We start from the raw sequence: 131,943 nt of genomic DNA, 5'->3' as shown, positions 1-131,943 counted from the left end.
GCTGTCCCTAAACCTCTCCATGCTCAAGGCTAGTGCTCTACCACTTGAGCCACAGTGAGACTTCCAGTTTTTGAGTAGTTAATTGGAGGTAAGAGTCTCACAGACTTTCTGCCTGCACTCACTTTGAACCACAATCCTCAGATCTCAGCCTCCTGAGTAGCTAGGATTGCAGGTGTGAGCCACTGGTGCCTGGCTCACTTCCAACTTTTTGCTGGTTAATTGGAGACAAGTCTTACAGACTTTCCTGCCCACAGTCCTCCCATCTCAGCCTCCTGACTAGCTGGGATTACAAGCGTGAGCTACCAGTGCTGCATGATCCATCCATGCAGTCATTGCTGGGAACACCTCTGTTGGGCCCCACACCCTTAATATATTGGGGTCCTTGGAAGGATGGGTGTATCAGAAACAGGGGAGGAAAAAGAGAGAACAGAGGAGAGATAGGGCCAGGCAGGGACAAAGGAAGCAGACACACAAAAGAGGCCAAAGAGTGGAAAGGACAGGGTGGGCAGGAAGGCCAAAAGGAAACAAAGGGGGATAGAGGGGTGCGGGCTGGGAGGAGAATGGGCTGGGGGGGGGTGAGGTGAAACCTAAGACATATCCTGACCCCACTAGCATGGGCCAAAATAAATCCTAACAGTAGTCCCTCCTAGGGAATGGGAAGGAGCCAGCTGGGTGCTGCACCCCTGTTCCCCAGGGTGCCTTGCAGGAGGGTGGGGACGGGAAGAGATACCCTGCAATCAGAGGGAGAAAGAAGATGGCCCAGGGGGCAGAGGAAGGATGTGGCTCCAGGGTGGACAGTCAGCAGGGAGGGCCCTGGCCTGGGGGTGGCAGCAAGGCTGGAAGCCAGAGCAGATGCTAAGTCCTCCTGCCCCCCACCCCCGTCCCCGTCCCCAGGAAGGAGATCAGAGCATCCTGGGACACTCTGGTACCCCATTATCTAAGTTATCTAGAACACAGAGGCTGAGCCCAGGGGTGTGTGCCTTTCAGCTGTGCAAGAGAAGGCCACCCTGACCCCGTGCCCCCCCCACCTCCTACTGGGTGCCTACCTCCTCACCTGAGCCAGATGTTGGGTGTCAGAGAAGGCTGGGCAGGCGCAGAGATGGTAGAAAGAAAAGGGGGGCACTTAGGGAGCCCAGAGTGGAGTGCTGGTGGTTTGGGTTCAGAGGATGAGAACCTAAACTCATCCAGTCTCCTCCCCCAGTAGCTGTTCAGAGGGGCGGAGACCCCAGGGACGCCGAGAAAACCTGGGGTGGCCGTAGATCAAGAGGACTGGAGGCCCAGGGTGCCCAGGAGAGGCAGGGGCTGCAGCCTCTTCTTGTCCCATCTGGGGAGCAGAACGGCGAGGGGGTGTCCTGAGTTTGGGAGGAGGGGTGATTGCTGGCTTAGTGAGGGCCACAACACTCCCACCCCAGCAAACCCAGCATTTCCATTCTCAATCCGGGTATTTCTCAGCCACCTCCCACCACCCCAAGAAACCCTCTGACTCCAGCCAGCTGCTGGAGGTATGAAAGTACCTGGAAGAGGCCTGGGCGGTCCCAAAACGTAGACAGAGGAGATGGACACCCAGCCACCTGCCCCGTGCCTCACACCTGTCTCATCCCAGCTACTCAGGAGGCAAGATCTGAGGCTCAAGGTTCAAAGCCAGCACAGGCAGGAAAGTCCGTGAGACTGTGTATCTCCCATTAATCAGCAAAAAGCCAAAAGTGGAGCTGTGGCTCGAGTGGTAGAGGTGTCAGCCTTGGGTGAAAAAGTTCAGGGCTAGCACCCAGGCCTCAGTTCAAGCCTCAGTACTGGCACACACATACAAGGAAAGAAAAGATGACTATAATCCCATGACTGCTTTTGCCCATCAGAGAAAACCAGGGACTCTCAGTGTCCTTGCGGGCCCAGGGCTTGCCAGGCAGGCAGGCCCCAAAGCCTGGAGCGGGATGATCCAGGAGACAGTCAAGTCCAGGCTCACAGGCCTCCAGGACCACCGCTGTGGGAGGGGTAATGCGGTGTGAACCACAGAACCACGCTGGATATTTTCATGGTGCTACAGGGTGTGGGGTGGTGTGAGCACTTCACAAGTGAGGAAAGTAAATTCTGGGCGGTTCCCTACCTTGGGCCAGATGGGAAATGTGGTGATCGGGATGGGAAATGTCACACGGAGGCTCCTGGCTTGTTGAAGGCTTCCTTGCTATTCTGTGCTGGTGCTCTGGGAAGGTGATCGGACCTTTAAGAGGAGGGGCCTGGTGGACTGAAGTTAGATGATTGGGAGCATGGCCTTGAAAAGTGGGGAGATCCTGGCTTCCTCTGCCATAGAAGCCACCGCAGGTCCAAAGACACACTGGCTGAAACCTGTGAAACAGTGGAACAAGATTTGCTTTACCTGTTTTTTATTTTTAAAGAGGCCTTCAATATGTGACTCATGCTGACCCTCAATTCAGCCTCTTTCTGCTTTAGTCCCCTGGGTGCTGGGATTACAGGCCTGCACCACCTGACCTGCCAGCATTTCTCTCTTTTCATTTGTTTACTTGGATTGAAATATGACTAACATAAACCCGCCATTCTTGTGTGTGTGTGTGTGTGTGTGTGTGTCGGTGGGTCGTAGGGCCTGAACTCTGGGCCTGGGTGGTGTCCTTCAGCTCTTCAGCTCAAGGCTAGTGCTCTATCACGGAGCCATCTTCCCAGCCCGTAAACCTGCCATTCATGAGGAACACTGTTGGCCTCTGTCTGCACATGGGATGCTACGATCCATTGGCCCCTCAGAGAAGCCATGAGAGAAACCAGGGGAAATATCTTGACCCCAATATAAAGCATCCAAACTAGTTGGTCTCAGCCTGTGTGTGTGTGTGCCTGTATTGAGACTTGAACTCTGGGCCTGGGGATTGTCCCTGGGCTCCTTTTGCTCAAGGTTAGTGTTCTATCACTTGAGCCACATACGGATTTGCCTGCCTGGGCTGGCTTTGAACCCTGGTCCTCAGATCTCAGCCTCCTGAGTAGCTAGGATGTAGGCATGGACCCTCTTCTTCCTCAGCCTCGGCTGAGACTGAGCCCTCTCTCTTCTTCCTTATTTCTCCTCATCCAGAGACTATCTTGGGTGATTCCCCCTTTTCTTTGAGTATACAGGGCTGGGTACACTTGGGTGGGAATCGACAAAAAGAAGCCACTGCCCTCGCCGTCACAGATAAAGACAGAGACCAGAGATCAAAGGGTTAAATAGCTGGCCTCAAGTCACTGCTGAGGAGCGCCCTAAGGACTGGAATGAAAGCCTTACTGAGAGCCATCTCAGAAGGCAGCTGTCTGGGATACCGCGCTCGCTGGCCGTGAATCACGAGGCTCCATCCTCCCTATTTATAAAAGCACGCAGCACGGTGCTTCCTGGAAGGACCGATTGAGATGATGCCAGCAGCGCCTGACACAGCACTTCCGGCACAGAAGTCCGGTTGATGATCCAGCCCGCCGCAGTCACCAGTCTCCCATGCGATGCTGTAGAGCTTGTTCAAGCCTTAGGGGCGCCCCTCTTGTTTATTCTATACAAAGGACTGGAGGAGTCTAGAAACAGCCACACGGGGTTCCCCTCCATCTTGCTCTTCATGAAGGATACTGGTACCCTTATCAGAGACCAGAGATAGGCATGGTGGCACACACCTGTAATCCCAGCACTTGGGGAGCTGAGGCAGGAGGATTGTGAGTTAAAAAAAAAAGCGAAAAAGGGGGCTGGGAAGGTGGCTCAGTGGTAGAGCGCTTGCCTTGCATGCATGAGGCCCTGGGTTCGATTCCTCAGCACCACATAAGCAGAAAAAAGCCAGAAGTGGCGCTGTAGCTGAAGTGATAGAATGCTAGCCTTGAGCTGAAGAGCTCAGGGACAGAGCCCAGGCCCAGAGTTCAAGCCCCACAACTGACAAAAAAAAAAGTGAAAAATAATTTCATTGTTTGGCATCCTTTATAGTGCAGCACTGGGGTTTGAACTCAGGGCCTTGTGTTTGCGAGGTAGGCACTCTGCCACTTGTGCCATACCTTCAGCCTTTTCTTTTTTCATTATTATTACTACTTTGTAGAATTGAGGTTTGAGCTCAAGGCTTCACGCATGCTCAGTTTGGTTTCTCAGCTGGCATTCTACCACTTGACCCACGCCTCTAGCCAGTTTTTTGTGGGTCATTTATTATTTTTTGCCACTAGTGGGGCTTGAACTCAGGACCTGGGTGCTGTCCCTGAGCTCTTTTGCCCAAAGCTTGTGCTCTATCACTTTGAACCACAGCACTACTCTGATTTTTCTGGTGGTTCTTTGGAGATAAGAATCTCACAAGACTTTCCTGCCTGGGCTGGCTTTGAACTGTGATGCTCCTGATCTCAGACTCCTGAATAGCTAGGATGACTTATCCTTTTCCAGTAGGATTATGAACCCACGGATTGGAAGATGTTCAATGTGCTGGAATCTAATGCAGTTATCTTCCTTACCGATCCATCAGCTGGTGCTTGGGGCCACATGGAGGGTTACAGTAGGGAGATCTTTTTTTGTTTTGTTGAGCCACAGTGCCACTTCTGGTTTTCTAGTGATTTATTGGAGATAAGAGTCACAGACTTTTCTGCCCTCGCTGGATTTGAACAGAGATCCTCAGATCTCAGCTTTCTGAGTAGCTAGGATTGGGAAGAGATCCAGAGATGCAGAGGAAAGCCCTGAACCACTCACAGGTCAGGAGAACCTGGATGAAGGAGGCGGAGGCCCTGGTGCTGTACTGTGGCCAGGGCAGGAGGGATCAGCCTGGGCTGAGCCCGGACTCGAACAGTTCTGTGGCTGGACCTTGGGCCCATCTCAGTGGGTGGGCTGGCCACCTGCGGCGGGGAAATGGACAGCAGCTGGCTGAAGGTCAGATCCACCTTCCGAGCAGAGCACCCCTGGTGGCCACATGGAGGATGGCAGGGAGAGGCAGTCTGGATGTGCCCCGTGCCACTCACACTTCCAAAGTTCATGGACAGTTCTGGAGTTAGACCCTTCCAATTGGAACGGAAATCACCCAGTATGGGGGTGATTGGATCAGCTACGTAGGACGAGAGATGATACAGGGAGCCCCTTAATAACCTTGGATAAAACAGGAATTTAAGCCAAGCACAGTGGCTCACACCTGTAGTCTTAGCTACTCAGAAAGCTGAGATTTGAGGATTGTAGTGTGAAGCCAGGCCAGGCAGATAAATCTGAGAGACTCTTGTCTCTAGTTAACTAGCAAAAGTGGTTCAAGTGGTAGAGCGCCAGCTTTGGGCTGTAAAAGCTCAGGGCCAGCCCCAGCCGGTCCACTCTCCACCGAGTCCAGGCCTGGTATGGGTCAGGCCTAGTGAGGCGTCAGCCCCAGCTGAAGGGCTGAGGACGTGGACACAGCACTGTGCGGGCACACACAGCAAAGTCTGCAAGTCACTGGAAACGTCAAAGCCACTGGCATAGACACACACACACACACACACACACACACGGCCTGGGGTGTCTTCCTTCCTTAGTTTTCCCCCTCCTGCGGTCAGGCCACCCACTGCAGGGGGTCCACGAGGCCCATGGTGCTCCCCAGTGTACCTTCTGGTGGGGCCTACGAGGTCAGAGGTCAAGGCTGGGCCAGGCGTGCTGGGCTGGCTGGAGCAGAGTCTGGGGTCAGGGTGCATCCTGGCAAGCAGTCAAGTGGGGTATGGTATGGGTGGCCCAAGGAATTCCCCAACGGCAGAGGGTCGCAGAAGAGGGGTGCTGGCAACCCCACAGGGTGGCTGGAGGCCGGAAGCCCGTGGTTTGGTGTAGAAGTGGGTGAAGGTGCCAATCCTGGGGGCCCTGGTAAGGGCGGAAGGCAAGCAGGCTGTTCTGGGACAGATCCCGCTCCGTGCTTCTCACCAGCTGGGGAGCAGACCACGGGCACCCCATTTGCAGGTAGGCTTTGAGGGTAACAGGCCAAGTGTCTATTCTGAAGTCCCTGAATTCATTTTGGCAGTGTCTCCGACCCAGAGCACGGCCTTCCCTCCTGGGCGGCATTGTCCCCACAGTCAGGCGGGGTCAGGGGCCACCGGAGCCCAGGCCGGGTCCTGGGTGGTGAGGCCGGCCATGGCTCAGTTTTCTCAGATCCAGGTGTCTGCCAGGCTCCTCCCCGGGGAGGAGACCCCACCCTGCTTCCTTCTGGAAACAGAGTCCCCAGGCTTAGGGAACTTACCAAGTGCCTGGAAAGAAAAGATACAAAGTAAGGCAGCCAAGACTCCTGCAGCTGAGGTCTCCAAAGGCACAGGGGAGTGGTGCAGGGGTACTCCTAAGCCTAGGCACCCCCCCCCACACACACACTCCTGGTCCTGGTGCCCTCCTCCAAAACTACTCCCTCTCCCCCCACTCCTGGTCCTGGTGTCCACCGGCCCCCAAACTACCCCCCTCTTCCCCAGCCTCCAGATCTGGGTGAGGTGGGGGAGTCATCACTCCCAGCTTGGACCAATAACACCAGAACTCACACGCTTGGACCAACAGGATCACACGTGCATGGTTAGGGGTGTGGCCAGAAGCCTGGGGGAGGTGCTTGAGCTGGTGCTGGTGGAGGTGGAGGAGGGTTTGGTGGTGTAGGGCTGGGGGTTCTACACAGGAGCACTAGCCTTGAGCAAAAAGGCCAGGTGTGAGCCTGAGGTCCTGAGTTTAAATCCAGTAACGGAATGACAACAAAAAAGACTTAAGAAATCCCTTCACCCAGTGCCCCATGGCTCATGCCTGTAATCCTAGCTACTCTGGAGGCTGAGATCTGAAGATCAAGGTTCAAAGCCAGCCCAAGCAAGAAAGTCTGTAAAGACTCTTATCTCCAATTAACTACTAAAAACAGGAAGCGGAGCTGTGGATCAAAGTGGTAGAGCTCTAACCTTGTGTAAAAAAGCTCAGGGACGCCAGGCACCTGTAATTCAAGCTACCCAGAAGGCTGAAATCTGAGGATCACGATTCAAGGCCAGCCCAGGCAGGAAAGTCTGTGAGACTCTTTTTTTTTTTTTTGTCGGTCGTGGGGCTTGAACTCTGGGCCTGGGTGCTGTCCCTCAGCTCTTCAGCTCAAGGCGAGTGCTCTACCACTTGAGCTACAGCGCCACTTCCGGTTTTCTGGTGGTTTATTGGAGATAGGAGTCTCACGGTCTCTCCTGCCCGGGCTGGCTTTGAACCACGATCCTCAGATCTCAGCCTCCTGAGTAGCTAGGATTACAGGCGTGAGCCACCAGCGCCCGGCCTCCGTGAGATTCTTATTTCCAATTAAGGACCAGAAAACCAGAAGAGGTGCTGTGGCTCAGCGCTTGCCTTGAGCTGAAGAGCTCAGGGACAGCACCCAAGCCCAGAGTTCAAGCCCACAGGACTGACAAAAAAAAAAAAAAGATTGCGCTATGGCTCATGCCCATAACCCTAGCTACTCAGGAGGCTGAGATACAGAGGACTGTGGTTTGAGGCTGGCTCAAGCAGAAAAGCCCAAGAGATGTCATTGCCAGTAAGGGCAGAAAAGGCAAAAACTATGCTGGAGGCATGGTTCAGGTGGTAGAGAGCCAACCAAGAGCAAGCAAGCAGAGCAAGAGCACAAGGCTTTGAGTTCAAACTAATTTAAAAAGGGTTGTTTTGTTGTTGAGTTGCAACTTTTTGTTTTTGGATGCTGATACTAGGACTTGAACTTAGGGCATAGGTGCTGTCTTTGAGGGTTTTTTTTTTCCCCTCAAGGCTAGCACTCTACCACTTAAACCATAGCTCCACTTCCAGGTTTTGGTGGTTAATTGAAAATGAGTCTCATGGACTTTTCTGCCCAGGTTTTGAACCATGATTTTCAAATCTCTGTCTCCTGAGTAGTTAAGATTACAGGCATGAGCCTCCAGCACTCAGTCAAAGATATCTTTTTTTTTTTTCTGTTGGTCATGGGGCTTGAACTCTTGGCCTGGGCACTATTCCTAAGCCCTTCAGCTCCAGGCTAGTGCTCTACCACTTTGAGCCACAGGCCACTTCGGATTTTCTGGTGGTTTATTGGAGATCAGCGTCTCATGGACTTTTCTGCACCGGCTGGCTTTGAACCATGATCCTCGGATCTCAGTCTCCTGAGTCCAAAGACATTTTTATATGTTCTGTATATTAGAAGCATGTTGGATGTAGATAAATCCTGATCAATGTTGGATGTGGATAAATAAATGGAAATTGTCTTTAAAAACAAACAAACACGGGGCTGGGAAGGTGGCTCGGTGGTACAGTGCTTGCCTTGCATGCATGAGGCCCTGGGTCCCATTCCTCAGCACTACATAAGCAGAAAAAGCCGGAAGTGGCGCTGTGGTTCAAGTGGTAGAGCGCTAGCCTTAAGCTGAAGAGCTGAGGGACTGCGCCCAGGCCCAGAGTTCAGGCCCTATGACTGACAAAAGAAAACAACAAACACGCTTAGTCCCACTATTGTCTGGTATCTGGCACTCGGGGGAGTCTATTCCTCCAGGAATAGCTTAGGGGACAGCTCTGCTGGGGGAGATGTGCAGGAGGCCAAGCACTGGGGAGCCCCTTGAGACAAGGCCCTCAGTGTAAGCCACAGGACTCGCTCTCAAGCACCTCACCACCACCCTGGCCTCCCAGGTACTGGCTAGAGCCTGGGGGAGCTGTGGGGAGACATGTCCCTAGGCATGTCCCCATCCCAGGCCCCGGAGGTGTGGGTTTCATCCTTGCTTTCCCCAGGGTGACACTGTCCTTCAGGTCATCCTCTTGGGCCCTTGGTAATGAGGACAAATGACATGACTCACTGGGTACGCAGGCATCTGGGGCCAAGCAGCCATGACTCATGGTACCCAATGTACAGCACAATCAATACCAGAACAGTGGGCCTGGACAGGCAGGCGACGCCAGCGCCCCTGTCCCCATCCAGGGACCTTGCTCAGAGGCTTTCTCCTGGTTTCCACAGGTCATGGGACAAAGTGGACGGTGGGCAGGGTGACTCATACAGCGCTGGCCTGGCAGGTGCAAGGCCCCAGATGGCCAAGTGATGCTTGGCGCATGCTGACATGACCTGCTCTCTTCTGGGATGGAGGCACACAGGAAGCGTTCCTGGGCATGTGTGCAGGGCTGGGGAGACGGACAAGGCAGAAAAGGATTGGCTTGCCTGATTTGTACCTTTTTTCTTTTTTTTTTTTTGTACCAGCCCTAGGGCCCTGGCACTGGGCACTGTCCCTTGGCTTAAAAACAATTATTGTTATTATGAAGGTGATGTACAGTTAAGTACGTCAGATATGGAGTATGCTTTTCTTTTTTTTTTTTTTGGTCAGTTGTGGGGCCTGAACTCTGGACCTGGGCACTGTCCCTCAGCTCTTCAGCTCAAGGCTAGTGCTCTACCCCTTCAGCCACAGCACCACTTCTGGTTTTCTAATGGTTTATTGGAAATAAGAGTCTCCTGGCCTTTCCTGCTTGGGCTGGCTTCGAACCTCCATCCTCAGAGGTCAGCCTCCTTGGGTAGCTAGGAATTGGTGTGAGCTACTGGCACCTGGCTGGTAATTTTTTTTAATGTTTATTGTGAAAATACTGTACAGAGGGGTTACAGTTACATGAGCAAGGTAATGAGTACATTTCTTATCAAGCATTGTTGCCTCCTCCTTTGTTTTTCCCCTACCATCCCTCTCCTTCCCTCCCACCTCTTCAACTACACTCTCCCCCTCCCTTTATTTTTATTTTTTTAAGACAGTGTCCCACACCAAGCACCGATGGCTCACACCTGTAATCCTAGCTACTGGGATGGCTGAGATCAGATTCGAAGTCAGCTTGGGCAGAAAAGTCTAAGAGACTCTACTGCCATTAAGTTGCAAAATAGGCTGGTGGGGTGGGTCAAAGTGGTTGAGGTCCAGCCATGAGTAAGCAAGCCAACTGTTCAAGCTGTAGTACCAGTACACACACTGACACAGACATGCACATTCTGTAAGCTGTGGTACCAGTACACACACTGACACAGACATGCACATTCTGTTGTGGTGACTGGACCCAAACTCCTAAAGTAGCTTCCCCGCTTAGCACTCCCAAATGTCTGGAGCTACGCTGTATTCTGCCATACCAGGTAACCTGTATATATATATATATATATATATATATATATATATATATATATAAAACACCAGTGACTCATGCCTATAATCCCAGCTATTCAGGTCGCTGAGATCTGAGGATCCCGGTTCAAATCTAGCCAGGACAGGAATGTCTGTGAGACTTTTTTTTTTTTTTTTGATCTGGTCGTGGGCCTGAACTCTGGGCCTAAGCGCTGTCCCTCAGCTCTTCAGCTCAACGCTAGTGCTCTACCACTTGAGCCACAGCACCACTTCCAGCTTTTTTCTTTTTGCTTATGTGGTGCTGAGGAATCGAACCCAGGGCCTTGAGCATGCAAGGCAAGCGCTCTACCACTGAGCCACCTTCCCAGCCCGTCTGTGAGACTCTTATCTCCAATTAACCACCAGAAAAGTGGAACTGTAGGGCAAAGTGATAGAGTACTAACCTTGAACAGAAAAGCTCAGGGACAGCACCCAGGCCCCAAGCTCAAGTGCCACAAATGACCAAATAAGTAATTTACCTTTTGAGAAATGTATTTGATGTGTTGTGGCCAGACTGCAGGAGTTCACAACCCTCTCGCACTGGCCTTGCCTAACGCTGGGATGACAGGTGTGCACTACCATGCCCAGACTTCCACGTTACACTTCTTCAGTCCCAGCTGATTTTATTTCCTTCTCAAAAAAAGCTATTTACATAAGATATTTATCAATAATCTGACAGGGAGTGAACTTGGCAAGATTAGTTGGGTGTTTTTTACTTTTGTTGGTCGTGGGGCTTGAACTCTGGCCCTGGCTCTGTCCCTCAGCTCTTCAGCTCAAGGAAGGCACTCCACCACTTGAGCCATGGTGCCACTTCTGCTTTTCTGGTGGTTCATTGGAGATAGAGTCTCACAAACATTCCTGCCGGGATTGGCCTGGAAGCGCAATCCTCAGGTCTCAACCTCCTGAGCAGCTAGGATGACAGGCATGAGCCACAGCACCTAGCTTTTTTTTGTTTTTGTTTTTTTAACCCCATAACATTTTGTTTTGTGGCCTTGAATTTTAAGACAAATATTCTTTTTTTTTTTTGGGTCCGGTTGTGGGGCCTGAACTCTGGGCCAGGGCGCTGTCCCTCAGCCCTTCAGCTCAAGGCTAGCGCTCTACCACTTGAGCCACAGCGCCACTTCTGGCTTTTTTCTTTTTGCTTATGTGGTGCTGAGGAATCGAACCCAGGGCTTCAGGCATGCAAGGCAAGTGCTCTACCACTGAGCCACCTTCCCAGCCCTAAGACAAATATTCTACATGACATATTGCACAGGATGGATTAAAAGGCCTCCAAAAGGGAAGATTGAGAGGCAAACTGAATATTAAGTGCAAGGCTGGGGAAGGCACACCAAAGGAGCAAGGTCTATTCTCCCCAGAGTGCCTTGAGGGGCCCCAGCATGGTTCCTTGGAGACCCAGATCTGTTCTCACTCCTTCCAGACCTACTCCACATTCCAGTTCTGGAACCTTCCTGGGGATGCCTCTACCCAGACAGAGGCTCTGATATAGGAGCCAGGCTTCCAGGACTTCCCACTGCTGCCACCCCCCCCCACCCCCCCGCATCCCAGCAGCCCTGCTCCAGAGATGCCCTCCTACTCTCCTCAAAGTGGGGGCCAGGACAAAACATGGGGGCCTCTCGTCTGCACCTGACCGTGCTGCTGCCCTTCCTTTGTTCAGCCCGTCTGGTGCATTTTCCTGACTGGCAGTGAGGAGCGAGCGGCTCCGCTCCCCCCATCCCTCTGAAGGCAAGCAGGAGCCGGGCGCCCGTGCTCACACCTGCCCTCCTAGCTGCTCGGGAAGCTGAGAGGTGAGAAGTCGGAAGCTCCTGGGCACATAAACTCTGACACTCTTATCCACAATTAACCAGCAAAAAGCCAGGAGTGGAGCTGTGGCTCAAGTGGACGTGGTGAGTGCCAGACTTGAGTGGAAAAGGCCAAGCTTTTCAGTGCACAAAGCCCTGAGTTCGAGCCTCAATATGGGCACAAAACCAAAACCACGTCCATCAGGGCCCCCGCTGTGGGTGGCAGAGGCAGGAGGTGGGTGCAAGACCACCCAAAGCCAATGTCATGAGCTCACCACTTACAAACCCTCCTTTATTGAGAGGGAGGCTGAAAAACTGTAATAACTTAATACACGGGGAGCCCCCTGGAACCCTCCCCCCCGGCTGTGGTGGGGAGGGCAGGGATGCCAGGAGCTTCCTGAAGGGCCAGAGATGGGGAGGAGGTGAGGCGTCTCAGCCCAGGCACACAGGACTCAGGGTCAGGAAGCAGGAGACGGGTAGAACCCTCTGAGGATGGGGGCAGGGCCCCCCAAAAAGGCACAATGGTAGGGCAAGTTTGGCAGCGTGGTTAGTGTCAGGGGTCAACAAAGGACACCATGATGTAGCGCGTGCCCCGCGTTGTGGGCAGCCCTTCGTGGTAGTGGGTGAGGCGGCCTGGGTGTAGAAGCCCCCAGCCTTTTCTTGGGGACGAGATGATGCAGTTGTAGCGCAGGAAACGGCAGCCGCCTCCCTAGAGAAGGAGAGGAGCAGATATGGAGCAGGAGGACAGGGGGTGGACATGGGAGGGGGGTGGGGGTCAGGAGGAGGGGGAGCAGACATGGAGGGGAGGAGCAGGAGCAATTATGGGGGGAGGAGGGAGAGGGGGCGTGGAGGGGGTAGACATGGAGAGGGGGAGGAGGGGAAGAGAGGTGGGACAGGAGCAAAGGACAGGAGGCACCCTGGGAAGCTGCCACACCTAGCTGCAGAGTAGGAAGGGGCCCAGCTGAGGGCGGGGCAGCGTCACCTCATAGTCCAGGCCTTTGTGGTTGAGGGCGACGTTGAGGGTGAAGGTGGAGGAGTCGTGATGGGGCTGCAGCGCGGGCTGCTCATCTGGCCGGTAGCGGACCACGAAGTTCATCACGGCCCGGGTCTATAGGGGGCACGGGAGAAGCTGCAAGGAAGGCTAGGGTGGGGGTGGGGGGAGGGAATGGGGGGCTTTTGGTGTGTGTGCTAGGATTTGAAATGGGGACCTGGGTGCTGTCCCTTTGGTTTTTCCCCTCAAGGCTTGTGCTCTACATTAGAGCCACAGCTCTGCTTCTGGCTTTTGTGGTAGACAACTGGAGATGAGAGTCTAATAGACTTTCCTGCCGGGGCTGGCTTCAAATCCCAATCCTCAGATCTCAGCCTCCAGAGTAGCTAGGAAGACAGACATGGGCCACTGGTGCCCAGCGGCTGTTTCCTGTAGTATCTTGAACCCAGGACCAGATTCCATGTTCCCCTGAATGCCAGAGGGCTCCGTGCAGATCTGGGGTGTGGCGGGGTGGCAGCCCACCTTGGTGTGGTAGCCTGGGAAGAGGTTCTCGGTCATGGGCCCCACATAGGTCCTGAGCAGCTGCAGCCACTGGTCCTCGTAGCCCACCTGCTTCATGTGGATATCCACGGTGGGCACGTTCTCGTAGCCACCAGCCAGCCTTGAATCCTGCGGGCAGCAGGCCTTGAGTGCCCACATCCCTGGGCACAGCCCCCCATGCCTGCAGGGCCATGCTGGGCCGTAAGTGCCCCCTCCTGCAAAGCCCCTGGCCCTCCCACGCCTGTCCACAGAACCTGTGCTGCCCACACCAAAGTACCTGGAAATACTCCAGGAATGAATGAATGAATGAAGGCCCACCTCTCCCAGAGCCCTCACCTCGTGCCGGCCTCCTGACCACTGGCCAAAGTTCTCCATCTCCTCCACCAGCTCATCGCACATCTGCTCCGAGAGCAGCGGGAACCAGTACACATCTGGACAGGGCTGGGGACAGCAGCGGGAAGGGCTCAGGGGAGAGGGGAGGGGGAGGAGGGAGGAGGGCCAGAGAGAAGAGGGGAGGAGCTGGGGGAACAGGCCAGGCCCAAGGAGGGCTGCAGGGGAGAGGCTAATGTGGAAGAGGGAGGAAGCCGCCCTCCCCTACTTCCATCACAGTGAGGTGTGCAAAGGAAGGAGGGGCCGGGGGCTAGCATCCCTGACAGAGTTTTTCAAACTCACTGCCAACAACACAATCTGTCCTGAAGAAGCCAACCCACACAGCCTGGCCTCGGGCTTGGGACTGGCTTCTCAGGACAGGATGGAAGGTGAGTGCCTGTGTCCTCAGTGGACAGAGGAGAATCACTGATTAATGCCCCCGGTGGCAGTGAGCGTCCCATCTGCTCTGCCTCCGTTTCTCCTTTCTATTTGATGGCACAGGGATTGAATGCAGGGCCTCGGGCTTGCTCGCCGGCACTCTACCACTGAGCCACGCCTCCCGCTATCTCCGCTAGTCTCACCTGAGTAGAAACCCCTCAGGCCTCAAGGCAAGCGCAGTGACCATTAGCCCAGCAATGTACCCGAGGCTCTGGCCTTGGGGCCTGCAGGGTGTACAGGGGTCAGGGTCTGGGGGCTCACCTGTTCCACCAGGCCCTCCCCGTGCAAGGCGCGGCTGTAGTTCTCGTGGATGTATGTTTCTCTCCAGTCCTGGGTGGGGACAGTCACTGAGTGGAGCCTTCTTCCGGCCCAGCCCTGGGCCACCTCCCCCAGGGTCACCCAGCCAGGGTCACCCCTCCTGCACCTGTGTCCCCGGCCCACGTACCACAGGGTTGTCAAAGATTTGCCAGAGATCGGGGTGTAGGTGGTCTGTGTCATACCGGGAAGTGGCCAGGAGCCGGCCGAACTCATGCTGGTTGCTGAGGTGGAGGAAGATGCCCTGGGGGGCGGTGGCATGTGAGGACAGGTAACACGCGGAGCCCCCCCTCCATGGGTGATGGTGGCATGTGAGGACCGTGACACGCGGTGCCCTCCCCAGCTGACCACTCACCCTGTCCCGCAGGCTCTTGCAGAAGGCCATGTCGGGGTCTGTGTCGCTGTCTGAGAACACGTCCCTCTGGGGTAGCTCAGTCCTCAGCGTGTCCCCGCGGATCACGTAGGCCTGGGCTATGTAGGGCACGTTCCAGACGCCCCTGCAGACAAGCGCATCCCAAGGCTGAGCCTGAGGCCCCACAGCCCTGCAAGCTGAGCTGCTCAACCCCACAGCTGGCCATGGCCAGCACACAAGTCCCCAACCAGAGCGGGGGGGGGGGGGGGGGGGAGGGCCTGGGGGAGGTGCAGGGCCTGTGGGATTCAAGCAGGGGCCACAGTGCAGGCAGGACTCACACTCGCTTCCGCTGCACCAGCTCCACATAGTCCTCGGAGCGGGCGTAGTACTCATCGGGGCTCAGGGCCCCCCAGAAATTGGACCACAGCTTGCCATGCCGGGACAGCATGGGGGCGACCACCTTCCTGCAGACAAGATGAGGTTCGTCCCAAGATCTCAGATCCTACGGCGGGGTGGGGGAGAGGGATCCGATGCGGGTGCTGAGGGGGCGGGAGAAGGCGGAGGGGGAAGGTGGAGGGGGTTCCCGTGCTCGCTGTCAGAGGCTCAGGCTGAGCAGGACAGACCTGTTGTGCTCAATGAGGAGGCGCAGGGTTTGTGGGTTGGTGAGGACGGCATCGGCGTCCAGGCTGAAGTAGAATTCGCACTCGGGGTCCTGCCGGCAGTGGTCCCTGGAGAGCGATAAGACCCCATCCCCCCACCCCCAGAGGTGGTGTGAGCCAAAGTGGGTGCCAAAGGGTGAGAGGAAGGGACAGCTGGACAGGTGGGACCCCTACCCCCACCAAGGAACAGAGCAAGCACGGCCTCTGGTGTGGGGTGGGGGCGCCGCTCACATGGCCATGTCCCTGGCTTCCCCGGGGCCCAGCGCCTCCTCCGGCCCCACCAGCTTCGCGGCTGAGAAGTGGTCTTGGAGCTGTGGCCAGGCGTCGGCGACATGCGGTTCATGGTACACCTCCTGATGCGGAGAGGGGAGGTGAGGGTGCGAGGTGGGTGAGGGGTGCAGGGGGTCCCCCGGAGGCCGCGGCATCTTACTGCGTTGTGTAGGAAGAGCGCCACACGGTCGGGGGGGTAGTCCAGATGCAACAGGCGCTGCAGGAAGCGGGGCAGGAACGGAGTCGGCTGCTCCACAAACACGGCCAGGAGTACCCGGGGCGCAGGCTGTGGAGCACAACAAGGAAGGGGCTCAGGGGGTCCCTGCACGCTGCCTGGCCCCATCTGGCAAGCTCTCATGTCAGCTCCCACAGCCCACCGCGCCTGCCTCACCTGGCTTCCCTCAAGAGTCCTCCGATGCTGGTTACAGAAGCCACAGCCCCCCTGGGGCGTCCAGCCATTGGGGACGTAGTTGCCCAGATAGTTCAGCTGCAGCTGCAGGGGAAGCGGTGGTGAGCCAAGGCCCAGCTGTCCACAGACACCCAGCAGCAGGGAAGAGGAGGCCGGGGACAACCAGGGCTCAGGACTGGCAGAGGCAGAGGCCAGAGGGGGGGCACCTTCGTGGGGCCGTTTCCATGGACCACTACAGGAAGCGTATCGTAGGCCACGTTCCGGATCCTTACACGATTCCGATCAAACTTTAAGACCACCTCATCTGGGGAAAGAAATGGGGGGGGGGTGTTTAGACTCCTTTTCTCTGGAAGAAAGCAACAGGATCTTCTAAATAGGGGGTGTCACCGGTTGCTGGTGGCTCATGCCTGTAATCCCAGCTATTCAGGAGGCTGAGATCTGAGGATCACAGGTTGAAGCCAGCCTGGGCAGGAGAGCCTGTGAAACTCTTATCTCCAACTAGTCACCAAAAAGTAGGAAGTGGAGCTGTGGCTCAAGTGGCAGAGCAACAACCCTGCACAAAAAAGCTAAGGGAGAGTGCCACAGCACCTGAGCCCTAAGTCCAAGCCTCAGTACTGGCACAGTGTATGCACACATGTACACACACACACACACACACACACACACACACACACACACACACACACACACACAACATGGGGTGATTTCTAATGACTGTGGTTCAAATGGAGCTGGTGCTCTTCTGTAGGTCTGGGTAGGCTGCTGCCACCCTAGAGAGCTCCACCATCTGCAATACCTGGGGTGGGCTGTGGCTGCCTCCCCTCCCCAAGCATCCATTCAGGATGGACAGCCAGAGACCCTCCCCCAGGGGGGGTCTTCCCTCATGGGATCCTGTACTATACAGGGTGTGACCAAGGACCTAAAGCTCTAGGTTGGGTAACTGAGCACATGGCATGTTCCCCACAGATGTTTTCACTGCAGCATGATGAACCTCAGGAGAGGTGTACACAGGTTTGAATAGAAAGGTGAGGTGTACACAAGTATAAATACACAAGTGACGGAATATACAGATGTGAACACACAGGTGAGGTATACAGAGTTATGAATACATAGATAAGATGTGCACAGGGGCAAACAGATAAGGTACACACAGGTGTGAACTACATAGGTTAGGTATACGCAGGTGAGAGCACACAAGTAAGATATACACAGGTATGAATACACAGATGATGAAGTACACGGATGTGAACACAAATGAGGCGTGCACAGGTGTTAATATGCAGGTGAGGTGTACACCCGGTATGAACACACAGGTGAGGAATACACAAGTGTGAATACACAGGTAATGGACACAGGTGTCAAGATATAGATGAGGTGTACATAGGTATGTGTGTATGTATGTGTGTATATATATATATATATATATATATATATATATATATGTACAGATAAGGTAAACACAGATGTGAATACAAAGGTGATGGGAACAGGTGTGCGTACGCAGATGTATACACGCAGGTGAGGTGGATACCAGCTGAGTTCCACCAGGAGCTCTGGCCAGAAGCAGGGCCCTTTGCTGCCCACCCCCAGCGCCTCCTCCTTACCTAAAGCCCCATTGAGGTTCTGGAAGATCCGGGATTTATGGTCCAGATTAAGGCTGAGTTTCTCCTGGATGGGGTAAGATGGGGCGGTTAATCGCAGGGGGCCCTGCTCCTCATGCTTTACATTTCCCCCAATCCTCTCTTCCTCTTCTCTTTTTTGGAGAGGGGCTGGTATCAGGGCTTGAACTCAAGTCCTCTCACTCTCCCTTGGCTTTTTCTGTTCAACACTAGTGCTCTACCACAATCACCATTTTCACCTTTTTGCTGGCTAACTAGAAATGAAGAGTCTCACAGATTTTTCCACATAGGCTAGTATCTAACTGAAATCCTGATTTCAGCCTCCTAACTAGCTAGGATTATGGGTGTGAGCCATCAGCGTCCAGCCTGACCCCTCCTAAACCTTCTTTCCCATTCAGCCGAGCCCCCCTCCTCCCCTCACAGGGACAATCCTCCCCAATCCTCCCTACCCGCAGCCCTGGGTCCAGGTAGAGCCGAGTATAGAACAATTGGTCATCATCATCATCCTTGTATTTCCACTGACGGACAATTTTGTGGATGGTGGGGGCAAAACCGATGAAGCCTGGTAGGTGGAAGAGGAGTTGACCCCAAACCTCCCAGGGTCCCCAGGACCTGACCCAGCCTCAGGCACCTAGAGGGCCCCACATCCCACCCACAACTCTGGGCCCCTTCCTCAGCCTTGGGCCCCCGTCACTCACCACCGGAGTTGAGAAAGCGCTTGCCGGAGCCCACCTCGGGGTACTGCTCTGCCAGGCCCCACTCGGGCCAGCAGAAGGCCTCTGCGGAGAAGAGCAGGCGGCTGCCACTCTGGATAAACTTCTTCAGCAGCTCTGAGGGGCTGCCTGCCAGAAGAACATCATAGCTGGTAAAGGAAAGGGAGGATGAGCAGGAGGCTGCTAGGGACCACAGCACCCTCCTCCCTCCTCCCTGCTTTCTTCACTCCTCTCCCATCCCACTCCCTCAGCCCTTCCTGACCTGTCCACAAACATGATGACCATGTCCTCTCTTTCTGCATACTTCTCCATTTCCTTCTTTAGCCACCTGACCTTCTGGCCTCCACCAACTGTCCGAGCCACATCACCCCCTCGCCACTCCTGTCCCAGGCCCAGGGTCTGTGGGAGAGACCGGCCATGCCAGGAGGGGGTTCAGGCACAGACAGCACTGAGGAGATTTAGTATGAGGACCCCTGCACACAGCCTCCAGCCCCCTCCCTGGGACCCTGACTCACTCGCACAGTGTAGTTGAAAAACTTTGCAGACTGCAGGAAGCGTAAATATCCCTCTGTTTCTGCTGTGGCCACGGTGATCACCAACAGCTTCTCTGTCATCAGTCAGGAACAAATACCTGAGGCCCACCTGCCCACTGCTCCCCACGCTCCCCTAATTCCATGCTGTCCTTTTCTTTCTGCTTTCCAGCCCCCCCAGTTCCCCCTGCTCCCCACCCCCACCCCACCCCGTGTTTCCTGAGCTTGAACTCAGGTCCTAAGCACTGCTCCTTAGTATTTTATGCTCAAGCCTTGTGCTCTACCACCTGAACCACAACTCCACTTCTGGCCTTTTGGTAAATAATTGGAGCTATGAGTCTCATGGCCTTTCTTGGCTGGCTTCGAACCGTGATCCTCGGATCTCAGCCTCCGGATAGTTAGGATGACCATTCCCTCTTAAATCTTCCTGCCCCGGGGCGAGGAGCATCGGGAGCCCTCGGGGGTCCTCCCAGCAGGGAGCCCTCGGGGGGTCCTCCCAGCACTCCAGACCGGTAGGGGAGGCCTGAACCTCGGGCTCTCACCGGGGTTGACCACGTTCCCGCCCCGGGGCCGGTCCCGGTCGGAGGCTGAGGCCCAGGCTGTGGGGGGCGGCGGCAGCAGCAGCGGCAGCAGCATGAGGAGGAGGAGCCGGGGTCGCAGGCCGCACGCGGCCATGGTGGGCAGCGGGCCGGGGGCTGAGCGCAGGATCACGCGGGGCTGGAATCCGACCGCTGGGAAGGTTCTAGAAGCGGGATCCGGGCCGCCCAGCGGGGCAGGCCCGGGGCTCCGCCCTGGAAAAAAGGCGTAGCCTGAGGCCACGGAGAACCCGAGATGCAGGCGGCGAGACAAGGCAAGGATTGTCCCGAGGCGCGGAGGGGCCGGGGCCGGGGCCGGGGAGGGGCCGGGGGTCCGCGGGCCGCTTTGCACGGTGGACACGAGGCCGCAGCCGGAGACGGGAAGTGAGGCCGGGGCGGGGCGCGCGGCGGCGGGGGCGCGCGGCGGCGGGGCGGCGGCGCGCGGGGCGGGGGGCGGCGGCGCGCGGGGCGGGGGGCGGAGGCGCGCGGCGCGGGCGCGCGCGGGGCGGCGGCGCGCGGGGCGGGGGGCGGGGGCGCGCGGGGCGGGGGCGCCCTTCCCGCGGCGGGACGGCGCGCCGGGGCCCTCGCGGTGTGCCCACTCTAGTCCCGCGCCTCACCCCCGCCCGCCCTGCCCTCTCCGGGCTAGGGGAGCTCGTCGCCCGGGGCCGCCCTCCCTTATAAAAGCGCTCTCACAAGTACCCAAGGAAAAGAACATGGCTCGCAAAGCCAGCGGCACCATCTCTTTAACCCATCTCGAGGTCCCTTCAAGAAGGCGGGGCAACCATCTTGAGGTCGGAAGTAGCACTGCCCTTAAAAAACATGGCGGGAAGCGTTCCGGTCTCCGAGGGAACGCCAAGGCGGTGCCGGGGGAAAGCCGGCGGGAAGGCTGTGCTGCGCGTGCGCCGCCGGAAGTGAGCGTGCTTCTGCCGCCGCTTGGTTGGCTGGCTTAGTCCGCATGCGCAGTGGGCTCTTCCGGCCGCTGTGTTGCACAAATGGTGGAAAAGAAAACTTCTGGTACGTGAGTCCCCAGCGGTTCTCCTGCCGCTGCCCCCGGGGTGCAAACCTAGCTGGGATCTCCTGGTCTCACTCTTACCGGCAGCAGGGAAGCCCCGAGCCTCTCACTCCTGCTCGGGCCCGGCGCTGGCTGCGGATGCAGTGGGGGAAACAGACTCCCCAAAACCGAGTTTCTGAGATGGGGACTTGCGGATCCGCTCTTGCATGGCGGAGTGAGACGTGCCTTGGGCAGAGGGCCACGCAGAGACGGTGGAGAAGCCACCGAAGGCTGTTTGGGACAAGGTCTTACTGTGTAGCCCCGGCTGGCTTTGAACTCTTCAATTCCTTAAGCCTCCTGAGTGCTGGATTGCAGGAGGGCGCCACCACCCGGGTCCTCAGAGGGGTGGGACACAGGGGTGTGGCTGAAGCAGAATTGTTTTATTGTTGCCTGTCCCGGGGCTTGAACTCGGCTTGGGTACTGTCCGTAAGCTTTTTGCTCCGGAGTAGCGCTCTACCACTCGAGCCACAGCACCAAATCTGGCCTTTTCTGAGTAGTTTATTGGAGATAAGAATCTCACAGGCTTTCCTGACCAGTGTTGGCTTAGAACCGGGATCCTCAGATCTCAGCTTCCCGAGTAGCTAAGATTGCAGGCATGAGCCGCTCGCTGGCACCTAGCTCATGTGTTTATCTTTTAGCAAAGCAGTTGTGGTGTAAGTGCCGTCCTGCAGAACTTTCTAGTATGATGGGACTATTTTTTATCTGTGTGTTAGTGGGAAATGAGGCACATGTGGCTAGTGCCACCTGAGGAAATTAGTTTGTTGTTGGTCATGGGTACTGGGTGCTGTCACTGGGCTCTTTTGCTCAAGGCCAGCACTTCACAGCTCCACGTTTTATTTTTCTGGTGGTTAATTGGAGAGAAGAGTCTTATGGTGTTTCCTGCCTGAGCTGGCTTTGGACAGTGATCCTCAGATCTCAGCCTCCTGAGTAGCTGTAATTGCTGATGTGAGCCCCCAGCACCTGGCTCTAATTCCATTGAATCTTTTTTTTGGTCCGGTCATGGGGCCTGAACTCTGGGCCTGGGCGCTGTCCCTCAGCTCTTCAGCTCAAGGCTAACGCTCTACCACTTGAGCCACAGCGCCACTTCCGGCTTTTTTCTTTTTGTTTATGTGGTGCTGAGGAATCGAGCCCAGGGCCTCAGGCATGCAAGGCAAGCGCTCTACCACTGAGCCACCTTCCCAGCCCTCCACTGAATCTTGATTTGTCTAGACCTACATTCAGAGGTTTTAATAAAAGATAAAAGTGTGAATGCTGTAAGATTGACTTGCAACACATTGAGTGATATCACCCTTTTCTCCAGCTGGCTCTCCTTTGATCTTCATGAAACCCTTAGATCCCAACCCCTTTACATACAAGGTAGGACTTTGTGAGATCTGGCCTGCCTTAACATGACAGCCAGCCAGGCTGAATACCAATGGGCTTACAAAAGACACCCACTCTTCCCTTCCGGCCTTCCCTCATGCAGGAGGGCATCAAGGCCTAAGCATTCTCCTTTCTCCCCAACCCAGGCTGCTCAAGACTTAGGCTTCAGCCTAGATTTACCTGTTAGAAATCCCTGACCGGCCACTCCAAAGCAAGGCTCTTGTGCTCTCTCCCGCTTTGTGCTTCCGTGTCTTGCAGCAATGGACCTGTTTGCTTAATCATTTCTCTTCCGACTAGACCATAAACTCCTTCAGTTTCAGAACCTGGGCACTGCCTGACCCTTGCAAAGGAAGAAATACAGAGACGTGACCAAAACTGTGTGCTTTAAATTTATTCTTTTTTGTCGGTCATGGGGCTTGAAGTCTGGGCCGGAGCGTTGTCCTTCAGCTCTTCAGCTCAAGGCTAGCACTCTACCACTTGAGCCACAGTGCCACTTCCGGCTTTTTTCTTTTTGCTTATGTGGTGCTGAGGAATCGAACCCAGGGCCTCATGCATGCAAGGCAAGCGCTCTACCACTGAGCCACCTTCCCAGCCCTCTTTTTTTTTCATTTTAAGGTAGTGTTCCATCATATTAGCCCATACTGGCCTCAAACTCAAGATCCTCTGCTCCTACCTCCCCAAGGCTGGGGTTTAAATGTGCACCACCATGCCTGGTAAAGAGCTTAGTACAGTCCCCCCCCCCAGTGCTCCTAGGGTTTGGGTTCCAAGACCACCGCTCTGCTGTGGCACTGACCTCTCTGAGGTGCTCAAGGCCCCAATATAAAATGCTGTCATATTTGCATAGAGGCTCCCTTCCCTGTACTTTAAAAATCTCTAGATTACAGGCAATACCTAATATAATGCAAATGCTATCTATGTTAGTAATATCCCAATATTACTTAGAAATAATAACAAGGACAAAAATTCTATGTGTGTTCAGTAGAGGTGCATTTTTTTTCTCTTTTGGAAGTACTGGAGTTTGTACACAGGATCTCAAGCTTGTTGGGCTGGTGTTCTATGACTGAGCCATGCTTCCAGCCTGACTTTTTACTTGATTATTTGGGAGGAATTTAGTGAACTGTTCTGCTAAGGCTGAGATCATAGAGTAGCTGGGCTTACACACTTGAGCCACTAGTGTGATTACCAGAAATTCCTTCTTTCCGTCCTTCCTTTCCTTCCTTCCTGTCTGTCTCTCTGTCTCTGTCTTTCTCTTTCTCTTTTTGCTTGAACTTAGGCCTGAGCACTGTCCCTGAGCCCCTTTGTGCTCAAGGCTAGGGCTCTACCACTTGTGCCACAGCGCCACTACAGTTTTTTCTGAGTACTTTATTGGAGATAAGAATCTCATGGACTTTTCTGCCTGGGATGGCTTTGAACTGTGATCCTCAGATCTCAGCCTCCTGAGTAGCTAGGATTACAGCGTGAGCAACTGGTGCCTGACCCAGAACTTTCTCTTTTTTTTTGCAAGTGGTGGGGCCTGAACTCATCCTGGGCGCTGTCCCTCAGCTCTTCAGCTCAAGGCTAGCACTCTACCACTTGAGCCACAGCGCCACTTCCAGCTTTTTCTGCTTATATGGTGCTGAGGAATCGAACCCAAGGCCTCATGCATGCAAGGCAAGCACTCTTCCACTGAGCCACCTTCCCAGCCCCCTGACCCAGAACTTTCTCTATCCCACTCTATCTAGTTCGCTCCCAGGACCCTGGGCAGCGGCGTGTGCTGGATCGAGCCGCCCGCCAGCGCCGCATCGACCGGCAGCTCGAGGCCCTGGAGAATGACAACTTCCAGGATGACCCCCACGCTGGCCTTCCCCAGCTCGCCAAGAGGCTGCCCCAGTTTGATGACGATGCAGACACAGGTGAGGCTCCAGGAGACACTGTTGAGGTGTGGGGTTGGGCTTGGGGTAGGAGTGGGCCTTTTAGTGGCCCTTGGCCCTGCCAGTGATTGGCTTATGTGATAGCACCCCCTCTCCCCTTTGTGCGCCTCAGTTTTCCTCGTGTGTACAATAGGGGCTGGAGAAGCAAGCCTTAGACTGGGGTGGATGGGGACAACAAGGGACCAAGATTGGAGAAGCGGGGTCAGGTGGCTGCAGGGAGGTGTGGCAGGGGTATCCCTGGCTTGGTGGCCACCTCCTTGTGTCACTTAAAACTCATTGCCAGGAAAGAAAAAGAAGAAAACCCGAGGCGATCATTTTAAACTCCGCTTCCGGAAGAACTTCCAGGCCTTGTTGGAGGAGCAGGTAAGAGAGGGGCTGGGAGGGGGAGGGGGAGGAGCAGGTAAGAGAGGGGCTGGGAGGGGGAGGGGGACGTTGGAAGGAAGCAGGGAGCCTGGACAGACCTGGACACAGAAAGAGAGAGCTGCTTCGGTCAGCACAGCGTCATGCACCTCTCTGCAGAACCTGAGTGTGGCTGAGGGCCCCAACTACTTGACGGCCTGTGCGGGACCCCCGGCCCGGCCTCAGCGCCCCTTCTGCGCCGTGTGTGGCTTCCCCTCCCCCTACACCTGCGTGAGCTGTGGCGCCCGGTACTGTACCGTGCGCTGTCTGGGCACCCACCAGGAGACCAGGTGAGCTGGGGCCCCACCACCACACCCCCTGCTGCTCTGCCCCATCCCCACTGCTTCTTGAGTCCTGGCTCCTCCCCTGGCCTCCTCTGTCCACAGGTGTCTGAAGTGGACTGTGTGAGTGGGGCGGAGCCTCATCACCCTGCAGAGACAGAGGCAGGAGTGGAAGACTGAGCAGGGAAGGCCGCCTGGCCCAGGAAGACTAGGACTGACTACCAGGGCTGGTCCTGCCCACAGGCTGCTATGGGAATAAAGACCTTGTGTGAGGGCCACAGGTTACCTGCTGCTCTGTGCCCTGCCCTGTCCCTTCCCCACCCCTCTCCAGGACAGATCCGCACTCAGCTGCTACCACTCCCTCACTCCCCTGCCAAGACACTGCTTTTCTTAGTTGCTGTTTTTGTTTTTAAGAGTCTTGCCATGTGGACCAGGCTGATCTCAAAGTTGAGCTCCTGTCTCCCAGGCACTGGGATTACAGGTGCACAATGCCTAGCTTCTTGGCAGTTTTTCTGTCTTTGCTTGGTTATCAATTTCTATTTTTTTTTAATTGTCTGTTTCCTTTTAGTTTCTCTGAGCATTTCAGAGACCCAACGGTTTGAGAACCGGGTGGCCAGGAAGTGGGGTGAGGATGGGGGTCGGGGCTCAGAGGCTCCGCTGAGGAGCCGATCCTGTCTTTGTCCTCTGGCACTTAGCCAGAGGGGAGTGGTCAGTGGGCCTGTCCCGGGGCCACAGGCCTGTGGAGCGGTGGCGCTTGTGCGGCCCCTATTGTAACAGAGGAGTTTCTGGCTGTCCCAGGTGCTGGACTTCCTCAGCCGTCTCTTGAATAAATGACCTGAGTGAACTACTCTTTAGATCCTATGTGTTCATGCTGGTGCCATCTGAGGCTGTCCCCGCCAGGGACTTCTTTCTCTCTCAGGAGGCCTGTGGCGGGGTGGGAGGCGCAGGGTGGGAGGGCTACACACTTTGTGGCACGTTTAAGGATAATCCAGGTGTGGAGCTGACACCACTTGTATACCCAGTCAGAATGCAAGGTGCTCCCCGCAAGTTACCAGCCATGCTGAGCGCTGGTGGCTCATGCCTGTAATCGTAGCAACTCAAGAGGCTGAGATCTATCTGAAGATTGCAATCTGAAGCCAGTCTAGGCAGGAAAATCTGTGAGACTCTTTATGTCCAGCAAAGAGCCGGAAGTGGAGCTTTTGCTCAGGTGGCAGAGTGCCAGCCTCGAGCTCAGGGACAGTGCTGAGGCAGAGTTCGAGGCCCAGGGCTGACACACAATAAAAGAAAAAACCGTCTGGAAAGCACAGCAGAAAAGGGCCAGTGTGTCCACAGATTGACACAGCTGTGCAGCATGGGTGAAGACAAGGGGACCAGGCCTTGCACTCAGGCACACACCATTTTCCTGAGTGGAAGGGATGGGAGGAGGCAGGGGGGCTGGTGTGGTTGAGGGGGGAGGGACACGCATGGGCCTGGGCCTCAGCCTCGGGCTTCCATTGGGTGCCAGCTTCTATCTAGCAGCCTCACACTTGGTACTCACTTGGGCCTGCCTGTGACAAGCGTGCCCACCACCCAGTGCCTGGGTCTGAGCTGTTTATAGAGCCATGCCCTCCCCCCCCCTTTGCCCCCCAGCCTTCTCTGGACTCAGGAATGCACCTGCACCAGACCCAGCCAGTCTGCTGCACACACAGTGGGACCGCGCATCCCCACATCCTGAGCCATCCCCATGCTCACAAGCCCCTCGGCCCCACTGTGAAATCGCTACGCTGCTGGGCTGGAGAAGGAAGTTGAAAGGCAGTGGGCAGCTCTGGCAGTCATAATACACATTTATAGATGCACGGAGTTATACATTTATATAGGATGCACACAGGAGGGACTTCTCCAGCCACTGGGCCCCAGGGGAGTTCTCCAGAGCCTCTCCGGGCCTGGGAGGGTCCGGAGGATGAGAGTCACCCTCCCTGGGGCTGGAGTAGGAGGGAGGAGGAGACTAAAGGAGTGAGGGCTGTGGGTGGGCAGGACTTCCCTGAGGTTCTTAAGGGGCTGTTGGTCCCTGGGCGGGGAAGGGGTCCCTGCCCCCACTGGGCAGGGGTGGGGGGGTCCACAGGCGGAGACTCCAACACCTATTAGACCTACACGTACGCATTTTTGCCGTATTTCCCAAAGCTAATATCGCTTTCATCTGAGGGGCCAGGCGCCACCACCACCGTGGATGCCTTGTAGGGAAGCCTGGGCCTGCGGGAGTGGCGTGTCACGGAGGGACCTGCTCCCCGCCACCCCCTCAAGCTATCCCTCCCTCTTCACGCCCCCTCACCCCACCCCTCCTCCTCGTCCCCCATCCCCTCACCCCCCTAATCACCCAATCCCTCCTCATCCTGTCCCCCCTCCTCACCGGGCTGCTGGGTCCTCCTTGGAGCCGCAGCAGCAGCTGGAGCCCAGGCAGCCACCGCCCAGGATGGACAGCAGGGAGGCGCTCCAGCCCAGGTAGAGGGCAGGGCCCAGCTCATACCTGGAAGGGGTGGGTGTGGTAAGCAGGGGAGAGGGGGGAAAGTGGGGTGCTTCTCCCAACCTTGGAGCAGGCGGCTTCCCACTCACTTGGTCCCGTTGTACAGAGGGTTGAAGAAGTTCTGGGTGATGTTGACCGCGTACCAGCAGATGGCCACCATCCCGCAGGCCCCTGGGAGGCGGAGGAGGCTGCATTAGTGCGAGGAGCCGGGGTGGGGGGTTTGGGGGACATGTTTCTACCCAATCCCTTCCTCCCACTCCACTCCCTGTCCCAACACTGAGGGCCCTCCACCCCACGGCCTTCCTTCTTCCACCTTGCCCTGTTCACTCTTCACCCCTAGGGCCTGGAGCCGGTCCCAATCCCGGGCATCCTTTGCTTGGCCTCACAAAGCCCTCCAACCCCGGGCTGTCGCCTTTCTGACCATATCCCCACCTGCCTCCCAGGCTTACTGTGAGGGACCAGGATGGGAGACATGGGCCCAGAATGGGTGGCGTGTTGCCCAGTGTGGGTGACATGCACCCCTCCCTGACCTAGCTCTGCCTCAGGAGCAGTGCGACTTCTCCAGGCCTACTTGGCTTTGGGGTCAGTGCCACCAGCCGGCTCACACCTGACTCCATAGGAGCCCCTGGTTCTCCCCAGAGATTTGAGAACAGAGGAGGGTGGAGGGGGCCAGGGAGGCCAGATGTCAGTGCCAAAAGGAAGGTGACGAAGAGATGAAGGCAGAGAGATCATCCCTCCCCCACCCCATTACCAGCAAGGATGTCCAAGGCGCCTGCGATGGCCGCCAGCTTGGCTTTCCTGGAGAGTTCCATGCTTCCAAAGTTGGTACAGCGCAGCCCCAGCAGGCCTAGGCCAAGGCCCAGGAAGCCCAGGAGGATGGCAGTGATCATGAGGGCACGGCAGCCTTGGACATACCCTGAGAGGGGGTGGGGCACAGCTGTTACCCTTGGGGCTGCCCCTCTGGCCCCAGGCACCCGTGTCCCTCTAGTTCCCAGTTCCTAGAAGACCACAGGTCCCCCTCTGCCTCGCTGCTATCCTGTTACAGGGTCCCATCTGGCACACCTGCATACTCAGTTATTGGGAACACCCTGTGCACAGCCTCCTAGACCTCTGCAACCTCTCCCCTGGTCAGTCTCCTCCCCAGGCTATGGCAGGGGAAATGCAAAAATCACCTCTTGTTGGGAGCCAAGGCTTCAGGAAACCATTTAACCTCACTCCTGATTCCAAACCCCACCAGTGCCTAGTGTAGGACCTGAGTTCCTTCCTGGAATGACCAGTAGGGGGCAGTAGGGGCCCATGGCCGAGGGTCAGGGGAGTTTCTGATCTGGAAAGGTGGGATACTGGCCCAGGCCCTATCCATTCAGTCTTAGGATACCTCAGTTTCCCCTTTCTCAACACTGAGGGCAGCTGCCGCTTCCTTTCTGTCTCTGCTACTCCTCCTGTCTCTGTTCGCTGCCAAGCATTCTCAAGGACCTTGCACCCCTTTCCCGGGTGGGGCCCAAGCATGTGTTGAAGGAGAAAGGCTGAATCCCTACCAGGAAGAAGGGAAGTGGCCCAAGTTGGGGAGCAGAGAGGGGGGGACAAAGTTCTCTAGGAAGCCACTCAGAGTCCCAGAGTCCCCCACCAACTCTGTGCCCCCCTGGAGGAGTCTGCAGATACAGCCAGGAGGGGTGACAGCCTGGCCCCCTCCCCAGGACACCACAGCCCAGAGCCCCAGCTCCTTCCAGCCGCCTCCAGGACTGCAGGGGCCCAGCCTCTGTGCCCACCACCCCTGCAGACAGGGGGTTCACAGGTAAGGGCCAAGGGGAAGGTAAGGAGACCCGTACCCTTGCACATCAGCTCTGCACACTCACACCGTCCCACGGGCCCCTTGGGTGCCAGGCTCTGCAGGTAAATGTCCTCACACAGGCTGCTGTGGGCTGTGTACCCCTCCCGCCACACAGCACTCTGGGCCTCCGGCCCTCACTGGCCTCAACTCAGCAGAGAGGCGTGTCTGCACACAGTCCTGGACAGAAGGCTGAATGGTTAACCCAGGAGTCAGCAGGCATTGGACACCCAGATGCTCAGGGCATCTTGTTTTGTGCCAGTCCTGGAACTTGAACTCAGGCTCTGGGCACTGTCCCTTCGCTTTTTCCACTCAAGGCTAACACTCTAGTGCTTGAGCCACCACTCCTCTTCCAGCTTTTTGGTGGTTAATAGAAAAGTTTCTTGGACTTTCCTCCCTGGGCTGGCTTAGAACCGTGATCCTCAGATTTGAGGGCCATGTCTTTTCAGGGCAGGAAAAATGGGCTGAGCCAGAGGTAGGAGGACCTGTAGCTATCAGAGGTTTCACAATCCAGGCGACAGCCCTTTAAGAACCTCATCAACCACCATGAGCCCCCCAATTACACACACATGCTCACACACAGCCCTCTGCAGCCAGCATTTGCACCTGCCTGGCCCCCCTTTCCACCACAGCCAGGCCTGACCAAGGGCCCTGTGGAGCTCAGCAGGGCAGCCGGGCACCCGGCTGTGGGCACACAGGTAGGTCACTGACACTGGCAGCCAATCCACCACCCAGAGTCCCACGTTGGGCCATGGCCTCACGCCCCCAGCCCCAGCAGTCCTGCCTAGAATGAAACCCCAAATGTACCAAGTGCCCCCACACACTGGGTTTGCACCTGTGCCCCACACGTCTGTCACAAGGGTGCAAATGGCAGGCATGGATCTTGCACCATTGTGTGGCCTGGGCATAGAGCTAGCAGCAGCAGGAGCTTGACTTGGAGCCACACTGGCCCCTCCAGGCGGCGACACAAGTCTACCTAGGCCTTACTCCACATCCGGATGGTGCCCAGAACATTCCTGGCTGTGGCCGTCGAGGGCCCAGAGCTTGAATCCCTGATGCCCACAGCCCCGCCACGCCCAGGGGCCCCGTACCGGACAATGCGAGCATGGATGGGAACTCCCAGCAGTTGGAGACGCCCAAGGAGTCGGTGGCACAGCTGAACCAGAGGTTCTCGTAGATGGTGTTGGTGGTGATGACGTTGCCGTGTACGGTGGACACCCGCCAGTAACTGTTCTGCAGTGTGAGCCCCAGCATCAGCAGCCCCAGGGCTGACAGGAAAAAGCCAAAGGCCTCTACAGCCACAGACATCCTGGGCAACAGGGCCCCCTGGGGCAGCGGCCCCACAGAGGGGCAAGGGCAGCACCCCTGGGGGGCCCCCAAGGGACTCCAGCCAGGGAGGACTTGAAGAGCCCTGCCCAGCACAGCTCCTCGGGTCCGCTCTGTCTCTGGGTTCTCCGCTGTCTTCTGGGTCTCTGCTTCCCCACAGGTCAGAGGAATGAGCCGAGCCCCGCTTGCTCTGCAGCTGTTGACAAGAGATGGAGGGAATAAATGGCCAAAAGTCCATCCCCGCCCCCAGCCTCTGGGCCGCCCCACTCCCCGCCCTGCCAGGTGGGGGAGTACACTTGCTGGGAGACTAACGCCAGGCCAGACAGCCCCGGCCTGGGCAGGAGCGCCCCAAGGGAGACATCAGCAGCCAAGGGGAAGTGGCCAACTCTGACTCAGACTTCACAGGAGGTCAGAGAATGGAGTCGGACTGGCAAAGAGGGGAAAGGTAACAGTGCCCAAAGAAGCCCATCTCAGACTGTCTCCCTGCCTGTCCCGGGGCACAGCCAGCCCTGGGGTGCTGGGTCACGTGAGGACTAAGCAGGTTGGTGAAGGGTAGGCAGCTGGGGGATCCGAGTTGGGTACAGCCTAGATGCTATCTTATCAAGGGGGCTTGGGGGCCCTGGGCTGGCGATCGCTACAGGCCCGGGGCTTGTGATTCCAGGGATCACAGCCCTCACCTGTTAGTGCCCCCCCCCCTTCCGAGTACTTGTCTGAGTGCTGCAGGGCTGAGGGCAGCCACCTGCCCCAACTGGGGTTTCCCTCCTCTGGGAGCTGACCTTTGAGTCTTGAGCTAGGTCTCTCTGCCCAGGGGCGTGTGGCTAATCTCTGCCTAACTCATTCTGTTACCAACGGCTGTCACCTGCTATATTGATGATGATGGATTGGAAGGCAGGCCCAGCACCTGTTTCGGGCAGGGTAGTCACAGGTACAGGTTGGTGCAGGACCTCGGCCGTCGGAGGGGGAATGGGGTGCCTGTGGGGTGCCCATCCTCCCATCACCAGCCCCTTCCCAGTGTCAGGTGCCTCTTCCCACCTCCCCCGCCCCCCGTGGCGTGGCAGGCTGTGGAACGATAGGCATGCGGCAGGACACAGGCCCATGCAGAGCCTGGCACCAGGGGGTGTGGGCGAAGTGGGCTGGGTGGGGCCTCCCATTCCACAGGCTGAACTGGGATACCCCATGGCCCCAACCTCTCCCACACACCACCCCACACCAGGGCTCCCTTCCCTGCCCCCCCTTCCTCTTAGGAGGAGGAGGGGGGGGCAAGGGAGACAAAGGGAGGGAAGGGCGGAGTCCTGGGAGGAAGCTGAGTGGGGGCCTCCTGGTGTGGAAAACTCCACAGGTGGTGTTGGAGGCAGCTGAGTGGGTGAGAGGAGACCCGGGCCATAAATCTCAACCGTTCCCCTGGGACAGGGTGCTGGGGCCACAGAAAGCCACGGAAGGGCAGTGGGGGAGGAGAGGAAGGAAGGATGTGGGCGGGGCAGCTCAGAGGACAAAGCAGAGGCTCACAGCAGCCCAGAGGGCGGGAGCCTGGGGTCCCAGGGCAGGAGAGGACCTGGGGGGGGGGGTGACCACCAACACCTGCCTGAGGTGAGCCCACTCCTCCCACAAATCAGACTCTAGCTTCGCAAGCCACGGCCCATGGCCTACGTTTATTTACACTCAAGGTCACAGTTGGGGGGGGGGATGGAAGGCCACGGGAGTGGGGGGGTAGGAGGAGAGGGGGAAAGACGACAAGGGAGAAGGCTGGCAAGGATGGCCAGGGCCCCTCATGTGCCCTCAGCCTCCCAGGTGCCCGGGGCCAAGGAGCAGGTCCAGCTTCCTTCAGGATTTGGACTTGGACACAGCCAGCCCGATGAGTCCAGCCAGGCCCGCCACGCCCAGTGCCATGCCGCCCACGATGGCCATGCCGACTAGCCCATCTGCAGAAAGGGAGAGGGGGGTCAGGAGGCGGAATGGGTGCACCCCTTCTTGAGGCTGGGGTGAGCCGGGGCCCAGGAGGGCACACAGAGGCTGAGGCTGTCACCTTTCTTCATGGCCTTGTCAATGAGCCGCTCCAGTTCCTTGGCCTGGTTGTTCTGCGGCTCCGTCTGCAGCAGCCCTCGCACATACTTCAGCGCCTTTTCATATTCCTGGACTCGTGGGAAAACATGCCCCACATCGTGGGCACCCGTGGACTCCAGCACCCTGCCTGCCCCACCCAGGCTCCTCTCCTATGCCCACTATTCCCTCCACCTCCTCCCTGTCCCAGCCCTCACCCCAGCCCCACCCAACGGAGTAGAGTCCACCGACCCAACTGTGTGGGGTTGATAAGCCAGGGGAGATAAGAGCACGAGGCCTGGGCTGCACCCCAGACATAACGGCAGACTTACACCTGCAGGATCCTGATCTTCTACCCTTCCTTCAAGGGGCCTGTCCTGCCTACTGTCACCTGCATCACACCTGCCCGCTTCCGATGGGTGGCCTTCCTGAGGGCCTTACCTTGAGTCGGTAGTTCCCCACAGCCAGGTAGAAGACATAATCCCTCTGCTCCTCCTTGCTCCCTTTGGGCAGCAGCTCTTGGGGAAGACAGAAAAGAAAGCAAAAATTGCCTCTCTTCTCTTAATGGGGTGCTCCAAAAGACTTCTTTCCACCTCCCATTGACGTTGGGTCTCCATGATAGCAGGGGCTGCCCAACACCCCAGTGACATGCATCCCAGAATCACTGATAGCTGTGCATCCTTGTGAACCGATAGGAAACCAAGGCACAGAAGGTCAAAGGCAGTTCTACCCTTGCCAAGCATTGTGACACACTCTTGTTAATACCAGTACTCAGGAGGCTGATGAAGAGGATCATGAGTTCAAGGCCAGCTACACAGTGAGAGCCTGTTTTAATCAAAAGAAACAAAAACACGCAAAGGGTAGCTCTGCTGTGCATCCCACTACAGATCACTGGCCTCACCATCTGCTGACTGAGAACAGTGACCATCTGGCCCCTAAAAGGATGTGATTCCTTTTCTCTAACTCATCTTCCCTGAGTGACCCTCCCCCCGACTTTCCCTGGGGACCAGAGCTTGTACCCAAGAAGTTCTGCATCCTTCCTAGTGGTCTGCACTGCCTGCAGCTGGACTATGGATGACCACAGACCACATCTACTGGTTAGCTCCATCAGGGAAACCTGAACAACCCAACTGCCAGTGTAGGCTCTGTGTTTGCATTAACAAAGACACTTGCCACTTGCCAGGCCCTGCAATCCTAGCTGCTACTCAGGAGGCTGAGATCTGAGCATCAAGGGCAACAAAGTCCATGAGACCCTTATCTCCAGTTAACCACCAAAAAAACTGTGGCTCGAGGGGTAGAGTGTCAGCTTTGAGTGAAAAACCACAGGGACAGTGCCCAGGCCCTCAGTGAGTTCAAGCTTCAGCCTCAGCATTAAAAAGATATGTCTGGGGCTGGGAAGGTGGCTCAGTGGTAGAGCGCTTGCCTTGCATGCCTGAGGCTCTGGGTTCGATTCCTCAGCACCACATAAGCAAAAAGAAAAAAAAAGCCGTAAGTGGTGCAGTGGCTCACATGGTAGAGCACTAGCCTTGAGCTGAAGAGCTGAGGGACAGCGCCCAGGCCCAGAGTTCAGGCCCACGACCGGACCCCCTTCTCCCCCCCCCCCAAAAAAAGTGTCTGTACATGCTCAGTAGACAGCATGTCTTTTTTCTTTCTTCAAAGTCTCTTAGGTTATTATAAATTTGCAAGTGTGAAAGCTGTGGCTGTGGAGGGCCGGCTCTAGCCATCCTGGCGGACTGACTGGGCACTCCTGCGGAGGGCCCGCGCTGCGAGGTAGGGTCGGGGGCTTGAGATGGAGGGAGGGAGGCCAATGGCGAGGACGCCCAGCCCGAGGCGGGCGGGCAGGGTCGGTGGCCGGCGCCTCACCCTCCAGCAGCGCGATGCCTCTGCGGATGTCATCGTTGTACTTGCTCCGCACCAGGCACCAGGCGTACTCGAACTGTGTGCTCTTGGACACGGAGCCCGCCGCCTGCTCCGACTGGAATTTCTTTTCAAACTTCTGCCGGAGGAGAGGAGAGGAGGGGAGAGCGGAGGGGCGACCGTTCAGAACCGGAGGTGCCGGCCACTCGCCTCCCCTCCGCGATCTCGGGGCCTGGTACCCCGCGGCTCTGCTCCCGCCCTCCCCGCGGCGGCGCGGCCGCCTGCTGGCGGCTCCAGGCACCGCCCGGGCAGCGGGACCGTAAACTCGCCAGCCTGGCCCGCGACACCCAAGTCCTCGGGGAGGCGCCCGGGCCCGCCCGCGCTTTCATCTCAGCCGACAGCCGGGAGCAGAGGCAGGGCCCGCCTCCCACGGCTGCAAGGCCGGGGACATGGCAGGGACGGAGCTCGGCACTGCGCCGTCTCACCCCTAAGGGACGTCCGGAACGCCCAGCTCTGCAAACCCAGATCCCGACTCCAGGCCTTCGGACGGAGGCGGAAAGAACTACAACTCCCAGCAGCCTCTAGGGCCAGGAGCGGCTTTCGGGCAGGAGCTCGCGCCGCAGAGGCTGCCGGGAGTCGTAGTTCGGACGCCTTGGGCAAAGCAGAGGCTGGGAGTGAGTTTGGCCTTCGCGGGACTCTGCTCGGGACCCGTCCACCACTCTCCCCTTCGCCTCCGCGGGCCAGGCCTCACCTTCAGATCCTCCACAGACACCAGCTCGTTCAGCACGGCCTCCATGGCCGCCGCCCCCGCAGTCCTCACACGGCGGACTCTACAGGACCACGGTCTCCATGGTCCGGTGCAGGGGCGGAGAGGCACTTCCGGCACCCGACGGATGCAGCCAGTCTGGCCCGGCCCCGCCTGCCCCTGTCGGCCCTGCCGCAGGGGGCGCTAGTGCGCACGCCCGGGCGACCCCGCCCCTCCTGCTTCCAGCCGGCACTGGGGGCCGGCAGACCCAACCCACAAGTCCGGGACCGAGCCTGGCAGGCCAGGCTCCGGGATGGAAAACCCTGCAGGGATCGCATCTTTGTAGGGAGCAGCCTGACATCCCCAGAAACCCGCTGCCTGCAACGCAATACCTGGGGCAGGTATTTCTATACGCAGGATAGAGGACGGGATATTAGTCACATGTCTAGCAGGAGATGGGCCCAAGCACAGCAATCACTGCTGCATCTGCAAAACTTGAAAGATGCTTGTGCTGAGCCCCGTGGATGAACTGCAGCCCCCTAACTTTGTGTCCTTTTTTTTTGGTCGGTCGTGTGGCTTGAACTCTGGGCCTGGGCGCTGTCCCTCAGCTGTTCAGCTCAAGGCGAGCGCTCTACCGCTTGAGCCACAGTGCCGTTTTGGATTTCCTGGGGGTTCACTGGAGATAGTCTCACGGACTTTCCTGCCCGGGCTGGCTTTGAACCAGGACCCTCAGACCTCATTCTCCTGAGTAGCTAGGATTACAGGCGTGAGTCACCGGCGCCCGGCTGTGTCCTTTCATCTGACCTATTCTGTGCTGCAGTCCCTTTGCAATCACCTTGAACTCCAAGTTTCACAGATGAGCATTTTGTGTGGAAGTCAGACCCTCCCCTCAAACAGGCAAAGCCTTCTTAGCATATTACACCAAACAACCAAAAACTACCTGCCAGTCATTCCAATGGCAAAGTTACAATTCTCCCCCACCTCTTCTGAGGAAGAAGACTGAGACAAAAAGTTAACCAGGCCAGACCAGTGACCTAGCACTGTCTGAAATTATACATGCCTCTCTCCCTCCCTCCCCCTATTTTCATTTTGTCTATTTAACCTGAAGACAATGTCTGTACACCCCCACACTCTTGTACTGAAGCAATGTCTTCCCAGGAATGGTGTGTAATAAAACCCCCTTTCTCTGCCTTTCTCCATCTTTATTTGCACATGGAGGTAAGTGGTGGGGAGATCTTGGGACTCCTGGACTTCAGTTTCACTACAATAAGAACTTGTCTCTTGCAAGGTTGTCTTTGGGTTTACCATCTTTGGGTCTACCGGAGAGGGAAGGCAGTTGGAAGCAAGGGGAAGTGAAGTGATGCTTCGTTAGACTTGCAGTCTTTTCACCTTGACTCAGCCTTTCCATGGAATGGAAGTTCCCTACGGGCCGAGACTGCTGTGTAAACATGGACAAAAGCACTAATAGTAAAGAGGTCAGTGCACGTGCCTGGGTTATTGTCCAAACACCTGTCACGTTTGCAAAGGCTTAGGCTCTCACTTAGCTTTTTCTGCAAGACTGGCACTCTTACCACTTGAGCCACAGCTCCACTTCTGGCTTTTTGGTGGTTAATCAGAGAATTGAATCCCATGGACTTTCCTGACAGGGCTGGCTTTGAACCTCCATCCTCATATCTCAGGGAAAAAGATGGAATTGAGAGGCAGGAAGAATGAAAACAGACCAGATCAACTTGAATGAAGGTTGTCGAGGGACACCAAGGTGACCTGAGGATTTCGGAGATCTGAGGCATAATGGGGGCACGAGTGGGGGTACGTCAAGTAAGGTCATGGGTGGGGGTAAGGTTGCAGGGAGCTGGAGAGTTCAAAGAGTTTTAGGACTTGCCTTGCAAGTCTGTGGTACTGGTATGGGTACTGAGGCTTGCTGAGGCTGAACTTGTTTTACACAGATCTGTTTCTGGGAACCTGTGGTGCAAACCTACAGTGCAGGTTGTGATTCAGGAACTCAGGCGCCTGTCAATTGGGGCCGATATGTGTGTGTGTGTGTGTGTGTGTGTGTGTGTGTTCACATTTAGATTCATATCATTTGGGATTAGATGATAGGATTCCAGGGAGAATTCCAGGTGTGTGTGTGTGTGTGTGTGTGTGTGTGTGTTCACATTTAGATTCATATCATTTGGGATTAGATGATAGAATTCCAGGGGTGTGTGTGTGTGTGTGTGTGTGTGTTCACATTTAGATTCATATCATTTGGGATTAGATGATAGGATTCCAGGGAGAATTCCAGGCCTGATGTTGGTGGCTCAAGCCTGTAATCCTAGTTAATCAGGAGGCTGAGATCTGAGGATTGCAATTCGAAACCATCCTGGGCAGAAAAGGCCACATGAGACTCTTATCTCCAATAAATTACTCAGAAAAGTGGAGCTGTGACTCAAGAAGTAGTAAAGTGCTGGGAAGGTGGCTCAGTGGTGAGTGCTTGCCTTGCATGCATGAGGCCCTGGGTTTGATTCCTCAGCACCACATAGGCAGAAAAAAACAGAAGCGGTGCTGTGGCTCAAGTGGTAGAGCGCTAGCCTTGAGCTGAAGAGCTGAGGGGCAGTGCCCAGGCCTGGAGTTCAGGCCCCACGACCGACCCTCCCCCCCAAAAAAGTAATAACACGCTAGCCTTGAGCACAAAGAGGCCCAGGGACAATGCCAAGGCCCTGAGTTCAAGCCGCAGGACAGGCAAAAAAAAAAAAAAGAATTCTGGGGAGGAGGGGGAAGCACAGTCAGAGGGCCATGCCATGGGAGAACATGGGAAAACAGGGAGTTGGGAAAACAACGCAGATTCCTAACACTTGGTCTCCAGGATTACAGGACTGAGCCACCTGTGACTAGCACAAAAGATGCCATTTTAAGCTCCTTTTTGAACTCTGAAGAAACTCAGGCTCCAGAACGTTCTGTCATCTTCCCAATGAAACAGAGCTAGAAGCAGAAATGCTCGAATTTGAACTTGAGTCCTTCCCTGATGCTTAATTTCAGCTGCCACTGCAGGTAAGAGAAGAGAGCTCCATGCTTAAAGGAGAAATCTTTTTATTTTTAATTTTAATATTTTGCATACCAGTATGGGGCTTGAACTCATTGCTTTATGTTCTTCCTTACCTTTTTTCCTCAGGGATGGTGCTCTACTACTTGAGCCACACCTCCACTTCTGGCTTTTTGCTGGCTAATTGGAGATAAGAGTCTTGGATATCTTTCTGCCCCAATGTTTTCAAACCTTGACCCTTAGATCTCAGCCTCCTGAGTAGCTAGGATCACAGGCATGAGCCACTGTGCCTGACCATTTTTAAAGTAATATACAGTATGGTATGAAAGTATTTGGCTGAGTAAATTTATTTGAGAAAATAATCAATACAAAGTTTTAAAAAAGGAGTCATGAAGCTACTTTTCCTGAATTATCTGAGAAGATAAATAAACAACAAACACCACATAATGGTTTTATTAAATTATGGAACAGTAATGCAATAAAATACAAGTTTCAAATCAGCCCTATGACTTCATGCACGTAGGTGAGAATTTTGCTTGTGTTAAATTCAGTCATGTGGGTGAGCGGAAAGGAAACTGACATTTTGGGGTGCTGAGAAAACAATCTAGGACTGATATTTGTTCTGTTTCTGCAGATTCTGGCTTTCTCTCTGGAGTCCATTGCCAGGTGGAGTGGGTTCTAGGTTTCTTTTTTTGGGGGGTGGGGGTGGGGGTCCGGTTGTGGGGCCTGAACTCTGGGCCTGGGCGCTGTCCCTCAGCTCTTCAGCTCAAGGCTAGCGCTCTACCACTTGAGCCATAGCTCCACTTCCGGCTTTTTTCTTTTTTCTTATGTGGTGCTGGGGAATTGAACCCAGGGCCTCATGCATGCAAGGCAAGCGCTCTACCACTGAGCCACCTTCCCAGCCCCGGTTCTAGGTTTCTTTACTTTCAGCTTGTTATCAGTGGTTAGCTCAGGAGGAATGCTTGAAAAAAAAAAAAAAAAAAACCCTACTACCAGGACTGGACTTGTGTTCTTCCAATTTTCCTTCATCTGTCACCCCTACTTCCCAGTTTCTCCTAACAACTCAGTGAAGTTTCATCAAGAGCCTTGTGAAGTCATGCTTGAAATCTTAGCTATTCAAGAGGCTGTGATCTGAGGATCATAAGACTCTATCTCCAATTAACCAGCAAAAAGCCAGACTAGAGGTGTGGCTCACGTGGTGGAGCACCAGCCCTCAGCAAAGAAGCCAAGGGAGAACATGAGGTCCTGAGTTCAAGCTTTGGCTACCAACACACACACACACACACACACACACACACACACACACACACACACACACACACACACACACTCTTATCCATCCATCATTCAACTACTTGAGGGGTCTGGTCCTGGGCCTGAACTCTGGGCCTGGGCGCTGTCCCTCAGCTCTTCACCTCAAGATTAGCGCTCTACCACTTGAGCCACAGCACCACTTCCGGCTTTTTTTCCCCCTGCTTATGTGGTGCTGAGGAATCGAACCCAGGGCCTCATGCATGCAAGGCAAGCACTCTACCACTGAGCCACCATCCCAGCCCCTCATCCAATTACTTAACAGACATTTATTAGGGACTTACTTACTATGTGCCAAGCATAAACCAAACAGAGAAGAGTCCTTGCTGTCAAGGCGGTTTACACATCTTGGAAGAAGCCAGTAAGCCTTATACTGATTTGTGTCACCATCACACACAGGCGAGCGCGGGAGCAGCCTCCTGATCGTTCCTGCGCAGCCCAGGCCCGACAGCTTGTCGCCGCTCCGAAGTGCAGATCCACACCCCTTCCCGGCTGCCGCGGGAACGGGGGCTCCTCCTCACCGCGCACACGCAGCCCGTCCGAGTCGCCCCTACTTACTTTTCCAGCTTCATCTCGGGGGACCCCACGCACCCCACAGGCTGGACGGCTCCTTTTACCTGCGATGCCTGGCCAGCCCCGGCTCCCCTCGGCGGGCAGGGCCGGGCCGGGGTCCGCGCCCCCACGGTGGGCAGGGCCAGGCCAGGGTCCGTCACCTGGCCCTCAGCCTTTTAAGGGGGCACAGCCCGCCTCACTTACGCCTGTGCCACCGCACAAGCTTCTGTTGAATGAATGAATGAATGGATGGATGGATGGATGGATGGATGTAGGAACTAGCCGCCAGCTTCCCACCGACGATGCCCGAGCCCAGGTGCCAACACTTCCGGGTGCGACGCGCGCGCCTACTCGGGGCTACTCTAGGAGCCCAGATCGGTGGTATGGAGGACCCCAGGGGTCCCGACTGCGCCGGCGCAGTAAGCTGCCCTCCGCGGGCGGGGCCTGGGTAACAAAGAGGGCGTGGCTCTGAGACCCTTGGCCAGTAAACATCCGCGGTTCGGCGAGTGGGGCGGGGCGAGGTACGGTAGGGCAGGTAGCAACAAGAGAGTATTGGCTTGAGACTCAAAGTGGTTTGTGATATTCTGGCTACAGGATGGGGGAAAAAGTGTCCAGATAGATAGGTAGATAGATAGATAGATAGATAGATAGATAGATAGATAGATAGATAGATAGATAGATAGATAGATAGATAGATAGATAGATAGATAGAGATGTAAACATTATTTTATTTTATTATTTTTTTTTTTGCCTTATGGACCGACCTTGATCTTGCACCTCTTCCTGTAGCTAAGAGGTTATAATTCAACTGCCATAACGTAGACATTCAACAAGAACTTTTGCGTGTGTGCTGATACTGAGACCTGAACTCAGGTCCTGGGTACTATGCCTGACCTTTTTTGCTTAAACATGGCGCTCTAACACTTGAACCACACCTCCACGTTCGGCTTTTTGGTGATTAATTGGAATCTCATGGACTAAGTAAGAGTCTCATGGACTTTCCTGCCCGGGCTGGCTTTGAACAGCAGTCCTCAGATCTCATCCCCTCTCCCTCCCCCCCTCCAGTTGCTAGGATTACAGGTGTGAGCCGCGGGCGCCCGGCTTTCCTTCCTTTCTGGGGGTGGGGGGATTGAATGGAGATTTGAACTCAGGGCCTTGAGTCACGTTAGGCCGCTGCGGAGCCTGCCCTGCCACGAGAGCCACGCCCCCTGCGGATCGAGCCACGCCCCCGACGCGGGCCACGCCCCCAGCCCTGCTGTGCCTTTCCCAGCGGCGGCTCGCGGAAGTCCTCCCCCGCCTCTGACTCAGCCCGGGCTGTTTTTCTGTACTTCATCATCTCTTGACGCGTCTCATCAACTTTTCCCAAAACCAGTTCCGACGTAAAACATCACCTATTTCTGGGAAGAAGCCAGCAGCTCAGCCATTCGTGAGGAGGAAGGCTGTGAGGAGTCAGATTACTCAGAAAACGCCCTGTCCCGGTCCCGGCCCTTGCAAGTGTGCAGATGCCTCACAGAGTGTTCTAGAAGGCCTGCCGTGACTAAGAGCTGAGCCGAAGCCGCTGCCTCTGAGAAAATAAGATCTCAAACTGGGAGCATCTGGGAACTCTCTAAGACATCCAATGTCAAATTAAAACGCGGAGGCTTTTAGTGATTTAACAGCTGAGAGAGGATGAAGGCAGTGGAAAATTGTGATGAAATCTCCCACTTACACTTTTATAGTTTGGAAGGTTTTTGTTGGACGTTGAACAAAATAAGCTTGAATTAAGTTATATCCTTCCATTGGCGCCTACATTCAGTACTGAAGTCCTAACTCCAGAACCTTAAAAAGACCAAATCTAGAGATGTATCTTACTGAGCAGCACAGGCTGGCCTCAAACCCCAGGACCTCCTGCCCCTCAGCCTTCTGAGTTGCTGAGGTTATAGATGTGTACTATAGTTCTGGTTTGGAGATAAAGAGTCGTTACAGAGGAAATTGAGTTAAAATCTGGTCATTAGAGTGGGTCTTGTAAGGAGACTGGTGTCCTTATGAGAAGTGGAAAGATTGGGACATAGACTTATACTGGAGGCAAGATCCTGTGAGGACACAAGCCAAGGGGAGGGGCCTCGAAGGACCCAACCCTGCTCGGACCTTGGTCTTAGACACCCAGACTTTAGAACGTTGAAGATGTGCATTTTTTTTTAAACATTGGGACTTTGGTAGCTCATCAAACTCATACAATTAAAAAAAAATTTAAGCCAGGCACTGGTGGCTCATGCCTATAATCCTAACTACTCAGGAGGCTGAGATCTCAGGATTATGGTTCAAAGCCAGACTGGACAGGACAGTCCATGAAACTTTTACCTCCAGTTAACCACCAGAAAACAGAAAGTAGCACTATGGCTCTAGTGGTAGGGCGCTTGCCTTGAGCTGAAGAGCTGAGGGACAGCGTCCAGACCCAGATTTCAAGCCTCATGACCACCACCACCAACAACAAATATAATAATAAATAAATTATAATTGTTAGGAAAATGGCGGAGAAAGGAAGGAAACAGGCCGGACTCAATCTTCACAGGCGAGGACTGTTCATTGAGAAAGAGCGGCTAGGGGCACAGCCATCCCGTGGGCTTGGAGCTGTGTATCAGAGCTGGGACAGGAGCTGGGTTTTATGAGGTCTGAGCAAGGAGGCAGAGGTTAATGAAAAAGCCACTAGGTCAAGGAAGGTGGAGGGCTTTTCAGTTGGGCCTATGATGGAATGTGTACAGCCAGGCTTAGAGAGATTGCCCTGCTGGAGTCAGGCAGGCTGCACCTATCTTTGGAGGGTTGCCTGGTATCTGTATGCACCTGAAAAAACAAAAGTGGGGGGTCAGTCCTTCAATAATTGTACAGAAACTTCTTCACCAAATCTTTCAGGTTTTCTTTAGATTTTTGTTGGTGGTGGTGGTTGTGGGGCTTGAACTCAGGACCTGGGCACTGTCCCTGAGCTCTTTTTTTTGCTCAAGGCTAGTGCTCTGTCACTTTGAGCCACAGTGCCATTTTCCGTTTTCTGGTGGTTAATTGGAGATGAGTCTCACAGACTTTCCTGTCTGGCTGGCTTTGAACCTTGATCTTCAGATCTCAGCCTCTCTAGTAGCTAAGATGACAGGCATGAGCCACTGGCACCCAGTTCTGCTTTGGATTTAATTTTGTTTTAGAAGTTTTTTTTTTCCCCCACTCACTTGAGTGAACTCTCACATGCCTTTCTTGCTCACAGCTGGGGTTCTACCACTTGATCCACACCTCCAGCCTTCCCTTTTGCTAGTTATTTTGGAGATGGAATCTCATAGACTTTTCTGCTCAGGGTGGCTCCAAACTGCGATCCTCTGGATCTCAGCCTCCTAAGTAGGTAGGATTACAGTCCATGAGCCACTGTCGCCTGATTCCACTCTGACTAAAGCTTCCAGTTCGGCTGCCTTACAGGAAGATCTGGGTGAAAGAGGAGTCTTCCACTCCTGTACCTAGAACCTCTCAGAGCTGGAGAATGTCCCACATGACCTCCATGAAGTTTAATGAACGTGTGTAATTAATCCAGGCTGCCCGTGGTGGCTCATACCTGTAATCAGGGAGTGGAGATCAGGAGGATCATGGCTCCAAGCCAGCCTAGGTGAAGGTGATATTTACACCTGTATGCCATGCTGCTCACTACAATCCCGGGGAGACAGCCTGCTTGGACTGCTAGGGGAATTCAAATGGGAAAAAATGCTGCCTGAGGAGAAAGGAAAGTTGCCACACAGGTCAATATTTATATTTGTCCTGAATCCTTTTGATGTCTTTAGTCAAGGTCAACCATGTACCCCTGGCTGGCCTTGAATTTGTGATCCTTCTGCCTCAGAATCCTGAGTGCTGGGGTTATAGGTGTGAAATGGCACATTCAGCTTCTTTTTTGGTCCTGGGCTTGAACACTGAGCCTGGGAGTTGTCCCTCAGCTCTTCAGCTCAAAGCTAGTGTTCTACCACTTGAGCCACAGTGCTACTTCTGGTTTTCTGGTGGTTAATTGGAGATAAGAGTCTCATGGACTTTCCTGCCTGAGCTGGCTTTGAACCACAATCCTTGGATTTCAGCCTCCTAACTAGCTAAGATTACAGATGTGAGCCACCGTCCGGGCACTGGTGGCTCATGCCTATAATCCTAGCTACTGAGGAGGCTGAGATCTGAGGATTGTGGTTCAAAACGAGATCAGGAAGGAAAGTCTGTGAGACTCTTTGGTCTTGGGGCTTGAACTCTGGGCCTGGACACTGTCCCTCAGCTCTTCAGCTCAAGGCTAATGCTCTACCACTTGAGCAACAGCACCACATCTGGTTTTCTGGTGGTTACTTGGAGGTAAGAGTCTCATGGACTTTCCTGCCAGGGCTGGCTTTGAACTGTGATCCTCAGATCTCAGCCTCCTGAGTAACTAGGATTATAGGCATGAACCACTAGCGCCCACCTAAAAAGCCTTCCTTTTAAACTTTTTTTGGGGGGAGGGGAGGGGTGGTGTCGGTTGTGGGTCTCAACTCTGGGCCCAGGCACTGTCTCTGAGCTCTTCAGCTCAAGGCTAATGCTCTACCACTTGAGCCACAGTACCACTTCCTTTGTGAGACTCTTATCTCCAAGTAACCACCACAAGGCCAGAAGTGGTGCTGTGGCTCAGAGTAGAATGCCAGCCTTGTATGAAAAAGCTAAGAAACAGCACTCAGGCCCTGAGTTCAAGCCCCAATAGCCCCCCCATCCCCCTAAAAAAGAGACCTGTGAAAGCTTAGGACCTAAAAATAGGGGTCACTGGCCTTACAAACCTTGTTTAGCAGCCCTTGGCCAAGCCAGTGGGGCGTTGTTGTGAAACAGAGCTGTGGTTTCGCTCACTCACAACTCTCTGCTACGGAGAGACAGAACTGAAAGTCCAGAAAATACAGGGGTGAAAGGTCAAATAGATCTGATTCTCTCCCCACACCTAAGCCAAGCACAGTGGCTCATGCCTGTAATCCTAGCTACTTGGGAGGCAGAGATGGGAGAATCAAGGTTCAAGGCCAGCAAGGGTTGAGGTGGGGGGGAAATTCCCAAGACTCCATCTCAACCAGTGGCTGGGCGTAGTGACACCTGCCTGATACCCCAGCGACAGGGGAAGCACAATGTCTGGGTGCAGTGTTGTGCCTCTCTCATCCAGGCTGATATGGGGAAGCACAAGAAGGAAGATCACAGTCCAAGCCAGCTCAGGAGCAAATCAAGACCCTAGCTCAAAGATAGCCAATGGAAAAAGCTTGGCTGGAGATGGGGAAAAGTGGTACAGTACCTGCCTAGAAAGCATGAGGCCTTGGTGGGGGGGGGGAGGGAGTGGGAGAGCACCACTTCTGCCTTTTTGATGTTTAGTTGGAGATAAGAGTCTCACAAACTTTCTTGCCCTGGCTGGCTTCAAGCCTCGATTCTCAGATCTCTAAGGCTAGGATTACAGGCTTGAGCCCCTGCCTTAAAACGAATCCTCATGGGGCCTTGCAGACTCCCCTAAGTGTTTTGTTTTGTTTTGTTTTTTTGAAACTCTAAAATGATCTGCAGCTAGATTAATGGGGAGGGGGAGTGTTCTGGATGTTACTGTGGAAGAAAGGCTTGTTTCCATTTTCTGTTTTTGTTTTTTGCCAGTCCTGGGGGGTTGAATTCAGGGCCTGGGCACTGTCCCTGAGCTGCTTTTGCTCAAAGTTAGTACTCTACCATTTAAGCCACAGTGCCACTTCTGGCTTTTTCTGTTTATGTGGCACTGAGGAATTGAACTCAGGACTTCGTGCATGTGAGGCAAGCACTTTACCATTAAGCCACATTCCCAGCCCTCCATTTTTTCTGGGAAGTTTATTTTCAGAAGCCTTGGATTGACCATCATCGCCTCACAGTTCTCTAGAACCATGAAAGGCAAATACAAATGCAAGTGCAAGTGCGGTTAGGTTTGGCCTTGTCTTCAGGCCAGGTTTAGGGAGAAAGGCAGGGAAACTGGGGACACAGGGCAGTGGGGGCTACTGTAAACTCTAAACTCCATTTCTTATAAGCCACATCTAAAGACAGCATGAAGGCTGGAGCAGGTGGCTCGCGCCTGTAATCTAGTACTCAGGAAGCTGAGATCTGAGGATTGCGGTTCAAATCCAGCCTGGGCAGGAAAGTCCATGAGGGACTCTTTTTAGTTGTTGTTGTTCTTGTGCCACTTCCGGTCTTTTCTGCTTATGTGGTGCTGAGGAATCGAACTCAGGGCCTTTCATGCATGCAAGGCAAGCACTCTAAGTCTGAGCCACCTTCCCAGCCCCCATGGGACTCTTACCTCCAAGTAACTACCAGAAAACTGGAAGTGGCACTATGGCTCAAGTGGTAGAGCGCTAACCTTGAGCTGAAGAGCTGAAGGACAGCGCCCAGGTCCAGAGTTCTGGCCCCATGACCAGCAAAAAAAAGAAAATATTAAAAAAAAAAAAAAAAAAAAAAAACACAGAAAAACATTCCAGAGACAGTCCCAGGTATTTGGGAGGATCACTTGAGTTCAACAGTTTGAGATTAACAAAATGAGATTACATGCCATAAAGAAAAAAGGCTGGCAGGGCTCAGTGGCTCACACCTATAATCCTAGCTACCCAGGAGGCTGAGATCTGATGATTTTGGTTCAAAGCCAGCCCAGGCAGAAAAGTACTCGAGACTCTTATTGCCAATTAACCACCAGAAAACAGGAAGTGGTACTGTGGCTCAAATGGTAGAGAGCTCACTTGAGCTGAAGAGCTCTGGGAGAGCACCCAGGCCCAGAGTTCAAAACCCATGATGAACAAAAAAAAGGCTGGATGCTGGTGGCTCACACCTGTAATCCTAGCTACTCAGGAGGCTAGGTCAGAAGATTGTGGTTCAAAGCCAGGCCAAGCTCAATCTTGCTCAAAATTCATATGAATCAGGTTTTACTCCTTAAACTGAAAAAGGCAAACATTACACCAGTATGGATGTAAAATCAGTGATGGAGTTCGCTCTGCCACCGTGTGTGTGTGTGTGTGTGTGTGTGTGTATGTGCGTGCGTGCATGCATGTGTGCTGACACTGGGGCTTGAACTCAGGGTTCCCCCATTCTCCCTTGGTTTCCTTGCTCAAGGCTAGCAGGACCTCCACTTCTGGCTTTTTGTTGGTTAGAGATGAAGTTTTAAAGATTCTCTTGCCAAGGCTGGCTTTGAACATGGTCCTTCAGACTTCAGCCTCATGAATGGCTAGGATTATAGGCGTGAGCCACGGTGCTGGCTGTCTGCCGTCCTTTGCACGTGGCCGCCACCTGCACGCTGGCCGGGCAGCTGCTTTGCTGTCAGCATCTCTTGAGGATCAGGCAGGAAGAAGGTGGGCAGATAGGGAGGAGGGTCAAGGGTCACAGTCCAGAGACTACTCCTCCTAGCAGTTTCTTTAGAAGCTCAAATTCTGTTTCTCATATGCCAGAACCTCACCATGACTGTATGGGAGAGCAAGAAGTGCTGTGGGGTTTTTTTGGGGGTGGTGGTAGTGGGAAACTTTTCATCATATAGAAGTACACATATAAACAATGGGGTTTAACAAGGAGAGCACCCGCACCTGACCAGTGTCAGGATCAAGAAACTGTAAGGAAGCTGGGTGTCGGTGGCTCACACCTGTAATCAAGAGGCTGAGCTTCTGAGGATCTTGGTTCAAAGCCAGCCTGGGCAGGAAAGTTGGTGAGACTCTTATCTCCAATTGACCAACAGAAAACTGGAGGTGGTTCTGTGGCTCAAGTGGTACAGTGCTCGCCTTGAGCTGAAGAGCTCAGGGACAGCGCCCTGAAGAGCTCAGGGACAGCGCCCAGGCCCAGAGATCAAGCCCCATGACCAATAACAACAACAAAAAAAGTTTGTTCAGGAGAGAATGGTTGATACTGGAGTTGCCTGTAATTTTCTATCCCTGAGCTGAGTGCGAGCAGGGTCTTTGGCGGCCACACACTAACAATGAGGTCCTGGGGCAGGGACTAACAATGAGGTGCTATTGACCGGTCCCCACCTTTACCTTTGAAGCATTCTAGGGACCCCATTCCAACAGTGTGCAAAGCTTTGCAATTCCATGGAGCAGGTTTTAGAAACGAGATAAAATGCAAAAAGCTGGGCTCTAGTGGCTCACGCCTATAATCCCAGCTACTCAGGAGGCTGAGATCTGACGATCATGGTTCACACCAGCCCAGGCAGGTACGTCTGTGAGACTCTTATCACTCAGAAAACCGGAAGTGGTACTGTGGCTCAACTGGTAGAGCACTTGCCTTGAGCTGAAGAGCTCAGGGACAGAGCCTAGGCCCCGAGTTCAAGCCCCACAACCAACCAAAAAACAAAACAACGCAAATAGCCAGTGGGCCAAGCTGGGGTCAGGGTTCAGAATTTATTCACAGTGACAGCTTTCACATGTCTTCCCTGGGGCTCCTGTCCTATTGGACATTACATTGAGCCTTGGAGAGCACTGCGGGGGTGGAGGGTGGAGGGGGCGACTGGTACTGGGCACCATTCATCAACGCCCTCACACAAATCGCCTATTTCCTGCACCTCGGGAACTCCAAGGATGTGACTGATGCACGTACAAAAGCCTTCGGAACCGAAGCTCATTCAACGTCAGAGAATTCACACTGGAGAAAAGCCGCGTGCGTGAATGTCTGCCCTGCCTTTCAGACAGCTGTGCTTGGCTCATTAGACACCTGGGGCTGGGCGATGGAAAAGCACCTTCCGTGAGTTCCATCTTGAAGACAGGACCAACCAAGTCCTTGGGGAGCGGAACTGGGCATGCATGCATCACGAGGCTGGAGCACCACCCAAGTCCCAACGGGGCATGGATGGGGCATCAGGTGGCTCGCCCTGGACAGGGGGCTGGAGTGAGATGGGGCGCCTGGCTGGACTCCTCACTGGATAACTCACAAGGAAGAAAGGAGCTTATGGGGGAGCTGGTGGGTGGGTGGGTGGGTGGGGGGAGTTGAGCTCCCAGCCACCCCCCCCCATTCCCTGGATTCCACAACGTTCCAGAAGAATCCAGAGACCCTTAGGCCCCAATAAAGCAAGGCTCCCATCCAAGGCAGAGGGCATAAAGATCCCCCTGCTGCTTTCCCCCAACTGGAGCCATCACACATTGCTCTGCTTAGCTCATAGATTCCTTTCTTTGCCTTTCTGTCTTACAACAGAAAGGCCAGCGCTCAGGTGGGCCCCCGGGGTGGGGCACTCACTCCACAGAGTGCCACTGAATGAAGGGACAGGCCCAAATAGGCAGATGCATTATGCTGTTTGGCTTGGCTTTGGGGGGTGGAGCTGGGGACAGCACAAAGGACACACAGAAAAGCACTTGGAATGGGAGAACCAGAGGCTACACTGGTGCTATCATTTAGCACAGGGCAGCAGGGGCCCTGCCATCCATAGGACTCTCAGGGGCATCCAATCCTGGGAGACCCTCCCTCAGAATCTGAATAGAATGGGTGGGGGGTCTTTTGTACAGGTGACATAAAAAAGATGAATGCAATGTAGGGCTAGGGGGTCACGTCCACTTTCCCCTTTTGTAAGAACTCCAGCCTGGATAGTTTATTTGGGTCAGAGCAGCAAAAGACAACATGAGAGCTGGCCCTTTCTTCAAGAACCAGCATTCTAAGTCTTTCCAAGCACAGCCTCCCTGCCACAGGCGCTGCGCCGGTCACCCAGGCCTGCAGCGCTGCTGGCAGCTGGCTTTGTTTGGAGAAGTCAGAAACAAAAAACAAAAATCAAGATGAAGATTCAATGGCAACACAAGGCGCACAATTATCTCAAGAGGACTGGAACTACCAGAGCTGGAGGTATGGCTCAGTGGCAGAGCACTAGCCTGGGAAACAGAAGGCCCTGAGTTCAAGCCTCAGTACTGCTAGAAAGAAGAAACACCATTTAGGGATTTGGGGAGCTCGTGCTGTCTTCCTGTCTGTAGCCTGTAGTAAGCACTGATAGTCCCATCCCATGGGCCGTGCTAAAGCTCATTGCTGTTTTCTCTCGCAGGGGCGCAAGTCATCTTTCCAACACAGGAGCCATGCCAGCTCAACAAAGTCACAGAGACCCTTGGGGTCCCCTTGGATGCCATCCCCACCTTTCTCCCCTCACCGAACCCACAGCCAGTGGCTCTTCGTGTCAGAGCTGCTTTCTCTTTTCTTTGCCCTTTTTCTTCAATACATTTTTTGGCCAGAGCATGGGGGGTACACCCAGGCCTTACTTGCTCTCATGACATCTCGTCAGCCCCAAACTGTTTGATTTGGGGTTCCGAATTCCCAAAAGGAGAATGTGACAGGTGGACTTGAAGCCAGCCTGCATTCCATCTTGACCTGGTAAGCTATCTACATCTAGGGGTGTCTCCGCCCGCCACAGGAGGCAGGGGGCCACGGCAACTGCACAGAGGGTGCTAAGAGCTCAGACAACAGAAGGAGAAATGAGAGCCATCTCCCAGGGCAAAGGTGTGGCCGCCTCGGCTGGGGCAGCCCTGTGGTGTTCACTGCACAGGGTCTCAGGGTGGCCAGGGGCTGGCCGCCGACCCCCCATACAAACTGCAATGCCTCACCTGAAGAAGCACTGAGGGTTGGGCACTGGTTTGAGTGCCCTGACTTATGGGGGCCCCCAGATCCCACAGCAGAGATGGGGAGTGAATGTTCACAGATGGGGAGTGAACGCTCACAGATGGGGAGTGAATGCTCACAGATGGGGAGTGAACGCTCACAGATGGAGAGTGAACGCTCACAGTTCGCCAGCGACGGGCTTGTCCCTCCCCAAGGGCACCTGGGCCTTCAGAAAATCCTCCTGTGGCTCTGACAGCCCACAAAAGAGCCAGGAGGAACAGGGTTATTTCCAGATTGTCCTAGAGACCGAGCAAAAAAGGGGGGGGAGGGTTCTTCCAGCCAAGATGATGAAAATCCTGCAATGAAAAGACAGGCCTCTGGCAGGGGCTCGGGTGTTCGAATCCCTGCTGGACCTGGAGGCAAGGATTGAACCTGTAGACTGGGACAATCATTTCCAAGATTTGTTGGGAAGATTAAAGGAGATATTGTGTGTCCAAAACACAGACCAGTGATCGACTCTGTCAGAGTCAGGTACTGAGTACGAGCCTTTGGAGCATGAGGGGAAGTGGGCTGTGGTGCCGTGTGGCGCCGGGGCGCGGTAAAAGCAGCTGGTGTGTGTGGGGGGGGGGTCCTTCCATCTTGACTCAGTTTCCCGAGCAGCCTCTAGGAAGCCCTATCCCCCATTACCCTGAAAGGACCTTCCTTCGGCCCCGCCCTCCCCTCCTCCGGGCCCACAGCTCATCTTTCATCTCTACTTCCTCATGTGGGTCAGCCATTACAGGAGTGATTGGAGAGAAATTTCTGGAAACCCACAGGGAATGACATTCGAATTACAAACATTCAGAGTCGCAGCATGGTACGTCAGGAACCGGCTGTCTCCTGTGCTCTGAACTAGGTTGGGTGCATGCAGGGGGGCTGGCGTGGGGTCCCCTCGCCTGGTGCAGGGTGCGGCCTGGTCTCCTGGGACCAGCTCCCACAGAGCTTGCTTTTAGAGCAAATTACAAGGTGGCTCCGAGGCCATGTAAGCCGTGATTTACACCCCACATATCCCCATTTTTTTTCTCCCCAACAGGAGAGATAGAAATTTTGCAACTGACCAAAAGCTGTGGGGTCTTTTCTGTACTTGATGATGTGCTCATGTGGGAGGGGGTTGGAGGCCAGCTCAGCCCCGCACTCACTGCTCTTCTCCCCATTACCGCCACGAAATCCCCAGGATTCAACTGGCTGGCTCTGTCAGTGCCGCATGCTAAGCTAGGCCCTGGGACAACCGAGAGGCAGAGCTGAGGCAGCTAGCTCCACCATCATCTTTGGGGCTCCATGAGCAGGTCCCCAGGCAGAACACTGAGAAGAGGCGGCTTTGTAGGGGTGCAGAGTCTCAACTTCCCCTGCCACACGGCCACACGGCCACACGGGCACCAGCAATGACTCCCGCACGGGAGGTGACGCACGGGGGGGGGGGGGGGCAGGAGGCAAGCACCACCTGCCCCCTCCAGAGTCTTCGGGGCTGGCGGGGGGTGAGGGAGTCATCTTCCTCCCCAGGTAGCCTTGACAATGAGGACATCACGCCGAAGAGGAAGCCTCATGCTGTGTTTTCAGAGACAAACACCCCGGGCCATTGCTGAGACAGTGGTGCCATGGGCTGAGACCACAGTGCCATGGGCTGAGACCCCAGTGCTATGGCGAACCACACCGCAGTCAATTGCCCTCAGGCTCAAGGGAGACTGGACGATCCCAAGGACACAAATGTTTCCTCTACAAGAACTTCAAGTCTGTTGGAAAAGCACAGAAAGAGATCCTAAGGAACAAGAGGATGATGGCATGGATGACCTTTATATGTCTCTGTGTCAGTCCTGGGGCTTGAATTCAGGGCCTGGGTGCTATCCCTTAGCTTTTTTTGCTCAAGGCTGGCACTCTACCACTTGAACCACAGCTCTACTTTTGGCTATTTTTTTTGTGTGTGTTGGTGGTGGAGCCTGAACTCTGGGCCTGGGCGCTGTCCCTCAGCTCTTCAGCTCAAGGCTAGTGCTCTACCACTTGAGCCACAACACCACTCCCGGCTTTTTTCTTTTTGCTTATGTGGTGCTGAGGAATCGAACCCAGGGCCTCAGGCACAGGAGGCAAGCACTCTACCACTGAGCCACCTTCCCAGTCCCACCCCCCTTTTTTTTGTTGGTCATGGATTTGAACTCTGAGCCAGGGCACTGTCCCTTAGCTCTTCAGCTCAAGGAGAGTGCTCTTGAGCCACAGCACCACTTCCGGTTTTCTGGTGGTTTATTGGAGATAGGACTTTCACAGCTTTTCCTGCCCAGGCAGCTTTGAACTGTGATCCTCAAATCTCAGCCTCCTGAGTGTCTAGGATTACAGGTGTGAGTCACTGGTGCCCGGCTACTTTTGCCTTTTTTGTTTTGTTAATTGGAGGTTAAGAGTCTCACAGACTTTCCTGCCTGGCAGGGCTTTCAACAGTGATCCTCAGATCTCAGCCTCTTGAGTAGCTGGGGTTACAGGTGTGAGCCACCAGCACTAATGTGATGACCTCACAGGAAGCAGAGGGGGCTGCCAGGATCCCCAGAAGGCTTCAGGGAAGAGGGGGGCTTTGTTGGACCTTGGAGAACAGAGAGGCATGCTGGGGCATCACCAAGCCATGGGTGCTCAGAACTTTTGAGAATTGGAGGTAAGCGGCCCTCCTCACCTCCTGCTACTGCCATCTTGCTGACAAAGACCCTATAGGCAAACTCCTGCAGACTAAGCCCAGAGCTCCCTGGCGCCATGCAGAATTCTGGCAGAATCCCGAAGAATCCACAGAGTAGACTATGAATGCAAGTAAATTTCCATTCATCCACAGCTCATGCTGCAGACACTGGCTGTGACGAGAAACCAGGGAGGAGGGAGCCACAGACGGGAGAGAAGCACAGGGCAGATCCACCCAGAATAAACTGAACCCACGTCAGAGCCCGGGCCAGTATCACGAGGGGGAGAACACCCGTTTCTGGTGAATGGTCGGAGCTCTGCCAGCAGCAGATGAGCCATTCGGAGCACAGCCATTCATTCCGAGAACGCAGTGAATGCATTCAATGGCATGAATGGAATATGGAGAGAAATCAGCTCTCATTCATCAGACAAGGGTTCCGGTGGGAGGGCCGATGCTCCTTACCCATGGCGATGTTCTGGGGAGTGCTCCTACCTCACTGGCAAGGAGACTGAAGAGGGGTGCAAGGTGGGCAGGGGTGGGGGGGCCCTGGGGTACTTGTGATCCAAGAGGTTCACAGAGCCAGGCACTGCTAGTTCATGCCTGTCATCCTAGCTACTCAGGAAGCTGAGATCTGAGGATCATGGTTCAAAGCCAGCCCGGGCAGGCAAGTCCAAGAAACTCATCTCCAATGAGTCACCAGAAAGCTGAGAAGTGGCACTGTGGCTCAAAGTGGTAGAGCACTCTCCTCGAGTGAAAAAAGCTCAGGGACAACACCAAAGACCTGAGTGGAACTCAGGACCCTGCCATGAAATGCCCCCCCCCCACAAAGCGTTTCCTGGCCCCAGGTGCCCAGCGGACACACAGCACACTTCTGGTAAGCCATATAGGCACCTTTGGGTCTGAGGTCACAGGCAGAGGTGAACCCTGGGGTTCAGTCACAGAGGGCCAGATGTAGGAGTAATGGAGAGTTAGCCTAAGACTCCATGCTGCCTTTCCCACAGGGCTTCAGTATTTCACCCATCCTCCTCCCTCCTCCTCCTTCCTGTTGCTCCACCAGCCCACTACCATTTCCGGTTTTTGGCCTTGTGAGGGGTCCTGGGTCTCTCCATGCTCTGCGGGGCCACCTGTCCATCTTGAGTTCCTGAGCAGTCCATGGGGCTTGGCTTATTCATTGCTTTGTTCATCTGATAAAGATTATCAGAGAATCTACTCCACTTTGTGCCTGCCCTTATTGTGTGTTCCAGAATACGGACAGGGAAGGAGGAGGTATCAGCCAGGTACTGGTGGCTCACACCTCTAATCCTAGCTACTCAGGAGGCTGACTAAACCTTCAGGGTCACAGTTCAAGGCTAGCAGGGGCAGAAAAATATACTGGACTTCATCTCCAATTAATCAGCAAAAAGCCAGGCTGGAGGCATGGATTCAGTGGTAGAATGCCAGCTGGGCAGCAAGCTGGGCAAGGAAGAAAGAGCCAAGTTCAAAAACTGGTTAAAAGAAAACAAGAGCTAGGTACTAGTGGCTCACTCCTATAATCCTACTCAGGAGGCTGAGATCTGAGAATCACAGTTTAAAGCCAGCCTGGTAGAAAAGTCCATTCGACCCTCATCTCCAATTAACCACCAAAAAACAGGAAGTGTCACTGTGGCTCAGTGGTAGAAGGTAGTCTTGAGGGAAAGAGATCAGGGACAGTGTCCAGGCTCTAAGTTCAAGCCCTGTGACTGACAAATCATGTGTGAAGACCTGTGGTGTACAGGAAATAGGCAAAAGAAGGCTAGAACAAGTAAGACTGACTCCAGGGCCTGGGAGACCTTGTTGGCACTTCTGCCTGGGTCCTGAGGAACTGTAGAGGCTGAGGAGGGAAGTGGGGACGGGCTTAGGCAGCTTGATCACTAACCCAGGGCCTGGGGGTCCCAGGTCTCTGTGAGGTGTGCCTAGAGTTCAGGGGGACCTTGCCTGCATGAGCCTGAGGCAAGGTTTCAGAATGAGCATGAAGGCTGGGAATGGCTCAGGGACCTCCGGGACTTCATAGATCCAGTGGCAAAAAGACTCAAAGGCAGGTGCCAGGCCCATGGCTCCCACAGGCTTTGGGCTGACACTCGTGGACAAATATCCCCCTCTTGTGGCTAGAAGCGGTATTGCCTGGCAGGCATACTTGCTGTCAGTGCAAGTCAGCTCCAGATTCCCGACTTCCCTTTGTTAGAGGAATATGATAACGGGAAATGTACACACACCCAGAACCAGGGCTCAAATGTTGTTGGTGATTCTGGCTATAACAGGTGCCTACATTTTCTTCACTTTGGTACTTTTTATTTTTGTTTTTTGGCTATTTTGTACAGTCCCTTTGTTGACAAGAGGATTTTTTTTGGGGGGGGGTGGTGGGGGCAGGGGCAGTGAGGGGGCCTGGGGCTTGCACTCAGGGCCAGGGCACTGTCCATGAATGCTAGCACTCTACCACTTGAGCCACAGAGCCACTTCTGGCCTTATCTGTGTATGTGGTCCTGAAGAATCGAACCCAGGGCTTCATGCATGCTAGGCAAGCACTCTACCACTAAGCCACATTCCCAGCCCTGCCCCTGAGCTCCTTTGCTGAAGGTTAGCACTCTATCACTTTGAGCCACAGCTCCCTTCTGGTTTTCTGGTGGTTAATTGGAGATGAGTCTCACAGACTTTCCTGCCCAGGCTGGCTTTGAACTACAATCCTCAGATCTCAGCCTCCTTAGTTGCTAAGATTATAGGCATGAGCCACCAGTTCCCGGCCTCCCTGAGCCTTTTTATGGTCAAGATTAGCACTCTAGGGGCTGGGAAAGTGGCTCAGTGCAGAGCGCTTGCCTTGCAGGCATGAGGCCCTGGGTTCGAATCCTCAGCACCACATAAGCAGAAAAAGCCGGAAGTGGCACTGTGGCTCAAGTGGTAGAGTACTCGCCTTGAGCTGAAGAGCTGAGGGACAGCGCCCAGGCCCAGAGTTCAAGCCCCATGACCAACAACAACAAAAAAAAAGATTAGCACTCTACCATTTGAGCCACAGCACCTCTTCCTGCATTTTCTGAGTAGTTTATTTTTATTAATTTATTTTAGGTCAGTTGTGGGGTTGAACTCAGGGCCTAGGTGCTTTACCTGAGCTCTTTTGCTCAAGGCTAGCAGTCTACCTCTTTGAGGCACAGAGACACTTCTGGTTTTTGTAGTTAATTGGAAATAAGAGCCTCATGGGGACTTTTCTGCCTGGGCTGGCTTTGAACCCCAGTCTTCAACTCCGCATCCTGAATGGCTAGGATTATAGATGTGAGCCAACAAGCACTTGGCTTTTTTTTTTTTTTTTTTGTCGGTTTGGGGCTTGAACTCTGGACCTGCGTGCTGTCCCTCAGCTCTTCAGCTCAAGGCCAGCGCTCTACCGGTTTTCTAATGGTTTATTGGAGATAAGAGTCTCACAGACTTTCCTGCCTGGGCTGGCTTTGATCCGTGATCCTCAGATCTCAACCTCCTGAGTAGCTAGGATTACAGGTGTAAGCCTCTTTCTAATGGCTACATGGGGGAAGCTGGGGTTCAGGGATGTGGTTAGTCTGGATTTTTCCAGAAGGCTCCAAATGGAAGATCTGGGAGCCTGGTGCCACTGGTCTGTCATCCTAGCTTATTTAGGAAGCTGAGATCTGAAGATCAAGGTTCAAAGCTAGCCCAGGCAGGAAAGTCCATGAGACCCTTATCTCTAATTAACCATTAAAAAGCCAGAAATAGAGCTGTGGTTCAAGTGCTGGAGCCCCAACCTTGAGCAAAAAAGCTAAGTGATAACACCCAGGCTCTGAGTTCAAGCCCCAGTATTGACATACTTACATACTACATGGTTAGCTTGTGGAGTCATTCCTGGGGGCTGAGGAGGGAGGTTCTTCTGGGTCACACACGGGCCTGGTGGCCTCCCCACACCCTTTGGCTTGCTGGCTCCTCTCTCTGGGCAAAGGGGGAGGGATGGCCTCAGAACACACTGCTGGCCACTGCTGGCTGTCACTGCTCAGGGACAGACTACTTGCCTGTCAGACCATGTGCTTACTGTGATGCTGAGAAAGGACAGGCACTGTGCCACACGGCCATGAGAGCTATGGCAATGCTATGCCTCAGCCCGCTCACTGCCGACCCGGGAACACTGGCTCACCTGTTGCAGTCCCCTTCACAGCTCCTCCATCCTCTCTCCTGCTTGAAGGTTTTCTCTAGGGAAGGTAGCTGCTGATGTCAGCTGGGAGATTCTGGAACATTCGGAGATGTTTCCTGGCTTGGATGCCTGCTGAGTGTCTGCTGATCATGTGACCAGCTTTCAGAAAGTCCCCATGGGAGTGAACAAACAAAGCCCTACAAACACAAAAAATACTAATATGATCTGCTTCCTAGGCAAAACAATAACAATAACAACTAAATAGCAGCCACAAACCCCACAGATCCAATACATAAACGATAGCAGATCGCACAATGAAAAATGAGGTTGAAGCCAGGTGTTGGTGGTTCATGCCCGTAATCTCAGCTACTCAGGAGGCTGAGAGCTGAAGATCATGGTTTGAAGCAAGTCTGGGCAGGAAAGTCTGTGAGACTTTTTTGTTGTTGTTCGGTCATAGGGGCTTTTATTCTGGGCCTGGGCATTGTCCCTCATCTCTTGAGTTCAAGGCGAGCACTCTACCACTTGAGCTACAGTGCCACTTCCGGTTTTCTGGTGGTTAATTGGAGATAAGAGTCTCAGAGACTTTTCTGCCCAGACTGGCTGTGAACGGCGATCCTCAAATTACAGGCATGAGCCACTAGCACCTGGCTATGTAAGACTCTAATAAACTACTCAGAAAAAGCCTGAAGTGGTGCTATGGCTCAAGTGGTAGAGCAATAGCCTTGAGCACAAAAGTTCAGAGACCCAGGACCTAAGCCCTGAGTTGAAGCATAAAAACAAATCTGGGAGAAAATGAAGAAATGACTGAAGGGCTGGGAATGTGGCTTAGTGGTACAGTGCTTGCCTATCATGCATGAAGCCTTAGGTTCGATTCCTTAGTACCACATAAACAGAAAAAGTTGGAAGTGGTGTTGTGGCTCAAGTAGTAGAGCGCTAGCCTTGAGCAAAAGCAGCTAAGGGATAGTGCCCAGGCCCTAAGTTTAAGCCCCAGGACTGGCAAAAAAAAAAAAAAAAAAAAAAAAAAAAAAAGGAATGACTGAGTTGGGCACCGGTGGCTCACACCTGTAATCCTAGCTACTCCGGAGGCTGAGATCTGAAGATTGCGATTCAAAGCCAGCCTAACAAGAAAGGCCATGAGACTCATCTCCAATTAGCGACCAGAAAACTGGAATTGGTGCTGTGGCTTAAGTGGTAGAGCATTAGCCTTGAGCTAAAGAGCTCAGGGACAGTGCCCAGGCCTAGAGTTCAAGCACCATGACCACCACCACCAACAACAAAAAATGGACTGAAGTGTGAGGTGGGGGAGGAGCCATAAAGGTGGAAGGCGTGGCCAGCAGGTGTGGAGGTAGCTGCCCAGAGGGGTGTGGATTAATCATCTCCAAGGGCAGAGTCCTGGGGTGCCCTTTTGGGTGGAGCAGGGAGGAGGGCAGGAGCTGCAGCTCCGGGACAGCTGCAAGCTGTACAAACCTTTGGAGGCCTTTGAGTTGAGGCCCCAGCCAAGGGCAGGAAGGTGAAGGGAGGAGGGAAGCAGAGGCAAGAGCCCTGGGCTGGATAGTACAGTCCCACATCGTAAGCAGTAAGAAAAACAACAGGTGAGTGGGGCGCCCGTGGCTCACACCTATAATCCTAGCTACTCAGGAGACTGAGATCTGAGGATCTCGGTTCAAAGCCAGCCTGGGCAGGAAAAGTCAGTGAGATTCTTATCTCCAATAAACCACTAGAAAACCAGAAGTGGTGCTGTGGCTCAAGTGAGGTAAAGCACTAGCCTTGAGCTGAAGAGCTGAGGGACAGCACCCAGGCCCAGAGTTCAAGGCCCTGTGACCAAGAAAAAAAATAATAAAACAACAACAATAGGTGTTGTGGCACATGCTTGTAATCCCCACACTGGGGAGTCTGGAGTGGGAAGACAGAGAATTCCAGAAGAGGCTCAGTCTCAAACATATATAGCTGGGTGCTGGTGGCTCTCACCTGTCATCCTAGGTATTCAAGAGGCTGAGATCTGAGCATCGTGGTTAAAAAATTATGACCTCTAAAGAGACAATCCATTGAGGCACAGTTAAAGACAACAAATTTATTTACACTAGAAAGGGGCCTGCGACTACCTTGTCCTGGGCTAGATACCCAGAACCAAGAGCAGCCTCGACCTCCAACCTCCAATGGCAGCTCTGACCTTTATTAGTTGGTCTGCAAACCATCTGTTAGTCTGCAAACCTACAAACCTCTGTCCTCCAAACCCCCAAAGGGGGAGGCTTTTCCCTTTCTTCCCTTCCCCCTCCACCGCAGGCCTCTCCGCCCTCCACAGGCCTGCGCTGCTCTGCTCCGGGAGGCGCCTGGCACTGGCCTCTCTAGGGGAAGGCCCCGAATGGCCGCCTCTCAAGGAGGCTTGCCCTACCCTCCACGGGCCAGGCCGGGGCAGGCTTTCCCCTCCGGCTGTCCCTCTCTCCTCTCCGTCTCTCTTCTCCCACTCTCCAGTGGGACCACTCTCCACTCTACTCCCCGCTCTTACCCTATTCCCACAGGACTGTTTTCCCCCCAACGGTTTTTCCAACTGCCATTCATGCTCCTCCCCCAAGCTGCCCACTGTGCAATCCCGACAGCGCTGCATGAGGGCTGACGCCCCGCCCCCTCCAGCAGCACGCCCCGCCCCCGGCGCCATGCCCCGCCCATTTCGGAGGCATGGCGTGCCCCATGGGGCGGTGACGTCAGCTTCTCGATGCCCCACCCCCTCCAGCGGGCCGGGGTACGATGGTTATTACTCAGGAAAGTCCGGCAGACTCTTGTCTCCAATTAACCACCAGAAAACCGGAAGTGGCGCTGTGGCTCAAGTGGTGGAACACTAGCCTGGAGCTCAAGAGCTCAGACAGTGCCCAGGCCCAGAGTTCAGACCCCACGACGAAAAAAAAACTAGTAATGAAAGGTGACTTTCATGGGTTGGTTCTTCTTCATCTAACCTTTTATTTGGCATGGATAAATGGAGGCCAAGAAAACTTAAAAAGACTTTGATCGGGTTGTGCAGTTAGCACTCGACTCCACTCGGGCCATACCTTGTCGCTAACCACCAGATCCACATGGCTTCTGGCCAACCTGGAGCCCAGCTGCCTCCTCACGAGACCACGCCCCGGGCCCGAAGACCACGCCCCCTGCCGCAGGCCACGCCCCGGCACGAAGGCCGCGTCCCCGAGCCTCCAGCCCCTGGCCCAGGCTGGTCGTCCTCGACTCCTCGACACTGGCGTCCTCACCGTCCAGGGCGACTCGCTCTGACCAGTGGCGAACGGTAACGGCAGCTGCTCGGTCTACCGGCTCGGGCCCAGCAACCGCCAACGACAGTTCCCAGAGTCCTCAGCGGTGAACCAGTTATCACGGACACGGAGAGGGCTCGCGACGGCCGGCTCGTCAGCTTAGCGGCCATTGCTGACCCGCGAGTAATAGCACACAGACTGATCCCCGCCACCGCGGCTCCAGAAATGGGCTGTCCCCGCACCCTTTCCACACGGCCTTAGTGGCCAGGGGAGATCCGGCAGTTTGTGAGGACATGGAACTACATCTCCCAGAGTGCCCCGGACACGAAAGTGGCGGCACAGAACTACAATTCCCAGAACGCTCCATGAACGCGCCACCTCTGATCTCCGTTCAATAAAACGGTAATCTATGGGAAGGAAGACTACATCTCCCAGAATACTCTGGGAACGCGCAACTTCTGTCCCCCACGAGGAAGTGGTAGGGTGTGGGAGGCGGAACTACATCTCCCAGAGTGCTCTGCACGTACTCCCTCCCCTGATAACAATGGTCCTTCACTGGGCTTTGTAATCTCCAGGTCCTGCTTTATTTTGGAGGGGGGTGGGAAGGTGGAAGCAAGAGCATTTTACACCAGGTTTAGAAAATGAAGAATGTGGTGGGCGCACCTGTTAATTTCAGCACTCAGGAAACAGGCTGGTTCAAGACCAGCTCGGCTGGACACAAAAGGAGACTTAAAACAAGTAAAGAGAAATGAAAAAAATATCAATTTTTAAAAAATTTTGCCTGCCTACCCAAAACAATACCTTTTATACTTTATTTTACTATTATTTAGAAAAATAAAACGGAAGCTTCACAAAGCTAGTAATTTCTAAAATTTCATCAGGCTGTATGTCCTCAGCAGCTAGAACAGTGGCTTTCGCAGAGTAGGTACTCAACCAGATGGGATTTATTAAATGAATCAAACGAAAATCATATCTGGGGCTGAAGGCATGGCTCACAGATAAAGCACTAGCCTGACCAAATACAAACCTTGAGTTTAATCCCTAGTTCTGAAAAAAAAAAAAAAATCACAGCCTAACATCAGCGGCTCACGCCTGTAATCCTAACTACTCAGGAGGCTGAGATCTTGTGATTCAAAGCAAGCCCAGAAAGGAAAGTCCATGAAACTCTTCTCTCCAATGAACCGGCAAAAAGCTGGAAGTTGAGCTGTGGTTCTAGTGGTAGAGAGCCAGCCTTGAGTACAAAAAGATAAGAGTAGGCCGGGCGCTGGTGGCTCACGCCTGTAATCCTAGCTACTCAGGAGGCTGAGATCTGAGGATCGCAGTTCAAAGCCAGCCCGGGCAAGAAAGACCGTGAGACTCCTATCTCCAATAAACCACCAGAAAACCGGAAGTGGCGCTGTAGCTCAAGTGGTAGAGCACTCGCCTTGAGCTGAAGAGCTGAGGGACAACGCCCAGGCCCAGAGTTCAAGCCCCACGACCGACAAAAAAAAAAAAAAAAAAGAGTAGGCTGGGGAGGGGCTGGGAAGGTGGCTCAGTGGTAGAGAGCATGCCTTGCATGCCAGAGGCCCTGGGTTCGATTCCTCAGCACCATATAAGCAAAAAGAAAAAAGCAGGAAGTGGTGCTGTGGCTCAAGTGGTAGAGTGCTAGCCTTGAGCTGAAGAGCTGAGGGATAGCACCCAGGCCAAGAGTTCAGGCCCCACAACTGGACCCCCCCCCCCAAAAAAAAAGAGTAGGCTGGGAATTGTGGCTTAGAGGTAGGTAGAGTGTTTGCTTAGCATGCATGAAGCCCTGGGTTGGATTCCTCAGTGCAACAGAAAAAACTGGAAGTGGTGCTGTGGCTTAATGGTGGAGTGCTAGCCTTGAGAGCAAAAGAAGCTCAGGGACAGTGCCCAGGCCCTAAGTTGAAGCCCCAGGATTGGCAAAAAAATAAAAAATAGTGTGAAGACCTGAATTCACGCCCCAGTGCCCAAGGGAAGAAAAAGTCACATCCAAATCAACACACGTGGATTCAACTGCTTTTGTGTCTTTGGGCAATAGTAGTTACAATTCCACAGTTTTTACAGTCTGAAAAATGTGAAGGGGCAAATAGCCCCTGAATTTCTAGCTCTTCAGAAAGGTCGCAGGCCAGGAAGGCAGATTTTTTTTTTTTTTTTTTTTTTTTTTTTTTTGCCAGTCCCAGGGCTTCAACTCAGGGCCTGGGCACTGTCCCTGAGCTTCTTTTGCTCAAGGCTAGCACTCTACCACTTGAGTCACAGTGCCACTTCTGGCTTTTTCTGTTTATGTGGTGCTGAGGAATCGAACTCAGGGCTTCATGCATGATAGGCAAGCACTCTACCACTAAACCACATTCCCAGTCCGGGAAGTCAGAATTTGTGATAGCATTTTTCCCAGTTCAACTACACTTAAGGCCAGAGCACTATGGGACAGTCCTTCACTGGGACCAACAAGAACTTTCTCTCTCTCTCTTTTTTTTTTTTTTTGGTCGGTCGTGGGGCTTGAACTCTGTGCTTGGGCGCTGTCCCTGTGCTCTTCAGCTCAAGGCGTGCACTCTACCACTTGAGCCACAGCGCCACTTCCGTTTTTTTTTTTCTAGTGGTTTATTGGAGATAAGAGTCTCACGGACTTTCCTGCACGGGTTGGCTTTGAACCACGATCCTCAGATCTCAGCCTCCTAAGTAGCTAGGATTACAGGCATGAACCACTGGTTCTGGCTCTGACAGGAGCTTTCTAGAAGATACAGAGAGTCTCTTCAGTATGTACAAGGCATAGAAAAGGAAATGAGGGTCCCTCCATGAATGAGAGCTCAGTTCTGCACAGGGAAGAAGTGGATTTTATTGGGAGGTGGTAGTCAGGTAAAAATTAACATCTCCTCCCTGTCTCTACTCTCAGACACAGAACTGATGATGCTTTTTAAATATTTTACAAATTCCATGCGGATCTCCTCAGGGTTCTCCTCGAGATTGGAGTGTACTAACTTCAGCTTGGTCAAGGGCGGAGCTTAAAAAAGGGAAAGAAAGCTAATTAGACAGGAACCCAAGATTTCCAGAAGCCAATTTGTGTAAGTGTGTATGGTGTGTGTGTGTTTGGATGTTTGCATGCGCTGCTACTGGAGCTTGAACTCAGGCCTCACACTTTTTCTCTGCTTTCTCCACTCAAGGCCAGTGCTGTATCCTTGGTGCCACACCCTGACCCTGCTTGTTGCTGGTTAGTTTAGACATGGAGTCTGGCAGACTTTTCTGCTTGGGCTAGCCTCAAAGTATGATCCTCTGCATTACAGGCGTGAGTTTCACATGCCACATTTCTCCCTGTCTTAGTGTCTGCCTGGCAGCAAAGGCTCCACAACATGGCCTGGAGGCCTTAAGGCTTCCAACTTGGCAATTCTCAGGGACATGGTGAGCCCACCCAGTACTGAGATACAGCAGGTGCTCCGAAATGGAGCACAGGTGTGATTTCAAAAACTTTTTTTTTTTTTTTTTTTTTGGCCAATCCTGAGGCTTCAACTCAGGGCCTGGGCACTGTCCCTGAGCTTCTTTTGCTCAAGCCTAGCAATCTATCACTTGAGCCACAGTGCCACTTCCAACTTTTTTTTTTTTTGGGGGGGGGAGGGGTCTGGTCGTGGGGCCTGAACTCTGGGCCTGGGCGCTGTCCCTCAGCTCTTCAGCTCAAGGCTAGCGCTCTACCACTTGACTACAGTGCCACTTCTAGCTTTTTTCTTTTTGTTTATGTGGTGCTGAGGAATCGAACCCAGGGCCTCATGCATGCAAGGCAAGCGCTCTACCACTGAGCCACCTTCCCAGCCCATTTCCAACTTTTTCTGTGTATGTGGTATTGAGGAATCGAACCCAGGGCTTCATGCATGCCAGGCAAGCACTCTACCACCATGCCACAACCCCTCAAAAACATTTTTTTTAATCTAAAAAATGAAACCAACCACAAAAATCCATCTAATATAAAATGCAACTGGGCATGGCGGCACACGCTTGTGATCTTGGCACTCAGAAGGCTGAGGCAGGAAGATGATTCTAGCCTGGGCTAAATGGCAAGTCCGAGGCCAGCCTCGGCTACAGGTGAGTGCCACATTACAGGTGAGTATGACTTTTGCTCAAACATACCAAACCAAGCTGGAGGCACAGCTCAAGTTGCAGAGCAGCTGCCTAGCAAGAATTAGGCCCTGAGTTCAAATCCTTGTACTGCCAGAAAACAAACCAAAACCCTCACCCAAATCAAACAAGCAGGACACCACCACAACCCAAGCAGACCAATGGATGCCCACACGTCATTGGGGACAAAAGGAGGGAGACAAATCCATGTGTCCTTACTCAAAGCCAGATTCCCCACATCCCCTCCGGAGCCGGGTTTGTGGTGTGCAACAAGCAGACACTGGGCATCCTGGAGGAACTGCTGCTGGACGAAGCAGGAATACCACATCTTGATCTCCTTCAGGTGACTGGGGATGTCGGCATTGAAGACAATCACCACGCCGTGAGCGTCCTTCATCAGGGCAGGCCAGCAGGACTCAAACCTACAGGGCAAAAACCGTGTCAGAGCCAGTGTTGGCCCACCTTGCCTTAGTTTTGTTTTTGCTGTTTTTTAAACTTGTGCCGATATTGGGGCTTGAACTTAGGGCCTAGCTGGTGTCCCTTAGCTTTTTTGCTTACAAGAGTAAAAGCTGGGGGCAGGGGGAGCATGGCTGGGAAGGTGGCTCAGTGGTAGAGTGCTTGCTTTGCATGCATTGAGGCCCTGGGTTCAATTCCTCAGCACCACATAAGTAGAGAAGACTGGAAATAGCACTGTGGCTTAAGTGGTAGAGCACTAGTCTTGAGCTGAAGAGCTGAGGGACAGCGCACAGGCCTAGAGTTCAGGCCCCACTACTGACCCCCCCCCCAAAAAAAAGTAAAAGCTGGGTGCCGGTAGCTCATGCCTATAATCCTAGGTACTCAGGAGGCTGAGACCTGAGGATTGTGGTTCAAAGCTAGTACAGGCAGGAAAGGCCGAGAGACTCTTATCTCTCAATTAACCACCAGAAAACTGGAAGTGGTGCTGTGGCTCAAAAGGGTAGAGCTCATACCTTGAGCTGAAGAGCTCAGGGACAGCACCTAGGCCCAGAGTTCAAGCCCCACGACCAATCAAAAAAAAAGAGTAATTCGTGCTTGAGCTAAAGAGCTCAGGGACAGCACCTAGGCCCAGAGTTCAAGCCCCATGACCAATCAAAAAGAGAGTCATCCGTGTACAGCCTACCCTGCCTTATGTGTATTTTGTGTGCGTATGAGACAGAGAAGAGAGAGAAAAATAAGCTGGGAAGCGAATTTAGAGCCTTGCAAGTGCCAGACACACTATTAGTGAGCTAAAGCTCCCATTTCTCACTGCGGGCTTTATTGCCAGGAGCTGATGGTTCATGTCTCTAATGCCAGTTACTCAAGAGGCTGAGATCTGAGGAATCATGGTTCGAAGACAGCCCAAGCAAAAAAGTCCTTGAGATTCTTATTTCAAATTAACCACTGAAAAGCAAGAAACGGAGCTGTGGCTTAAGTGACAGAGGGCTAGCCTTGAGCAGAAAAAGCCAAGCCAAGAGGAAAGTCCCTCAAAACAAACCAAAACCTTTTATTTTCATATCACTGACTGGTTGAGGAATTCAACTCTATCACAAGGCACTTACTAAAGTTTACCAAGCAATGCATATCCCCAAGAAGCACCATGCTTGAGAACATGTTAGGCCTCATGGCCTGGTACAGATTTTTTTTTCTGTGTCTGGAACCCAGGACGGAGGTGAGTGCTGTAACACTGAGCCACCAGTTTGCTCCTCCAGTCATCTGATAAAACAGAGCTTTTCTAAAGGAAACGTACTTCAGGTCACCACCGCAGTCCCAGAGCTCGAACTCACACCCCATGCCTTTATTGTTGCTGGTCACATTTGGATTTTCGAATTCCAGGATCCTAAAAGTCAAAATAGCAGCAATATCTTGACTCAGAAGCATCCCATTTGTGGAACCCCCAAAATGCCAGTTGTACAGGGTGGGTGACAGCTGGAGACTCTGGGGGCAGGCTCACCTCACCCCTTGGGTTGGGTTGTACTTGGTGATGTCTGAAGACTCTGTGATGTCTGAAGATTCGGTCAGAAAGTTGGCCAAAATGGTTTTCCCACTCTGTGAAGATGAGATAGTGAAGGTCTTTGATGGATCACTCCTTTAACCCCAGCTACTCAGGAGACTGAGAGCTGAGGGTCATGATTTGAAGCCAGCCTGGCTAGAAATGTCTATGAGACTCTCATTTCCAATTAACCAGCAAAAAAAAAGCTGGAAGTGGAGGAGTGGTTCATATGATAGAGCACTAGCCTTGAATGAAAAAGCCAAGTAAGAGTGTGAAGCACTGAATTCAAGCCTCTCTACTGGCATACACACACAAGCTAGGTGCTAATGGCTCACACCTATGCCTAGCTATTCAGGAGGCTAAGATCTGAGGATTGCACTTTGAAGCCAGCCAGGCAGGAGACTCTATCTCTAACTACTAGAAAACTAGAAGTGGAGCTCAAAGTGGTAGAGTGTTAGTTTTTGTTTGTTTGTTTTGTTTTTGTCCATTGTGGGGCTTGAACTCTGGGCCTGAGCGCTGTCCCTCAGCTCTTCAGCTCAAGGCTAGTGCTCTACCACTTGAGCCACAGCGCCACTTCCAGCTTTTCTGCTTATGTGGTGCTGAGGAATCAAACCCAGGGCCTCAGGCATGCGAAGCAAGCACTGTACCACTGAACCACCTTCCCAGCCCTAGAGTGTTAGCTTTGAGCAAAAAAGCTTAGGGGGCCAGGCGCTGGTGGCTCAGGTCTATCATCCTAGCTAGGAGGCTGAGATGTGGTGATAGCAGGCCAAAGCCTGAGCAGGAAAGTCCATGAGACTCTTATCTCCAATTAACCACCAGAAAACTGGAAATGGCGCTGTGACTCAAGTGATAGAGTGCTAGCCTTGAGCTGAAGAGCTGAGGGACAGCGCCCAGGCCCAGAGTTCAAGACCCATGACTGACAAAAAAAAAAAAAAAAAAAAAAAAAAGCAAAAGCGCAGGGACAATGCCAAAGTCCTGAGATCAAGCCCCATGACCAGAAAAAAGAAAAAAAAAAAATCTAAATTCACAGGTAATTTCCCAACCTAACTAATCAAAACTATGGAGGAATAAAAAAAAAAAAAAAAAGAAACTCTCTAGGTGTTTCTGATATGCATGGAAGATGAGAGAACATTGTGTGTGTGTGTGTGTGTATTTATTTATAATATATAACAAATATGGGACTGGGTTTTTTGTTTGTTTCTTGTCTTTTTGTTGGTCATGGGGCTTGAACTCTGGGCCTGGGTACCTTGAGCTCTTCAGCTCAAGGTGAGAGCTCTACCACTTGAGCTACAGTGCCACTTCTAGTTTTCTCATGGTTAACTGGAGATAAATCTCATGGACTTTCCTGCCCGGGCTGGCTTTGAGATCCTCAGATCTCAACCTCCTGAGTAGCTAGGATTACAGGCATGAGCCACAGGTGCTAGCAGGTACTGGGATTTGAATTTCGGGGTCTGAATCTGCAGGCACTCTAGCACTTGAGCTATGCTCCCAACTTTATTATTATTATTATTATTTTTTTTTTTTGGTCGGTCGTGGGGCTTGAACTCTGGGCTTGGGCGCTATCCCTCAGCTCTTCAGCTCAAGGCGAGCACTCTACCACTTGAGCCACAGTGCCACTTCCGGTTTTCTAGTGGTTTATTGGAGATAAGAGTCTCACGGGCTTTCCTTGCCCGGGCTGGCTTTGAACCGTGATCCTCAGATCTCAGCCTCCTGAGTAGCTAGGATTATAGGCGGGAGCCACCTTCTGGTTATTTTGAGATAGTGTTTTATTGTTTTGCCTAGGCTGGCCTAGGACCCAATCCTATTTACACTTTCTGGATATCTGAGATGACAGGCATGGAAGTCTTGCCTTTTTACCTCAATTGATCTGGAACCTCTATCCTCCCAATCTCAGCTTCCTTAGTAACTAGAGTTACAGGCATGAGCCATCACACCTGGCTATGGTTCTCTGTGTCATTAACATTCGTTAGGGACGACCCAGGATGGGGAAAGATAGTAAAAAGGGTCAGAGACCCAGACCCTGACTCCTTCTTGTTGTTGTCGGTTGTGGGGCTTGAACTCAGGGCCTGAGCGATTCTGAGTGCTTGTGCTCTAGGTGAGCACTCAACCCATTTGAGCCACACAGCGTCACTTCCAGATTTCGGGGAGGGGAGGGTCATTGGAGATAAGCGTGTCACAGACTATCCTGCCCAGGCTGGCTTGGAACCACGATCTTCAGATCTCAGCTTCCTGGATGTCTAGGATTACCGGCGTGCGGCCCTGATTCCAACGATGCCGTTCACTACGCGGCCTCGGTAAGGCGGGACTGGCTATAGGGTCAGCGGCGTCCGCCGGAGGGGACCCTGGGCCTGGGTCGCCAACTCCTGCGGCCCTCTGCACCAAGCCACAGTCGTGGGCCTCCCGTGGTTCCCCGGGATCCCCCAGGCACTCCCCGCACCGCGCCGGGCCCAGCCTCACCTCGCAGGGCCCCACGAAGAGGACCTTGACCTTCAGCATCGCGGCCGGGCCTCGGGGGCCGCTTGCGGGTCTACTGCCGCGGGGGGATTCGGGCGAGCGCAGCTGGCCGCGCGGATTGGCTGGCCTCCCTCGTCCCCATGACGACGGGGAGCGGCGCGCGAGGAACGACGGGAGCCGCGCAGTCCCTGGCTGATTGGCTAGCCGCCCTCGTCTCCATGGCGACCAGGAGCGGCGCGGGGAACGACGGGATCCGCGCAGCTCCTGGGAACCAGCGAGAAGTGGTGGAGGGCATCTCCAGGGCCGGGCCTGCATGCGGTGTGGTTCCCTCAGGTGAGGCCTTCGTTCCCTCCAGTTGTGCTCCGTTCCCTCCATAATTTGGGTGCTCTGGGAGAAGGCGAAAGGGCAACCTGCTGGCGTTGCTTGCCCAATGCCTGCAGTGTGGCTGCTGAGCTCGGTCACTAGGTTGGGCCTTCAATCGTGGAGCAGGGCATCGATAGGAATTCACAGCCTCTCTTTTTTGGGGTGTGTGTGTATGGTCGTACTAGGTTTTGCACTCGGCCTCAAAGTTTGCTAGGTAAGCGCTGTACCACTGGAACTATGCCTCCAGCCCCATTTTTGATTTGCGGTGTGTGTGTGTGTTATACTGGTGTGTGTGTGTGTGTGTTATACTGGGGTGTGTGTGTGTGTGTGTGTGTGTGTGTGTTATACTGGGGCTTGAACCCAGGGCCTGGACGTTGCCCCTGAGCTTTCCTGCTCAAAGTGGGAACTACCAGTTACAAAGGAAACAGAGAACAGAGATCATTTCTGGAGAAAGGTGCATCACTCTAGGTTCTGTTATTTAGGTGATTTTATATTTACCACATCCAGCAATTAATATGAGAAAAGAAAGAAAGAAAGCCTGGGGATGGTGGTTCATTCCTATAACCCTAACTACTCAGTGGCTGAGAATGTGGCTTAGTGGTAGAGTGCTTGCCTAGCATGCATGAAGCCCTGGGTTTGATTCCTCAGTACCACATAAACAGAAATGGCTGGAAGTGGTGCTGTGGCTCAAGTGGTAAAACACTAGCCCTGGGCACAGAGAGGCTCAGGGACAATGCCCAGGCACTAAGTTCAACTCCTAGGACAGGACCAGCAAAATAAATAAATAAATAAAAAATTAGTGAGACTCCCATTTCAGCCAACAAAATTAGTATGGCAGTAAATGTCCATGGGACCATAGGAAGGAGAACTGAAGTCTGAAGCTGGCGCTGGGCAGAAAGCATGAGACCTAATCTGAAAAAGAACAAAAGGATAGAGGGCTGGGGCATGGCTCTAGTGGTAGAGCACCTGCTCAGCAAGCTCTAGAAGCTTGAGGCCCTCCAGAACTGCCAAAAAGAAAACATATGTGTTAGGTTCTGCCAGAAAACCATGCAGACATCCAGGCACAAAGAACAAAGAAAAGGTTTATTGCCAACAAGAGGACTGGCAAGACCCCCTCTCAAAAGAAAGAAGAGCCGGCTATTGTTGGGGGTGACCTATAACCTATGAGGCTAGGGGGCAGAGACCTTGGTGTGGACATGTGGACCAGATGCTTCATTATGATGGGCTAGGATTTATTGCAGCTGCCCAAGTTGTAGATAAGGGGTATGCAGTTGTCCAGACTTGAAGGCCACTCTAAAGGGATCTTGTTGCCTTACATGGCTGTAGCTGACCCAAAGGAATGCCATCTTAAGGTGAAGGTGGGAAGGTGGAGGCTGATTTCTTTTCTGCCTTTCCAAATGGGCCTAGTGTTGCCTAGGAGAAGAGCATGCTAAGCTATGAGAGAGGAGGCTATAGAGATAACTGTATGGCTGGGAAGGTGGCTCAGTGGTAGAGCGCTTGCCTTGCATGCCTGAGGCCCTGGGTTTGATTCCTCATCACCACATAAGCAGGGAAAAAAAGCTGGAAGTGGCACTGTGGCTCAAGTGGTAGAGCGCTAGCCTTGAGCTGAAGAGCTGAGGGACAGCGCCCAGGCCCAGAGTTCAGGCCCCACAACCGGACAAAAAAAAAAAGAGATTACAGTATGAAAGAGAAAGTAACATAGAAACACCACCACCCCTCAATCAAAGTCCAATTTATCAAACTTCAAAATAAATATACTTAAATTCTGGATATTGATGGCTTGCACCTGTAATCCTAGCTATTCAGGAGGCTGAGATCTAAGGATCACAGTTCAAAGCCAGCATGGACAAGCAAACCAGGAGACTTTTCTCCCCAATTAACCAGCAAAAAGCCAGAAGTAGGGATGTGGCTCAAGTAGTAGCCAGCCTTTAGTGAAAAAGCCAAGTGAGATCAACAGGCCAGCACAACACACACACACACACACACACACACACACACACACACACACACACACACACACGAAGAGGAAGGAGGAGGAGGAGGAGAAGGAGAAGAAGAGGAAAATAGAAAAACTGTTTCTGTCCTGTGAGTTCCTACTTAATTTTTGGCAGGATTACATATTCCCAGGTGGTAACTTTATTACTAATGCTTCATATAAATGTCCTTTTGTGTTCAATAAAATATGAAGTCAGGTGCCAATGGCTCATGCCAATAATCCTAGCAATTTGAGAGGCTAAAATTTGGACGATTGTAGGTTGAAATCAGCCCAGGCAGGGGATCCCTATTCTTCCAGCTTTTTTTTTTTTTTTTTGGTCCGCTCGTGGGGCCTGAACTCTGGGCCTGGGCGCTGTCCCTAGCTCTTCAGCTCAAGGCTAGCACTCTACCACTTGAGCCACAGCGCCACTTCCGGCTTTTTTCTTTTTGTTTATGTGGTGCTGAGGAATTGAACCCAGGGCCTCATGTGTGCAAGGCAAGCGCTCTACCACTGAGCCACCTTCCCAGGCCTCCTTTTTTTTTCTTTTGGCGGATATGGGGCTTGAATTCAGGGCCTGGGTACTGTCCCTGAGCTCTTTTGCTCAAGGCTAGCACTCTACCACTTTGAGCCACAGCTCCACTTCCGGTTTTGTGGTGGTTCATTGGAGATTAGAGTCTCAGACTTTCCTGCCTGGGCTGGCTTTGAACTTCAATCCTTAGATCTCAGCTGCCTGAGAGCTAGGATTACAGCCACTAGCACCTGGAAATCCCCATTTGTAGGGCACAAGGGCAGCAAAGATGGCGCTGAGAGGGAGTTGAGTGGGCAGAGCCCGATTTGTTTACATTCAGTGTGTAAACAGCTCAGGAAAGCTTAGGTGCATGATAGGGTGTGACCTTTTCAGTGATTGGTTGGTTCCTTTTCCTCCCCTCCCATGCCACGGAGGTCTTTTGCTTTAAAAAGTGCTTGCTGTGTGGTAATAAATGAGTTCCTGCTTGACTGGACTCCCTGCTGTGTCTGATTGTCTCTGGGGCTAAGGGAGTCTGGGGACTGGGGCGAGCTGTGCACTTACCTTTCCTTGGACCCTGTCAGTCTTCCATGGGACGGATGAAGACTCGACATCTGGTGCCCAACGTGGGGCACGAAAGGAAAATATACCAGCCGAGGCTAAGCGGTCTGTCAGGGTAAGTGAAACCCTTAGTATGGGTAATGCTATTTCACAGAAGAAGGAGGAGGAGGCAACATTAGGCCTAGAGGGAGTAAAGGAGGACTTGGGAAGTGAGAAGGAAAAGGAATGGGTCAAATTACACAGTGGAAGTCAAAACGAGGGTGAAGGTTACCCCCTCTGACTCAGGTGCCCCTGACGGTCTTAGGCCCCCACTTTATTCCCCCAATTGGCGGGGGGGAGGTACCATGCCCTACGTGACCCTACAGAGGGACCTGCAAGACCTGGACCCCTACCGACCTTCCACGGAGGGGCAGAGGGTTGGGGAAGTAACCTGTGCGAAGGCCAACCCTGTAAAGGAAGGGCCACCAGGAGCCTGGACCCTGGGCCACAGGATTCGCTTCCCCAAGAGTATCCGGTCAATCTGGCACCAGGAGCTAACAGGCCCTTGGAATGATGTCCATGGGAAGCTAAGGATCTTAAAGAGCTCCGCAAGGCGGTGGCGGAGGATGGCCCAAACTCTCCTTGGCCCCAGACCCTATTACAGGACATTGCCTATCACCTGTGTGTCCCTAAGAACTGGCTGGATGTGACCAAAGCCATCCTCACCAGTTCTCAGTTTATTAAATGGTGTGCCTTCTTTAAGGAGGAATGCAGAGTGCGGGTGGAGAATAACCGGCAGGCTCAACCCGAGATACCTATTACTTATGCCATGTTAACAGGGACGGGGGACGGGTATTCCACTGGCGTCCAACAGGCCACAATACCTGGCCCGTACTGTGACCAGGTGAGGCAGGCAGGACTTGCCACGTGGTACAAACTGGATGATGGGCCCACTGAGTCCCCCATAGCAGGAGTGAGACAAAAACCAGGTAAGCCTCTACCTGATTTTATAGACCGAGTAGATCAGTTTGTAAAGCTACTGGTTTGGGAAGGGATGAATGCAGACCACTGCCCGGCCTCCGCAGGATTGAGAGAGCAGGTGGGTGGTGGCCTCGCAGGATGTGGGAATGCAACAGCACCAGTCCCAAACATTAGCTTTAGCTTTACAGGCTCAGACATCTGCAATGACTGAGGCTATTACCCAGGCACTGGCGGCCCAGGGCCAAGGAACCCCAAGACTATCGGGGAGAGGGACTTGTTTTAAATGTGGGCAGGAGGGGCACTTTAAGAGGGACTATTCACAACAATCCCTCCCCTCCCCGCCAACTGGTGGAGGCAGTGGGGGGGTGGGGGGTGGGGGGGGTCCAAACCGCCACCTACACCCTGCCCCAGGTGCAGGAAGGGATACCATTGGAAAAAGGATTGTTGATCCAAAGTTGATCTAGATGGGAAGCCTTTAAACTAGGGGAGGGGCGTCCTCCAGCCCCCTTAACTCAAGGAGGAACCCCCTCTGCTGTGAGGCCCAGGCATCCTCATGGCAGGACGACCCAGGCCCATTGGACTGTCCCCCTGCTGGAAGGGCTCTGCCCTAAAATGAGTATTTTCATAGGTGGGAAGTGGTATCATTGCCTAATTGACATGGGGGCAGATCGAACCATACTCAGGGAGGAGGAAGTGCCCTCGGACTGGAAGCTTGCACCTGGGCCCCCGACATTGGGGGTAGGGGGCAACTCCCAGTCCAAAGAGATGGTCACCCTTATGAAATGGACTAGCTCAGATGGAGAACAGGGAAAGATACACCCTTTAGTGGTAAAAAACCTCACCGACAATTTACTAGGGCAAGACATGCTAAGACAAATGGATGCTGTGGTCACTATGGACCATCCTGGGTGGAGAAACAGCACAAAGGCTTAAATGGGATCTAGAGGGAGTTAAGGAAAAGGACTTTTTTTAACGTTCATAATTACAAAGAAGAATATAAGGGACCTGCTTGGGTGCACCCCCAATCCTAAAGGCCACTGCCCCCCCCCCCACCTCCCAGTACCTCCCATTGGGTGGAAGCCAGGAATCCCTATTTGGGTGGAGCAGTGGCCATTGACCAAACCTAAACTTGTAGCCCTCCACCTTCTGGTGGAGGAACAGATAAACCTTGGGCACAGATGCCCTTCTATGAGTCCTTGGAACACACTTGTATTTGTTATTCAAAAAGCTTCCGGTGTCAGGTATATGCTCCAAGATCTACATAAAGTAAATGAAAGGATGGAGCTAGTAGACACGCCCCTACGAGGCATGCCCTGGACCCCCGCTATACCTTCAGAATATACCTTGGTTGTGATTGATATTAAAGATTGGTTTTTTTTTTCTATCCCCCTGCATCAGGATGACTGTGAGAAGTTTGCCTTCTCCATCCCTTTTCTTAATTTTTCCCAGCCTGATCGGAGGTTTGAATGGACAGTGCTGCCACAGGAAATGGCCAATAGCCTGGCCTTTTGCCAACAATACTTGGCCACACTTCTAGGGCCTGTGCTGGGTTCAGATACCTCCCTTGCCTATGCCTACATGGATGATATAATTCTGGGGCACCAAGACCCGAGCCGCCTGGAGGGCCTTCTGGCCCAGGTTCTCACCATATTAAAAAAAGGGGGGGTTACCATAGCCCTCAATAAAATTCAAAAGGTATCTCCTTTTAAGTGCTCGGAACCCACTTTACCTTGACTCAGGCCAGCCCCCTTAAGCCTTTGCTGTATATTCCAGCCTCCCAGACCTTAACTTCAGAGCTGTTTAGGGGAAATCAATTGCTGTTGCCATGGGTTCCAGTCCCTAAAGATAGTCTTGTGCACTTATTTGCCCTACTAAAAGACAGAACGCCCCAAGAAGTTATTACAATTACAGACAGCCATCGGGAAATATTTTTGCAGTTCCAAAAAGCCCTGGATGAAATTTCCCTGAAGAGGTATTCTATTTTTGAGCCCATTTCCCTTTGCGGTTGTTACATTGATTTCTGCCACGCCACCTTCTGCGGAGTCTGCCTGAGAGATCGCGTTAGACAAAGAGCTTCAAGGAACCATGTCTGCAGGAAGGGGGTGTGGGTTCAAGGCTTCCCATACACTTGGCTGCACCTTTATAGCCTCTACCTTTATTCTTACTATATTCTTTTTTTTTTTTTTTTTTTCTGTTGTGGGGCTTGAACTCTGGGCCTGGGCGCTGTCCCTCAGCTCTTCAGCTCAAGGCGAGCACTCTACCACTTGAGCTACAGCGCCACTTCTGGTTTTCTGATGGTTTATTGGAGATACGAGTCTCACGGAGTTTCCTGCCTGGGCTGGCTTTGAACCACGATCCTCAGATCTCAGCTTCCTGAGTAGCTAGGATTACAGGCGTGAGCCACCAGCGCCTGGCTTATTCTTACTATATTCTTCTTGGCTGTACATTCGTTGCCTTTATTCTCGTTTTGGCTATTTTTCTATTGATCCGCGAACAGAGCATGTTGTATCTTTTCAGTCCAATAGAGACAGCTTCTCTAAGTAATAAAGACTAAGACCAAAGATTAAATGTGGGCAATGCCCCAATCAATCTATCATCTGATGTGACGTTGCCTCCAGAAACTCCTACAACTTCACAAGCGGTTTTGCAGTTCACACATAGTAAATATAGAGACTTAAAATTTCCAGATATGTCAAACAGATAAAATCAATGAATTAAACTAAGTTAGAAAGAGTTATCCCAGTAGTTCAGAGAGTTCTAAAAAAAAATGGACCTCTGATTATAAAAGAAAAAGAAAGATTCTCCCAACAGTTATGATTAAGTTTAGTTCAACTTATATTATAGGGAATAGATGGTGGTTTCACACAAAATATAAAGTTAGTAACATCATATTTCCTGAACCAACCGAAGAACCATTTCCTTATACAGGAGCTTATAAAGATGAAAATAGTTGGATAAAAATAAAAATAAAAAGAATACAATATAAGTACAGCCCTGTTTTAGGTTTGTTAATTATTAAACATAAAAAGGCTGAATAGATGACGCATTCTATTAAACAATATGCTAGACTTGTTTCGCACCACTTAACTAACAGTTGGTGGGATAGTCATCAATTTTCATGTAATTCATCAATGCTTTGCCTTTAAAAAAATTGATTACGTGCTTAAATAAACAAAGAATCTATGTCACAATCACACACTGTATGAAAATGTTAATTCTCAATAAAGATACACTCAGATGCAACTCTTCTGAGTCTGTGTCTGTTTGTCACTTCGCCGACTCCTTGCCCACCTATCCCGCGATCCCTGTCCCATCGGTTCCAAGTGCTCCAGCTGAGCTGGTCCATCGCAGATTTCTGCAGATTTAACTCAAAGCGGGGAGCCATTAGAGTGAGTTCACACTCCCCTGGGGGGGGGGCACACTTCAGTGTCCAATGCTATCGTCAAGGGAAAGGACCCAAGCCCAAAGGCATTATGGCCTGACCCTCACCCCATTGTTTTTCCTTTTCGGATGGCAGACATTGAGTGACTTGTCTTGCTCTCTCCCTGGAGGGGTTTCTAGGCCAAATTGACCTGCCATTACAGGCCATCCAAATGGACTGTCATGTTACGGTGACTTCCCCTCAAAATGCCTTCTCTATTTTCTCCTACACCTGTTCCTGGCGCCCTCCATGTTTTTATTGAGCCAACAAAGGTTTCAACCTTGTCAAGGGTCAGCACAATATAAAGAAATGCTGGCCATAATTATGGCCCTTCAGGAGATTCAAAAACCCTTTAATTTGTATTCTGATAGCCTATATATGATTAACTTGCTCCCTCATATTCCCCAGGCACATATTAAGCTGGATGAAAACCCTATTTTCCCTCTTGGTTACCCATACGGGCCTATTAGAAGGGCGGGGAGCCCCTATTCATATTCAACATTTCAGAGGGCATTCAAAACTTCCTGGGTTTTTATCCCTAGGCAATAATTGGGGGGACCAGTTAGCTACTGGCCCATAAGCATTAATGTTACAAGAGGCCACCTGTTTGCATGACTTGACCCACATTAATTGGAGAGGTCTTCAACATAGGTTTCCTCAGATTCCTGTAAAGGACCTCAAAAGGATAGTACATACCTGCAAAACATGCCAGCCCTTCTTAAAAGTACCCCCATTACAACCACCAGGGGTAAAAAAAAGGGGGTAAATCCCAGAGTCCTTAAACCTAATGTCCTCAGGCAAATGGATGTTACTCATTTCCTAGCCTTTGGTAAGTTTAAATATATCTTTGTCTCTATAGATACCTACTCAGGAGCATGCTGGGCCACAGCACATACAGGAGAAAGAACTATACATTCACAAGCACATTTTCTTCAATGCTTTGCCACCTTGGGTCTACCAGCACAAGTTAAAAACCGATAATAGATCCTGTTTTGTTAGTAAAGCAATGTCAGAGTTTTTTGACAAATGGCATATTAATCATACTGTAGGAATTACCTATAATCCCCAAGGCCAAGCAATTATAGAAAGAAATCACCAATGTCTTAAGGAGCAATTATTAAAAAGGGGGAGTTAGCCCCCATATTCAGTTACAGATAGCTTTGTTTACTCTTAACATTTAAAAATTTTCAAAATGGGCAACTGAATCCAGATTTCAGAAGCACTGAGGACAACTAAACCCTAAGCCCCAAGTGAAAGTCAGGTGGAAGGACCCCCTGACACAACAATGGAGAGGACCTGACCCCCTGGTTAGCATGGGCAGGGGATTTGGATGCGTTTTTCCCATAGGGGAGACAGCCCCCATTTGGATCCCGGCCAGGAACCTTAAATTTTTACCCATTTCCTCTATATAGGAGGATGCCCAGGGATAAACTCACCAACAAGGAAAGAGCTAATTATTTTAATGTTACCTACTCTAACTGTTCTTTTACTAATTGCTTGTATAGTGGCATTACTGAATCCATACTTATTGTTAAACAGCCACCTTTTGTTACGCTTCCTGTAAACATGTCTAAAACTTGGTATGAAGATTCTGGTATTCAGGTGTTAAGACAATTGAAAGAACTAATGCGCCCTCGTCGATTTGTTGGGCTACTTATAGCTGGTATTTTGGCCTTTATTTCATTAGCTGCCTCCTCAGCGGCAGCTGCTATGGCGTTAACACAGAATGTACAAACTGCCCATTATCTTAATCAGCTTGCTCATAATACTACACAGGTTCTACACTTTCAAGGCTGGGTTGATGAAAAGGTAGAACAAAAACGAGAGACATTGTATGAGTCAGTATCATCTTTAAAAAAACAAGTTTGAGCTCAGCCAGTGTGCTGTCATGCCAGGTTTGATTTTATTTGTGTGACCCCTCATTTATAAAACAAATCGAATTATTCGTGGGGAAAAGTGGTAACACATCTCAATAGTATTTGGCACCATAATAACTTGTCTTTAGACCTTTTTCAACCCCACAGGCAAATAGCTGGATTAGAACAAGGCCCACCTCTGGACTCTGAAGTGGCAAAGACTGCTAAAAAAACTGTTTGAACAATTTCAACGCTATATCCCATCCCTGACTAATGTTAAAGGACTGCTAATGACATTGCTTGGCCTGGGAATGCTTTTGCTGATGGTTTTTCTATGTCTTCCTTGCATTATACGTGCACTGCAAAACTCTTACGAGCTTAGCCGGCCAATTACATAAGATCAAGCTCCAAGTGAATGAATTCCCCCTGAGAGGAATGGCAGCCAGAGACGGGTAAGAGGGGGTGCCAGTCTGACCAACCTAAGACAAGGCCTTCAGCTTTGCTCTGAAGTTCCCAATGACAGGTAAGGCAGACAAGGTGATCCACCCAACCTAAGACAGGCAGGTTTGCTTCTTTAAACAAAGACTGGGGAAATGTTGGGAGCCAACAGTAAAGCTCAAAGGTCATCTTGACCCCTGTGCTCGCTTGAAGGCACGTACAAGAAACTGGCTTACTTGAAAGACACCAGGTGCCCGGGATTGCTTTGCTATGTCTGCAGAGTTTGTTTTACTTTCAACCGTTGACCTTGTCTTGTTTTTACTGCACTCTGTTTTTACTGAAAATTTCCTTGTTTTTCTGGACTATAGTAGAATGGCCTGAGTGTGGGGGCCCACGAGGATGCACCGTGCCACACGTGTGGAACTCCCAATACCCAGGCTGCTCCCGTGCTCTGAAGAGGACAACCTTGCAAGATACTGACTTTTATATATGCCCAGGAAGTAATCGAACTGCTTCGGACATTTCTAACTGTGGTGGTGCTGATGTTTATTACTGTGCTAGGTGGGGATGTGCGGTAACTGGGATGGGCTCTTGGATCACCCACAAGGGCCCTCCCTATCCTTGTCTGGCTTATCTCGCCCCCCCCCAGACTTGCCTCGAACCCCCTGCGTGGCCAATGCTATTCTTACTGATGTAATCCTGTTAAAATAACCTTTACAGAGGGGGGAAAAGGATAACTAACCAGGAGATGGGAAGGATGTGGGGGTTGCAATTATATCAAAAATGATAGAGCTCAAGAGATCCAAGTCGTGGCTCTCCGCGTACATTATGATAAGCTCCATGCCAAAGATTACCCCCTACCTTAGGCAAACCTTGGAAAGATGAGGTGCCAATTGGGCGAACTTCGCAAGAGGTGTCCTGACTCGAACTTCAGCAAAGAGGTGGGTCTGCCATTCAAACAAAAAGGGGGAATCTGTAGGGCACATGGGCAGCAAAGATGGCGCTGAGAGGGAGTTGAGTGGGCAGAACCTGATTTGATTTGTTTACGTTCAGTGTGTAAACAGCTCCTGGAAGCTTAGGTGCATGATAGGGTGTGACCTTTACAATGATTGGTTGGTTCCTTTTCCTCCCCTCCCATGCCATGTGGTCTTTTGCTTTAGAAAGTGCTTGCTGTGTGGTAATAAATGAGTTCCTGCTTGACTGGACTCCCTGCTGTGTCTGATTGTCTCCTGGGCTAAGGGAGGCTGGGGAATGGGTGAGGTGCACACTTACCTTTCCTTGGACCCTGTCTGTCTTCTGAGGGACGGATGAAGACCCTACACCTATTCTTTCAGTGAACAAAGATCTGTAATGTCTTCTTGGTATATGGAAATGGCCTTGTATCTTAGTCTGCACATAATGATTTATTTACTATCACCCTGGGAAGCAATTGCTTCTGTATTCCATTAACATCCCATCTTCTAAGGGAAGGGCTTATTCATGTTTGGTTTCTTGGGCCTAGCTCTAAGCCTGGCACACAGTAGTTGTCAGTAAATGTCAGTCCCTTCTGGGCACTGGTGGCTCTTACCTGTAATCCTAGCTAATCAGGAGGCTGAGGTCTAGAGGATTGTGTTCCAAGCCGGGTAAAACTTTTATTTCTAACTAACCAACAAAAAGCTGGGCTGGAGGTGTGGTTCAAGTGATAGAACACAAGCTGTGAGCAGGAAAGCCAAGTGAGATAATTCAAATTTGGGATTATTATTATTGTAAATTATTGGGAGATTTTGTTCCACAACTTTTAATTAGAAGAAGTTGACTTCAGACTTGCTTCATACTTGGCCTTCAGTCCTGAAGCTTGTAGGGTGAAATTGGATGAGTTGAAGACTACATGAACTAAGACTTTTTTTTCCCCTCTTGTTTCAGTGACTCGATGGAATAAAATCTCTCACTTGCAGAAAAAACAACCATAAAGAAACAATTTTGACATATTTCAAATCCTCTTCATAAATTGTTGAAAAGATTTAATATAACCGCCAGTCATAAAATATTTAATTTGAGCTGACCCTCTCTGATCCCAGTGATTACACAGACAGTTTTTATTACTGAAGAATAAATTGTGGATTTCCTATGATTCAAGACGATAAAAATTCCTTTCATCCACCTCCCGTATAATACTGAGATTTGAACATTTTCACTTTAGTTCTCAGAGATGGAAATGCTCACAAAATGGTTTGTAACCTGCTAGTGTGTGTGTGTGTGTGTGTGTGTGTGTGCTGGTACTGGGGCTTGACCTCATGACCTGGGCCCTATCCCTGAGCTTTATTTTGCTCAAGGCTGGAGCTCTACCACTTGAGCCACAGCTCCATTTCTGGCTCTTTGCTGGCTAATTTGAGATAAGAGTCTCATAGATTTCCCTTCCCTGGCTGGCTTCGAACTTCAATCTTTAGATCTCAGCCTCCTGAGTAGCTGGAATTACAGTTGTGCTCTTTGACACCCAGCAGGAAAAATCTCATAACCACCGCACTCATGTTCAGCCTTGGCCACATCCAGGGTGTGCAGAAAGCACAGGGCATTCAACACTAAGGTATGTTCCAGGACAAGCTCAGGGAGAGAGCCACCCAGTGCCACAGGACAGGGCACAAGGGCTGGGCCTATGTCCCCTGGAAAAAGGACCCTCAGTGTGGCAGCATGCCTGACATCAGCTTGAGATGTTTGGCAGATTCTTATTTGCCAAGAGATCCTTACTGGAGGCTTTGGAAATAGCGGAGGGAATGCATCAAATCGTTTGTGACAGAGACCATGAAAATGAGAATTTCATTTGCAGAGGAGCATGTCAAAAGACACGGAGACACACAGCTTTGGCCAAATGACCGCGGGCCATTCTTATGGTCATATGGAACGCGTTATGAATCCGGGGAATACTGCAAAGCGAGACACAAGGACGCACTGGCTGTGGGGTCCCGGAAGATACAGTCACATGGGGAAGAAAGCTGGCCTGACAGTGAAATCAGCTTGCAGGGACTAGCCCCTTCCTCTACACCATTCCTCTCCTGCTCCCCCCCCCCCCCATTCCACTCATTGTCAATTCCCAAGTGATCTTGTTTTGTTTTGTCTGTCAAGAGGCTTGAATTCTGGCCCTGGGCACTCTCCCTGAGCTCTTTAGCTCCAGGCCAGTGTTCTACCTCTTAAGCTACAGTGCCACTTCTAGTTTTCTGGTGGTTAATTGGAGATAAGAATCTCAGGGAGGGCTGGGAAGTTGGCTCAGTGGTAGAGCACTTGCCTTGCATGCCTGAGGCCCTGGGTTCGATTCCTCAATACCACATAAGCAAAAAGAAAAAAGCTGGAAGTGCTGCTGTGGCTCAATTGGTAGAGTGCTCACCTTGAGCTGAAGAGCTGAGGGACAGCACCCAGGCCCAGAGTTCAGGCCCCACGACCGGACCCAAAAAAAAAAATCTCAGGGACTTTCCTTCCTGGGCTGGCTTTGAACCTCCATCCTCAGCCCTCAGCCTCCTGAGTAGCTAGAATTACAGGTGTGAGCCACCCGCACCCTGCAACATGTAGTCACGTCACTTTGATGAGGCTGTGTGGAATCTGGGAAGTCCAGGTGAAAAGGAAAATTCAGTCAGGATCTCCCTTGACAGCTACATTCATTCTGCCGGCATTTAGTCCTGGCAAAGGACAGAAAGCTTGAGCCATACAAAGCAGCCCTTGTGGTGGTGACAGACTGACTCCTTACACTTTCGTCTGTACAGACCCCACACAGCTGTTACCCGGGCTTTAGGAGGACCCTGTATGGAAATGGCACCATGCCTGCCTCTACCTCCCTTGAACTCATGGAGAATTGCAGGATCCCTGCCTCTACGGGTAGTCTGGAGCTACATACTGAGCCTGGGGGTAGGAGGACCCCTGTTTTACATTAACAGGAAGATTTATTACACCAAGAGGTCAATATTTGCCTTGGCCTCAGCCTGGTGCATATGTACTTCCATGTCCAGTGTTTCTTTCTGCTGACTGCTGCGGAAGCAAAGCTCTGTCTTTTGTCTGTGGATGGGGCACTGATTAAGATTTTATCAGAAAGGCCTGCAGATACCATGCATACCATGCTGGCAAAGATGCTCTGAGGATACTTTGCCTGTGTATCATGAAGAAGTCTGAACCCAAGGGCTGAGAAGGTGGCTCAGAGGTAGAGTGTTTGCCTTGCATGCAAGAGGCCCTGGGTTCAATTCCTCAGCACCACATAAGCAGAAAAAGCCTGAAGTGGCTCTGTGGCTCAAGTGGTAGAGCACTAGCCTTGAGCCAAAGAGCTGAGGAACAGCGCCCAGCCTCAGAGTTCAAGCCCCAGGACAAAAAATAAATAAAAAAAATTTAAAAAATAAAAAATCTGAACCCTAGCTGGGGGTGGGTTTCTGTGGCAGTGTGTGGTCATAGCATGCACAAGGCCCTGGGTTCCAACATTGCATTAACTAATTAATGTTTTCATTTTCATTAGTGTCTGGGTTTAAATTCAGGGCCTTGTGCTTGCTCAGCTGATGTTCTATCATTGGATCCAGGCCTCCAGCCTGGCTTTTTGCTGGTTGATTGAATATAAGAGTCTCATGGGCTTCTCTTTCTGGGCTAGCCTCAAACCATGATCATCAGATCTCAGCTTCCTGGAGTCGCTAGAGTCCCTGGTGCCCTGCTCCATCTCTAAATGTTGTGTTGTTGTTGATCATGGGGCTTGAACTCAGGGCCTAGGCACTGTCCCTGAGCTTTTTCGTTCAAAGGTAGTGCTCTACCACTTTGAGCCACAGCTCCACTTCTGGTTTTCTGGTGGTTTAGTGGAGATGATAGCCATATGGACTTTCCTACCCAGACTGGCTTTGAACCCTGATCCTCAGATCTCAGCTTCCTGAGTAGCTAGGATTCCAGGCGTGAGCCATCAGTGCCCAGCTCCATCTCCAAACATCTAATGCTGTATTTCTCAGAGGAGCACAGGCTTCCGCTTCTCTGGAAGTTTCCATGTGTAATCAGGATGGCAAGGGCACAAGATTGGAAATAGACAGGCACATGTGTGGAGAATGGAGCAGAGGCCTCTGGGGCAGAGCTGCGGGGGTGGAGGCGGCAGCTGTAGCAACACCAGCAAGGAATTTTCTCACTCAGCACCCACTAGCTGCATACTTTATCTTTGAAGGAATGCAAATTACACCTTCCACCCAGTGCTGGTGCTGTTTGTTTTAAAATATATTTAAATCTTTGACCACGCAGTAAAATATACAGTTTTGTCCTCTGAGAAAGGAGCAACTATTCCAGACTATTGAGCCCTATTGGCTGGTTTCACTTCGATGTTTTATTTTTTTCTTTTTTAATTAAAACTTTGTTTCCCCTGTAGTATTGGAGTTTGAACTCTGGGTCTCTTGGCTTGCCTGGCAGACCATTTGAACCAAGCTGCTAACACTCGAGCCACTCCCCCCCCCTGCAGACTCCCCCTCCCCCCCCATCCTCGCAAGCCACGCCCACTACAGCAAATCACGCTCCTCAGTTTAAGGCAAGTTGCTTTTAGAAGCCTTGGGCCACGCCCCTTTCGTGTAAGCCACGCCCCCATGGATAAAGATGTTTGGCGTCCTTCACCTTTCACCGAAGTCCTGGCAAAGTTAATCATCTTTAATACTTATTGAGTGTGGCACCAAATACTGGATGTGACTGGCTCATTCGGGTCCTTCGGCGAGTGGCAGGCACACAGAATTCACCCTCTACCTGTCCGCTGGCCAGCATGAAGCTATTGTCCAAGACGAGACCACTAGGGCCAGACCGAGAGCACCTTATGCAGTCCTGAAGTTTCGGGAATGTTCTTTATTCTTTCTCTAAGCACCTTTGCCCTAAAACAGGCATGAGCTGGGTGGCATTGTGTCATCCCTCACTTGTCCTTGTTCCCTCCAGCGTGGTGGGTAGCCTGTGGCGCTGGAGGAATGAGTTTAGGATAACCTGTGAAGCTGGTGTGGTGGTGCACACCTGTAATCCCGCCCACCAAGTCGGGAAGCTGGGCTCGCCGATCCTGACTTCCGGGTCAGTCGGCCCCCGTCTCAAAAATCAGAACCCAGAAGTGGGGACGGACACCAGGATGGCTCACGCCTATGATCTCAGCTACGCACGAGGCCAAGGCTCGGGGTCCCAAGCCAGCCCAGAGCAGGAAAGCCAGGAGATTCTTATTTCCAATGAACCAGCAAAAAACAAACAAAAAAAACTCACCTTAAGTGGAGGCGTGGTTCAAGTGGTAGAGCTCCAGCCTTGAGTTAAAAAGCTAAGGGACAGGGGCCCAGGCCCTGAGTTCAGGCCCCAGGACACACACACACACACACACAAACACACACACGCACACACACACGCACACGGCAGGATGGATGCGTGGCGAGGTGTGGGCGAACGGGGAGCCCCCTGGCCGCCAGCTGCCCCCACTACTGCCATGCTGTGACCCAGAGACTCCTGCGCAGAGGGGCGCGTGTGCCCCCCTCTCCAGCTCCACGGCATTCGTGCTAGCCTCAGTTTCCACCTCTGAACTACGGGGATGATCGCCCCGGTTGGAGAGGGGAAACCGCGAGTCGGGAGGAGGTGCGGACCCCGGGGCTGGGGCCGAGCCTGGAGGTCGGGGCTCCCGCCTTCCCCCCCCCCCCCCCGGCGCGGCGGCGGCGCCCGCTGGGCCCCGGGCCGCTGAGGGTTAAGGGCCGAGCCCACCACGCCCCCTCTGACGGCGCAGCGCCCACCTCCCCGAATTTGAAAAGGCGGCCCCGGAGCGCGCGCCCGCTCCCCGCGGACCCGGGCTCGCTCCTCCGCTCTCGGCAGGCCGGGGCCGCGGGCTCGGTCCGGGCCACCCGTGCGCTCCGGGACCCCCGGTCCGCGCGCGGCGGCGGCGGCGCAAGATGAAGCTGGCCCTGCTCCTGCCCTGGGCGTGCGGCTGCCTGTGGGGGTCGGCGCTGGCCACCGGCTTCCTCTACCCGTTCCCGGCCGCCGCGCTGCCGCAGCACGGCTACCCCGAGCCGGCCGCCGGCTCCCCGGGCGGGGCGTACGCGAGCCGCCGGTGAGTGCGCGGGGCGGGGCGGCGCACGGTGGGAACGAGGGACGGGGCCCGGGCGGGATCGGGGGCACGGGCCCCGGGGGTGCAGGCGGGAACGGAGGACGGGATCCGGGGGTGAACGGGGAACGGGAAAGGGGAGACGAGGCCCGGGCGAAATCGAAGGGATGGGGCCCTGGGGCGCGTGCGGGATCGGAGGGACGGAGAGCGGCGGGAACCGGCGGAACGGGGCCCGGGGGCGCGGCGGGGACCGGGGGTACGGGGCCCGGGGACGCGGGTGGGAACCGGGGCCGAGGCCCGGGCGAAATCGAAGGGACGGGACCCGGGGGTGCCGGCGGGAACGGGGGAGGGATGTCGGGATTTAAGGAGCTTGGAGATCCGGGGCCTGGGGCGCGCGGCCTGGAGCGAGCGGTGCTGGGGCTTCCCGGCGCCGAAGTGGGGGCCTGGGGCGCGGGAGGCCGGAACCAGGGTCCCCCGGCCCTGGAGGTGCGGGGCCTGGACTGGCGCCGTCGTCTCCCTCGGGTCCCTCGCTCCGGGGCGCTGGCGCTGCCCGCGCAGCCGCGGCTCGGTGCGTCCGGGGCTCCCGGGCCCGGGCCCGGTGTGTGCGGCCGGCCACGGCGGGGGGTGGGGGGGGCGAGGGTGGGAAGCCGCCCCGTCCGCCCCGTCCATGCCGCCCCGTCCGTGGGGCTGGGACTTGGGAAGATCCAGGGCCGCGGCGCGCGGGGACGGGGTCCGGTCGGACCCCAGAGTCAGGTCCGCACGCGCGGGCTTCTCCGCCTCCTGTGCCGGCAGGCGGCGCCGTGCGGTTCCCACCTCGAGGCCTCCCCCCAGGCCAGCGCCCCAGCACTGCCCCCCCCCGGACTTGACCTCGGGCCTGGGCCCTGTCCCTGAACTTTTGTGCCCAAGGCTGGCGCTCTACCACTTGAGCCAGCTCCACTTCCAGCTTTTTGGTGGTTCACTGGAGCTGAGTCTGGTAAACTTCTCTGCCCAGGTTGGCTTTGAACTGTGATCCTCAGATCTCAGCTTCTTGAGTAGCTGGGATTACAGGCAAGAGCCACTGGCGCTTGGCTAACAAATAGGACATCTTTAAATGAGGCCCAATAAGGTCCCCCAAGTTCTGTGGCTCCGATCCCTGTGCCTTCTTTCCCCAAATTCTATGCCTATAGAAGAGACAGGCCCCGGCTCTTTTTGGTCCTTCACAGTTACCAACCTCCCCTCCTCCCCCCCCCTCCCCGAATGCTCTCGAAGAATTCCTCCCCTCCCGTGCCTTTCAGCAAGGAGACAGACATTTTGTGCGGAGGGGGAAGTGACTGACACTGCACGGCTCCAGAAGATGGTCGCTTTGGCTCCAGAAGATGGTCGCAGGGAAAGCGTAACAATGTCTGCAGAAGTCCACATGCAAATGAACTTCCCTTCTTTTTGTCTGGAAATACTTCCTCCACGTTTCTGTTAGGGGAAATCTCCCAACGCCCCTTAACAGCAGGGCTGCACACTTCCATATGAGAACAGTTTAGAAAACAAGCTCTGCAAGTTGCAGGATGAGATGGCCACCATGAGTCCAAGCACAGAAACTGCTAACCTGCACCCCAGGGTTTGCATCAGAGGATGCAACCAACTAAAACTTCCACCAGTCAGGCACCAGTGCCTCATTCCTGTCATCCTAGCTTCTCAGGAGGCCGAGATCTGAGGATCATCCTTGAGCAACAAAAGCTCAGGGGCAGCGCTTAAGACCTGAGTTCTGTCACTAAAACAAGCAAACAAAAACCCCAAACAAATCCTGGAGCAAAGCCATCATTGTCTGTGCTTTGCACCCACCAGGCCAGCTCTAGAAATCACTTCAGAGACTGAAGGAGGCTGTGGCTTCAGGGGGCTCTCTGCTCCCTTTGAAGCAGGGGTGGCTGGCAAGAGTTCTGAGAATGGTGCAGGTGGGTCCTGCTGTGGAAGTCTCTGGAGGAGGTCTCTTCCCTGAGGCCCAAGGTGTCCCCATCTCCTCTTCCTCTCTCTTCTCCCCGAAGCCTGTCTGCGATCTTAAAAATCCCTTCCCAGAGCAACCGTCTCTAAGGCAATCAGAGCTACGCATGGCGCCTCTTGGCTCTGGCCCGGCCAACACTTCATTGCCACTTGGAGTGTGATTTGGACGTGGACCAGCCACGCCTGGGGCAGAGACCTGAGCAAGGCTAACGAACTGCTAGAGGATTTTCCGGAATGTTCCTATAAAGTGCCAGGACGCCCCTTGGCTGCTCCTATGACAACCTACACATTCTTACAGGCATCAAGAGTCCCCGTGGCTCTGCCCTGATCCCCCTCAGCTTGTCTTAGACACCAAGAGTCCTGAAAGTTCTCTGGTGTCCTGGAAGAGCTCACCTTAGACAGAGTTAGGCTCCGCCCAGGTGTGCACTGTCATACTTGCGGACACAGGTGTGGGGTGGTACCTCCTGTGCCCCCTGACTGTCCCCACCCCTGCCTCCACAGCAGGACTTAGGTGATCGGTGTCTATGACCCTCAACCTTGGTTAGCTGGGCTACTTCCCCCCCCCCCCCGCCCCAATATCTCCTGAGCCACTTCTGCTGGGAGTAGGTGATGCTTAGCTTGTACACTTTAGAACAATTACCCTGGCAACTTGCTCTGCCATGTTGCAGGGTTCCTCGATGACATGGCCCCCAGGGTTTTAGGAAATGAGGCATTGTACCCACCTGGGAGCAGCAGAATCATTCTTTAGGGATCTGACATCATTCCCCAAATCCTTTCCCCATTTGCTGTGGGAGGCGCTGGCCTGATGGCGCCCCTCTGCCCGTGGGGCCTGCAGGCTTTCCAGCCCGCCTTCTTCCCTTTCCTTTCTCACTGTGGCCTCCACCTCCTGTGACCCTCCTGCCTCAGCCTCTTGTTCTATGGCTGCCCATGAGAATTCACTCAGCCCCTGAAACTATGCACTGTGCACAGGTGTGCACAAGCGTGCCTGCCAAAGGGAACTCAGTGCCCAACCCCACCCTCCCTCCCTCCCTCCCTGCCTGCCTGCCTCCCTCCCTCTCCCTCTCTTTCTTTCTTTCTTCTGTCGTTTGGGGGGCCTGAACGCTGAGCCTGGACGCTGTCCCTCAGCTCTTCAGCTGTAGACTAGCACTCTACCACTTGAGCCTAAGCCCCACTTCTGGCTTTTTCTGCTTATGTGGTGCTGAGGAATCGAACCCAGGGCCTCATGCATGCAAGGCAAGCACTCTACCACTGAGCCACCTTCCCAGCCCCTCTTTTCTTTTCTTTTGTTCTATACTTAAAGGCATTTTTTATGTTTTTCTGTTTGATTTTGTGCCAGCATATACTGGGACTTGAACTCAGGACTTTTCGTTCTCTCTTAGCCTTTTCATTCAAGGCTGGTACTCTGCCACTCTGAGCCATAGCTCCACTTCTGTCTTTTTTTTTTTTTTTTTTGGTAAGTTTATTAGTGGAGGTAAGAGTCTCACAGACATTCCTGCCTGGCTGGCTGTGAACTGTGATCTTAAGATCTCAGCTTCCTGAATAACTAGGATGACAGGCATGAGCCACCAGCACCCAGAACTTTTTTTTTGGCCTGTCGTGGGGCCTGAACTCTGGGCCTGGGCGCTGTCCCTCAGCTCTTCAGCTAAGGCAAGCGTTCTACCACTTGAGCCACAGAGCCACTTCCCGTTTTTTGGTGGTTCATTGGAGATAAGAGTTTTCCTGCCTGGGTTGGCTTCGAACCATGATCCTCAGATCTCAGCCTCCTGAGTAGCGAGTATTACAGGCGTGAGCCACTGGTGTCTGTCTCTGTCTCTGTCTTTCTTTCTCTCTTTTTTTGATGCCAGTGCTGAAGCTTGAACTCAGGGCTAGGGCACTGTCCCTTCACTTTCATGCTCAATGCTAGTGTTCTACTGCTTGGGCCACAGCTGTATTTCTGATTGTTTGGTGGTTAATTGGAGTTAAGACTCTCACAAGTTGGGCGCTGGTGGCTCACACCTGTAATCCTAGCTACTCAGGAGGCTGAGATCTGAGAATCACGGTTCATATGCCAGCCCGGGCAAGAAAATCGTGAAACTCTTATCTCCAATAAACCACCAGAAAACAGGAAGGGGAGCTGTAGCTCAAGAGGTAGAGCGCTCGCCTTGAGCTGAAGAGCTGAGGGACAGCGCTCGGGGCCCAGAGTTCAAGCCCCATGACCGACAAAAAAAAAAAAAAAAAGACTCCGGACTTTTCTGCCCAGGCTGGCTTCAAATGGAGATCCTTATTGCTCAGCCTCCTAAGTTGCCAGGATTATAGGTGTGAGCCACAGTGCCTGGCAGAGTCAGCTTTCTTTTCTTTTTCTTTTTTCTTTCTTTCTTTCTTTTTTTTTTTTTGTCAGAACTCGGCTTGCGTGCTGTCCCTCAGCTCTTCAGCTCAAGGCGAGCGCTCTACCACTTGAGCTACAGCGCCACTTCCGGTTTTCTGGTGGTTTATTGGAGATAGGAGTCTCACGGTCTCTCCTGCCCGGGCTGGCTTTGAACCGCGATCCTCAGAACTCAGCCTCCTGAGTAGCTAGGATTACGGGTGTGAGCCATTGGCACCAAGCGTAGAGTCAGCTTTCTTTTTTCTTTTATTTTTTGTCAGTCATGGGGATTGAACTCTGGGCCTGGGCGCTGTCCCTCAGTTCTTCAGCTCAAGGCAAGCACTCTACCACTTGAGCCACAGCGCCACTTCCAGTGTTTTTTTTTTTTTTTTTCTAGTGGTTTATTGGAGATAAGAGTCTCACAGACTTTCCTGCCCGGGCTGGCTTTGAACCGTGATCCTCAGATCTCAGCCTCCTGAGTAAGTTAGGATTACAGGCGTGAGCCGCTGGTGCCCGGCTAGTTTCTTTCAATTCTTGTGGAGAACTGGGGGAGAGCTCAGCCACGCTACAGGCTCTGTTGGTTTTCCCTTGCTGCCCTTATTGATATTACAAACTTAGTGGTTTAAAGTGACACACGTGCTACTTCCAATTCTCCAGTCCCTGAGCCCAAAATGGGCCTCACTAGGCTCAAGTCAAGGGGTGGACAGGCCCAGTCTTTCAGGAGGCTTTGGGTAGAGTCCATCTCCATGCCTTTTCTTGCATCCTTGGCTTATCACCCCGTCCTTCTCTTCAACCTCTCATCTCTACTTCTCTGACTCTGATTCTGATACTTTCCTCCCTGCCTCCCTCGCTCTTTTTGGGTAGTATTAAGGATCCAACTTAGGACCTTATGCTTGTGAAGCAGGCGCCCTACCAGCAGAACCACGCCCCCACCAAGCAAGCCACCCACCACCCTAGCCACGCCCACACCGCTTAAGCCATACCCCTACAAAGGGAGCCCCCTTTCCAGTCCCACTTTGCATGTGTTATTCCTTATGTAGGGTCTCATTTTATGCCCTGCTTGTGCTGGGGGTGAGGGGGGAGTCTGACTTACCTGCGCCTGGCTTCCAACTGTGATTTCTGTGACAGTAACATAGCCTACTTGGTTTGGTTTCAAGTTAGGTGTACTTAGACCTACTGTGAGTGTAGTGTAAGTAAGCCAGAGTCACTTTATTTTTTATTTTATTTTATTTTATTTTTTTTTGGTCCGGTTGTGGGGCCTGAACTCTGGGCCTGGGCACTGTCCCTCAGCTCTTCAGCTCAAGGCTAGTGCCCTACCACTTGAGCCACAGCGCCACTTCCGGCTTTTTTCTTTTTGCTTATGTGGTGCTGAGGAATCGAACCCAGGGCCTCAGGCATGCAAGGCAAGCACTCTACCACTGAGCTACCTTCCCAGCCCGCCAGAGTCACTTTAGAGAACTGTGCCATCAGAATGCTCCTGGCACTTCCCTACACGGAGCTAGAAATGGATGACAGAAGGGCTAAGTGCAGTAGTGGATACCTGTAATCCTGGTGCTTGGGGGGCAGAGGTAGGATCAACAATTTCAGGTCAGCTTAGGCTACAAAAAGAAGACTCTTTTTTTTTTTTTTTTTGCTGGTCGTGTGGCCTGAACTCAGGGCCTGGGTGCTGTCCCTCAGCTCTTCAGCTTCTGGCTAGCACTCTACCACTTGAGCCACAGCGCCACTTCCGGCTTTTTTCTTATATGGTGCTGAGGAATCGAACCCAGGGCCTCAGGCATGCAAGGCAAGCACTCTACCACTGAGCCACCTTCCCAGCCCCAAAGAAGACTCTTTTCTCAAAACCTAAAAGAAAGGTAAAAGAAAATATATAGTGAAGAGGCTGGGCCCTGGGTTCGATTCCTCAGCACTACATAAGCAAAAAGAAGAAAGCCGGAAGTGGTGCTGTGGCTCAAGTGGTAGAGCGCTAGCCTTGAGCTGAAGAGCTGAGGGACAGCGCCCAGGTCCAGAGTTCAGGCCCCACAACCGGCAAAAACAACAACAACAACAACAAAAAACAACAAAAAAAAGAAATATATAGTGAAGCAGGTAGGTTTGTTTTGGGGGGACATCTTCCTGCAGACTATTGGAAGGTGGGTGGGCTCATTTATAAAAATCAGCAGCAGGGGCTGGGAAGGTGGCTCAGTGGTAGAGTGCTTGCTTTGCATGCTTAGGCCCTGGGTTCGATTCATCAGCACCACATAAGCAGAAAAAGCTGGAAGTGGCGCTGTGGCTCAAGTGCTAGAGCACTAGCCTTGAGCTGAAGAGCTGAGGGGCAGCGCCCAGGCCCAGAGTTCAGGCCCCACGACTGGCCAAAAAAAAAAAAAAAAAAAAAAATCAGCAGCAACCAGTGTACTGAGGGCTCACGCCTGTAACCCTAGCTACTCAGGAGACTGAGATCTGAGGATCAAGGTTTCAAAGCCAGCCCGGGCAGGAAAGTCCGTGAGACTCTTATCTCCAATTAACCACCAGAAAACTGGAAGTGGTGCTGTGGCTCATGTGGTAGAGCGCTTGCCTTGAGCTGAAATGCTGAGGGACAGTGCCCAGGTCCAGAGTTCAAGCCCCACAACACACACACACACACAAAATCAGCGGCAGAGTAGCCTATGCCAACCCAGAGTAGCCTATGCCAACCCATGGCACTTAAGAGTCAGGCAAGCTTGGCTTTCTCCGGAACTCTGTTCTTAATTTGCATCAGTTTACCAGTGGAATGGGACGAATCCTATCCAGGGCCAGTGGAACATTAAAAATAACAGTTTGAATCGGGGCTGTGTGGGTCACCTGGGAAGCCGGGTATGGAGTTGGTGCTGGTGCATCCTGGATCTACAGCTCCTGCCCAGAGTCTGCCAGGATCTGGTCGGTGGTCCTATACTAGAAAGAGATGATAAGAGGGGCCAGGTAGAGCCAGCAAAGGTACTAAAGCAATCCCCTCTGGTCCAAATGTGCTCAGGGCCTTTCTTTTTTGGTATAAATGGCCAGCTTGCTCCTGAGCTCCTCATTTTGGAAGTAAATTTTAACTGCAGAAAACATGAACTCTGACTTCACAGCAGGAGACCCCAGGCCGCTGCCCAGTCTAAGGCCTGGGTCACCTTTTCTGCCTGGCCAGTGGTCCGGGAGGCAATGCTGGAAGCTGCCGGCCTGCTGGGTTTGGCTCGGACAGCTGCTGGGGCGCAGCTGTCTTGGCTTCAGGACACAGGATATGCCCTGAGATTAATCACAGAGCCAGCTGGGCCCCTGGGAGGCAGAGCCGGCTAGGGTTACCTCTCACGCGCAGATGCCAGCGGGTGGCACGCCGGCAGGATGGATGGGATCTTGGGGCGCCAGTGGGTGTCTAGGGAAGGCAGCCCCTCCCCCCACGGAGGCCGACCCCAAAGGAGGCGTTGGCTTTTCTCCAGACCCCAAAGGAGCGCAGGCTGATATGCAGGAATTATGTGAGATTAGTGATGGAAACCAAGTGTTGCGTGTCAGGTAGAGGAAGCGGATGAAGCCTGGGATCTGCAGGGGCTTCCCTCAGGCTCCTGGGACCATCACAGATATTTAAGTGACCAGAGCCTTACTAGGGCTGGAGGCCAGGCTCAAGGCCTGGGATGTGACCCAAGCAACGGGCGTGGCTTAAGCAGAGGGCGTGGCCTAAGTAGAGGGCATGGCTTAGGTAGAGGGCGTGGCTTAACTGGGCGTGGCCCGAGGGCTGGGGTGCGATTCCAGTGACAGGCCTGACTTGGTGAGCTGGGCTCACAGGTTTGGGTGTGGCTTAGCGATGGGCGTGGCTCGAGTGTGGGTGTGACCCAAGGGCTGGGTGTGTTTGGCTGGTGGGCGTGGTTTAATGATATGGGGTGTGGCTCAAGTGGTAAGGCAATTCTAGCAAGTATGAGTTCAAATCTTAGTACTGCCAAAGAGAATTTAAAAAGTCTTACACATATTCTTTCAAAAACCATTTTTACAGACAGGTGCAGGTGGCTCAGACCTCCAAACCCTAGTCACTCATGAGGCTGAGCTCTGAGGATTGATGTTCAAAACTAGCAAGGCAGGAAAGTCCTTGAGACTTATCTTGAATTAACTGCTGGGAAAAGCCCAGAGGTGGGGTTGTGGCTCCTGTGGTAGAGCGCTTGCTTTGAGCCTGATAAGCTGAAGGATGGTGTCCGGCCCTGAGTTCAAGCCCCAAGACCAGCAAAAAGAAAAAAAATCCAGATTTTATTTATTTATTTATTATTTTTTGCCAGTCCTGGGTTTTGAACTCAGGGCCTGGGCACTGTCCCTGAACTTCTTTTGTTTAGGCTAGCACTCTACCACTTGAGCCACAGTGCCACTTCTGGCTTTTTCTGTGTATGTGATACTAAGGAATCCAATCCAGGCCTTCATACATGCAAGGCAAGCACTCTACCACTAAGCCACATTTCTAGCCAGATTATATATTTTTTCAATGATTTTTTTTATTGAGATTAAGTGATTACATAAATTTCACAAATTTCACAGTATTGTGAGATAGTGATACATAGTTAAAGTCACAAACACATTTTAAGGCAAATTGTCATTATCATGACCTTATCTATGACCTTTGACAGTATAACTATTTCTTCCACATCAGGTGATATGTACATCTCTTTCCTTTTGCTTAGTGTAAGCTTTTCCCTCGTTCCCTCTCATTCCCTCCTTCCATCGCTGCCCTTGAGTTGCTTAGTTCATTTTCATCAATGTCCAGTGCAGCTGATGGGCCCCTCTGTTGTATGTGTTCCCCTGTTTCCCTCTGATTCTGTGTCCTTTCCTCAGATGTACACACACACACACACACACACACACACACACACACACACACCTATATACCATATATGTGGTTAAGGACATGGAGTTATTTAGAAATGATACATAAATTGTGGAGGTCCTTTGTTTCTAGAGTCCTGAGATGATTTTTTTTTTTTTGGTCTGGTCATGGGGCCTGAACTCTGGGCCTGGGCGCTGTCCCTCAGCTCTTCAGCTCAAGGCTAGCGATCTACCACTTGAGCCAAAGCGCCACTTCTGGCTTTTTTTCTTTTTGCTTATGTGGTGCTGAGGAATCGAACCCAGGGCCTCAGGCATGCAAGGCAAGCGCTCTACCACTGAGCCACCTTCCCAGACCGATGATATTTATTTTTAATGCAGTTAATTTATATCGGTTTATAGAAACAGTATCTTGCTGTGTAGCCCAGGTTGATGTGTGTGTGTGTGTGTGTGTGTGTGTGTGTGTGTGTGTTTCTTTCTTTTTTTGGTGTTGGTTCTGGATGTTGAACCCAGGCCCTGGGTGCTATCCCTGAGCTTTTGTTCTCAAGGCTAGCACTCTACCACTTGAGCCACAGCTCCACTTCCTACTTTGTGTGGAGAGAAGAGTCTCACTGCCAAGGGTTAGGATATGTCAGTCTCTTCTTTGGCCTGTGCCCTTTGCCCCCCACCTCTGGGGCCTGCCCTGCTAACTGAAACCTTCTGTTATGAGGTCCGAGCATAGCCTGATTGTGGTAAGGGCACCCTAGTGGGGGCCAGAGCAGCGGAAGGAAGGGGGGATGGGCACCGCAGCCCTCCCAGCAGGAGCAGATGGAGAAGAGAAACACAGTATTGTTTGCCTCTTTGGGGCGTCTGTTTCTAGGCAAGGCTGGGGTTGCTCTGATCTCAGACTGTGTGTGGGAGTTAGGGGGGTGGGTTACCCCATTTTCTCTGGGCCTGATAGCAATGTGTGATGGGAATTCTGTTTTTACTAGAGCCTGGTTTTGTCTATGTCTTGGACCATCCTGGGGGCGGGGTGGGGGGTGGGGGGGGAGGAGAGCATGTCCCATCCCCAGGCCTGGAGATTCTGCGAAGGTCCAGTGTCAGATGCTAAGGAGAACCTGGGCCTTCCTCATCCGCTGTCATAGATATTCCTGGGGACTCTCTGAGGGGAAGGACCAAATGATTTCTGCCCTCGAACACAATTTTGGAGGCCTTTGAAATTCTGGGGGCTTCCTCTGGGAGCTGGTGGCCCAAATCTGTAATCCTAGCTGCTAAGGAGGCTGAGATCTGAGGATTGTTGTTGGAAGCCAGCAGAAAGCAAGAAGTAGAGCTGCAGCTCAAAAGATAAAGCTCAAATGCTAAGAGAAAAAGCCAAGCAAGTGTGAGAGACCCTTTGTACTGGGGGGGGGGGGTGAGAGGGGAAGGAAGGAAGGAAGGAAGGAAGGAAGGAAGGAAGGAAGGAAGGAAGGAAGGAAGGAAGGAGCCCCAGAGAAACACAAAAAAACCCCAGCAGTTCTACTTGAATTAGGTTCTTAAGTTCCCGAGACTGAGTGTAGAGACGGAGGCACCCTGGGAATGGCCAATCTGGGGCTGTCCTGGAAGTGAGGCCCTTTAATCAGCGGGGCTGCAGGAGGGGTGGGAGTGGGGCTACTCTGAGGAGTAAATTAAGAACTCCAGACAGCTACAGTTCCTCTGTGGTGACTCAGACCTTTCTTGTGGTCAGCCCCATGGAGCCTGCGGCCTTGGGGACACTGGTCAGATGACCATGGGAGTGGTGAGGGGAAGGTAGGCTCTACCTCGCTTTGGAGGACATCTGTCTTCAATCAGTGCCAAGCAGGAGCGCCTGTAGTTGCTGAAGGCCAGGGGAGCTCAGGTTTCTTGGGAGGCTGCAGCTGTGGAGGGAGGCTGGGCGCCTGTCTCCGGGTCATCATGCATGCAGGGGCTTTTGGAAAAGATCTGGAGCCTGGCTTGGTTGATGTCCTACCCTCACTTCAAAACCAGAAGGCTAGTGGGGGGTTGTGGCTCACGCCTGTAATCCTAGGTACTCAGGAAGCTGAGATCTGAGGTTCATGGTTTGAAGCCAGCCTGGGCAGGAAAGTCTGTGAGACTCTTATCTCCAATGAACCACCTGAAAGCCAGCTCAAGTGGTAGAGTGCCAGCCTTGAGCACAAAAGTTCAGGGACAGCACCTGGGACTTGAGAGTTCAAGCTCTAGGACTGGCATCAAAAAGGAGAGAGACAGACAGACAGACACTGACAGGAGCTGGGGAAAGGGGTGTGGCCTGGGCAAGGCTCCCTCCCGTTACTTATGTGGCCTTTGCATCATGGTTCTATTGATCAGCTTGCACTTCCGCTTTTCAGCATGCTTTTGACTCCTCAGAGTCTTGCATAAGGAAAAGTATCAGCCTGGCACCAGTGGCTCATACCTGTAATCCTAGCTACGCAGGAGGCTGAGATCTGAGGATCATGGTTCAAAGCCAGCCCAGGCAGGAAAGTCCATGAGATTCTTATCTCCAGTAAAACACTAGAAAACTGGAAGTGGTGCTGTGTGGCTCAAGTGGTAGAGCACTAGGCTTGGGCTGAAGAGCTGAGGGACAGAGCCCAGGCCCAGAGTTCAAGCCAGAAGAAGAAGAGGAGGAGGAGGAGGTGGAGGAAGAAGAGGAGGAGGAGGAGGAGGAGGAGGAGGAGGAGGAGGAGGAGGAGGAGGCGGCTTAGAATGGCTGTCTGTTGCCACCATCATTATTTTATTATTTATCTTTGGGCTTTGAACGAGGGGACTTACATCTGCGAGGGTGGTGCTCTACCACTTGAGCAAGCCATGCCTCCAGTTCTGCTTTCCACTGGTTATTTTTGACCTAGACCTCACTTCCTACCCAGTGTCTGAGATATGAGCCACTTTCTTTAGGCTTCCAGGGGTGCACTGCCGTGTCCAGCCTTCTTCTGTGGATATGAAGTCTCTCAGACTCTTCTGCGTGGGCCGGCCTGGAACCTTGATCTCATTCATTCTCAGCCTCCCAAGTGCTAGGATTATAAGAGTGAGTGACCAGGGTTGGACTCAGGATGGTTTATTTATTTTGTGTGGGTCTTGGGGCGTGAACTCCAGGTCTGAGCGCTATCTCTGAGCTTTTTTTGCTCAAGGCTGGCAGTCTACCACTTGAGCTTCTTGCTTTTTAATAGTTCATTGGAGATTAGAGAGTCTTGTGTACTTTCCTGCCTGGGCTGGCTTTGAACTGTGATCCTCAGATCTCAGCCTCCTGAGTAGCTAGGATGACAGGTGGGAGGCAGAGGTACCCAGCCAGGATTTTTTTTTTTTTTTTGCAGGTCCTGGAGCTTGAACTCAGGGCCTGGGCACTGTCCTTGAGCCCCTCTGTGTTCAAGGCAAGTGCCATACCACTTGAGCCACGGAGTCACTTCCGGCCTTTTCTGTTTATGTGGTACTGAGGAATTGAACCCAGGGCCTCATGGATGGTAGGCAAGCACTCTACCACTGAGCCACCTTCCCAACCCCTCTAGGATGGGTTTTTAAGTCATGTTTTTCCTACCTGCTGCTGAGTTGCTTGGAAACACCCAGGGCCTTTGTGGGGGAAATCAAGGACTTCCTTAGAGACCCGGACAGTGGTGTGTGTCACAGAGGTGGTCTCCAGGGAGAGACTGGCTGGGTGGAGAGGGCACTGTCCCCCTTCCCTACCTGGTGGACTGGTGGACATCAAGTGCAGAATTCCAGGGTCTTTCCTGCACTCACATTCCTCAGATTCTTATTTCCCCCCCACACCCCCCAGCCCCAACATCCCTGATTGCAAGAGGTTGGGAGGAGGAAATGAAGAGCAGCAAAGAGCAGCGGCCCTGGCTGTGGCCCCTGCTCTGTCATCAGCTTGCTGGCCTACCTCCAGCCCGTCCCGGCTCACCTGTAAACAGCGGCTGGGGGAGCAGGCCAAAACCATCAGGCCAAAGCCTTTGTCATCATGCAGTCTTGGGGAGCCACCATGGCTGTGGACTTGAGCCCTGCTGTCCCTCCCCTCCCCGCCTCTTCTCCAGTAGCTAAGATGACAGGTGTGAGTAAGCCCCTGGCACCCTCTCTCTTCTCCATTCTTCTGAGTTCCAAAGGACCGGGCATTCCCGGAACATTCTAGTCAGTTTGCATTTCCCAGGTCCAGCAGATTATGTGTGGTGTTGGCCCCTACCCAACTGTGCTCATGACTGCCCAATGCCCCTGCGGCTTTCTGTGTGTCCATCCTTCCTTGTGGGTCCTTGTCCTCACTTCTCAGCCTCCCAAATATCCAAACTGTGTGATAGAGCAAGCTTGCAGCTCTGGCTTGTCTGGAAATGGGGTGAGGGGTGACCAGGTATTTAGAACAGCCAGGCATATGACCTTGAGGTCACCTTGCGGGGATCCGGGCCTGGCACACAGCCCATCTCTGACCGGCAGGGTGGGTTGGATGAGTGACAGTGACTGAGGATATACTTGGGGGGTGGGGTGGGGTCCTGGACCTGGAGGGGGGGCTGGGTCAGGGCCTCACACAGCCCGGGGAGCACCAGGTTGGTGAGAGAAGGTGCCTAGGGGGACCCCTGAGGAACTGCACCACACTAGGCTGGGGTGCCCAGGGCGCTCTCTGGTGGCAGGGAGGGGACACTTGCCCTGAGGCTGAGAGCCCAGGTCAAAGGTTAGCCTGACCCAGACTGGATTGGGAGAATGGATTGTCTTGGGGAGGAGGAAGAGGGAGGGAGGGAGGGAAGGAGGGATGGAGCGAAGGAGGGAGAAGAGAGAGTCTAGGGCAATTTGCTTTCTGGGTTTTGGCTCAGGGAGCAGGGATGGGGCTGGAGGAGCTGGTTGGGGGGTGGCAGTGTTGGCAGGGCACCGTGGTGTGTCTTGTGGTGTCTGGGATGATGGATATTGGGTGACGGTGTGGGGAGTGTGGGCTGAGGAATGGGGGTGTCACATGGGCTTTGGCTCGGGGCCCAGGGAGGCTGGGGCCCAGGCGAAGCTGGGGGGAGCCCTGGGTCTGGAGGAGTCCAGGCTGAGCCCCAAGGGCAGAGGGCTAGGGTCTCTGGGCTCAGGAAGAGTAGGGATGGAGCTGAGGCTGAGGCGCTATGGCAGGTGGCCTCAGAACTAGGTGGTAGATGACACTCAGGAGGGGTGGTGGCCTTGGGGACACCCTGAGGTCTCTCTCAAGATAGGATTTCCTGATTTTCCCCAGGGACCCCCCAATAAAAGCCTCAGTGTTCAGTCCCAGAGTCCCCTGTCCTGTACTCCTGCGGGAGTGGCAGGAACAGGGGAGGGGCAATGGGGTGGCTGTTTTCCCAGGGGAGTGGAGCCCCCCTCTGGGAAGGGGGTAGGTATGGAAGCAGGTGTCCCCCAGGCCTCTGCTGGGGTGAGCCAGGCCCTGGACTCCATCCTGGTGGTCTTGCATCACCCCATGTGTCTTCTGAGGAAGTGTTCACGGTCCAGGAAGCCAGCCACAGCCCACAGAGACCATGGAGGTCTGGAGACGGTGACAGAATGACTCCAGGCCCAGGGAAATGACCACAATTCCTGGTGCTTTTCCTGATGTGATGTTCAGAGATGGCCTAGAACCCTTGCATCTCAGAGGACAGGAGCCCATGCCGGAGCGAATCACCTCTCTCCGCTTTCCCTCCCCACCGCCCCCTCTTTCTCTCTTGTGTGTGTTGCTCCCAGGCCTTGAACTCAGGGCCTGGGTGCTGTTCCTGAGTGTTTGTACTCAAGGCTAGCGCTCTACCACTTGAGCCACTGTGGAGCCACAGCTCGATTTCAGGCGTGCGTGGTGGTTCATTGGAAATAAGAGTCTCATGCAGGCTGGGAAGGTGGCTCAGTGGTAGAGCGCTTGCCTCACATGCATGAGGCCCTGGGCTTGATTCCTCAGCACCACATAAGCAGAAAAAGCTGAAAATGGCGCTGTGGCTCAAGTAGTAGAGCGCTAGCCTTGAGCTGAAGAGCTGAGGGACAGCGCCCAGGCTAAGTTCAAACCCCCAACCAACCAAAAAAAAAAAAAAGTCACATGCACTTTCCTGCCAGAGCTGGCTTCAAACCCTGATCCTCAGATCTCAGCCTCCTGAGTGGCCAGGAGGGCAGGCGTGAGCCCCTGTGCCTGGCTGGTAGTGGCCATGAGCAGGGTGGAGGTGACCGGTGTCCCCGCCCCCCACAGGCACTGGTGCCATCACACGGTGACCCGGACGGTGTCCTGTCAGGTGCAGAATGGCTCGGAGACGGTGGTCCAGCGCGTGTACCAGAGTTGCCGGTGGCCAGGGCCCTGCGCTAACCTCGTGAGGTAAGGACCCCGGCCTGCCTCACCCGCGGCCTTGCAGGTGGGAGGCGTGCCTGCATTTGTGGGCCTGCCTGTGAAGGGACTCACTCCCAATAACAACAGGCAGACCTTCGCAGATCAGTATCACTCCCCACACCCCTTCCCTACCATCGCCATTTTCTCCTGTCACAGAGAGGGGTGGTCTTTTCTAGAGCCCTCAGCAGACTTCCCCCGCTGGTGTCCTTCCTTGGCTAGACTTTGCCTTCTGAGCCTCAGTTTCCCCAGATGTAAAATGGAGGCCAATCATTACTGCTCCACCAAGGTTGCTGGTGGGGGAAGTCCTGCAGGAGTCTAGCTTGCAGTCGAGAGCTGAGCTGACAGATTCAGAAGTGGACTCCAGACACAACATGACCCTAGGGCGTGTGGGGTGCTCTGCTCTTGAATTTCTCGCACTGAGGTTCCAGGGTGACCCCCCCTCACTGGACCCCCTCCCCCACTCCAGAGTTGACTTGCTCAGTTTGTTGTTTTTTTTTAATTCCAGTTCAGCAAGCCTGGCCACATTGTAATGGCTGGGGTTTTTGTTCTCTTGTCTAATTTCTCCTCACTCCTTGCTGAAGCTGTGTGGGGCCTGAGTGGGGGGCTCTCTCCTTTTCTTTGAAGCAAGTTGGTGCTTTGATTTGTGTTTGTTTATGACTTTGGTGGGGAAAAGGAGTTGGAAACTGAGCCTGGAGGCAGAGGCAGGATCCCTTATAAACTTCCTCTCCTGGTCCACCTCCGCTCTCCCCAGTGGAGCAGTCTTTTTGTTTTAGGGCCTGTGTCTGCCCCAGCTCTCTTGACTGGACCACATAAGAGGAGGAGGACAGGGGGTTGGGCATGGTGCTGCACTCCTGTAATCCCCGCATTCAGAGGCTGAGGCATGAGGATCATGAATGTGAGTCCAGCCTGGGCTACCGTGGATTCTGCCTCTGTCCAGCTGGGTGCTGATGACCCCCGGCTATGCAGGAGGCTGAGATGTGAGCGTAGTGATTTGGACTCAGCCTCAGCAGAGGTAGACGGGCAGGTGACACAGATTGGCTGACCTCCTGACCTCCACCCCCATCCCCAGCCAGGGGGCAGGTGGGCTCAGGGTCTCCTGCATCCCGTCACGACCCAGAACTCAGGTGCACCGAGTTCAAGCGTGCACACGGGATGAACGCTGGTGAAATGATGAGATGAAGATGCGTGCACGTGTACAACTGTTTCCCGTGTACATCTTCTCATTTGGCAGTTGTGGTCTTCCATTCATTTGTCTTGAGACAGCATCTCCCGACATAGTCCAGGCCCAGCCTCAGATTCCTGATCTCCCTGCTTCAGCCTCACTGCTGGGATTACAGGCCCTACCTCCGCCCCTGGCTGGGTGCTTTGTATTTCTTCAGTGTGTATATATTACAGGTAGGGGGCTAGGGTGGCAACCCCCAATGATTGTCAGGAACACAAAGCCAGACTCAAGAATGTGAAGCAACACAGGCCTCTCCTTACTCTCCTTACTCGTGTGTGTGTGTGTGTGTGTGTGTGTGTGTGTGTGTGTACGTGAAAGTGTGTGCATCCTGCTAACCAAAGATACAAGCAGTTGGCGGGGGGGGGGGGGGGGGGGGGAGTCCTGGGGCGCCCCTGGGGAGCGACATTTGAGTCCATGTTTGTGGATTCGAGGCTTTTGGTAGGGGAGGGGTGTGTGAGGGGAGGGCGGAACTGACTGCCGGCCCTGGAGGGGGCTGGGGGCGGGGCAGAACTCCAGCCTGCCCCTCTCTACAGCTGGGAGAGGAAGCAGAGAATTGGGGCCACCCCCTTCCCCCCCAACGCAGAGAGGACCAAGTGGGCCTGGCCTGGCTTTCTGTGCCTTAGTTTCCCCTTCTGGGACAGGGACATGACCCCTCCCTGTCTTGCCATGGAGGGGAAGCCCCCCCCACTGCCCATGCCATGTTCCTTGTAAGGTGGGGTGGCGTGGACTCTGCCATGGAGGGGGTAGGGAGGGCTGGCTCCGTGGCTGGCAGGGGGGCCAGGCCCGCAGGGGTTAAGTTTCCCCGGGCCAGCCCCCCCTCCCCTCCAAGGACTTTGATGGTATTAAAAGCCAACCATTTCCAGATGTGCTGAGCAGAGGGGTTTCAGCTGCTTCCCCCTTCCGCCTGACAGATGGGGGGCCCCCTGCCAGCGGCGCCCCACCCCCGTCGGCCAGGACGCCCGCCGGAGAGGCTGCGTGAAATCCTGGATTTCAATACTTTCTTAAGAGAAGGCCTTTCCTTCCTGCCCCCCCCCGCCCCCCAGCAGGGCCAGCCTGTCCCCTTCATCCGCCCAGTGGCCTGTGGGAGAGGGGTCACTCCCACACACAACCAAGTGCCCCCCCCAGCAGGCCCAGTCTGCAGGAAGGGAGAGGGGGTCACCCCCCCATACAACCCAAGTCTCCCTCCCCCAGCAGGGCCAGCCTTGTCCCCTTTGTCCACCCAGTGGCCTGTGGGAGGTGAGGGAGGTCCCAGGTACAATGCCCCCCCACCTCTCCTCGCCTCCCTCCCCCCTGCCACATTCCCCCCCACCAGTTATTAATCAGGAGATTAATAATCTGGTCCCGCCTCCCTCCCCCAGCCCCCACCCCGTTTCCTGTTGAGTCTCGGGCTGGCTGGCACCTCCCAGGCTGCTCTTCCTCACGGTGGTCCGGTGAGGAAGTGGGGCCGGGGGCCCGGGGCCGGGCTGCAGCAGAGACAGCGAGGGCTGAAGGTCCCAGGAGGGAAGGGACGGGGGCGGGGGGACAGAAGAGGAGGCTGGTGTGAGCCTCCTGTGGCTCTGACCTCTACTCACCCCTGTGCAGAGTGGGGTGTACCCCCCTCCCCGCAAAGGACCCCGGGACAGACACCCACCCAGATGCTCACCATGGCTGCAGCTCCTGGGCCAGCTGGACATGTGTGTGTGTGTGTGTGTGTGTGTGTGTGTGTGTGTGTGTGCGCACACGTGCACAGCTACCAGTGCTGAAGCCTGAACTGAGGGCTCGGACTTCGTCCCTTAGCTTTGTCGTTCAAGGCTCCACAAGAAGAGAGCAGCCTTCATTAGATAAGAGATGCCATCTCAGTCGAGTGCCCTGTCGATTGCCTGTAACTCCAGCTACTCAGGAGGTTGAGGTCTGAGGATCCCAGTTCAAAGCCAGCCCTGGTGGGAAGGTCTGTAAGACTCTTTATTTTTTTGTGGTGCCAGTCCTGGGGACTGAACTCAGAGCCTGGGCGTTGTTCCTGAGTGTCTTTGCCTCAAGGCTAATGCTCTACCACTTGAGCCACAGCGCTACCTAGCTTTTTTTTTTTTTTTTGGAAATAAGAGTCTCTTGAAGGGGCTGGGAAGGTGGCTCAGTGGTAGAGCGCTTGCCTTGCAGGCCTGAGGCCCTGGGTTCGATTCCTCAGCACCACATAAGCAAAAAGAAAAAAGCCAGAAGTGGCGCTGTGGCTCAAGTGGTAGAGTGCTAGCCTTGAGCTGAGGAGCTGAGGGACGGTGCCCAGGCCCAGAGTTCAGGCCCCACGACTGAGGGAGGAAAAAAGTCTCACAGGTTTTCCTGCCTGGGCTGGCTTCAAACTGTTGATCCTCAGCTCTCAGCCTCCTGAGTAGTTGGGATTACAGGCGTGAGCCACCATGCCCGTCCTCATGATATTTCTTTCTCAGTGAGTGGGACATGTTCCCACCGTGGGGCAGCCAACACTGGGGGAGTGGTGGGAAGGGAGAGCCAGAGGACTTTTCAGTCCCAGCCCAGAGAGGGCTGGTGATCTGCCTGGGGTTGCACAGCCAGGAAGCACAAAGCAGGGTAGACAGGGCAGCCTCTCCCACACCGCTGGGGAACGCAGAGTCCTTCTTGCAGAGACCGGCTGGGGACGGGAGGGGCGGGCGTCTCAGGCGCTGACCTTGTGCTTGTGTCCAGGACCCTCATCCGACCCACGTACAGGACGTCCTACCGCACGGTGACCGCACTGGAATGGCGATGCTGCCCCGGGTTTACGGGGGTCAACTGCGAGGAGGGTGAGTGTGCCAGGCGTGGGGTTTGTCTCTGTCCTGCCCAGCTCCTGCCGGATTGCTCCGTGACTGGAAATTCCCTGGCCCACCCACCTCTGACTGGCATGCTGCAGGCTGTGGGCAGCCCTGCCCAGGGCCTGGGCGTGGCTTCCGGCTTGCCTGGGGCCGGTGAGTGGAGGGATGGAGGAGTAGCCCTGAGCTGGGGCTGCAGTCATCTGAGCAAATGCAGATGTGGCCATTCATCTGCAGCCCACGGAACCACCCGGCACCATGAAGGTGGATGTCAGCGGAGGCCACCGGGCCTGGGCCCTGTCAGACCCGCGACCAGGGCTGAGGAGCAGGGGTGCAGCCATCGGGGCTCCAGCTTTGTTGTTGTTGTTTGGGGCAGTACTGAGGCTTGAACTCATGGCCTGGCCACTGCCCCTTACTTTTTCTGCTCAAGGCTGGTGCTCTACCCCTTTTTGTTTTTACTTTTTATTTTTTAGTACGTTATTGGAGAGAGAAGAGTCTTAGGACTTTCTTGCCCAGGCTGGCTTTGAACTGTGATCCCCACATCTCAGCCTCCCGAGTAGCTAGGACTATGGGCCTGAGTCACCAGTGCCCAGCTTTTAGCTTATTTTATATCGGAGGACATGTATGTTTTACTTACATATATATATGTGTGTATATATATATATATATATATATATATATGTATGTATATATGCTTCTAAGTCTTTCTCTTTCATTCAATGTCTAGATCACCTTGGAGATTATTTACGTTGATACTTTTCACTTGGGTCACAGTTCCGTTTTCCCTCCTTCCCTCCTCTCTTTCTTCCTCTTTTTTCTCCTCTTCCTTCTTCCTGTCTCTCCCTCACTCTCTCTCAACTCTGAGGGACATGTAAAAGCGATTCTGTTTTCCCATGTTCTAGGAAGCCGTGAGATTTCTGGTGTTTGCAACACTAAGCTTGTGCACCTGATTGGGATGGGTCTGTAAATCCCTCGGCCTTGGGTTGCTGGGTTTGCTCCTAAAGCATAGTTGGACTTGTGGTTTCCCAGGTGAGCACTAGGTGTTAATTTGGAAAGAATTGAGCCTTAACCTGTCTCCTCAAAGGAAGGAAGGAAGGGAGGGAGGGAGGGAGACTGGCAGACTCAATTACTAGGAGAGACCTTTGACTGAGATTATTATTATTATTGTTTTGTTTGTTCCCAGCTGGAAACGTACCCTCTGGGCCCCCACGTGGGCCAGGCCAGGCCCAGGGTGAGGGGGCGTGGCCAGGGCATCCAGGCACAGGCCTGATGGATGTGCGGCCAGCACCAGGCTGACCTTTCCTCCTCCCAGTCTGTGTCTGGCGGAAGGCATAGGCCCCAGAGACTCCACCTAGAAGGAGGCCGCTCTGCTGCTCTGCAGAGAATTTAGGAACACGATGGTCATGTTTGTGACTGTGGCCAGCCATGGTAGTCATTAAAGCTGGGGATGGCACATGTTCACATGAGCCAAGGACCTGGTTTCTGGACACCACACTGGATGCTGCATCCCAGAGATGGCAAAGGAAGCTCAGGGGACCCTGGGCGCATGGGAAGGGAAAGTCACCTCGTGCTGTGAAGGCCTGCCTGCCAACTACCTTCCTTCCTTCCTTCCTTCCTTCCTTCCTTCCTTCCTTCCTTCCTTCCTTCCTCCCTCCCCCTTCCTTTTCTCTCTCTTTTTTTCTCTCTCTTTCCCTCTTTCGTCTTTCTTTTTTTGCACCAGTCTTGGGGCTTGAACTCAGGGCCTAGGCACTGTCCCTGAGCCTTGTGCTCAAGGCTGGCACTCTACACACTTGAACCACAGCACCATGTCTGGCCTTTTATTGGTTAACTGGAGATAAAGACTCCCATGAAGGCTGGGAATGTGGCTCAGTGGTAGAGTGTTTGCCTAGCATGCATGAAGCCCTGGGTTCAATTCCTTATCACCACATATACAGAAAAAGACAGAAGTAAGTGCTGTGGCTCAAGTGGTCAAGTGCTAGCCTTGAGCAAAAGAAGCTCAGGGACAGTGCCCAGGCCCTGAGTCCAAGCCTCAGGACTGGGGGGAAAAATAGACTTCCATGGACTTTGCTGTTTGAGCTGGCTTTGAACTGTGATCTGCTTGGGAGCTCAGCCTCCTGAGTAGCTAGGATTACAGGCTGAGCTACCCTGTCCAGTTTAAGGGGCATTATAGTTTTTGTTTTTGTTTTTTTTTGTTGGTCGTGGGGCTTGAACTCTGGGCCTGGGCGCTGTCCCTCAGCTCTTCAGCTCAAGGCGAGCGCTCTACCACTTGAGCTACAGCGCCACTTCCTTAAGGGACATTCTTTTGGGCAAGAAAATCAGTGCAGTTGAGATTTCTTCTGATGTCACTACCTCCTTCTGGCATCAGTTCTCTGATGTCTGGCAAGTCAACGCGATTCTGACATCAGGACCCAGAGTTAGGACAATCAACTCGCTTTTTCCTAGCTGAGATACCAGCCATCAACAGGGCACCCGCTTCTGCCCGGCTGCTCCTGGTTCTTGTTTGATATGGTATTTTCATAGAGGAGTTTTGTGGGTTTTTTTGTTTGTTTTTTGTCGGTCATGGGGCATGAACTCTGGGACTGGGCGCTGTCCCTCAGCTCTTCAGCTGAAGGCTAGCGCTTTTCCATTTGAGCCATGGTGCCACTTCCACTTTTCTGCTGGTTCATTAGAGATAAGAGTCTCATGGACTTTCCTGTCCACACTGGCTTTGGACTGTAATCCTCAGATCTCAGCCTCCTGAGTAGCTAGAATTACAGCCATGCCTTCGGCTAGTGAAACATTCTTTTTTTTTGTTTGCTTATTTTTATTTTTTGTTTTTGGTCAGTCCTGGGACTTGAACTCAGGGCCTGGGCACTGTTCCTGACCTTCTTTTGCTCAAGCCTAACACTCTACCACTTGAGTCATAGCGCCACTTCTGTTTTTATTCTGTGTATGCGGTACTGAGGAATCGAACCCAGGGCCTCATGCATGCGAGGCAAGCACTCTACCACTGAGCCACCTTCCCAGCCTAGAGGAGTTTTCAAGCAAACAAGCGACTATAGAGTCCAGGCTGCCCTTGAACTCCCCACCCATTGAGCCTCCAAGTGCTGGGATCAGAGCAGGTCCTCACCAGCCATTAGATCCAAGTGGGGAAGAGAAGAAGGGGCAATGGGGAGCAGCAGTGTGGAAATCAGTATTTCACTGCCTGCTTTCCAAGGTGGCGCTCAAGGATGGGGGACCGGGAGGGGACCGGGAGGGGTCGAGGTGTGTCTTCCTTCTGCTGAGCCATGCTCCCCCGCTTCTGTTTTTGGCGGTACTGGGATTTGAACTCAGGGCCATCTGCTGATGACACCTCCATGCTATCTTCCTCAGGCTGTTTGTAGTCAGCATCTTGTTTTTACGTAGGCCTGCCTAGGACTGCTGCTTTCCTTGTACGCTTACCATCCTAGCTGGAGTGGCAGGAACATTGTCACCGCACCCACCTTGGGTTGGGATGGGGGTCTTGCAACATTTTCCCTGGGCGGGTTCAAACCCAGATCCTCAGATCGCAGCCTCCTTCTGAGTAGCTGGGATGACAGACGTGAGGCGCAGCACCTGGCTCACAATCCTGCCACAGTGGCGCCCTTTGTCAGCATCCATCTTGGTCTCTCAAGCAAACACAACCCTTCAGCCGGGTTTCAGGAGAGTGGGCAGGTACGTGTGCACCTGCCACGCATGCCAACAGCGCTTGGATAGGGCCAGCGCCCTGGGCCAGGCTCACAGCGCAGGGCTGTGGGCTGGGTGGGGGCTTCTGCCATCCCAGGGGCAAAATGAAACTCTTGATTTGTAGAGCTAATGGAAGAAAGTATTTTAATTTGACTAAGAAGCAATTAAACACCCCGTAAAAACCTGGTGTACGGGCCACAGCGGTGAGACTCTGGCATCGTGCTGTGTTTGCCAGAGCTCCAGGCCTCTGCCCAATGTCAGGTGACCCGCCACAACGGGACTGAAGGAGCAAAAACGAGACACAGAGCCCATCCTGAGCAGTGCTTGCTCCCACTCAGCTCGCTCTCTCTTTTGTCGGTCGTGGGTCTTGAACTCTGGGCTGGGGCGCTGTTCCTGAGCTCTTCAGCTCAAGGCGAGCACACTACTGCTTGAGCCACAGCGTCACATCCGGTTTCTGGTGGTTAATTGGAGATACAAGTCTCATGAACTTTCCTGCCTGGGTTGGCTTTGAACTGCGATCCTCAGATCTCAGCCTCCTGAGTAGCTGGGATTACAGGTGTGAGCTCCTGGTGCCCAGTTTCTCTCATCTCTGTTTCTGTCTCCCTGTCTCTGTGTCTGTCTGTCTGTCTCTGTCTGTCTGTCTGTCTCATATTGGGGGCACACCCATGCCTGCTTCACCAGGAGCCTGGCCAGGAAGAGGCACAGGGCAGCGGCTCTTCGTTGGAAACAGAATGGATTGTTCTAGAATGGATGGTGCTGGGAGCAGATGCCCAGGGCCCGGCTGTGAGGATGGGAAGGAGGGGGGCTAGGATGGTCTCAGACCTGTGCCTTGAGGCCGGTCCCATGGTCCCCCAGCTCTCCCACTCCTCCGCAGATCTGACACCCCCCCCATTCACCCCCCTAAAGAACCCAGCTGACATGGTACCCACTCCCCCATCTTGTACCCCCGGAGGCTTCAGAGGGGGTGGGGGCCCCAGGTGGCCCTGCGGAGAGGGGTGGGGCCATGGCGGCAGCTGTGGGACAGGCTGGGGCGTATGTGTGGAATTCCTGGGGGGGGCACGCAGTTGCTTTAGATTAGCACACACATCCACGTTAGCGCCTAACATCTGTTGTTAATCCTGGCCAGGCCTGCAGCCCTCGCGGCCTGCCCCCCACGGGCCGCCTCAAGGGGTGATCTTTACAACCCACCCCATTTCCTCCCGCCTAGCCACCCAGCCCCGGATGGAGGCCCGGACATTAGTGTGAGCCGTGTGGAGACTGGACTCTGGGTGACTGGTTGTGAGGCCTGCGGGCAGGTCTCCAGGTACCTGGGGACCCCTGGTCAGTAGGCGGCACCGAGACCCTGGGCCCAGCTGGGGGGCGGGGGGAGGGCAGCGCTGACAGCCCCAGATGCAGGGAGTTCGGGGAGGCCTGGTGGAGGCTGGGGTAGGTGGGGCTGAATTCCAGGGGGGGAAAGACTTGGGCAGGGTGAGGGAGGGGGGCATGGGAAAGGACACAGATGCTCTCCAATCCAGGGATAGTGTGTATGAGAGGCCTGAGATTTGAACTCAGGGCCTGGGATGCTGTCCCTGAGTTTTTGTGCTCAAGGCTAGCACTCTGCCACTTGAGCCACAGCTCCATTTCCAGCTTTTTTTTTGCTGGTTTATCAACAATCCGAGTCTCACACGCTTTCCTTCCCAGGCTGGCTTTGAATCCTGATCCTCAAATCTCAGCCTTCTGAGTACCTAGGACAACAGACATGTGCCACCAGTGCCCGACAAGATAATATTTTTAAATACAGGCAGTGAACTGTCAGAACTACCCATGCCTGAAAATATGGCTATTAAGAGGGTTTGTTGGTTTGTTTGTTTTTTTTCGGTCGGTCATGGTGCTTGAACTCTGGGCCTGGGCGCTGTCCCTCAGCTCTTCAGCTCAAGGCGCGCGCTCTACCACTTGAGCCACAGCGCCACTTCTGGTTTTCCAATGGTTTATTGGAGATAAGAGTTTCACGGACTTTCCTGCCCGGGCTGGCTTTAAACTGCCATCCTCAGATCTCAGCCTCCTGATTATAGGATTACAGGTGTGAGCCACTGACACCTGGCTTATTAAGAGTTTTTTTAAAGTCTTAAAAAATATATATATAATGATACATGTGTGCTTTTATGAAAAACAAATAGGAGAGGTTCTCTTCTCCCCTGACTTTTATTTTTGAGACAGAATCTAGCTGTATCGCCCAAGCTGGCCTCCAACTCATGATCTTTCTGCCTCGGCCACCCTCAGGCTGGTATTACAGGTGTGCGTCACTATGCATGGCTCAGGCACCCTCTGTACAGATAGAGAACACATTCAAAACACCTCCCCCTCAGTGGACACCTAAAACCACGGACTGCACCACAGCGACATGTGCTATGTGTTATTTCTTTATGCGTGACTGAAAGTTAGCCAGAGAAGATTATCTACCTTAACTAATAAGAAAATAGAAGCTGGGTGCTGGGGTGCATGCCTGTCATCCAAGCTACCCGAGAGGCTGAAGTCTGGGGATCGCAGTTTGAAGGTAGCCCCGGCAGAAAAGTCCCTGTGAAGCCGGGCGCTGGTGGCTCACGCCTGTAATCCTAGCTACTCAGGAGGCTGAGATCTGAGGATCGCGGTTCAAAGCCAGCCCCGGCAGGAGAGACCATGAGACTCCTATCTCCAATAAACCACCAGAGAACCGGAAGTGGCGCTGTAGCTCAAGTGGTAGAGCGCTCGCCTTGAGCTGAAGAGCTGAGGGACAGCGCCCAGGCCCAGAGTTCAAGCCCCACAACCGACAAAAAAAAAAAAAGAAAAGAAAAGTCCCTGTGAAACTCTTATCTCCAACTGATCACCAGAAAACCGGAAGTGGCGCTGCAGCTCAAAGTGGTAGAGCATTAGCTTTAACTGAAAAACCTCAGGGACAGCACCCAGGCCCTGAGTTCAAGCCCCCAACCAGCACAAAAATACCCAAAAAGAACAACAACAATAAAAGAATTTGTGGCACAGTAGGGTCCGTCCCAATTCTCTAGCCTCACTGTTGACGCCAAGCCTCCGTTCATAATGCAAATGGACAGTCCCTTTGAGGTTTGGGCAAGAAAGCTGGAGTTCTGAGCCCCTCCAATGCCTCTTCCTTCTGCCCCAGGCTCCGGCTGTGAACCCCACTCCCCAGAGGTGGCTATTGGGCGCTGTCAGCTTGCCTGCACTCTGCAGGTTTGCCCAGTGGTGGAGGGTGTGCATTTAGTCCAGGCTGGGGGGCCTGGATCACCTGACTGGGCTTGTCCCCTGGCTCCCACATGACGGGGCCTCAGCCGCCCTGTCAGTGGCCGGAGCCCTGCAGGCGGTGAGTGTGGCCTTGGCTGGGTTTGGGACATGGTTGTACCGGAGCACTGCGCCCAACACACCCAGGGCCCCCCTGCCTGCTGCTTCCAAGTTGCTTTCTGCAAAGACACCCCAAGTTACTGCTGGGGTTTCATACAGTAATTGACCTGAGGGTATTCTGGTCCCCAGAACAGCGATGGCAGGGGGAGGGAGGATTGTTTGAAAGAGGCCCCATGTCATCTGCCACGAATGTGAAGCCATTAGGTCCCCCCCAAACAAGCCCTGAGCCCCGCATCATCACCGGCACGCAGCACTGCGATGTCACCCACCACATGCAGCCCCAACGCTGGTCCCACCCATGCCCACCGCTTCCCAACCTTCCAGGGCACCTTGACTCAATTTCCCTTGCTCCCCAAAACAAGCTCTTTAAATCGTCAGGGTGTCTCTGGGGGTGGAGCTCAGTGGACAGGAAAATACACGCGGGAGTGTGGGAGGCCGGGGACTCTGAGGGTTCCATAGCTGTCAGTCCCAGCCTTCAAAAGTCTCACTCGAAGGCTGGGAGCCGCTGGCTCACGCCTGTAATCCTAGTACTCAGGAGGCTGAGATCTGAAGATCACCATTCAAAGCCAACCTGGGCAGGAAAGTCATTGAGACAACACTCAAAAAACTGAAAGTGGCGCTGTGGCTCAAGTGGTAGAGCGCTCGCCTTGAGCTGAAGAGCTGAGGGACAGCGCCCAGGCCCAGAGTTCAGGCCCCATGACTGACGAAAAAAAATTTCAGTCCTGTTCCCAAGTAGCTTGACATGCACTATCATACTCAACTTGGTTGTTGAGATGGGGTCTCAGCAGCTTTTTATAAGGGCTGATAGAGCCATGATCCTGGTGACCTGTGCCTCTACGCAGCTGGGACCGAGGTCCGAGGTAGAGTGGGGGCCGCAGCTTCGGAGGAATATGGAGGACACGTCTTCCCAAGATAGAAACTCTTTTTTTTTGGTCGGTCGTGGGGCTTGAACTCTGGGCCTGGGCGCTGTCCCTCAGCTCTTCAGCTCAAGACTGGTGTTCTACCACTTAAGCCACAGTGCCACTTCCAGTTTTCTGGTGGTTTATTGGAGATAAGAGTCTCATGGACTTTCTTGCCCAGGCTGGCTTTGAACCGCGGTCCTCAGATCTCAGCCTCCTGAGTAGCTGGGATTACAGGCGTGAGCCACCGGCGCCCGGCCAAGGCAGAAACTCTTGTGTTTTGGGGATCCAGGCTGGGGGGGGTCGCTGGGGTGTGGGCAGGTGGAGGGGTCCTGCACCGCTCTCTGCTGCATGGCACCCCAGAGTCTGGTTCCTGGGGAGCATCTGCAGGCGTGCGTGGAAGCTGGCCCCCACACGAGCGTCCAGCGTGTGTGAAAGCTTTGAAGATCACACTTGAAATCCAGCCATTTGGCCTCAATGCTTCCCAGAACCCATGCCTTCCTGGGGGACAGACACAGACAGACAGACAGATGGCAAAGAGACAAGACAGACATAGGCAGAGACAGAGATGAGACAGAAAGAGAAACAGAGGGCTGGGAAGGTGGCTCAGTGGTAGTGCGCTTGCCTTGCATGCCTGAGGCCCTGGGTTCGATTCCTCAGCACCACATAAGCAGAAAAAGCCAGAAGTGGTGCTGTGGCTCAAGTGGCAGAGTGCTAGCTTTGAGCAAAAGGAGTTCAGGGACAGTGCCCAGGCCCCCATTGAGGGGCGGGGGGAGAGAAACAGAGACAGACAGACATATGAAGAGAGACAGACAGAGATGAGACAGAGACCGAATCAAGACAGAGACAGTGAACGACAGATATATGCAGAGAGAGATCGTGGGGGGCAGGAGGTGTGGGGCCCCGCCCTTGCCTGGCCTTGGGGTGGATGCAGGTCCCGGTGGCCCCAACCATATCTTCCGTGTCCTGGCTTCCCCCTGAGCCCCCGTGGCTGTGGGAGCCCAGGTTTGGAGTGGAGCAGGGCCGCCAGGACTCATGGGGAGTAGATGGAGGTTGCCAGTGCTCCCCACTTCCCCCCTTATTTTGAAATGCACAGGGCACTGGGGAGCAGCTGCATCTATTTTCAGGGATGTGAGGCCTCACGCCTCTGTGGCTCCCACCCACCCTGAGAAACTTCTAGAATCTTCTTCCTTTCCCTTTTGTCCTTTGGTTCACTCTTCCACTGTCCCTTGCCCCCTCCCCTCTTCTTCCACCTGCCAATGCAGGACCCCTCTTCCCTCCTCAGTGTAGCCCTCCCCCCCACCCGGCACCCCTCCGCACCCTGCTTCTTTATTCTGCTGCACTGCGTAGTTTACTGTATGATGACATCCGTGATCATTTCCCACTGGGATGCAGATTCTTCCAGAACTTCATCCTAGCGGGTCCCTGTTAAGGCTTGATCCCTGTCCAGGTGCTTCGTGAGTGAAGGCAGGGCCGGTGCCTGGGACCCAGGGCAGGATTCTCATTGGCTCAGCTAGATCATGTGAGCATGAAGTGGAGGCTGGGCTGGCCTCAGTGGGGGGGGGGGGGACGGGATGGAATCTAGCTCATCCCTCCCACCTCACATTTGGGGAAACCGAGGCAGGAGAAGTCTTGCGGCCCAGCCTGGGTCACACAGCTGCACAGCAGGGAAGGACTTGACCCAGCTCCTGGTCACTCTGCCCTCTCCAGAGGAGGAAGAGGTCTGTGTCGGAGCGGTGGCTCAAGTGCTAGAGCACTAGCCTTGAGCACAAAAGCTCAGGACATGCCAGGCACCAGTCGCTCACACCTCTAATCTTAGCTACTCAGGAGGCTGAGACTGAGGATCACAGTTCAAAGCCAGGAAAGTCCATGAGACTCTTATCTCCAATAAACCATCAGAAAACTGGAAGTGGCGCTGTGGCTCAAGTGGTAGAGCGCTCACCCTGAGCTGAACAGCTGAGGGACAGCACCCAGAGTTCAAGACTTAGGACAAGTACATTAAAAAAAAAAAAAATTAAAACCAAAAAAACTTAGAGAAACTTCTAGATCCAGCAGAAGATCCCTGCCCCCCCCCCCCCGCCCCAGCTTTGTTTCCATGCCTCACAGGGCCTGTTGGAAAAGGAGGGGACTTTCTGTCTTATAGGCCAAACACCTTCTCCTCCAGATGGGGAAACTGAGGCTCAAAAGCCCAGAGATGGACAGGCCGCTCCCTGGGCCGGCCAGGAGAGGACTCTGCGTCCCTGCCAGCGACCAGGGAGGCCCCGGCCCACAGTGCCATAGGCAGGAGAGGCCCCCCTTCTCCCCCCCACCTCACCACCAGTCAGTCTAATTTAGGGCCCCCTCACCAGGCCCGGGCCCCTGAGTGTGGAAAGCCCGGACAGGCTCTCTCAGGGCACCCAGGGGAAGTATTTTGCGAGTCAGCCCAATTGTCTGCTGCCAGGGCTCTGACTCTCCCCTGCTGCTTCTAGAAGCTGGCCTCTGTGGCTCGGGTGGGGCATCTCCTGGAACCCCAACCCTTGCAGCCATGCCGGACCCCAAGGCAGGAGCCTGGCAATGCCCATGCTGGGAGCCATGTGGATCGCACCACGCGAATCCAAGATGAAGGGGGGGGGGCACATACAGAAACAAGCCCCTCCCAGCTGCCCCCCTGGGGGAGGCAGTGGCTCCAGCTTGAGGGGGTACAGAGGGGAGCCCCCCAAAACCATGAGTAAGTTACAGGGTCGTACAGATGCAGGGAGGGGTGTGTGTGTGGACCAGGCCAGGCTCCATGGGCCCAACCTGGGGAGGGGGGTGGAGAAGCAGCATCTGGGGTCCCAGGGTACTGAGACAAATTCCTTAAGCCAACAAGCCGGAGGGGTCCCCTGGGAACACTGCAACTTGGGGTTCTGAGGGGGCATGCAAAGGCTCCCCAGCCTCACTTAGATGGTTTCAGATGTTGCTGGAATTTGGCAGGATGGCACTGGGCAGGTGCATGGTCACGCACTGAGATTCCTAGGCTGACATTCTCCCCCACCCCTCGCATGTTCCCCAGCCCCCACCCCCAGCCTGTGCCCGCCCCCAGTCCAAAATTCACTCCTCACTGTAGCTGGGAACCACTGAGGATCCTCCTGGTGGCGAGCAGGCAGCCCAGTCTGGTCTCTACGCTGTTGCTGTTTTGGGGTTCAGTGGTACTGGAGATCGGAGCCCAAGCCCCTTGCTTGCTGGGCGGGCCCTCCACCACCTGAGCCACGCACCCCAGGCCTTTTGCTTCTTTGTGATATAGGGTCTCATGCTTTTGCCTCTGTCTCTTTTTTTTCGGGGGGGGGGCCCAAACTCTGGGCCTGGGCGTTGTCCCTCAGCTCTTCAGCTCAAGGCTAGCGCTCTACCACTTGAGCCACAGTGCCACTTCCGGCTTTTTTCTTTTTGCTTATGTGGTGCTGAGGAATCGAACCCAGGGCCTCAGGCATGCAAGGCAAGCGCTCTACCACTGAGCCACCTTCCCAGCCCCTGCCTCTGTCTCTTGAGTAGCTGGGAATAGAGGCCTGCCTGGCGTGCCCATGTGTTCAAAGATGGAGTCATGCTAACTTTTGCCCAGACTGGCCTCCAACCATGCTTCTTCTGTCCCTCCCTCCCCTCCCCCGAACTCCACCCTCCCCCACCTGGCTCCAAGATCCGAGATTTACAGGTCTGTGCCAACACAGCCAGCCCTGATCTTCCAGCTCGTGAATGTCTAGCTCTCAAAGCCCCAGTCCTGCTGTCCATCTACCCAGCCTCAAAACCCATCCCACCCATCCCCCTCCCAACGCCCCAGCTGGGGTCTGTGCCTCAGTTTAGCTTCTACATACTTGTTGTGCCGGGAGGCCCTTCAGAGTCTCCTCACCAAGACAGAAGGTTGAGCCCCAACTGCCCGCAGCCTGGGGTACATGGTGTTAGGTTTTTAAAAAGAGGTAAGGAAAGTAAGAACAGCACCAGCATGCATGTGGTATTCAGGTGAGGGGTAGGTTTATTCAATAGACCTGCTGGGACCAGGCAAGGTTGGCACTCCACGTGGCTGGGAAAGGCCTGGGAATGAGAGAGAGCTGAAGAGAGGAAAGAGCTAGAAAAGAGCAGAGAGAGAGGGCAAAGAACAGAGAGAGCTAGAAAAGAACAGAAAGCGTCTGGGCCTGCGCTAGGCCTTATCTAGGGTTTGGGTGGGGAAAGGTGTGGCCACATCAAATTCAGATGTGACCTCAGCAGATGCAGATGTGACCTCTTCCAGGTGTGCCAGTTGCCTAGGTAACGCAGGTACTGGGTGGAGACTTTGCTGTGAGGAGGGTGGAGTCTGCTAGCCATCCAGGAGCGGACCTTACACATGGGTGCCCCCTCCTGGTCAGAACCCCAGCCCTGCAGGGAGCCTGCTGCACCCTCCCCCATAATACTAGTGCTACCTTGTCACCGGCCACTGTGGGGCTTGAAGCTGGGCACTGGTGGCTCATGCCTGTAAATCCTAGCTACTCAGAGGCTGAGATCTGGAGGACTGATTTGAGGCCAGCCCAGGTGGGAAAGTCTGTGAGACTTAGTTCACCCCCCAAAAAGTCACGCTGGAGGCCCCAGTATTGGAACACACACACACACACACACACACACAACACACACACACACACACACACACACACACACACACACCAGTTGAAGAGTTATATCATTTATTTAGTGGTGTTGGGAGTGGAACCTGGGGCCCGTGCATGCTGGGCAGGAATGCTAGTCTTGAGCAGCCCCATTCTCATTGGTTTTGGGTTTTAGTGTGTGTGTGTTGCACGTGCGCATGCACGCTGGTTCTGGGGCTTGAATTGAAGGCCCGAGTGCTTTCCCTGAGCATTTTCACTTCAGGCTAATGCTCTACCACCTAAGCTTCACTTCCATTTTTTTTTTCTTCCTCTTCTGGGGATTCATTGGAAATGGGAATCTCACAGACCTTCCCACCTGGGCTGGCTTGGAACTGTGATCCTCAGATCTTAGCCTCCTGAGTAGCTGGGATTACAGGCATGAGCCACAGTGCCAGGCTCAGGATTGGTGCATGAAGACTTCACAGCCTGGGGAGAGGAAAAGGCCTCTTGTATACATGTCCCAGCTTCAGCGTCATGCGCAAACATGCACTAATGTGAGGCCCAAGGAATTTCTTTTGAAAGTCAGGAGTGTGAGGTGTCATGACTTGAATTCAGCACTATTCTGTGGGTCTAATACCTTGAATTATTTTTTTGGGGGGGGGGGGTCCGGTCATGGGGCCTAAACTCTGGGCCTGGGCGCTGTCCCTCAGCTCTTCAGCTCAAGGCTAGCGCTCTACCACTGGAGCCACAGCGCCACTTCCAGCTTTTTTTTCTTTTTGCTTATGTGGTGCTGAGGAACTGAACCTAGGGCCTCAGGCATGCAAGGCAAGCGCTCTACCACTGAGCCACCTTCCCAGCCCCATTGAATTATTTTTATTTTTATTGATTTTTATTTATTTATTTTTGTCAGTCATGGGGCTTAACCTCTGGGCCTGGGCGCTGTCCCTGAGCTCTTCAGTTCAAGACTAGCATTCTACCACTTGAGCCACAGCGCTACTTTTGGTTTTCTGGTGGTTTATTGGAAAGAAGAGTTTCACAGACTTTCCTGCTTGGGCTGGCTTTGAAATGTGATCCTCAGATCTCAGCCTCCTGAGTAGTTAGGGTGACAGGCTGAGCCACTGGCGCCTGGCTTGATTTTATTTTAATAATTTTTTGCTTTAGTAACTATGCCTTTTGTCATATAGCTTTCCAATCTGTTTGCATATATTGTTTGTCTGTTTATTTGCCGATCCTGGGGCTTGAACTCAGCCTCTCTGCTCAAGGCTAGCACTCTACCACTTGAGCCACAGTGCCACTTCTGGCTTTTTCTGTTTATGTGGTGCTGAGGAATCGAACCCAGGGCACCAGGCTCCACTCCCAACACCACTAACTCATGAATGCCAGGCAAGCACTCTACCACTAAGCCGCATTCCTAGCCCTGTTTACATATATTCCTAACTCTTGAGATAAGAATAATCCAAGAAGCTGGGCACCGTTGGCTTGAGCCTGCAGCCAGGATGACAGGCATGCCTCCTCCCTGGACACTGTGGCTTTTCAAGTGAGAAGCTAGGTGTCTTGTGTTTTATTCATCAGCTAAGAGATACTGAGTTCCTGCTCTGTGACTGTGCTGTCACCAATGGGCAAAAGAGACACAGACACACACACCCCCCTCCTGATTCTCACAGGTTAAAGGTCCCAGCTTTGGGCTAAAAAACACTGAGAATGGTCTTTTGCTGTGGCTGCTCATAGGTCTGCAGGTTGCAAGGAGGGGCCTTGAGGTAGGGCCCTGAGGGATGAATAGGAGTTTTGTTTTGTTGGGGTCCGGTTGTGGGGCCTGAACTCTGGGCCTGGATGCTGTCCCTCAGCTCTTCAGCTCAAGGCTAGCGCTCTACCACCTGAGCCACAGCACCACTTCTGGCTTTTTTCTGCTTATGTGGTGCTGAGGAATCAAACCCAGGGCCTCATGCATGCAAGGCAAGCGCTCTACCACTGAGCCACCTTCCCAGCCCTGAATAGGAGTTTTCCTCATATCTGGTCAGGCAGAGCCTCGTCCAGTGGCCATCCCTATTCCCAGGCTGTCCTCACCTTGGTTTTCCTTCTCTTGCAGAATGTATGAACTGCACCCGGCTCAGTGACATGAGTGAGCGTCTGACCACACTGGAGGCCAAGGTCAGCTCCGGGGGGTGGGGGGGTGGGCGCATGAACTCTGTGAAGCCCAGTGGGTCAGATGGCCTCGGCTTCTGAGGCTTTGGGCCACCTTCTCAAGCTCAGTGGGGTTCCTGGGACAGAGAGACTCAAAGAGCAAGAAACATGGATGCCAGGCGCCGGTGCTCACGCCTGTAATCCCAGCTATTCAGGAGGCTGAGATCTGAGGATTGCAGTTCAAAGCCAGCCTGCACAGGAAAGTCTGTGAGATGTTTATCTCCAATTAACCACCAGAGAACCAGAAGTGGCGCTGTGCCTCAAGTGGTAGAGCGCTAGCTTTGAGTGAAAAGGCTCTCAGGAGGCGCTCTGGGTGCGGGTAGGGGTGGTGGAGCACGGGGCGGCGTGCCGGGGGGGTGTGGGCACAGCTGTGGCTCCTGTGCCAACTGCCTGGCCTGGCCAGGCCGGGGGATGGGGGCCCCCAGCTTTCATCCAGGCGTCAGGGTGGGGGGGAGCAAGCCCAGGGAACTTAGGGGCCAGAGGAGCTGAAGGCAGGGAGGCTCTGGGCCGCGGGATCCCCTCCCCTCCTCCACGGGTTCCCTGCAGAAAGCTGGAAGGGGAGGGGGGCCAGGGACCCCAGCTTTGTCTTTATCTCTTCTGAGCTGGGAGGACGAATCCTGGGAGGCCAGGGCCCCACTTTTCTGTTTTACCAATCTTGTCACCCTCTTCCCACCCCAGCTGCCCCCCCCCACCGCGGTCAGATCCCCAGACAGAGCAGGGGACACACTGGCACCCCAACATCGGGGAGCTGCCAGGACCGCCTGAGGTGGTCTGTCCGTGATGGGTGGCATCCAATGGCTCTAGTTGGGGGGTCCCGGGGAGAGTGCAGGGTGACGGGGTGAGGATGGGGGGCTCGCGGGGCCATGTCCCCCTGTGCAGCCGCCAGCCAGGCCCGACGCTCCATCCTCCCCCAGGTGCTGCTGCTGGAGACACCCGTGCAGCCCGCCAGCCCCGACAACCACCTGCCGGCCCCCCGCAGCAGCCCGCCACCCTGGAATGAGGACCTCCTCCCGGACGCCATCCCCCTCGCCCACCCCGGGCCCTGGAGGAGAAGACCCACTGGCCCCGAGGGTGAGTGGGGCCCCGGGACAGAGGGGCCAGCCACAGGGCCTGGGCTGCACACACACATGCGCACATGCACACACACACACACACACACACACACACACACACACACACACACACACGAGGCCCTCCAGAGATAGAAACCTATGGGGTATTTGGAAACCGAGCTAACACAAAAAAGAAGCTGGGAAGGTGGCTCAGTGGTAGAGTGCTTGCCTTGCATGCGTGAGGCCCTGGGTTCGATACCTCAGCACCACATAAGCAGAAAAAGCTAGAAGTGGTGCTGTGGCTCAAGTGGTAGAGCGCTAGCCTTGAGCTGAAGAGCTGAGGGACAGCGCCCAGGCCCAGAGTTCAGGCCCCATGACCGACCAAAAATAAAAAGAAGAAAAACCTAGGGAATTTCGCAGAAAAGCAGGAGTTTCCCATTTTTCTTCATTAAAAAACAACAATAACAACAACAACAAGAAAACACAAAACTTCAGCCAGACCTCTGGTGGCTCATGCTTGCAACCCCAGCTGCTCCTGCAGCTGAGATCTGAGGACTGAGGTTCGAAGCCAGCCCGGGCAGAAAAGTCCATGAGACTCATCTCCAATGAACCACCAGAAACAGAAGTTGGCGCTGTGGCTCAAAGTGGTAGAGCACTAGCCTTGAGCACAAGAGCTCAGGGACAGCGCCGGGGCCCTGAGGGGCCCTGAGTTCAAGCCCCACAACCCACCAAAAAAGAAATTGTGATTATGAAGGCGACGCATCCAGCATCTCAATTACATCAAAGATGAAAACACTGGGCCTGTATGCGGGGCAGATAGGGGTGACAGCGTAGGTCATCAGTGACAATTGTGAGAGGCCAGTGCACACAGCAGAGCTGGGAGGGGAGGGGAGACCCCTGCCACAGCCCAAGCCCCACCCCTCAGCGCCTGCAGGGGGGCCCTGAGGACCCTGGCCTGACACCTTGCCAGGGAGGCGCAGTTCCGGGCATGGACACCAGGTGGCGCACCCCTCTCAGGCGGGAATTTGAGCGGTAGGGGCTCCCCCAGTTCCCCAGCCAAGTCCCTGTGGCTCAGGGTGACCCCTGGCTGGGCAGGAAGCGTTCCAGACCCCCTGGCCTGGCAGATGTCCCAAAACATGGAGGCCTTGGGGGTCACCATTGAGGGGGGGGGTTCTGCTCTGCAGCCTTGAGCGGGAGACCTGGATTTTCTGAGCCTCTGTTTCCCATATGCGAGATGCACTCCGAAGCGAAGTGGGGGGTCTGGGGAGCCTGGCTTCCAGTCAGATCAGTTCTCAGGTGACCTCTTCCTCTTTCCAGGGCCCCCCGGGCCTGCAGGACCCCCAGGCTCCAAAGGTGATCGGGGCCAGGCAGGGGAGAAGGGCCCCGCGGGGCCTCCTGGTAAGCACCCGCCCCAGCACCTCCCGGGAAGAGCCCTGCCTCCCCTCCCTGCGGCCCAGCCCGCACTGTCTGCACGGCCCCTGATCGGCCGCAGAGCAGGCCCTCAGTTTCCCCTCCTGTGCTGTGCCTGGCCCCCACCTCGGAGATGCCTCTCCTCATTTCAGGGCTCCTAGGACCCCCGGGGCCCCGAGGGCTTCCAGGAGAGATGGGGCGCCCCGGCCCCCCAGGACCTCCCGGCCCAGCAGGCAGCCCTGGAGTTCTGCCCAGCAGCCCGCAAGGAGCCCTCTACTCCCTGCAGCCCCCCCCAGACAAAGACAGTGAGTGGCCCCGGCTCCCTGTGGGGGACCTGCCCCCCTCGTCCCCCACCATGGACAGACCCCCCCCCGTGGGCAGCGGGGACCACCTCTGAGTGCTGAGACCTGAGCCCGGATCACACTTTCCTCCCAGTCTCAGTTTCCCCATCTGGCAAGGTGGCCGTGGGAGGGGGCGGGGCGGCCCCTGAGCGGGGGGGGGGGGGGTCCCCAGAGGCCTCACGCCCTGCTGCCCACAGACGGGGACGCGCAGCTGGTGCCTGCCGTTGTGGACACGGTGCTGGCGGGCATCCCAGGGCCCCGTGGGCCCCCCGGGCCCCCAGGTGAGTGGCCTGGAGCTATAGGATGGGGTGTGTGCACCTGTAATCTCAGCAACTCGGGACAGAGATCAGGAGGATTGCAGTTCCAGTCAGCCTGGGGAGGGGGCTGGACAACAACTTAGTGAGACCCCATCTCAATCCATAAGCCTGGTACAGCAGTGTGTGCTGTCATCCCAGCCATCTGGGAGACATACATGACTACTGCAGGTAACCGAGCCTGGAGGGGAGGCTCCTGGCTTCCAGGAAGGCAGAGGCTAGACCGGCTCCCGGCCCAGTCTTGGGGGGGGGGGTGTCTGAGACCCAGGTGGGCTCCACGTGGACGAGGCTGTGGCAGAAGCTAGTGGTGTGGGGGGGGCAGGAGAGTGGGGGGGGCAGAGTTTTCCTCATTCCCCAGATTTCAGTCACCAAACCATGCCTCCTCCCGGAACTCAGACCCAGGGTGGGTGCTGGGTGCGAGGTGGGGAGGACCTTCTTGGCCTGGAGGAGCGGGCAAGGGGCTGTGCTGGCCCAGGTGACTGTTGCTGACTGCCCTTAGGTCCACCGGGCCCCCCAGGAGCTCCTGGACCACAGGTGAGGACCTGGAGCGGGGTGGGCAGGGGTGGGGGCACTGGACTGGGGTGGGCACGTGGGAGGGGGTGGAGCAGGGGGGCGCAGGGCCCTGGGCCTGCGGGGCGGTCAGCCCTATGCCCTGGGCTCCCTCTGCCCTGCCCCGCCCTCCCTACCCCACCCCGGGCCCCATCCAGTCAGATAGAGGGAACAGCAGGTGCAAAGGGTCTGAGGCAGCGCATGGGAAGGGAGGGAGAGGGAGGGGAGGGGAGGGGAAGGGGGCGAGGTGGGCTGGGCTTCACTTGGGGACCCCAGTGTGGGTTTCTGTCACAGGGAGGGGGCAGACTGAGTGGGTTTGGGGGGCAATCCCATGATGCTCTTGTATCCACCCCTCCTGGCTGGCTGGTGTGGGTGGAAGGAGGGGGCTGGAAACAGAGACCACTCAGAGGCTCCCCACCCCCGCACATGGAGAGGCTGGGGTCGGTGTTCGGGGCTCCTATCTCCGCCTCCTGGAGGGCAGGCAGCCCCCTTTGTGCCCCCAACAAAGTGGGGGTGATTCTGCTGAGCACCTGCAACGCGCTGGAAGACAGCGCCAAGCTGGGGCCCAGAGAGGGTCAGTTGCGAGCCACAGCAGCCCAGCAGAGCAGTGGCAAAGCCGGGATGTGAACTCGGGCCGAAGGAGCGCTCTGAGGACTTCCGGGGCAGTCAGGGCTGGGGACCCCCCCCCATCCTGCGCGTGTTCACATGCACTCCCTCGCCTTTAGGGGGAGCCCAGCGCCAAGGCGGATGAGGGGGACAAGGGCAGCGCTGCAGAGGTAATGGCTGCGGCCTTCTGGGCTTCCTGCGCCCGGGGCTGCTGGGGCTGGGGGGGTACAGGCATGGGGGGGCACAGGCGTGGGGGGCTGCCGGGGCTGGGGGCCACAGGTGTGGGGGGCTGCCGGGGCTGGGGGCCGCAGGCGTGGGGGGCTGCCGGGGCTGGGGGCCGCAGGCGTGGGGGGCTGCCGGGGCTGGGGGCCGCAGGCGTGGGGGGCTGCCGGGGCTGGGGGCCGCAGGCGTGGGGGGGGCGCAGGCCCCGCGCCCACCCGGCCCCTCCCCTCCCAGGGCGAGGGCGTGCAGCAGCTCCGGGAGGCCCTGAAGATCCTGGCGGAGCGGGTGCTCATCCTGGAGCACATGATCGGCGTCCACGGTGAGACCCGCCGGCCCCTCCCCACCCCTGCCTCAGTCTCCCCACCACACCCATCTGATCTGCCCCCCACACACACATGCGAGGACCCTGGGAGACAGGAATGCATGGGTGATGAGATGAATGATTGCATGGATGGATGGATGGAGGGAGGAATGAATGATTGCATGGATGGATGGATGGAGGGAGGAATGAATGATTGCATGGATGGATGGATGGATGGAGGAATGAATGATTGCATGGATGGATGGAGGGAGGGAGGAATGAATGATTCCATGGATGGATGGATGGATGGAGGAATGAATGATTGCATGGATGGATGGATGGAGGGAGGAATGAATGATTGCATGGATGGATGGATGGATGGAGGAATGAATGATTGCATGGATGGATGGATGGATGGAGGAATGAATGATTGCATGGATGGATGGAGGGAGGGAGGAATGAATGATTCCATGGATGGATGGATGGATGGAGGAATGAATGATTGCATGGATGGATGGATGGAGGGAGGAATGAATGATTCCATGGATGGATGGATGGATGGATGGAGGAATGATTGCATGGATGGAGGGATGGAGGGAGGAATGAATGATTGCATGGATGGAGGGATGGAGGGAGGAATGAATGATTCCATGGATGAATGAATGAATGATGGATGGATGGGGAGGCGGTCTGGTCCCCTCCCTGGAGCAGGAGCTTGGCATACCGTGTGCCTCGGGGTGCCCCGCGGCTGCCCAGTGCTCACCCTCTCTCTCTCCTTCCAGACCCCCTGGCCTCCCCGGAAGGCGGCTCTGGCCAGGACGCGGCGCTCAGAGCCAACCTGAAGATGAAGCGGGGCGGCGGCCTGGCGGGACTGCTGGGCCCCGACCCTGGGCCGGGCAGCGCCCGGCCGGGCCGGCGGTGAGCGCCGGGGTCCCCTGCCCCCACTGGAAGCCTGGCCCGTTGGGGGCGCTGGGCCAGGCAGGGGGTCTGGCCCGTGGCCCCTGCTGTCCCACATGTAACCCGTCAGAGGCGGGCCTGCCGTGCACCCCAAACGGCAGCGCGGGTAGGATTTGAATCCAGACCTCTCAGCTGCCAAAGCTGGAAGTGGGGTTCCCGCCCGTGGGGCCCCCTCTTCATGAGGATGACACCCCGGGGCCGGGCGGTAGGGGGGAACAGGCCGGTCCTGCACAGTGGACACGTGGGGTCCACCCATCCTCAGCCCCCCATCCTCAGCCCATGGCCTTGGGCCCGAGATCGGCTCTCAGTGCTGGGGTCCCCATGAATTCCCCCATGGACTCCATGGACTCGGAGACCAACGGGGTGGGGGGGCTTCGGGGTACAATCCACCTGAAACTGCCTGGCCCTGACACGGCCGCCCCCAGCCCCCAGGGGGGCCCTCGGTCATGGGGTCTCCCGCCCCCCACCCCATCTCAGGCAGGGGGCACCTCTGGGACCCCCCTCTGCCCCCTACCTGGCCTTGGTGCTGCCTCCTTGTGGCCAGGCCTGGGGACTTGGAGTGGACGGTGCTGGGGTTCCTGGGGTGTCTCCCTTGCCCCCCCCCACCCCAGGCCGGTCCTGGCCCCCCACTCCCCCCCCCCCCGCTGACAACCGCCCCTCCCCCCGCGGCCTCGTGGCGATGTCACTGTATCTGACAATAAAGGTGCTCCCCCACTGGAGTCTGTTTTTGGGGTGTGGCTGTGGGGGAGGGCACGGTAGCCTCAGGCTGCCTGCTGGGGGTGGGAGGGGGGACCCCAAGTCCAGTAGCCTGATGAGAACACGGTAGAGTGAGGCTGGGCCTGTCATGGGGAGAGGAGGGAGGGTTGGGGAGCCCAGGATGGTTCCCAGGGGTTTTTGGTTTTTGGTGGGTCGTGGGGCTTGAACCCCAGGCCTGGGTGCTGTCCCCCACTCTTCAGCTCAAGGCCAGCGCTCTCCGGGTTTTGTGATTTATTGGAGATGAGTCTCGCAGACTTCCTGCCGGGCTGGCTTTCAACCACGATCCTCCGATGTCAGCCTCCGGAGTAGCTAGGATGAAGGCAGCCGCCAGTGCCCGGCGGGACCCCAGGTTTGCTGATGGAACACCTGACTCCCCCACACATAGCCCTGCCCCGCCCCCGCACCCCGACTTCACCCCTGCCTGGCTCACAGCAGGTAATGGGAGCCTGAAGCCGAATGCCAGGCAGGGAGTTCTGGAATATTCTCTGGCTGGCCAGGCCTTGAGCCATTTTCAGAGCAGGGGTTATGAAGGCTCTCCCCCCCTCCGTCCCCCCCCTCCATCCCCCTTCTGTCCCTCCCTCCCCGTCCTGCTTCCTTCAGGAGGAGCTTGGGGTACACATGTGTGTCCCCCCCCCCCCGCCCCAGCTGGGCCCGCCTCTGCCTGAAGCTGGTGTTTTATTTCTAGTGAGGATTGAGGGTGCCCTGGGCGGCTCCCCGGCCCGGCTGGGCCGCTGCAGGGCGGGCTGAGCGCTGCTGGTGCCCCGCGCAGCTGCACCCCAGAGCCGCGGCGCTGGGCGTGAGGCTGGGCCTGGGACGAGGCCGCTCCTGCTGCACCCCGGCTCCCCACACGCCAGCCCCCCATGGAATCCACGCTGTGAGCTGACACAAGCATGAGCCTCCCACGCCAATGGGATTATTGCGGCCCCGGCCCCCCTTCACCCACACACCCCAAAACACACACGGGAAGCTTCACAGGCCGGAGCCAAGAACGCCTCACCGGGGTAGTGAAAGGCCAAGTGCCCGCCCTCCACCCCTCCACCCCTCCACCCTCCACCCTCCATCCTCCACCACTCCACCCCTCCACCCTCCACCCCCTCCACCCCTCCACCCCTCCACCCTCCACCCTCCATCCTCCACCCCTCCACCCCACCACCCTCCACCCCTCCACCCCTCCATCCTCCACCCTCCATCCTCCACCCCCCTCCACCCTCCACCCCTCCACCCCTCCCCACCCCTCCATCCTCCACCCTCCACCCCACCCCACCACCCTCCACCCCCCACCCTCCACCCCACCACCCCTCCACCCCCCACCCCCACCCCCCACCACCCCACCCCCCACCCCTCCACCCCACCACCCCACCACCCCCACCCCCACCCCCCACCCCCCACCCTCCACCCCCACCCACCACCCCCCCCACCCCCACCCCCACCCCCACCCCACCCCCCCCACCCACCCCCACCCCCCACCCCACCCCTCCACCCCCACCCCCACCCCCACCCCCCCACCCCCCCACCCCCACCCCACCACCCCCACCCCACCCCCACCACCCCCACCCCCACCCCCACCCCCCCACCCCCCACCACCCACCCCACCTCCACCCCACCACCCCCACCCCCACCCCTCCACCCCCCACCCCCACCCCCCACCACCCACCCCCACCCCCCACCCTCCACCCCCCACCCCCCCACCCCCACCACCACCCCACCACCCCCTCCCCACCCCCCACCCCTCCACCCACCACCCCCACCCCTCCACCCCTCCACCCCTCCACCCACCACCCCACCCCACCCCCACCCCTCCACCCCTCCACCCCCACCCCACCCCCACCCCCCACCCTCCACCCCTCCACCCCCTCCACCCCCTCCACCCCACCCTCCACCCACCACCCTCCACCCCTCCCACCCCTCCACCCCACCCCCACCCTCCACCCCTCCACCCCTCCACCCCCCATCCACCCACCCCTCCACCCCTCCACCCCCCCTCCACCCTCCACCCTCCACCACCTCCACCCCTCCACCCTCCACCCTCCACCCTCCACCCCTCCACCCCTCCATCCTCCACCCCTCCACCCTCCACCCCTCCACCCTCCACCCCACCCCCACCCCCACCCTCCACCCCACCTCCACCCCTCCACCCCTCCACCCTCCACCCTCCACCCCTCCACCCCTCCACCCTCCACCCTCCACCCCTCCACCCTCCACCCTCCACCTCCACCCCTCCACCCTCCACCCCTCCACCTCCACCCCTCCACCCTCCACCCTCCACCCCTCCACCCCCTCCACCCTCCACCCCACCTCCACCCCTCCACCCCTCCACCCTCCACCCTCCACCCCTCCACCCTCCATCCTCCACCCCTCCACCCCTCCACCCTCCACCCTCCCACCTCCACCCCTCCACCCCTCCACCCTCCACCCTCCACCCCTCCACCCTCCACCCTCCATCCTCCACCCCTCCACCCTCCACCCTCCATCCTCCACCCCTCCACCCTCCACCCTCCACCCCTCCACCCCTCCACCCTCCACCCTCCACCCTCCACCCCTCCACCCTCCACCCTCCATCCTCCACCCCCCTCCATCCTCCACCCCTCCACCCCTCCACCCTCCACCCTCCACCCTCCACCCCTCCACCCTTCCACCCTCCACCACTCCACCCCTCCATCCTCCACCCTCCATCCTCCACCCCTCCACCCTCCACCCTCCATCCTCCACCCCTCCACCCTCCACCCTCCACCCCTCCACCCCTCCACCCTCCACCCTCCACCCCTCCACCCCTCCACCCTCCACCCTCCATCCTCCACCCCTCCACCCTCCACCCCTCCATCCTCCACCCCTCCACCCCTCCACCCTCCACCCCTCCACCCCTCCACCCTCCACCCTCCATCCTCCACCCCTCCACCCTCCACCCTCCATCCTCCACCCCTCCACCCTCCACCCTCCACCCCTCCACCCCTCCACCCTCCACCCTCCATCCTCCACCCCTCCACCCCTCCACCCTCCACCCTCCATCCTCCACCCCTCCACCCCTCCACCCTCCACCCCTCCACCCCTCCATCCTCCACCCTCCATCCTCCACCCCTCCACCCTCCACCCTCCACCCTCCACCCCTCCACCCTCCACCCCTCCACCCCCTCCACCCTCCACCCTCCATCCTCCACCCCTCCACCCTCCATCCTCCACCCCTCCACCCCTCCACCCTCCACCCTCCACCCTCCACCCCTCCACCCCTCCACCCTCCATCCTCCACCCCTCCACCCTCCACCCCTCCACCCTCCACCCTCCACCCCTCCACCCCTCCACCCTCCATCCTCCACCCCTCCACCCCTCCACCCTCCACCCCTCCACCCCTCCACCCTCCACCCCTCCACCCTCCACCCTCCACCCTCCACCCCTCCACCCCTCCACCCTCCACCCTCCATCCTCCACCCCTCCACCCTCCACCCCTCCACCCCTCCATCCTCCACCCCTCCACCCCTCCACCCTCCATCCCTCCACCCCTCCACCCCTCCACCCCTCCACCCTCCACCCTCCACCCCTCCACCCCTCCACCCCTCCATCCTCCACCCCTCCACCCCTCCACCCTCCACCCCTCCACCCCTCCACCCTCCACCCTCCACCCCTCCACCCTCCACCCTCCATCCTCCACCCCTCCACCCCTCCACCCTCCATCCTCCACCCCTCCACCCCTCCACCCTCCACCCCTCCACCCCTCCACCCTCCACCCCTCCACCCCCTCCACCCTCCACCCTCCATCCTCCACCCTCCACCCTCCACCCCTCCACCCTCCACCCTCCACCCCTCCACCCCTCCATCCTCCACCCCTCCACCCCTCCACCCTCCACCCCTCCACCCTCCATCCTCCACCCCTCCACCCCTCCACCCTCCACCCTCCATCCTCCACCCCTCCACCCCTCCATCCTCCACCCCTCCACCCTCCACCCTCCACCCCTCCACCCCTCCACCCCTCCACCCTCCATCCTCCACCCCTCCACCCTCCACCCTCCACCCTCCACCTCCACCCCTCCACCCTCCACCCTCCACCCCTCCACCCCTCCACCCTCCACCCTCCATCCTCCACCCCTCCACCCTCCACCCTCCATCCTCCACCCCTCCACCCTCCACCCTCCACCCCTCCACCCCTCCACCCTCCACCCTCCATCCTCCACCCCTCCACCCTCCACCCTCCATCCTCCACCCCTCCACCCCTCCACCCTCCACCCTCCACCCCTCCATCCCTCCACCCTCCATCCTACCCCTCCACCCTCCACCCTCCATCCTCCACCCCTCCACCCCTCCACCCTCCATCCTCCACCCCTCCACCCCTCCACCCTCCACCCCTCCACCCCTCCATCCTCCACCCTCCATCCTCCACCCCTCCACCCTCCACCCTCCATCCTCCACCCCTCCACCCTCCATCCTCCACCCCTCCACCCCTCCACCCTCCACCCTCCACCCTCCACCCCTCCACCCCTCCACCCTCCACCCCTCCACCCCTCCATCCTCCACCCTCCATCCTCCACCCCTCCACCCTCCACCCTCCATCCTCCACCCCTCCACCCTCCACCCCTCCACCCCTCCACCCTCCACCCTCCATCCTCCACCCCTCCACCCCTCCACCCTCCACCCTCCATCCTCCACCCCTCCACCCTCCACCCTCCATCCTCCCCCCTCCACCCCTCCACCCTCCACCCCTCCACCCCTCCATCCTCCACCCTCCATCCTCCACCCCTCCACCCTCCACTCTCCATCCTCCACCCCTCCACCCTCCACCCTCCACCCCTCCACCCCTCCACCCTCCACCCTCCATCCTCCACCCCTCCACCCCTCCACCCTCCACCCTCCATCCTCCACCCCTCCACCCCTCCACCCTCCACCCCTCCACCCCTCCATCCCTCCACCCTCCATCCTCCACCCCTCCACCCTCCACCCTCCATCCTCCACCCCTCCACCCTCCACCCTCCACCCCTCCACCCCTCCACCCTCCACCCTCCATCCTCCACCCCTCCACCCCTCCATCCTCCACCTCTCCACCCTCCACCCCTCCACCCCTCCTCCTCCACCCCTCCACCCCTCCACCCCTCCACCCTCCACCCTCCATCCTCCACCCCTCCACCCTCCACCCCTCCACCCCTCCACCCTCCACCCTCCATCCTCCACCCCTCCACCCTCCACCCTCCATCCTCCACCCTCCACCCCTCCACCCCTCCACCCTCCACCCTCCATCCTCCACCCCTCCACCCTCCATCCTCCACCCCTCCACCCTCCACCCCTCCACCCCTCCATCCTCCACCCCTCCACCCTCCACCCTCCATCCTCCACCCCTCCACCCTCCACCCCTCC

The 131,943-nt window shown here is 54.7% G+C and overlaps 6 protein-coding genes across 14 annotated transcripts; 2 read left to right on the top strand and 4 right to left on the bottom strand.

Moving 5' to 3' along the window:
* Positions 1-12,109: 12,109 nt before the first annotated feature.
* Plod3 (procollagen-lysine,2-oxoglutarate 5-dioxygenase 3) lies at positions 12,110-20,416 on the bottom strand. Of its 3 annotated transcripts, XM_069989238.1 has the most exons (20): positions 20,308-20,416; positions 19,576-19,842; positions 19,019-19,110; positions 18,766-18,902; positions 18,489-18,652; positions 18,240-18,352; positions 17,776-17,839; positions 16,378-16,475; positions 16,154-16,255; positions 15,923-16,048; positions 15,724-15,845; positions 15,457-15,561; positions 15,172-15,297; positions 14,837-14,978; positions 14,612-14,725; positions 14,428-14,496; positions 13,696-13,800; positions 13,342-13,488; positions 12,814-12,939; positions 12,110-12,540 (listed from the first exon to the last, which is right to left on the bottom strand). In XM_069989238.1, the coding sequence occupies exons 1-20, from the start codon at positions 20,345-20,347 to the stop codon at positions 12,385-12,387; spliced, it is 2,415 nt and encodes an 804-aa protein (XP_069845339.1). In that variant the 5' UTR covers positions 20,348-20,416; the 3' UTR covers positions 12,110-12,384. The 3 variants fall into 3 exon arrangements, with proteins under 3 accessions (XP_069845339.1, XP_069845337.1, XP_069845338.1); XM_069989236.1 differs by having other exon boundaries at positions 14,612-14,978; XM_069989237.1 differs by having other exon boundaries at positions 14,612-14,978; positions 19,576-19,824.
* On the top strand, positions 19,773-25,458 carry Znhit1 (zinc finger HIT-type containing 1). Of its 2 annotated transcripts, none has more exons than XM_069989241.1 (5): positions 19,773-19,883; positions 23,743-23,913; positions 24,215-24,294; positions 24,451-24,620; positions 24,717-25,458. In XM_069989241.1, the coding sequence occupies exons 1-5, from the start codon at positions 19,865-19,867 to the stop codon at positions 24,736-24,738; spliced, it is 462 nt and encodes a 153-aa protein (XP_069845342.1). In that variant the 5' UTR covers positions 19,773-19,864; the 3' UTR covers positions 24,739-25,458. The 2 variants fall into 2 exon arrangements, with proteins under 2 accessions (XP_069845342.1, XP_069845341.1); XM_069989240.1 differs by lacking the exon at positions 19,773-19,883 and adding an exon at positions 20,523-20,622.
* Positions 25,459-26,434: 976 nt separating this feature from the next.
* Positions 26,435-31,784, bottom strand: Cldn15 (claudin 15). 2 transcript variants are annotated; one of them, XM_069989232.1, is made up of 6 exons: positions 31,122-31,784; positions 30,028-30,458; positions 27,863-28,027; positions 27,201-27,282; positions 26,998-27,114; positions 26,435-26,840 (listed from the first exon to the last, which is right to left on the bottom strand). In XM_069989232.1, exons 1-6 carry the CDS (start codon positions 31,247-31,249, stop codon positions 26,738-26,740), a joined length of 1,026 nt encoding a protein of 341 aa, XP_069845333.1. In that variant the 5' UTR covers positions 31,250-31,784; the 3' UTR covers positions 26,435-26,737. The 2 variants fall into 2 exon arrangements, with proteins under 2 accessions (XP_069845333.1, XP_069845334.1); XM_069989233.1 differs by lacking the exon at positions 27,863-28,027.
* Positions 31,785-31,883: 99 nt separating this feature from the next.
* On the bottom strand, positions 31,884-35,061 carry Fis1 (fission, mitochondrial 1). 2 transcript variants are annotated; one of them, XM_069989234.1, is made up of 6 exons: positions 34,908-35,061; positions 34,163-34,295; positions 33,065-33,124; positions 32,741-32,817; positions 32,286-32,391; positions 31,884-32,181 (listed from the first exon to the last, which is right to left on the bottom strand). In XM_069989234.1, exons 1-6 carry the CDS (start codon positions 34,950-34,952, stop codon positions 32,084-32,086), a joined length of 519 nt encoding a protein of 172 aa, XP_069845335.1. In that variant the 5' UTR covers positions 34,953-35,061; the 3' UTR covers positions 31,884-32,083. The 2 variants fall into 2 exon arrangements, with proteins under 2 accessions (XP_069845335.1, XP_069845336.1); XM_069989235.1 differs by lacking the exon at positions 33,065-33,124 and having other exon boundaries at positions 34,908-35,056.
* A 13,069-nt stretch (positions 35,062-48,130) lies between these two features.
* Ift22 (intraflagellar transport 22) lies at positions 48,131-69,069 on the bottom strand. 4 transcript variants are annotated; one of them, XR_011365351.1, is made up of 6 exons: positions 68,928-69,069; positions 66,432-66,526; positions 66,228-66,317; positions 64,703-64,905; positions 57,147-57,340; positions 48,131-52,085 (listed from the first exon to the last, which is right to left on the bottom strand). XR_011365351.1 is itself a non-coding variant. In XM_069989228.1 (5 exons), the coding sequence occupies exons 1-5, from the start codon at positions 68,964-68,966 to the stop codon at positions 63,232-63,234; spliced, it is 576 nt and encodes a 191-aa protein (XP_069845329.1). In that variant the 5' UTR covers positions 68,967-69,069; the 3' UTR covers positions 63,191-63,231. The 4 variants fall into 4 exon arrangements, 3 of the variants coding, with proteins under 3 accessions (XP_069845329.1, XP_069845330.1, XP_069845332.1); XM_069989228.1 differs by lacking the exons at positions 48,131-52,085; positions 57,147-57,340 and adding an exon at positions 63,191-63,380; XM_069989229.1 differs by lacking the exons at positions 48,131-52,085; positions 57,147-57,340; positions 68,928-69,069 and adding an exon at positions 63,191-63,380 and having other exon boundaries at positions 66,437-66,523.
* Positions 69,070-85,875: 16,806 nt separating this feature from the next.
* On the top strand, positions 85,876-125,825 carry Col26a1 (collagen type XXVI alpha 1 chain). Its single transcript, XM_069989215.1, has 12 exons — positions 85,876-86,033; positions 101,270-101,392; positions 105,297-105,394; positions 120,004-120,065; positions 121,013-121,178; positions 122,447-122,548; positions 122,713-122,865; positions 123,099-123,182; positions 123,715-123,749; positions 124,490-124,540; positions 124,827-124,911; positions 125,676-125,825. The coding sequence occupies exons 1-12, from the start codon at positions 85,876-85,878 to the stop codon at positions 125,813-125,815; spliced, it is 1,257 nt and encodes a 418-aa protein (XP_069845316.1). The 3' UTR covers positions 125,816-125,825.
* The last annotated feature ends 6,118 nt before the right edge of the window (positions 125,826-131,943 follow it).

The sequence above is a fragment of the Dipodomys merriami genome, unplaced genomic scaffold (genome assembly GCF_024711535.1).
Source record: "Dipodomys merriami isolate MVZ:Mamm:240054 unplaced genomic scaffold, mDipMer1.0.p SCAF_373, whole genome shotgun sequence".
Classification (NCBI taxonomy): Eukaryota; Metazoa; Chordata; class Mammalia; order Rodentia; family Heteromyidae; genus Dipodomys; species Dipodomys merriami.
The sequence above is the reverse complement of the archived record's forward strand: the minus strand, read 5'-3'. Positions and strand labels throughout refer to the sequence as shown.

Bases quoted from the DNA above. Each gene is read 5' to 3' on its own strand.
- Plod3 (XM_069989236.1), bottom strand. From the start codon at position 20,347: ATGGTGCCGCTGGCTTTGCGAGCCATGTTCTTTTCCTTGG. The intron at 15,846-15,922 runs GTAAGATGCCGC...TCTCCGCATCAG, and splicing joins CGCTCTTCCTACACAACGCA to GAGGTGTACCATGAACCGCA. The intron at 15,562-15,723 runs GTGAGCGGCGCC...ATCGCTCTCCAG, and splicing joins GAAGCCAGGGACATGGCCAT to GGACCACTGCCGGCAGGACC.
- Znhit1 (XM_069989240.1), top strand. From the start codon at position 20,601: ATGGTGGAAAAGAAAACTTCTG. The intron at 23,914-24,214 runs GTGAGGCTCCAG...ACTCATTGCCAG, and splicing joins TGATGACGATGCAGACACAG to GAAAGAAAAAGAAGAAAACC. The intron at 24,621-24,716 runs GTGAGCTGGGGC...CTCTGTCCACAG, and splicing joins GGCACCCACCAGGAGACCAG to GTGTCTGAAGTGGACTGTGT.
- Cldn15 (XM_069989232.1), bottom strand. From the start codon at position 31,249: ATGGGCACCCCACAGGCACCCCATTCCCCCTCCGACGGCCGAGGTCCT. The intron at 30,459-31,121 runs GTGACAGCCGTT...TCTTGTCAACAG, and splicing joins CATCATCATCAATATAGCAG to CTGCAGAGCAAGCGGGGCTC. The intron at 27,283-27,862 runs GTAATGGGGTGG...TCCGCCTCCCAG, and splicing joins CGCCTTGGACATCCTTGCTG to GGGCCTGCGGGATGGTGGCC.
- Fis1 (XM_069989234.1), bottom strand. From the start codon at position 34,952: ATGGAGGCCGTGCTGAACGAGCTGGTGTCTGTGGAGGATCTGAAG. The intron at 34,296-34,907 runs GTGAGGCCTGGC...CTCCTCCGGCAG, and splicing joins TGTCTGTGGAGGATCTGAAG to AAGTTTGAAAAGAAATTCCA. The intron at 32,392-32,740 runs GTAAGGCCCTCA...CCACGAGTCCAG, and splicing joins TGGGGAACTACCGACTCAAG to GAATATGAAAAGGCGCTGAA.
- Ift22 (XM_069989228.1), bottom strand. From the start codon at position 68,966: ATGCTGAAGGTCAAGGTCCTCTTCGTGGGGCCCTGCGAG. The intron at 66,527-68,927 runs GTGAGGCTGGGC...TCATCTTCACAG, and splicing joins TCTTCGTGGGGCCCTGCGAG to AGTGGGAAAACCATTTTGGC. The intron at 66,318-66,431 runs GTGAGCCTGCCC...TTTGACTTTTAG, and splicing joins AACCCAACCCAAGGGGTGAG to GATCCTGGAATTCGAAAATC.
- Col26a1 (XM_069989215.1), top strand. From the start codon at position 85,876: ATGAAGCTGGCCCTGCTCCTGCCCTGGGCGTGCGGCTGCCTGTGGGGG. The intron at 86,034-101,269 runs GTGAGTGCGCGG...CGCCCCCCACAG, and splicing joins GGGGCGTACGCGAGCCGCCG to GCACTGGTGCCATCACACGG. The intron at 120,066-121,012 runs GTCAGCTCCGGG...ATCCTCCCCCAG, and splicing joins TGACCACACTGGAGGCCAAG to GTGCTGCTGCTGGAGACACC.